Genomic DNA, 144,179 nt, shown 5'->3' on the forward strand with positions numbered 1-144,179 from the left:
CACTTCCAATTTACTTACCTTAACGAATCCTTCAGGCATATTTTACGCTTACACCAAAATTAAATCTCTTAATTCCTCTAAAATGCGTGTTAGCTTTCAAGGCTGGCTGTTATCTTTAAATTAGTAACAGTGTGGATTAGTCTTGAATTTGAATCGAGTTCAAACACTTGAGATTCGGGAGTTGGTAATCCTTTCGGGGTTTTGGAGATATCGCAATACTTCGGCCTCGCATTTATTTTTAACTCGAGGTGTAACGGCCATGTTATCATGGCCGTTACACCGGCATCTCTTACATTTTATATGTGATGTTTTAATTTTCATATTGAATAAATCAAAAGTACACCAATCAACTGATTTCAGTGCAGTACATTTTCTCGTTTAATGTATTTGTATGATGACGAAATAGATAGAGGTGTTCTTAATTATAGGTTCTAACTACTAAACTTACGCACATTCTTTTAAATATTGTTCACCTAATAAAAATAAAAAATAGTTTTAATAACCATTTGCTAAACTATGCAGTATTCTGCATAGTTTAGCAAATGGTTTTTGGCTAATGGTTATAATGCTGGAAGGCACAAAAAAGTGCGAGGAAAATAAAATTTAGTCCCATAGCCCCTTGTAGCCAATTTTTTCCAGGAATTTTCTACTAAGGTGTCTATAAGGTGTCTATTCTCCTTCCGCCAGTACTAATTCAGCTAACTGCTGAATTAGTACAGAACTCTGCTAAGATAACCAAATTATTACTAGCCTTGTAGCCTTTCCACTCTCACTGTTTTGTGGAGATAGAAATCGCCCATTATTTACTTTGCCGAAAGGTTGATATTTATTAACCATCAGGGCTTAAGCCCCACCCGTAATACACACATTAAGGAGATGTAATGCTTCCGTCGACGTACAGTTTCGGTGATTAATTTTTACTAAAAGAAAATACATTATCACTACAATTGTTATGTTTTGTGTATCACTAAATCCTGTTGGAAACTCCAACAAATATATCTATTGATTAAAACCTATTTAGTTTTTTTGTTTGTAATTCTTTATTGTACAGATTATTAACAGAAGGATAGATATATATGTATGCCTTAAAAAAAATATGGTACAATGGCGGACTTATCCCAAAAAAGGGTTTAAAAACCTATTCAGTAATTTATTTTATAATTTTCAAAAAGAGAACTCTTTGTTCTTTTGGTTACAATGGTATTTTGTTCGCATTACTGTTATACTTATGAATGTATTAAAACTGTTATAAAATTAATATAGATAAGTTAATTTGCAATTTAGTGTTTTTAATGGTTCTTAACCACCACATCTATGGACCTGGTTGAAATCTGCAATACACATTACTTATAGGCTTATGGTATCAGATCAGTAAAACCACAGAGTACATAATATTACATGTAAAACTATCTATATTGAAATTTCTTTTGAACCCCTAATTTTATATTTCCGGGAATTTTCATTCGTATTTATACCCAGAGTTAAATTTTAGGTCTTCTTTATGTGCTTATGTTATTTCAAAATATTCTGGATACTTTTGGAGATACTTCAATTCATCCCAATACGATATGAATATATAGCTACCATTATATTTACCATTTATATATATAGCCACCATTGATCCCTTATTTCCTATTTTTTATATCTCATTCTACAGAAACATTGTACAATAAATAGAATACAAGCTGTACTTTTATGTAATGCTCTCTTATCTGTGGCCCAACTTATGGGATGTTACACCAACTATTGTATAGGTATATATACCTATTTACAAAACAAACAATAAAACAAAGGGACAGCTCAATAGCAGGAGTAAGACAGTTGACAATTATGTACATTTTACCTATTGCATTGTGAACAAGCAGTTTAATACTCGTGGGAAAATAGTAATATGTGATGAACTTTCAGTGAAAGAATCTTTATGTATTGATTGGCTAATAAAAACAGTTACAACATTAAATATGTCATTCAATGTCATCCTTTGGTTGTTTTTTTACTGAATTGAAGAAACTACAGCAATTTTTAATGACTTATTTTCAAATCCGTTGCATAGGTCCGTGTAGTGTACTTTATTGATAGGATTTTTTATTTTTCTTTACTTAATGGATTTATATAGTTTTGTTTAAGTTCGCTATCACGTGTGAGAGCACAAATATTCTGTGCGAAAACTGACCACCGTTACTAAAAGCGTTTCTTTCTATCAGTTCCCAAATCCAGATCGTTAATGTACCTACACTCGTACTGCGTTGTGTGACATTATCAAGCAATGAATAGAGCTCCGATGTCTAGTGATTATACGGTAACTAGACTATGACTGTCAGAAATAATATAAATCCCTTAAGTACTCCGCATATTGTTATCAGAGTCGTGTAATACAAAGGCAAGTCCAGAAAGGCAAGACACCTGGAGGTACACTGTCAACCATGTGATTTTTAGTGGAAATACCACATATTAATTACAATTATTAAAAATTTAGATGACTTTTGCAAATATGTACATTATTTGTGCATTTTTACCAATAGATATAAACAGGAGCCAATTAAAGCAAACTGGTGTAACTAATGGAAGTTGGTTTTAACTATTCAGTCATATAGTTAAAACCAACTTCACAGTTATGTTAAAATTAACAGAACTGTGAACATCAGTCATATACTATAAGTAGTCATATACTAAACCTAATAAGTAATGTTAGATCAAATGGTCTAACATTACTTATTAGGTTTAGTTGGAACATTGTTCTTTGCGACTCTTGTATTCAATGAGTGAGCCGTTCTCATGATAGTATCATGTAGTTTCATTAGGATTTCAGCCATTTTTATTGTGAAAAGATAATAAACAGATACACTTCCACATTTATAATATTAGTGTAAACCATCTGTTTCATCAAACTAAAAACTAGAAACAATTTATATGAAATATGTTTATTGTTGGGAAGGGATAAAAAATAAAACTCAATGTTATTTTTGTATTTTATTTTTATAAAGGTTCATTGTATTTACCATAGGTATAGTGTCATTTGAAATATATTTCGTTACTAATTCGCTTTCCAAACGGATAATGTGTAGCAGGCGATTACGTATAAACTAATACAATAATAAACGAAATGAAAACAAAAATTGACCTTGATTTTACATTAAACAAAACATTACTTCAAAATTAGTAAGGAAAGTGTGTGAAAATACAAGTATTGGGTTATTAAAAATTGTGCAAAAACTAGAATAGGTAGATTATTAAAATTAACCTAAATACAAACTTAATTTTAAAAGCTGCTAAACATAATTGTACGGTGTCAATGCACGCAAAAATAAAATTGGTATTGTAAAATCAAATGATTTTAATTTAACTATTTATGTAAATGAATACCGCCATATTCGGCGTTGGAATTACGGCGAACTTCGAACAGTTCGTAAGTTGATTATGTATAAAGTTGATCACATAATTATATACCTTCATATGGCATAATATATTATACGAAAATTTATATTTAAAGCACACAAAATTAGTGATTTATAAACAAGATTTATATGCTTACGAACGGTTTTAAGACTCGCCCGCGACCTTACAATGAAGTGACCGCTTAATTATAAACCGATGAGTGAATAAATTTTACATGAGAGATATAGACGCATCCGATAGGAACGCTTACTAAAATAATTTCCATTTAATAACAGTCAAACAAAATTGGACTAAACAACAAGGAATTTGTACTTTGGGAGATGTGATATAATATAGAGAAACGACTAGGTCCTCATCAAAATGAATATTAAATACTAAACATTGTATCCATAATATATAATATAAGCAATATAAAACGTAACATAATCGGAAATATTAGACAATAATATAATTCTGCTAAATAACTGAAATAATTCAGGATCATTGGCGGTACTGTAACGACTCAGTTTTAAATTATTGATAAGATCAAACAGCTGAAGTCTCATTCGGGAGCCGATGTGTCGACTAGAGGCCGGCTTCTCGATACAAACATTCCGAGATCGTGAAAAAACTGAGCCATTACAACGCCGCCAATATAATTGTCTAACAATATTATTAATCGAATAAAAACTTCGCTAAGATTTTGTACCGAAAATGTATCTAGCGTCGTATTAAAATGATATGACTGCGAACAGCAACACTTTGGTTTAGATCACAACTGCCGAATGCCGCGCGCTCTTAAACAAAACAACATAATGTCCCTCAACATATACCTACTACACATTCTGCTATTGATCAGTGTTGGCCGCTTGTTCGGTAATTCTGCGTTATCGATATCATATTATTAATAATGTCACAACATCAAGCCGGTATAAAAAACACTAAGCCTACTAAAACTACTACCTGCGAAAACTCTTTTAAAGAGTAAACTTACATACTAGTTTCGTAAAGTAACACAAAACCCACCGCTCAGGCGGTGGGCGCAATATCAGGATTCGTATAAAATATAACATATTTTTTTTCCAACCTCGTCTCCTTCAGTTTTATTACAATTTTCTGAAACAACCTTATAGCTAGTCATGCTTTACCAACATTACAAAATAGACAATACAACGCTCACTATCATTACAAATTAATAGCTTTTTTCTCAATATTTTTTAAATCGTTACAAAAATGGAATTTCTCTTTATTATAACCAGAATACTCTTACGTAAACTATACTTTATTTGTGCCAATTCCTTACGCATCGACTGTGATTATACAAAAATATACGTTGAGACGTATCGAAGTTTTAAAAATAATGTTTTTTTTTCAATGGTATATAATAGCGAATACTTATTTATAAACGTCTCTTAGGATTACTTTAAGCACTTAATAATTACTTAAAATTAATCAATTGGCGTTTCCTTTCTGAGCTTCTAAACATTCTAACAATTCAATCTTCCTCATTCCATATTCCAGAGAAATTGTAAATAAAATTAAAAAGAGATCATCATAGAAGAACGTTTACATGTCAACCGTAGTGGTGTATCTAAACGTGTAATGGAATTTTAAAATTATAATAATTAGTTTCATTCATCCAAACATACACAGTTACATTTTATGCTTTTAAAAAAATGCTTTGTTGAAATACTTCCGAATGACAATTATTTATTCAATTAAAATATCAGCTGCTACTTTTTGGTATTACTACACACTACGATGGCATCTTGTGTTTGGAACGTATCTTGTCAAACAAGAATATGTTCGAATTACGTATTGAAATAATAAAAATGTCAACTCGATTAAAACTGCAGCTGAAAGTACTTTTTAAAATGTATGTAAGCCAATTACTCTTAAGGATGAAGTAACTTACAAAGCATCTGATCAAATAGAAATTGCAAGTAGACATACTAGCCTAAATACACAATGACCTCTTGCTTGATCGTCTAATAATAAGAAGAAATCTTACGCATGTCATATCACATCTATTAAGTCAAAATCCATACAAAATTATGACTGTCCAAGATTGCTCCTTCGAATTGGACGAACAAACGGTCTTACATAATAACTATTATCGCTGTGATACACGTACGAAACTTGAGTTTCGTTTTGTCTTATAAAAATACTACATCTAAAATTTCCAGTAAAAAAACGTATATTACTTGATGTTTAAATTTATTCATTATATTAATAGAAAAATGTTATATCACTAAATTACTTTTATCGTTACGAAAGTACAAAAGTTTTAAGTTTAATACAAATTATGACACTCATACCCTGATGCACCCCGCGCATTATGTAGAAAAATCGTTATATTACTAATTGCCACGCAATAACTTAATTATTATCATTAACCAATTCGTAATATTATCACCGATTTAGATGTCCATACATGTTGATAGCTGTGATTCACGTTCATAAAACTGTTTACTGACTTAATTGAAGCCTGGGTGTATCGTATAGAATGGGCACAATGTGGGCTCGCTAGCTATACCAAAGTCAACTGACACCTGTCTGTTATATAGGCCCAACTGTGCCGTTGCTACTGAGTTATACGATAATTCAAAATTTCTACGTAGTTTACGAACTGCCGCATTGAATTTCTGTAGCTAATGAGAAATTACTGTAATATCACCTGCCGCTTTATTCGCCGCATGCATTAGTTCCGAGATATTCCATCATTTATATAATCAGTCTAACAATGAAAATGCAAACGTTGCAAACAGATTTTATTGCGTATCATATTATGGTCCGTCGGAACTCGCGACTAATGAATGCGGTGAAGCGAGACGTATCCCGTAATACCCTATCTACACAGTACAAAAGATTAATACAAACTTACTACATTAATGTAGAAAACATCGAGTATCAAAATATAATTAACACGTTTTGATTTGCATCTTTCACTAACCAATAACAGCCGTATACTAGAATCAGCCAATGGGTTTGGATAATTTTGAGCTTAGAATGGACGCTGGGTATCATGTCGGATACTGAATGTCACATTGACATTGTCACTGACAAATTATTAACCGTTACGCTGTAAAACATTTTATTGACGCGATGATTGTACGTGTCTACTCATAAAATTCTGACTTTAGTGATGTTTGTGACTGTAATATTAGTATCGACTAATATATACTAATCGATAATAATATTGTCTATGTTTCCTACGATTTTATGCCTAGTCAAGTAACGTGTAAAGCATAAAACCGTTTATTTAGCATTTATCCACGAAAATTAGAACCATGGGTGCATTGCAACAGAATTATATGATGTAGACCGATCTATTGCAAAACATTAAATGTTGGAAGCCGGCAGTGAGAATGGCCGCAATTACACCGAGTGTGTATGTTAACTAGACAATATCACGGGAATTTAATATAATTTCATACCTATAAGCGTTGCCTTCCGAACAACGCAAATGACCAGAATGTACACGATTCAATAACAAAACTCGCTTGGCACGAGATTATAATTACCAATAATTATTATAATTAAAAGAATGCAAGTATGACTAAATTAATGTTTAGTGTGACCACAAACACTCGATCCATTCATACGTTATCTAAAGAAATACCTAAGTACCTAAATAATAACTACGAGGGAAATAATATTAACCTATTCAAAAGCAAGACACAATACCTTATAGTCCAAGGGATATTATGCCGAATGATAAATCTAATTATAGTGTGCTTCTATGTACGACTGTACGAATTCTAATAGCGTTTGATAAAATACGCGATGAATTAATCAAATACAAAAAATTAATACGTATAGTTTTTATATTAATATAAATAACAATTTTCCTTCTAAATTTTTTAACATAAAACAAAATTACTTTAAAAATCAATGCAACGGTTATCACTGTGAGGTGAAACAATTGCGATGTATATAAGGAGATACAGCTATTAAGTAAAGATTATCTAGATGTGTGTTACTTTAATATGTATTTGTATTATTTTATTAAAATTTGCAAAAGTAACAAACGTGTTTCTTTGTACTTTTAAGCAATTCACTAAATTACACCACACTAAAATTCATTGTGAAGAAATCTGCATGTCGGTGTCTAAATAAATTGTCATTAATTACAAAAATTTAACAAACATATGCAAATAAACTAAGAAAGTTGGCAACGTTTGGGTAATTACATTTATTTTAACTGATGAAATAACTAAGTGACTAAAATATGAATAATCAAACACATACATCGATTATCGTTAATATATAATAGTACGGTTGTAAAATTTAGGGAAGAACTAAATATATATGTATATCTTTTCTTTCCTGTTTCTCGATTAAACTTATTGGCCGTAAAGACTAAAATTAATATTATAGAACAGGTAAGGTAAGTAGGTTAAATTTATTCTTTGTATATTTCTTAATATGGATGTAGAAATATTTTTTTCTATCTAAGTTAATGTGAGTAAGTTTTTACGTACACCATAACTTTTGATAAATGCAGAAATATACTATTATACTCTTAATTTGATACGGTTTAAAATCTATATTGGTATGTCACGTAGCTATAATAGGCAACTATCTATAGACATTTATATAGAATATGTTACTATAGTAATGATATACACTGAGAAGTTATATTACCGTGTATGTCACACTTTGCAAAACAGAGTATATTTCTTTTTAAATACCGGATAAAATTTTAAATCAGATGTATTTAATTTTCTTATTATAATTTACTACTTTTGTATTCATAGAGGTAATGTTGTTTATCAAAATTTTATATAAAAAAACAGCCTTATATGAATGAGGAAATAGGTCGTATATGTTTTAAAATATTTTTATTTGTACCGGAAAGGGAGTCGACGAACTCTCACTCTGATTCATTAAGTTCTATGATAATTAATACATCTACTTAGATGGATTTGTATTGACTATTAAATATGTTTTTCTTTTATAATTTGTGTTGCCTTCACTAATTATACGAACTGTAATGACACCGCACTTTTATTTGTACATGCTCACCATCAGATGATCTGGTATTTTAATATTTTCCTAAATATACCAACAACAGCTCGTTACAAATTTCTTTTTATCAAATATTTTTACAGGGTACGTACATCAAGATAAATGTACATAAAAACTTTTAAATATAACTCTATATTAGAACGAGCAACCTTCAATAAAATTAAAATTGAATAACATTTATGTGATGGCATTACAGTTCGGTTGGTTTGTAAAACAATTAGGGATATTTGATATTGTTGAAATTATGTACTATCGATTTTCTGTTAAACTAGTATATGCATACTATGTAATATATCTCATAATACATTTTAAAAGCATCTTAGTGTATTACAACGGCATATTTACATACTATTATATCATGCTATGTTAAATGTTATGTATCATATATTGGCAATAATTCACAATAATCCCTATGTAGGTACAGAAGCATAAACAAGTTGTACAGTTGGTCGAGAAAGATATAAAAGTGTATTATTAATGGTCACTATTAAATAGGTAATTCGAAGCTGAGAATACTAATATTAAATATCTAAGAGGTATTACAACCACACTAGGCGACTGGCAACTAAAATCCAACGCGAGAGAAATAGTGCTGTAGATGACAAGGAATATTATCTAATAACTAGATTATGTTTAGTACAACATTCTGACTTTAAATTTGTCAGCACACTAGGTGTCTTTGAAATATTAATTTTAAAAACAGTTCAACAAAAAAGGTATCTACTAAATATAACGCGTATTCAACTGTTATCTACGTATTACTTTAACACTGATATCGAAAGGATTTAGTTAAGCCAGTGCGCCGACCACTCAAACCGTGTCTGATGACAAAGATGACGAATAATGAGGTGCAGTGATGCGGATGATAGCGTGATGACGTGCGGATGATATTCGCCCTACTAACTACGCAACAAATACGAGCGATGTCGTATTTAGTCCAAAAAAGAACAGGAGTATTCATATCAAGTGTTCGGTATCATTTCTGTGTGCACGAACTCTTATTACCCCACAGTCACATAGAAACAATTATGACAACACTATCAACAAATACTCCAACTACAAGTTTAGTAAAAGGTAAATGGCAGTTTCGATTTAGAAGGAATAATGCAAAAATTTTTACCTATAAAAAGTGTCAAGTCTTTATTAGAATTATTGCCTAACATTCAGCGTACCCGGTAATAGTTCCGCTGGTATCACGTTGCGCTGGAGTTCATACGAGCCGTACTTTACGCGCCTTTAATCCGCACCACTATATTTATCACTATACACGCACTAGTACTATGTTTTTATCACTTGTAATCACTTTGCGAGTAATAAGTATCAAATGTATAAAAACCTTATCTAAATCGTTAACGTTAAACAATTACTGAGTAAATGTGCACATCACTTATATACGCTTATAAATGTCGAAAGCGCTATTAACTTACAAATAAATAGACATCCATAATCATTACAATAAAACCCTTAAACCTATGAAGATAGAGAAAACTTTCGAAGAATTCAACAAAAAATAATATCGCCTCCACGTTTTAAATTGCAGTAATAAAAATTAGAAACAAGAAGTTATTTTTTCTCAATGATTAGTGGTCATCCAAGTTGGTTTTAAACATCCAACCAAATAGTCATTTCTTTATTTGATATGGCACAATTTAGAAATCAGGATTTTTTTTTACATTTCCATAGGTTTGAATTTATTTTTCATTACGCCTCTAATCACTGAGATGTCAATAAGTTATAATATAGAAGAAAATAAAAAACAACAAGTCCACGATACACGTAACCTTACAATAATTATAATAGATATAGACAAGCTAATCATATTATTGGTGACACAGCAATGACTTATAATTAAAATCCTCTACCATTATTATTGTTTAAATTATATGTAAGTAAATGAAAATGATATTAGAGACAATAAACTAACATGGCATCTCTAAGTAGAATTTTTACTTAAAGTGCCATTTTGGTGGGAGGAAATAAAAGTTCGCAATAAACCTACAAAAATATTGTATAACACTTAAGATAGGTTTAAAATTTTGCTAAAATAAAACATAACTAATAAACTAAATTGAACTAAACAACACACCACTCAAAACAACCCTATCAGATAGGGCCAAAAGTATCACTGAAATTGTAGTAATAATTTAAGACTCGCTGTAGTTCCTTCAAAAGGATTACTTTCATTAAAGATTCAATCGAGAACAAAAAAATGCAATTTCTGGTGTTTGCTATATCGCTAATTATTACTTCCGATAAAAATCAACATCTAATCAACAAAGTGCAGAATAAAATTAAATATAAAATCAATAGTATGATTTAAACCGACACATAAAATTATTTTCAATAATACCAACTTAATTTAACAGAAATTATACCTAGCGTCACATTGACGCGAATAAAAGTTCAAGAGAAAAGTCCAATGGACACCACAGTTTACGCGATTTGATTTAAATAATCAATGAAGTCATTTGAGAACAGCTGCAGATTCGAGGGTTCTGCGAAAGGAGTACGGCGGAGACTTCCGCAACCGCCTACGTTAGCGCGATCTGATGTCTTCGGCCGCAAACTCGCTAGATATCGTTCAGCTAGCGATTCGCCGAAGCTCATCGCTAATGTCTCTGGAGTCAGACCAAGTAATGATAGAGACTCGGTAATGCTTGCCAGGGTTGGGGTGAGGTATTTTGAAGCAGGTTCTTCAACAGGCGGTTCGGGCGCTCGAGATGCCATACTCGTATTAATAACAGGGCGTAAAGCAGGGGGCGACGCTCGCCGAGGAGGCGATGGAGTAACATTCCAGGTGTCAACAGACGCAGGAGGGGTGCCGGGAGAGTGTCCCGGCACCGCCGACTGTTATGGCCACTGCTGATAGATTGGGAAGGCCCGTTTTGTGAAGCAGTAGGCGATTGGCTTCACGAAGTGCGCGTCGAGTGTACGGCAGTGTGGGCACGTCAGTGGATGCGAATAGTCGGAGTAATTCAGCCGTTGATGAGGATGCAGGAGCGGCTTGTAGCAAGTGTTACACTGTAGAAAAAGAAAAGTAAGTGGTAGATTAACAATGAAATTATAAAAACAACAATATAAATAAGTTTAATAACAAAAAAAATTAAGTAACAAAATTCTTTAATTATTATATAAGTTACCTTCAATCGTTCAGCGCAGCATGGCGTGGCCATAAAAATGTCATATGAATACATGGTGCCCAGTACGAGAGATGAGCCGTCCCATTTCTGTCCACAAAACCGACACCTGATGGTGCGCTCAGGATCACATCGCTCAAGGCAACCCATGCATACGCATGTTAAATACTGCGTACGACCCTCGACTTTCACCTGCGGGCAAAGATAGACTATATTATAGTAGCATACAATATTATAGTAGAGGTATAATATTTTTTATAAAACATTTATATTTTAGCTTTCAGGTAATATACATAAGTCAGTTTGATGGTAACATCGATTGGCATACTAAAAGCATCAGTGGTTGAAGGTTAAAAAAGATTTGTAATATTTAAGGAATAAAGTTTCTGTGGTAGGAATGCAAGAAAACTGTACGGTAATTCTAACATCAAACAAACATACAAGTCATAATACGTTAAATAAACAACGAGAGAGAAGTTACCCGGGCGGCGAACGTTACGTCGCGAACAGGGGGACGTTTATTTTGTAGACTTGAACAAACTCCGCGAGATCTTATTTAAGTTTGCGAAGAAATAAATATTTTAGTATTTAAAATAAAAACGGTTACAGTAAGAGCGAAGTTTAGAAGGGGAATACAATTTCTTATAGTGCTGTAAAATACATATAGTTTCAATTCGATTAAATTAGGTAAATTATTTAGAACTTTAATATTAAATGTACCTAAGTTTTGAATATAACATAAATAAAATTATAATATTTTTACATAGAATATTTTATGTTATGTATTTTTAATGTAAATATAGTTTTGTAACGTACTGAAAGGAATGATATGATTAATTTCAGGGTTTTTGAATGTCGATTTACAACTGTACAAAGTTATTTACATAATCTGCATTTGAAATCTCGTGGGATATAAAAACATTGCAGATAAGAGAAAACAGTGTTAATATAAAAATATTTAAGCCGTACCACTTTGCTATTATTTATTACTAAAATAATTACCTCAACAGCGCCGTTGCTGTGTTGCAATGGAGTGAGGAAAAAAGTGCCATCGACCAACGGATACCGGTCGAATACGTGGAGAGTTTCTTTGCACAGAGCACAAGATACTCTTGGCTTGTGTTGACCAGCCAAAGTGGAGAGAATGAACAGTCGCGTCTCGTCATTGCCGTGGTTTCCTTCATCCTCGATCTGAAATAAAATTTACAAGATCAGCAACTTCTTTTTGACATCTAACTTAGAAAAACCAAAATTGAATCTGATGTTCTGTTTAAAATCTTATTTCAACAAAGAAAATATATACGACTACATTAGATTAAAAGAAGTCTTACGTAAAACGTAATTCATGGATAAGATCAAACTAACAAAAGATTTCATCTCTAAAATGTCAAATGAAAGCTTAAGAAATGCCAGCTCGCAGTTTAGCAACAACTTTCGGTTCGAAAACAAAAGGTCGACCCTGTTCGCTATGAGCACAGACGTTATTGTAAAACCACGCAATTTCAATATTTCATATCCCCACATTTACATATTACGATTAATGCATCCACCCACGACACTTACCGCAGCAACTCTCCCTTCGTAATAACGCAAGTAAATGACTGCATAAAGTTGAATAATGAAAGGCTGAAAGGCAATTACGCTGAATTCGGAGTCGAAGTCAAACAAAGGCTCACGAGCGCCGCAGAGATCGATTGTGATTCGTTCACGTACGAGCAATTTGTGAGAGAGAATAATAATGAAAGTTTAACAAGTACAGTTGCTGCATAGGCCCACCGTCGTCGTGTCTTAATTAAGTATATTATAAACTGTCAAAGCGTGACGCGCTAATTTCCATTTTCTTAGCCCTGTTAACAAAGCATAGAGCTTTGTTCTACTTTTGGAAATAGTCCCGCCGCCTATTGTTTAGCTGTTTCATTATAATTTGAAATGTACTGCTGATTGCCTACACAATAATCATATGAAACAGAATGCAGTGCGCATAAGTAAGGAACTTGCGCATACCAATGTGCATAATATTGATGTTAGACATTCCTGTCTATTATTAGAGTGACGTCGTGACACCAGGAACACATAAAACGTAGTCGGCGAGAGCGTTGACCTACGCAAACAAACCGAGTATGATTTGCAGTAATAGTGCAATGCAGTTTGCCAAGAGGCGAGCGGTCTGGGGTGGGCCACCTAACTTTCAACTACGTCATGACCAGTGTATTATATTTATTACTTTAAATATTTTGGGTTTCTCGTCGTTCTATCGTTCTAAATTACAATCATCAGTCCTTTAGGTGACACATATAACAGTCCAAATATTAATATTACTGTTCCTGTTCCATTTGCATGAAACCAGTAAGATTGATTTCACTCAGCAAACAGGATGCAAAACCTATACACGATTTGTGTACTGACGATAGATACGAATTAATCATGAAGTACTTCATTGAATGAAATGAAAAATTACCGCGCAAAACTAAGTATCTATGAATTGCGAGGTTAATTAAACAGCGCTAGACTCGTCGCCTTAGGACTAATGAGTAACAATTAAATTGTTAAGTGTCGCGCTCACGAAAGTTTAGTGAGGTTGCAGGTCGCGGACAACGAACCCGGAGCGTTACAGGGCTGCAAACTTGTGCAATTTACTCTTGCACTGCGAGATTGATGAGCACTCTAACGCAGACTATTTATTTACTCAATCCGATCACGCTTTGTCTCGCAATCGTCGCCTTTTACAGTTGTCTACGATGACTCGGCGAGGTAGTAAACCAACACATAAAACTTTCTGACGACTCGGGGTAGGTAGATATGTCTATTACGGTACGGAGTGCAACCGCAGATGTAGGAATAGTCAGAAAGCGATTCGGTCTCGTCTAGTGTCAGTTAACACGGGTAGACGGGCTATTTAACTGAAGCAGACGATCGTAGCTTCCTCTAATTACGTCGACTGAATTTACATAGCGCAGGGAAACTTGGCAGCCGGCAAACTTGTTTTCAATAGTCAAAATGCTGGATGTATATACTCGCAATTTCCGTAAAGAGTATATTCTCTAATCATGAAACAGCCTGAAAACGGGCGAAAATAAATAAAGCACTTGAACAACGTCTACAGTATATTCAAAATTCAGTCTTGTATAAATTTAATCGCGGTCTTGGTCGTTTGATTCGATGTTCAAACAACAACAGTAAAAAGAGCCCGTTTCAACGAGGACAAGAGAGGAACAAGTGCGCTTGTAGCGTCGTAGTACTTAACGTCCCGCAGAACGAATGTACACACATTAAAAGTTTCCGAAATGAAGGTGACGTAATAATTAAAGAGCTGCATGGGGTGTCGCCCCACGTCAATATGCCCTTTTAGCGTGAACGAGATACGACTAAAAAGTATCAAATACACATCAATTAAAGTACTTTAAAACTCGCATCTGTTAAAAAGAATGATGTTTTAACTGTTTAAGGTAATTTGTCGTATCTACATAGTTTCTGTTCATTTAGAAACTTTCTTAGTTATAGAGTCTTAGTAATCGAATCGATACGATAAATTATTTTATTTTGTTACTTTTTAAAAAAGCACCAAGATTTCTGTTACCTTTATTGTCAATATAGTCCTATCGTTCTTTGTCTCAACTAAAAAGCGTAATGTCTGCAAATGAGCATTCATATAAAATAGCAGACATAAAGGTTGAATAATGACTATAAATCTAGATTGTTCCCAGGGGTGGCTTATTTTTAATTAGCCAAATGAAACTTTTCCTATTATATTTCGCCGTCGCCGGCTTTCGCCTCAGTAAAATGCAATATAATATAGAATAGATAAAAATTAAATACACAGGGAGCGTTGAGTAAAGTGGAGAATTGTGAGGCTGAGCAAAAATGAGAAACTCCGCCGCTAATCCAATTAGCTTCAACAAGATATACAATACTACGATCTGATACTAGTTAAATATAAAATTGAATTTGTAAACAGTCATTTCTAATTGGAATGTACATACTATTTCGTAAAAGGCACTATCCTTTTCAAAATATATACATGTATATGATTAGCTGCATATTAGTATCAAACTGCATGTTATACTCCGTACCTACTACAAGTAAATAATAATTATATTATTAAACAAAATAGCCACATTATGTAATTATATTTTGGATAATATAATATTATGCGTAGTGTTATGTATAGTATCATACATACATTAATATTGACGCAACGAACCACAATGGTCTGAGACAACAATTTTGTCCTACCCAAGCAATAAAACTGCGTAAATGTGCGCAATATATTTATTGTTTTTCAATCCCTGTTTGGTTTGTCCGATCGCATCACTTTATAATCTCTTGGTATAATCCAATGCATTCAGGAATAATATCAAAGGGAATGGACTAATAATATCGTAATATTTTTCATCTCGTCAGTTTCGACAATGTTTACAATGAATGGAGGTATTGATTTTCGATGTTGAATAGATGTCGAGATTACGACGTTCTGAAGAAAATTATAGTTTTATGTCATCACGGTGATTACTTTTAAACAAAGTTGTCTTCTCATCAGTATTCGACAGTCAAAAGACCGGAGATTTATGTAAATCTGCAGCATTTATTACGCTTGCAACTTTGTTATTGTCGATACTGTACCGTACTCCGAGGTATTCATGGAGCGAGCAATTTATTAATCTTTACAAAGCAAAATATCTCAAAATCAGAAGGTATTGAAAATGATTCGCATGCTTCGTAAGGTATTCATAGAATTCGAATGCGTATAGACAGTGCCGTACACATGGTGTGAAGGCTTCTGAAAAATTTTATGTCTTGAGATATTTTCTCGCGTGAATTAATGTCACGTCCTGAACATTCCATATTGTGTACGTCAAATACCACGGTATTGTGAAGAGTTCAGGCGTTTTAATTTATACACACATAGAATACACGTAATATATGTACTGAAGATATTTTTATGGAACCTTAATATTAATTTTCACATACTAAAAATATTGTACACATTTTTATTGTCAGCATTTAAACATTTCCTTGGTATTTTCTTACTAGTTTCTACAATTTAAATAAGACAAGACTTAAAACGTGATTTCGTATATTTATTGTTCTACTCAATAGTTTAATAACACCTTTATATATTTATATACAAAAGTTCAAGGTTATATATAGGAAATTCAGCATTTCCTGAGAGCAAAGCAGCCATTTTTTCTACTCAAGACATGTAAACGCAAGAGTCGTTACCATTTTATTGCGTCTGGTTGCGACGTGTCGATGGAATCGTATCGTCTCAATGGGAATAAAAAATTAAATTCGAATGAACGTTAAAATGTCTGTGCAAATCGTGAATACCAGAATATGATACGAATTTGATGAGCTCACCGCTCACAGGTTTCTTTGATTTTTATTAAAGCGCCGGACAGATCAATATTTGTTTCAGATTGTAATTGCATCGATTCAATTGTGTCCCCTAACACTTTATTGATATTCAAGATTTCAAACAAATGAGGTTTACATAGAGGTGTCGACATATTTCGCGTAGACGACACTATTTACGTGGTACATGGAAAACTACTTATCCTTACTCGGTTTTATCGTTAGCCTGTATTGTTATGTTAGTAACCAGCCATTGAAAGAACGCGTCGTTAATGCAGATAATGTTCCAACATATTTTATGGTCGGTAATTTAATGAAAATCAGATAATTAATCACGTCAAGGCTCGTTTACTGTGTCAGATGTAACAAAATGAAGTCATTATATTTTTAAATATTGTGATTGGGAGAAAGATTAAATTCATAAAGTAGTAAAAAGAGTACTATGACAATTAAATAAATTTGTTGAAGTTAATTGCTTTATCAGCGTTTTTGGTCGTGATAACAAAAAAGGAATACTTATATTACGTCATTCGTTGCCTCATATGACATTACGAGAATTGTAATATATTGTATCCCTACTGTCAAAAGGAGGTTAGCAATTGAAGGTAATCTTTTTTGTACACAATTATATAGGAATTATACAATAGATAGGTATTATGTGTTCTCATAATAAATGTGTGTAGTTATTTTTGTTCAAATATAATTGTTGCATTGCACCTTCCAGCGAAATGTTTGAGTGACAAAATTCTCAGTTATGTCACTTATAAATAGTCTTAAGGTTTTGCTATTACGATATTTACCATTGAATGGTTTTATTTAAGCATATTAATGCACTGTGGGCGTGCTTGGCACTCCTTAGTGTATACGCGAGTATTTATAGAATTCTAAATAAGTCGATTTAATTATTAACTACCTAATACCCACATATGTTTTGTTGTAAACATGGTAGTTACGTTGTCAAGATAATAACAGTTATTTATTAATATTGTATCATCATAATCGACTTACATACAAAGGTACTTTTACATTTTGAATTATAGGCATTAAAGTTACTTAAAGAAATAATGCTATGTTTTATCTTTGCTTATGTTAGGCTACAGCTGATTAAGCTGTTTAAGTATCTTATAATTTAACAATCGTATATACTAAAACATAAATTGTTTCATGGCGATACAATCTGGAAAAACAGACGTACGCAGACGCTTTTCTACAAAAATGACACGATGAACGTTTATTACTAAAAATCCCTTTTCAAGAGAAACAATACGAGACCTCGGTCATGTTTAGTTTAATATTAAAGTTGTAAATACTTATTATTCTATTGGACATTTTCGCATGCCTCGAAGGGAAGATTAATGCCGTCTTTTGTTAAATAAGAATGGAATAAATAGAAATCCCGAGTGGACGTGGACGCAAGCTGTTCCCAGCGTTTAAGCTATTTGTCAGAGAAAAACCAATACAAACATTTGGGTTTTGTTCCAGACAGTCAAGATATTAAAGAGGAATCTATTATAACAATAGATATATTAAATCATATATCTTATACTTGTATTTTATTTATATATTAATATACTATACCCTTTGTCGTCTTAAAAAAGGCTAATGAATAAATGGGAAAATAATAATTTGGTATGGTCTTAAACATAATGTTCTGATGTATCATTCATCATCAATTCTATTTATTATTCCACAGCTGAAAATACATTAGTTTGTCACATAATATACGCAGTTATTTTTAATGTCGTTTTTCTAGAAAATTCTAAATAAAGCGTGTTTGATTCTTAATTGTATTAATTAAACGATACCCTACTATGTGGTTTGTGTCAAGAAGTTTTTTATACGTAATTTTATTGCCTTCTTTAACCATTTCAAACAACACTATTTTTAGTTTCTTTTTAAGTAGATGGCTTAGTGGTTTCACTCAAAGAAGAAAATCAGTAGATATAATATATTGTTGGATTCTATATTGGTGTATCGATATGATTCAAAATTAATGTCAGTGATATTGGAATATATCAGTTTACTTTTTATGCTGCTATCAAATTATTGCATATAAAATATTGCAAATATCCGGCATATTTAAGCAGATTAGTGGAAATTTGCTAATATTACAGATATAGGTATGACAGTGCGTAATACTACATTGGGTCACGTGATAAGTATGCTGAAACAGTTATTAGCACAGATTCTGAAGTGAGAAACCAATTGTGAGTAGGTGCGTGCTATTGCAAATATTTCATTAGCCGTTTCGTTAATAAATCGAAACTGAGTTTGCATCAATTAACAGTATGTGAATGTAATTATTGTACGAACACTAATATTGGTGTATGTCCTAATAAAGCAGGCATATATGAGCTGTTAAGAAATTAAATAAAAAAGCATATATAAAGTTACTGATTTTATCTAATTATTCACCGTTACTTTAGTCAGTGCTTGGAATTAGGGAATGTCTATGTCACAAAATAACTATATTCGAAATAAAAAAATTTGTATTTTTACGGCAATTTATTTAGATGTATACAAACATTACAGAATACAAAAATGTGTTCTCGGTGGTAGGAATAGCGGTCTAGCATTGCCTTTCATCCGATTGCTTGTATTGGTATGTTTTTTGTATGTATATTATGTATGCATTTACTAAAATATATACTTAAGTATTCTTTTAGTTGTTGACTACTTATAACACAAGCTCTGCTAACTTGGTATAAGATGGTGTTGTGTAAATTCATCATCATCTAGGATTATTATTATTACATTGTAATACTCAAGCATGTACAGTAATCGTCATTCATCAAGAATGAGAGATAAAGTGTAGATAGAGATAAATCTTTTATTAGATTTTTTTTTTATACCACACTTTTATAAATGCGGATAATACCTATATTTAATTGTCATTGAAACTAATTGTCTTTGAATTAATATAGACTATTCTAATATAAATCAAGTAAGTAGGTATATAATATATACCATTATTATAAATTTATAAATCACTTTACAACAACAGTGTTGAAACGAAATGACAATTTAGGAAGATTCGGGAAGTTTATTTTAATAAAAGTTAAATTTGGAACTTCAATGGAAGTTTCAATAAAGTAAACCAATAACAATTTATTATAAGAGCGATAGGGTATCAATTATAAATTTTGTAATATAGACAAACATCTAAGTCTTTGCTTAGCGTAACTTTTGGGTACATTTCGGATACAGTCATAGGTTTTATATTTTGTTACACTTAAAATATTATGCAGAGAGTGAATGCACCTTTATCGTTTATTGTATAATCGCAAAATATGTGGTAGTATTTCAGAAACTGAATAATAGTATTCATTAAAATACAAAAATACTTTTTTTGTAATTTTCATATAAATCATGCATAGTACAAAAAGTTTAATTCACTATTTTCGTATTAGTATTATTTAACGTTATTTCAGTACTTGCAGAATTCGTGGATGTTTGTCACAAAAAAAATCTATATTTGAAATTCAAAAATAAATTTTATTGAAATAAATTTTATTTAATTAGACCGTCTGTTGGAAGATATTAAGGTAAGTACAGTCAGGAGAAGTAGATTAAAAGTATAGATATTAGACTCATTCACTGAGGAAAGATGTCTCGTTTTACCGATACTACTGATCTCCGAGTTTTATACAGTTATCGTAAAAATGTAAAATATAATTTAAATATTTTATATCATTACAAATTCACTTCTTCAACGCGGCAGATGCATCAATAAACAAAACATACCGAGTACATACGGCTGATAAAGTAAGCACATTCGCGTAAGCAAACATTCGCCAACATTTGCTTTGCGCGCTACAACATTATTTATTTAACATACATGCCACAAATGTTTTTGAATACCATATTCGCATAAAATATTCATTTCTGATAGATGCTAAAATAAAAAAAAACATGCTTTCAAAATAAATTAAAAATAAATATAACAACAATAAATAAGCAGTATATACAAAATAAAATACTAAATGATAATTAAGCATTACTGCAACGACCACGTATTTCTGTCTAATGGGTGATACCTTGGGTGTAATTACTTATTCACCTATTAGTATATAAATATTTTAATCCAGGATTCTAAACTCATTTAAAGTAATTATATTACACATTTCTGTAGTAAATATTTTAGGGCAGTGAAGCTGAGTCGACGATGTTTATAGATAGATCCCATGAAAATGGCATTCATTTTCCATCATTGGCCTTTCAGACTGTTTGCCGCTCATTGTAGTATCTCGTTAACAAAAACGTCTCGTTAACATTTTCTATCGTCATAAATTAAGTAATCGAATCATAATTAATATGTAGATAATTAACGCTCGCAGTTTATTTATAAACATGCAGAAACCGATTTATCTAGTATCAATATTATGAATAGATTGCTCAATTACAATTTTGGAGCAATAAAATTAAGATGACTGATAACAGTTTTCATGGTACATAATTGTTATCAGGGATCTTTATTTGATAACTTGGTATAATGGTCAACTCCAATTAAAAACTTTTGTTCCAACATTGGCACAATCTTGCTAGTAATATTTTGTATACCTAATTGGTAAAGTGCAAATAAATTATTTAGAAACTTAAGGTTTGTGATGTGCCAGAAAGACATACTCGTAGTTACAGTCATCATTAGCACGAGAGTACAGATCATTATTAATAAGTTTAATAAAACATTTTAATGCGTATACTAAGTGCCTTTGTTAGTATTTCTATTTTATTTATGTCAGCGACCAACAAGACATGCACTATGTAATTTAGAACATGGGAAGGACCTTTCCCCTTTCCCACATACCTTAGTTAATCTTAGATGAAGAATAGTGCATAGTTGGAATCGTAAGCCGACTTACAGAGAAGTAGCAGTCGTCTACAACATATGAACAGCGATACGGATATCACGTTATCATATGACGTCCGTGATATTACTCGTACATTGTCATTCCTCAGGACTGAGAAGTCATGCATCTTATCCTTTAATTTCACTGTTTCATCTCAACTACAATCACGGTCTATAAAGCAATTTGCTTAATGACTGAAATACGTGAGTCTGAGGTAACTCACGTGGACGACATTTTACAAAGTCGATTCCAAAATGTATTTTTTTGAAAACCCTACAGCTTGCTTGTCTGTCCAACATTGGGACCAACATATTTCTGTTAGCAGAGTAGACCATATACTAGCAGCATGCGTTGCCACGTGCACAGTCAGCTGTATCAATATTACAGTTGGAGAAATATTTGATTTGCCTATCGGTGCCAACACGATAATGTATTTCCCTTATGTAATAATACTTTATCAGCGTGTCGGATCCATTAAAATACTTTTAAGATTGTATGTTTAATGAGTTGTGTCGTTATTGTCCCGTCTAGTTGGAGTTCGTTATTCTGAGACACGATACTGTGATGGTTTTGGTGTCAGTGGAATATCGATTGGAATGATTATATTGTTATCATAATATGAATATGTGAAAGAGAACATGAATATTTGTATCCCTTTTAATGAAATTTTCTCAAACGGAGAAGTGTGATATTCGGCACAATTATGAGGATAAATTTATAATATATATAGAGACTCCTCTATACCTACTCGAAACTATATTTTTCAATACTCTTTAAATAGTATAAAATGCAGTCGACGTATCTTTTAAACTACGCAACAGATTTTAACGCAGTTTTTAGTAAGGGATTGAGTGATTCAAGAGTAAGGTTGATACGTATAATATATGTGCACTCGTGCGCAGTCGGGACGGGCAGCCAGTAATATATAAAAACAATCAATAACAAAGAAAAAATACGCAAAATACCATGCATTTGACACACATGCAAGACAATAGAACATATATAAAACTATAAATCCATTCTTAAATACGTTGACTTTAAGACTTTTTTTACACAAATGTTAAAAGTATCATAAACAGATATCATACATATTATTAAAATTATTTCATCAATACTACGCGTCGAAAAATTCATATCATAGAACTCTATGATATGATTTTTTTTCTTATTTGACTTGCGGCTAAAGATGACCACTATTACCCTTACCTCAGTCAATCGGAGTCAATTCTACTTTCTTTTAAAAACCCTTATTATTTCCACGGCATATTTCAAACTTATTAAAAACAATAATTTCAAATTATATATTAAACATTTAACTATGTTTTTAAGTAGTTGCATTAAATATTTTATTTAATTTTGGATGTAATTTACGAGTAGGTATGTATCGGATCAACTAGTGATGTAAACAGCTAATCGATTATATATTTAATCGATTGGGTATATGAACATACCTATGGACTCAGTACAATACTTAGTTTTGTAAGTATTGTTTTATGTGATGCGTAGTCAATATCTAACTAACTGTCTCAGTAGAGTTATCACGAAGAATAGTGTCTGGTCATAGATCATAAAATTTATAATTATTGTCATAAACTCTGTTTTATAGTACCCATAAATCTGTTTAGTAATGCCTATTTGTAGTATTATAAGTATAAATAGGTGTGGTGTTCATTTATGTTCATACTAGTCTCAGATGACCGTAAATGTCGTAATAGCGATATATCACGATATTAAACTAGTTATTCTATTCAATTATATTCATATTAGTAATTATATTCAACAACAAGTTTTTATACGTAGTTTTTGTGATGACCTTCAATCTGATTCTAGAAACTTTTCTAGAATCTAATTTTAGTAGATTTTTGTTGTAGTAGCATAAGTGCTACATTCAAAGAAAATATGATATGAGCAAAAAAAGCAATTTACCATCTCAAGTTTTAGCTAGCTTAACTTGGGTTTAGATGGCGCTGTGTGAATTGTCCTGAGATTATTATTATTATTATTATTAAGTTAAGCTCGAAAAATTACCTTTCCCGTCGTGTTCCATCTGAAGTCATGCTAACTAAATTTTAAGACAAATCTAACATAAATACTATAGGACTATTTTATTATACTATTTTATAAGGCTTTAAACTAACTAGACTAAATAATTCATGCTGCCAATTCCATAGCATTTACATGTTTAAAATTACAATAAATCAAGTAACCTATAACATAAACGATAAATACTCAGCCACTATATATTTCTAATAACATTAAAGTGTAAAATATTTACCTCCATATAATGTTTCGAAATCTATTTAAATATAGACATAATTTATGGTCACCGCATCTAATAAGTTTGCATTTCATACCCCTATCAACTTTTCAACAACAAAAAATTATTATAATAGGTAATAATAGTATAGTATATTACTATTCACAAAACCACATTTACCCATATATTTCAAAATTGTTTATTATTTAAAAGTAGAGTAGATATGTATTATTTTAAAGTGTTCTATTAGTCTCAAATTCTCACAATCTTTCATCTTCATTTTTTGTGTTTTTGAAATCAGCTATTCACCATATTAGATAACTCGTGTGTTATTTTAAGACTTACACATATATTTTGAGATTACACGAAAGAAAAATAATGTCATTATAATCACTACTTTAAAAACAAAACTAGTAATTAATCCAGTTGAATTCGGTATTATATGTATACTTTTAACTACGGTTATACTTCATAAGTATGAAGTAGGTAAATATTAAATCACGTTATAGTTATTGGTCTGGTCTGGTTACCTCAAAGTGAAAACGCGTGAATTTATAGCGTTAAAAACTGGTATCGCTTGCCTGCACGTCACTGCCGGAGCAACTACTAGCGGGAGCTTACATACGAACCCTTCTAATCTTAGATTCTGAACGAGGCATGTAGTTAGTGTACACACCCTGCTGTTAATGGTCTATAGGGAAGTGAACAAATAATCGAGTATGGAAAAACGATTACTAAATCTTTCTAATCGATATTAATATTCTAAAACATCGAATATTTGACGGCCTCGATAGTTTAGCGGTTTAGCACATCGCCTTACTTCCGATGGTCGCGGGTTTGATTCCTCGCATGGCACAAACATTTGTATCCACGATTGATCCATTGTTTGTCGGTCTGGGTATTTTCTACGTACAATATGTATATATATAAATGATACAAATACATATATATATGTATTTGTATCAGTTATCTAGTACCCATAAGGACTAGATGGCGTCGTACGAATGGTCCTCAGATTAATATTATTAAAACGGGATTAGGTAGTGACCAAAAAAAGGGAGTTGTTTATTTCAATAGGTTAAGGTAGTGCAAAACTAGGTGTTGTAGAAAATAATAAATACCTAATGGAAAAATCGATTATTGTTCAGTAAAAAAGAGTATGTCACATCCCTATGGTCTTTGGTATGACATCTCGCACGTGATAAAAAGTCGACATGTTGGTCATGCTAGACATAAATCGACAAGTCACGCGGGACTGTTCGTTATGTTGATAAAGTTGTTTCACTGACCACGAGCAACGAATGCGTGGGATGTCGTAGCTTCCATTTCTTTTCTTCATATTATCAGATATTAAATTCTAATTGTTTAATAATTGAGTTGAATTCCTTTCCTACGAGAAATAATAAATAGTATTGTAATGATAAAAATAAATACATTTTACAGTTTTGTACCAAATATTGGTATAGTATGATACATTCAGTCAATTTTTAAAATTCAATTCTAAGGTCCTTAGAATTAACCTTAAACCTTATTAGAAAAGTAAACATATGATACCACACAATTATCATATTAAATGGTTTGTTAAGTAGTAACTAAAAAATATGCATTGTTGTTAGTATGTCTATGCTGTTCTCCTATAGTGGAATATGTGGGCTGAAAATTTCTCATAAAGATGTTTGAAATATTACCACATAAGTATCAATCTGCCGATTGCATCTAGAGCAAGCCTAATTGCAGGTTGTTACACAATTCGTTGATATAATATCATATGACTGAGTTTCCTACACGTATAATTAGATAGAAATATTTATTGCGTTGTCAGTCGAATAAATTGGTTTAATTTATAAACAAATTAATTGTGATCAGTATAATAATTTCGAAATGTTTCCAATATTAGTGATTAAGTGCAGTATCTGAATTACTCAATGAACTAATTGTCGTAAAAGCAAACAAGACGCTTATCTAAAAAAATACTACTCGGTAAACTTATGTCATTTTATATCTCACTTTTTTATACATTGTGGTCAATTTTAATATAAATTTATAATATTAGTTATCATTAGATTTTAAATATGTTTATGGAATGAATACATAATTAAAATTTAAAAATGTAGGTACAGAATATCTTCTAAAGGTTGCAAAAAATAAGTGGTCCTAAAGCCGTTTCCAATTTTTAAAATTTATTTGTTTAGGTTATTTAACATTTTGTCTTGCGAGTATGTTTAATGCACTGTGTGAACGAATACGTACATATTACGACAACGAGAAAAAACATCAAATGGACTAGATAGACGATAAGCATTTATAGGTATATTGGTCATTCGGTTCACGTAGGTACATTTTCATATCTAGCTTACCCCAGGAAATAATAATCCAGAAAGCATGTTTTTATGAACCGTAATTTAAATATTAAAATGTAGATAAGATACAAAGTTGCATTACGCCCGTTTTTTACAAGCTTATCTTTGCCGGAATGTTCTATATTAACATTTCTTTGAGAAAAACATAGTGCGATTACACTATCAGCGAGAGATAGCAGTATGAACTAACCATTTGCCACAAGTGATAACCCTGCACTTAGTGTGGTGTCACCCCGGCCCCTTTATCTGTTTTGCAAAGTTGCCAACGGCAGCCTTGCAAGTAAACTTATCACGGCGAGAACAACGGAGACAATATTGATTACTTATCCAAGTGACAATTAATAATACAAGAAATTTATAACAAGTAATATGAGAATAACACTATTATGTATAATAATTTATTAACATTCATAAAGTATTGTATTGATAACATCTAGGAATCCTAAATATAACTATGTAAGTGGAAACACTATCTGAATAATTGAGACTCGTAACTCAATTGTTGTTGTCGAACGTAACTCTTGGTTAGTGTACTTTTAGCTTATTAATGTTCAGTGGAAATAAAGACGAAATTTTGTAATATCCTCTCATACATAAAGAAAATTTTCACAAGCACATTAGGATGTAAAATCAAAGCAAATTTTTACTACCGTTCCTTGCTAAAAGCAGCAAACATGTTATGGGTTCTTAAGATATAAACAATGCAAAAAGACAATCCAGTTACAAATTCAGTACGGTAACTACACTCTGACTGTTCTAACAAAAACGAGATAAAAATAACACTGTTAGAATATGCAACGGGTTACATTTTTTTGGTTCAACGAAGCGAGCTGAACAGCTAACGTCACGTCATGTGAATGCACTTGGCGTCTTATTTGCTGTTTGTTTATAGCAGTCATACTGTTTATTGCTAGTTTCATTGTCATCTTGGTTTGCTTGTTCAGTTGAATCATATGTATGTATCAAACACCCGAATCTGAAATATTATTACTATTTTGGGTATTCATTATAACATTAACAAGAAATCTGTATTGTTTCATAATATTAATAGATACTGTGCCCTAAGTAATTTTCAATATCTTACAATTCAGAAAATAGCTTAATTTTTTTAATAATTTTTATCTCAAATATGTATTTTTATCATATTCAAGTTAATTTGGGACTGAATAAATATACTGTGTTTATATTTATATTAATAAATAGGAATAGGAAGCGGCAATGGTCGACAGCAATAACGGCATCCAAATATTTGTATGTAAACCGTCCGTATCGCCTGAGTGGGTGTCGGTTAGAAAAGAAAAGGGGCGAAGTATATTCTACAAGATTCTTTAAATTAGATTTAAAGAATCTTGACAATCCATATAATATCAGAAAATAAATAAGAAAGTACTTTGTAAGGCTAATAAATACTACCGTTATTTATAAGTCTCCAGATGCTTTTATCAGTCATATACTAGATTGATCGAAAAATATCTAAACTGACTACTAAAGTAAATAGATTAATATTTTGAGTAGGCATGAAAATATTTTTGCAACCTTATTATGAATATATTTTATATTGAAGTCTATTAATTTATACAAAAGTTATTTATAAATAGAATAGTGCCAGAGCTAGACAACAATCTTACAACACGATATGCAAATAGGCAGAATTCCGAACAGTGCTCAATTAAGAGAGAATGAAGTAATAAATTACTAAGCCGTAATTTTACAGCGATTATGATGTACGGCTGAAGTCTAATTTTAATGAGAAATATTTGCATATTAAAATCTGAATCAAAATTACTGTATATTAATCGTCTGTTATCCATGAATACTAAATATTTAGAAATTTATTAAACTTCGTCCTAAGTCGTGGGCACCACTGTGTAATCTGTAGACATTAATTATTATAAAAATTAATTATTATGCTGTTCATATCAGACAATTGCCACTTACGTCAAGAACCCATCAAGGATGTAAGTAAAAATAAATTGAAGGCAAACATTGTTACGCTGTTTATGGTTCCTCCATAAAGTTTCGATGATATGATTTCGTCCGATGGATAAACTATATACACAATTTTCACGATTCTTTTTCTGAATACGACTGCATATTATCCATAATGAAAGATAGATTAAGCTGATTCATTGGTGCACTGTCCAGCATTCTTAATAAGTTATATTAATATTTATTCCAGTAAAGTATTTAAAAGTTGTGCATTTATACAGCTATATAGAAACGTATAGAGTCGACGTTGCATGCCAAAGGCTTAATGATATTCAGAAGACTTTGAATGATTTACTACCTGACAGTATCCCGGAATAGCTCGACTTGACAGCTTCGATATACGGGTTCAAATCCTCCAAGATTGAGATTAAATCTTTAAATAAATACTCATGGTAAATGCTTACCTACGATTCACATCACATCTGTCCTAGATATGACATTTAAAAATAACATATAAATACATAAGCTGAATAAACAATAATATTTGTTTTGAACTCAAAATGTTACTAAATATAGTATAAAGAAGTGATAATAAAGATAACCTACTAACAGAGTAATGATAAAAAATGTTGTTTGTAAAAACACACCTAGCAAAGTACCACAGTAAAAGGCTTGTAATCTGATTTCAAATATACATACTAATTTAGTTTTTAGCTTTAGTATACTAACATAAAAAATAATTAAGAATTGTTAAAGTGCGTTCCATTGGATATTTTTAAGCAATAACCCGTTGCAGTCAGTTGATTGCCCGATCCAACTTTGTAAAAAGCTGTCTACGTGGGTACCTTAGTCTCACAGACTTCAGCCGCTAATCAGTACACTTATAAGAAGTGTTTCGGTTGAAGGATGAGATAAGGCAGTGAAATTACAGGATAAGAGCCACTGCATCATAGACCTCTAAAATAGTAACGCATGAGTGGTGTCACGGGTGATACATGATAACGCAATGTCCATACTGCTGTTCATGTATATGGTGGACGTTTACCACATACCGTTAGCTTCAGAAACTCAAAAACCATTCATGTATACATACATATATACGAGTATATTTAAAATATTGTGTAGTCCCTTGAAAAAGCAAAAGAAGAAAAGGTTTTTTATATTTATCCACCATTCAACTGCACACTCTTCTTTCAAAATGGTGTGTATTACTGTAGTAATTCCTTATAACAAAGTATTTAACGCAAAAATAAATGTTGCAGTATAATTAGAACAGACATATTATAACGCTCGTATACATATATGACCTTCTCGTTTGTGGTTTTTTATGTCATATCAGATGGCTTCACATATATTTACAAATCACAAACAGTTCGTTGCACATTAGCTCTAGGATCTAGGGTCGACATACACATTTCAATATACATGAGACTAATGCGATAAGGCATGGTTCGTTTATAGGGTTGCCGTGTACTATTAAAATGTATATTTTAATTAACTAAATGCTATATGTAACAATATAGTATTTAGTTAAATTTACAAACAGCTTATTGGAAAATATTGTACTAATATTAAGTACTAATTCGTACAATATATTAAAACTTACGGCGTACTTTCAAGTGGATCATACAATTAATTACCTGAAAAAGAGCAAAAACTTTAATAAACACTGAAAAAACTACAATAAATGCAGAAAAAATGAAAAATAAACACTGCTACTTTGTTACAAAACTTATTGGTTATCAAACTTTTGCAATTTATAATAACACTATATACAGCTTTAAACTCAGAATCTAGAAATACAAAGTATAACTTACTTAACTGGTATATGGGAGGGATACCTTTATATGTATCGAATTGTAAGGCATAAGTGACATTGGGAAGGGTACTGTTAGTAATATGGACCCAATAGCTAGCAATGTACCATGTCAGGTCTACCTCCACGGAAGAAAAAGAGAAGTGCCCCAGGAAACTATGATATGTCTGGTGAACTTGCCACGATGAACTAACCTGTCCCAATACTCATCTTATCATCTTCCACTGGTGTCCCGCCTGCATAAACCATACAGGTGGGTATAATATTCTATTATTATCTCTTAAAAAATACAAAAGTGGCAACCCTAACATTATCGCGGTCACAGAGGATTACGTCCTCTCCAAGGCGAACGTATCGGTGCAACAATAAACATGCTCTACGCACGACCCTTACATAACATTCTAATCGTTGCTTAGCTAATGTAGCCAGATGGTAGTATTACTTACATCACAGGGGCCATATTACAGGGCAATTCCAGATTGAGTATATTAGATAATACATATTTATGTACTGGAACTCACATTGGAGTACTAATGAATGGCCATTGACTCATGTGCCTTGTATATATATATATATATATACATATATAAACATTAGTCTATTTCCTTAAGGAGGTAATTCGAAATTTAAACAAAATCTTTAACATCTATATACTACATAGTGATTATAATAATCGCTTATAGCCCTTTTTTACTTAAAACGTCAAGAAGCGTTTTAAGTAAAAAAGGGCTATAAGACTTTCTATTTGCCGCACAAGAGGACAAATTACTGATAAAACTTTCCAATATCTAATAAATAATAAAAATCTAGTATTTTTTTTAAAATTAGTTACCAATTAGACGAAGTATCGGACGTGTAAGAATAATATCTGTTTACGATATATGAAGTATGGAAACTGCAAATCTAAAATTTTCGAGTACTCCAAAAATATTTTCAGTACAGTGAAATTTTATAGCGTTCGTACAAAACGATGATCCATTAAACAATTATAAAATCACTCTCCGAAATCCGCTGTGGATTTTTTATTCATATTCATTTAAATCCCATTGTACCAAAACGAATTTATCATAACCCAAAATAAATTATATCTACTATCAACCGAGTGACGTACATTTTACGGCTGTCAGATTAAAGAAAGTGGTTTAATGAATACAAACGTATTGAACTTTTGAAGATACAAGAAAAATATACTGCTTGTCAATACACTCCAATACGATTTGCTTTCTAGTAGAACAAAAGGAAACGCTAACAAGCTTTGAACAGTGATTTATGTATTACTGAAAATTAAACCCGATGTGTACGCTAAATTTAAAAAACGGTAACGTTTGTAAATAACTAAAGCTATAAAGTGGTGAGACTGTAATTGAAATGTAGAATATTGGCATTTGTTAGAATCTCATTAAAGGGATAAAGTAAAGATTGAAAGAAACAGTTGAACTCCTATTTATACCCATCTAGTTGATTAATTGTCATCACAAATAATATTTTCACTATGCAGTTGAAACTGATGCAGTGTTGTAAAAATATTATTATATCATTAAAATTAAAATATTATTAAAACAGGAACAATTCTGAATAAAAGAAAGAAAACAGTAAGACCAAGACATCACTAACTAAGAACATAACAATATCTATAGACTATTTGCTATTGATTTCACTTAAGTACTACAATCGTTGTTGGATTTCAGTACCAGGTATTAGAATTAGAAACTGAACACATAATTCTTAATGAATAGTGTTTGCTCCCTTTGCATTTATATAACATACATCCGTTCGACCCACTACAGACTTAACGACTACATAATTACCATAGTAACAGAACCAGATTCTATGCATGCAACTACAGACTATAACGTAATTTTGTACAATTAATTTTTATCAGATTTTTCTCAATAGACACAAGATTCTCTGATAAGACTCAGTATTTATACGACAGTACATTAGAAGCTAGTTATAAAACGACATTACATACCAATGTTTAGTTTGAAACTTAATTTTTCGTATAACGGACGTCATTAGAATAAGTATATGCAATGTAACTACCAATGTAATTTTAATTGAACAATAAATATGTAGAATTAAATTAAATGAATGTTGTTAGAATGTTTCAAAAATGTTAACGCATATGAGGGCACATATAGCTCTTTAAATCGAGTCTACGTGATTCTAACTTAGAGCGTGTCACATTAGTCATTCAACTAGTTTCTATCGGTCATTGTACCACAACAAAATGGAGTGTTATGTAATATTTTATCGTAGGAACCACTCTAAACGTATGTACAGAGATAAAAACTTAAATAGCTATTCATTAACATATTATAAGTAAAGGTAGATAAGCGTAATGAACACCGATACCTCAAGAAGATAATATTATTATGGGAACAATATATTACAGTGTTGATCACGTATTTTGTACATCATAATGTTGCAAAAACTATCTTAACAAGGTTCTAATTGAAACTATTCACGTTTCCGCTATAAACATTCCCATTAAATAGAGCTTATCTAATTCAGTTCCATTAATTTTCAGTGTATAATAAAGGTAGTATTTCAAAATAAATGGACTTTGTAACTGTTGTCTCGAGTATTGCTTGTAATTGTAAATAATTGTATCGCCTACATCTTCACGTCAAGTAAGTAGAATAACCAAGTGGGAACTAGTTCCATTCTTGCATACAGCCATATGTATATCTCTTGGTTATTCCTTTTTATAATCATCCATGTAAAAGAGTAGAACCTGTCTGATCATTCGTAACTGACGTGAGACTATAAATCTACTGTATATGACTATCCCATATAGCTATCTATGAACTCTGGGTGAGCCCGTCTTGTCTCCAACTATACTGAAAAATTCTTTATTTGCGAAATACAGGTATAAAATACATGAATCCATTAATGTCCTTTAAAACGTCCGATCTAGGTGTTTGAATATGTACACTGCCATTTTTAACATTATAATGATTGTATTATTTCCTAATATTACTTCAATTTTGATAGAGTTCTTTTAACATCGATTAACTTAATCTATTCATAGTTATTAATGATTAGACACGTATGAAGTTTAAAAGCGTGAATCGTTATGGGTCATAGAGACAAAGTATATTACAACGAAACATTAAATAAATGTCATACGAATATATTCAAGCGCTTTTTGTTAGCCCTTGTGAATATTATGTTATATTTTTCTAAGAGGTTCACCTTCAAAATAGAAATACACGAGTTTCATTCACATAATTAATCCATTATTGCATTGATATGCAAATTGATTCAGAATAAGATTTAGGATTAAATTTAAGGCATTTAATTGCCATTCAAGGCACAGTGATAGTGTGGTATCACATACAAAATAGTTCTGTTTATTGCATTCCTAAGATTCGAACCGTATGAGAATTTAAATAGAATTGGAATTTATTTATTTGCCTTATTTATACATATGTTAAAAATAGTCCTACAATATTTTGCTACTATGGTGGTTATCAAGTACTGTATATAAGTATTAAAAAAAATTGTTACATAGTTAATTAACAAAAATCATTGCAACGATAATCATTGAAGAAGAATAACTTGACTATTTGTTTTAAACAAACATAAAGTCTTTTGCATGATACTTATAACATTTTGTAACTGATAATTTATAAAAACCATTTAATCTATATATATGTTAGTTGAAAATAAATATATGGCTTATTAAAATATAACATTATATCCACAATAAACAATAGCAGATCGTCTGGACGAAAACGTGTTGAAACCCCCTAAAGGCGAGATTATCACAGCCGGCCGGTTCGTTATTTCTGCAAACAATTAATTCGGAGGTGTCGTAGAATTGAACCTTGTGCTGGAATGATGTATATCTCCTTTTACAGCGGTGCTCGACGCTTCTTAATCCCATGTATTAACCGGAGGCACCGACCGCCACGATTTATCGTCCCAAGGCACGACTAGGTGGGGCCGCGTAACAAGTTACATTTTACATTGTTGTTCCTCGCAACTTGATATTTTACGACATGGCTGTTCGAAACTAGATACATTAATTGGTTTTATTGTATTACATTTGCAGAAATTAATCACTCACTAATCATTAGAATCTCAGAGAGGACTGCAACTAAAATGAATTTTATTAAGACTTAGTGAACGTTAAATTAAAAAACACCAATTTAACAAAGTAAGTTTCAAAAACCTTATTGAATAAAGCTTGTACAGTCTTTTAGAAACGGTTACAGCCTTTAGATAGCCACTTCTCGTTTTAACCGTAATTGCACCTCTCTTCGGGGATGTTGAAGGATTTGGTGTATTTACAGACGAAGGAAAAACGCGGGAAACGAACGGAAACTAGGAGATCCGTTTAACTCGTATAAGAGAGAAAAGCTAAGATTTCCGTCGGCGATCTTGTGAAAGATTTGGGGTATTATGCAGTATTTATTAGTTCTAGAGGCTTTTAACAAGTGACTGTGGTCTTCAATTTGGAGAATAGAATTTAGTCCTCTGTTTATTCGACTGATTTTCTATAGTTCACATTTACAAACATTACTCATAATATTCTGATAAAAATGAAACAACAGAAATTCCAATCAACAATAATTAAAAGATAATGAAATAATAAAAGGTCTATGACCTATAAGTAATTCATAGAATGGGCGAGTGAACGTGAGGTGCAGTGCAGCCGATATGGCAGGTGCGTTATGTAAGTAGGTGCTAGGCACAACAGCACGTCGAAACGCCATATACCCTCCTTCAGTCAAATTATACAGAGCTCACGATAAGATCTGCAACAATAACATGTCCAATTCCGCCTTTCGAAACAAAGTCAATCATTGAGGCAAATTCTCCGCAAAAGGTCAGGCTAAAGGGCGATTGCACCATTACTACAGGTGCTGCAAATTCAAAACAGGTAGAGCTAGACAAATTTATAATGATATAGCCCATTACCTCTCGCTTCCCATAACGATAACCCTAGCCGTTACCGTCGCGTACCGGGAGAACTAAAAGCGAACAATTTAAAACATAAATTAGATAGTGCAGTGTCTAAATACGAGAGGACACCGGGAGGTAGGGACTACCGGGTGGTTAGGGCCGATGAATAACGAACCAACAGGGATGGTGTATAGACAGAGGCGTTTGGAGGAATGAGACAAAATGAAGCACGGGTGCAGCAGCCAGCAGTGTGCACACAGACATCGATCGATTAGCGGGACTCACCCGCCCGCTTCACCACAACCAATCTATCGACCTTTACTTTCCTCTTTTAATTTTATAACTTCCCAAATTGCTACAAATAGACTCTTAAATAAATAATAAGACAAAATACCTTACGTTACATTAAAAAATAATCAATATAAGATACATACCATTACGTGTATTACGTTAGCAAGTTGATATAAAAAGATTTTCTATTTGATAATAACAAAATATTGAATGACCTTCGTAAAAAATACCCACGGAAAATCAACGCACAATAATATAAGCTCGGCGATTGTCGATGTCCCAGGTGTGGAGCCACTTGTCCTTCAGATCACGTAGCCGCCGACCGGTGATCACTTATTTAACTTGGAGGTGCTGTGATTCTATAGAAATGCATCGGAGCAGACGTCTTGCGCATTTTTTATTTATGAATATTTCTAGCAGTAATGGAATAATTTTCGCTGATCAGTATTCTGCGAAAACATCTCGGTGTGTCTTCAGCTTTCCACAGCTTGATCGGATTTGCCATCCTTCCTAGAGATTAGGGCTTGATTGAATTTGAAATTATTTTAACGGCTGGGATTGAATCGATTTATTCTGCCCGCATAATTGTAGACATCATTGACGTAAATATAAATGCAATGTATGTATTAATGTAAATTTTCTGCAAAAAATATTTTTTTCTTGTGGAAGTTACTTTTATAATTAGAGGAAATATACCATATTTATTTTTATTAAAATAAATATTTTTTGTATTGTTTCTAATGTACATTACATACATATTTCAATAAAAGTACAAACGTATATATACAATATAGTATATATAAAGTAATTGTGGAAATAATGATCAACTTCAGAACAGTAGAAGCGTTGACAGGGAAAACCATTTTAGGTACTAATTGAATATGATATTAGATATACACGTGATAATACGAGTAGCATGTCAATAATAAAATATTTTTTACTGCAGTTTCCTCAAAATAATTCTATTTTCATTATTTTAAATATAAAGTAACAAGACATCTCATATTTCTTAGAAAGCTATAAATAAAATGATAATGGCGTTCGACCGTTTGTATCCTGCTTTAGTACGTCCTTTCTTTGTGGGCTTTCAAAGAAATTGGCTGTGACTTACAGATTTCAGGAATTTGTTACAGTCCATTGAGTCTACTGTAGCACAATGGTGACTGCACCACTAACAGTCACGAGTCCTTATTTCTAAAGAATTGTATAATCATATTTTATGTAAGAACTTTTTACTTAATCAGTTACATGATAAAAAAATTATTGAAATTTTATTTGAAACTATAAATTTCAATTCATTGTTAACATCATTTTGTTGTTTCAAAATAAAATTACAATTTATTAAATAAATAACAAACAAAATATTATCTTTGCTTTGATATTTCAAGTAGTTAATACAGTAAATTGTTATCAGAGAAGAAAGTTATGAGTACATTAAAACTACGTATACTGAATAGACAAGGTACTACTTTACAGGAAACTCTGGTAAGTGGTAGAACATGTAAGGCCCAGGAAATGGGAAAAAATGTTTGCTGTAATAAAGACAATTGATAAAAAGCCGGTTAAAAGTAAATACATTTCTAATACTTCCTCTGTAATTAATGTTGGTCTACTTACAGCTATTAACGAACCTATAACGTTACAATATAATCGAATTGATAAGAGCTTAAATAATAAATTAAAATGAGGTTCGGACAAGAATTTTCATGTAATAGGTACTAGGATATCATAGAGTAGTAAGGATGAAAACAAAGCTTTGGCTAACTCAACAATGTGTTTAGTTTCTAGATTAGAGCAATGCAGACCGACACCTAAACACGGATTTTAGATAACATTCAAACTCCGACCGCTCTGAATATAAATGAGATTTTAGAACGCTACACCACCCGTCTTAGAGCTCCTGTGCATAATTACTAGACGTTAGAGCACATTTAGTCGTCGATGAATAACTTTAATGGGTACTTAAAAATGAATACTTAATTGGTTTGTTTAGTTAACAATACATTTATTTTTTAAATAAGTCTAACCAAAAATTAATTGAGAAACTCACAGAATTAAATTATAGAATTCACAGATATGATTTGAACGAAATACAATATGTAAGAGTAGGAAGGCAATGGCAGGATAAGGATTGCGTGAGGGTTGATACGCACCCTCTTCCCAGCTGTTTGCGTCTATTACGATTTCAATGTCAAGTCCGATCAATACCGTCCGGGGATGTAAAATTTCGGCTGTGTTCGGCGCGTTCCGGGAGCTACGAACGGGCGCGAGCTTACTAACCTACCGTAATACGGGGTGCGTGCTCTCTAGACGATCAATAGGCGCCAAGTAAGGTCTTGGCTCGTTTTATAAATAGTCTTGAACTTCACCTCGGCCCCGCGATTCATAGGAGAAAGTGCGGTACAAGCGGCGGCAATGAGATTATAAGTTTTATTGCTTTTACATGTAAACGATCGAGAAAGATTGGAGATAATATTACTTAAATGTCAATAACATTGTTCATTATATATTAACTATTTTATGTTATAGTCTATAAATAGAATAGATATTTGTTCGAGTCATAAATATATTATAATTAAGTAAGTAAATAATAACGTGATATTTACATTCAATTCAATACACAATGAAACTGTTAGAATTGTTCTATATAACAATATATTACATCTCACAATAGTTTCAAAAGTAATATCAAGATGATAAGCCGAGATGAAGCTATACAATGGCAGGCGTATCGTTATTTAAATTAGATGCACAAACCCCGTCGGGGAGAAAGTTTGAATATCTCAATATAACGTGACAATCGGCAGCTGATGTGGATATTTCACTAAGTTTTCATGTAAATCGCCCTTCGCCGAGAACGTTGGCTTCAATGGCGTGAACAAACTCCGCAAAATGTCAGGGAACAGCTGAATGTTAAAAACAAATGCGGTGAGTTTCTTTACCTAGACTTTGAGCACTCGAAAAGCCAATATCCCTGCGATTTACATCTCATCAGAATGCATACTAACGCAATTGAAACTAGAAATATTCGAATATTTTAAATTTAAATCTACGGTGGATTTAAAAATGATGGCTGCGCATAATAAAGGAATTAATTAAGGGAGCACAAACTGAAAACCGATGGGATGGAGTGAAATCGAGATGGAGCGTGATTACAGGGAGTAAAGGGAGAGAAAGCGGTAATATTAAAGGACGAAAACGAGCGCTTCATTACTGAGAATGCTGGCAATAACAATACGGTTAATAGTCCTCGAGCGATCTTCTCGATTCCCGCTTGCGTTTAAAAATATTCCCTCACTACAAATCGCAACTAATGCCGTAAGCATCTCGTCTAATTTAAGAACTTGTTTGTACAGCTAATGAGCAGTATACAATTTGCATAATTCAATAGATTAGAATAGAATCGAGTCAATTATGTTGCATTATAGTGTTGAATAATATTTGTTACTAGCTATTCCTGCGACTCCGTTCGTTCGTATAGTTAAAATTGCCGCTTGATAGGATAAAATTCATTGTTAAGCACATACACATACGCTCTCTATGCTTTAAAAAAAGTGATTTATTACTCCTTTGGATGTAATTTTATTTAAACTTTGTACAGAAAATATTCCATTAACATTTTTCTCTAATGTACAAATGTAATGTGACATGACATGACAGCAATCAAACAGAAGAATAAAGATAAACTAAAACAATCATCTATGATATATCTCTAGTATTAGCAATATATATCAGGTAAAAATTGTCCAATTAATGTCAGACATCATTATACAATATACATCAATCAAGGCAAATTTCATTAAAATCCATTCCGTCGTTTGGTTACACATAGACCAACTTCTGTATTTATATGTAATATTAATATATGCAGGTTTGATTTCATTATTATAACTACAGATTATTCTATGTAAAGATAATTATGTTATAGTATAGTGTTGAGTAATATTGCCGATAATGAATAAGTACACAGCGAATTAATTACCTGCATGTTTGTCGAGACTCAAGCCGCGTCATGTACATAATATATCGAAGTAGTGTATCGTAAGTCGACTGTTGTGTGGGTAGGTCACGTACACGATATTAAATTCTAGTTAACTAAGCAGTACCGCGACTTTGTCTGCGTTTTTATTCTTTATTCCTTTCCAGATTATTTTGGAATGGTGAATCCTGGACAATTAACACACTAGTCCCACGATAAGCAGAGCTTGTGTTATGGGTATTAGACAACTGATTTAAATACTTAGATATTGTTATTGTAAATAGATGCATAATATACATAGAAAATACCCAGACCGATATAAACAGAACAAAACAAATGAATACAAATGTTTACACCGTGCGGCGAGGAATCGAACCCGCGACGATCGGAACTAAAGCGGTGTGCATAACCGCTAGTCCACTGAGGCCACCTCATTATATTTATTATTATTCATTAATTAAATCCCGTTTAGCTGTTTAATCATCAGAATAGACAGAGAGACAAACGCATTTATAATATTGTGTATTATTATTTATTAGTATGGGCAGTGTTATCAAATGAAAAATAGAATATCAGCAATGCAGTCGTGTGACTATTGTGGACAGGATGTAAGTCCGCCATATCTCTTTATTATTAAATATTGGTTGTGACAAATGGTAGGTACATATGTTAAAATCAACTTATGATATTTACTATTCACTATTTTGTTATTATTGATATTTCCTTATGTAATGCACGAGGAAATATAGAATTAAACAACTTTTTTATACAGGTACAATATGTCCATTCCATTGATTTTCCAGATGGATGCAAAGTGGTAACTTTAGACATTAGAGAATCTTATTTTACTACTTAGTTTATCTATAGATACTAGTATTATAAAAATGCAAAATTTGAGTGTTTGGATGAGAAGGAATCTCTGGTATTAATAACAAGATTTTGAAAATAGAATATTAAATATTAGAAATAATTAATATTAGAAAATTGATACCAGTCATGGGCTGCCATTCCAGAGGTCTAAGGCAGCATGCCCCCTTTCCTGTATTTTTTAAAGGGATGGTGATAAAATGGCGTACTCGCCTGCGCTAACGATCTACGCTGGCGGGGCATCAGTGGAGGATAATAAGAGTATGAGGTCAGGTCAGTTCGCCCATCCTGGCAAATTAACCATAAATTTAACATTCTGGTTTCCAGGTGGAACCGCTTGAAGGTCAACGTGTTATGATACATTACTAGTAATGGGATTATCAGTTCAAATTACTAACAATCCCCCTTTCCGCCCATCGGTAAAGGTTGCCTATATACGCGAATAGGACTACGAACATCACGTTATCATGTGATACCACTCATGCGCTGCAATTCCAGTGGTCTAAAATATCAAGCTTCTAATCTAAGTCATTTTATCGTCTACATTCTAACAGAAAAGCTTACAAATCAAGCCGTTTTTATCCATCAAAAATTAACCAATCTGGTACAATCAGGATGAATTAGCAGCGTTTAGTATTGTATGCGCCAAAGATTTGCCGAGTATCGCGCTGCAGCGACGCGCCGTGCGCTGTATGTGGGTCGCGCGCGTGCGTCGACCCCACGGCCCGATTCAGGGTTACCGTCCACACGACACGATCTTGCGACTTCAATCTAAGACTTTAACATACTAATATACAGATTATGTAACAACAATATTATATAGCACTGCACAAGGCTAGTGGAATGTATTTGACATCACAATGATAAGAAAATGAACGCTATTTTGAATAGGTATATGGAATTCTTTTTTAATTATAGGCATGTTTTTTCTAAAATAATTATATGCAACCGGTGAGCGAGATTTACGAAGTAGCACAACATTCTTATTTTTTTCTGATCGCAATATGAATTTTTCTTTTTTTAAATGTAGGTACTTCTGAAACATAATTTTGTAAATGCCGTGATATTAAAAAAATAACAAATTTGAGATTTTTTGTGAACAGCAAAGAATAATATATAAAATAGAAACAATAGTGTCGCCACACCATTCGTTTTTGATAACAGTAATTTGAATATTGTTAATAAAAAAACTCTTACAGACTTTTCACTAATATTTGGTAGTATATATTAATATTTTCTATAGATATTAAGAAAACTAGGTAAATATTATTATACCAATATATATTCAATCATAGTGACAAATAGTATAATACAGTACACTGGTCTTTAATTATATATAATAAAATAAATACAATTTATAACATATTAGAGAGTTTTAGAATAATCAAACTATGTAGAAACTGGATTCGTAAATCATATAACCCACAACGTTATGAATAACAAAACAAGCGATTTAGCATGCAATCAGGCGCATGTTTTCCAAACATTATTGGTAGTTATCGAGATAATAATAGTATTCGCTGAGTTCAACGACCGCCCCAATTATGTTCTAATAATAAGTAACTACTACAACTACACTAACTACTGGCTTCGTTCATATTATTACTGTAGTACTAACATATATCAATGAACGATACGAGAAAAACAACGTTAAGTAGGTATAAACACGCATAATGCTGTAAGTGGGTATTGTGCACAAAAGTAGATGATGGTTTATCTAAATATGAAATATTCGAACCTAGTTGTTTTAAATATGATCAATATTGACATCGATCTAAGAATAATATCGAAGGTGGAAAACATTGATGTTATCCCTTGGCCTATCTGATTCACTTCTTGTCTATGTTATCAGACTTAACATCGGTTTATCGCTGTTATCTAAGACTTGACATAGATGTAAAAATATCGAAGTTTTTGGACTAAGCATTTATGTCTCATAAACATCGATGTAGATCATCCCTCGTTTAGAGTTTCTTTTTTGTAAATACTTATTAAAGATTGGTGCATTTGATGTGAACTATACGACTGAAAGGAAGTCACATATCATTATAATTCTATTTAACATTCATTATCGTATGTGATGACATCACGAGTACTTGAACAGGGAGGAAGGTCTCGTACTTATTCCGTAGTCATCCATCCATCACATAGAAGCGCACGAGTTGAGTGCGCGATGACTTGCGTAGGCGCATGGCGGCGAAGCGGCGGCGCGACGTTGCGCGTAGGACGGAAACTAACATTATGCACTAATATGTTTTTACATTATTGTTCCATGGTTTCCACTACAAAAACCTATTTGCATGTAATTAACACATTAAAGTTATAATAAAAGTAATTAAAACCTTAAAAACAAAAGTTAACGTTCCGTCTTATCTATGCTCGTAAAACAATTTCCACATCGCAGTCACTCGCGGCGTTATGGATAAATTTATTCAGTGAAACACTGAATATAAGCAAACAAGGCGTGTTTATCAAGATTGAATTCAACATAGTACGATGGCAACAAAAACCGGCATCAAAGCAGCGCCTTATAAGGCGAGTGTCCTGCAAATAAATGCTTGCGGTAACTTCATAAAAACTTGATCGAAGGTACACGAAATGCGCTGCTGGTTGCTGGATAAAATTCGCACGAACGTTGCCTTATAAAGCCCTTCTGGCTACTTGAAGTGTCGAAAGCCGATAGCGACTGGAAGAATTCGTGTATGGCAGTAGTTGCGCCACTGCACTAAACCTCGTATCAAGAAGCTTCATTATCCTAAATATTTATCTAACAGCCATATAATGCAATAGAGCAATCAAATCTGATTCTTACGAAACGATCAATAACGAATGGTCGTACCGTGGTATCATTCTACGACTTTTTGCAGTGCAGGAAAGTTGCACCGCAAGACCAATCCAGCCCTATTGTATCTATTAGCTGGCTACTTTCTCATTTCATGCCATTTACGGTCCGTTGAGAAAATCAAGATGCATTTGTAGTGTCAGCGGATTATGAAGAGGCGGAATGACAGCATAACTTAATCCCACTCGTGTTCCAACTGAATCATTTATGGCCTTGAATTCCGAGACCTTGTAAATTGTTGTCATTATGATATAGATACTACACTATTAAGTTACAAGAAATTAGAGGCGTAGAAGATATATTTAGAAAATAACGTACATAAACTTGTAGTGTAATTACCTACTTAGTTAAAAATGTTTACTCATATAAATAAAATGAGTTATAATAACACTGGTAATAAATTCACAAATGGGTGTAATAAATACTAGAGCCATAAAATAAAATTAAAACTACCATCCTATGGATGTAAAAATGATAGAAAAAAGGATGTGAAAGATGATATGCATAAAAGGAGATTAAGCTCAGATATGACGACTGATAGTGCCTAGTGAAATAAGGAAGAAACATACTGCGGCGACTCTAAATAATGGAATGATTGGCAAGTCAATAATGATGAGTAGAAAATATTTTAGGAGCTGTAATGCTGGTTGTGATAACACGATTTCAAAGAAAAATACCTACGCTAATCCATATGAGAAGCCTTGAGCTCAGTGTCGGGTTTCAGCCGCACACTCCAACATATTCAGTTACATGGACGACCGCTCCCGCCCGCCTGCCTCATCTCCCACCTACATACGTTTCGAATGACGCATTATAATTCCTTATAAATATTGACCGACACCTTCAGGAATGCAAACTCCTTTTGATTTCAAATGTTCCTTTACTTATTTGCATACTTTTCGTAAAGACGTTGACGTGAGTATTAATGTTTATATGCTATTTAGAAGAATTAAATTTCCAGTAATATGAATGAAATTAATATGACTATTTTAATTATCAGTAAAATCTCAAAGCATTAGAAACAAGCCAGAATAATGTTGGACATCACTTGCTTCGACAGTACATATACAACTGAACAAAGCAATACCTTTTACATCCTAAAATAAATTTAAGAAAGACTGCAGAATTCAGTAATTTTGAACCATATCCAACTAAATTTAATACATATACATGTAGGGAGGTACGTACTGTAAAATAAAAAGTAGGTATAGATGTGTGATTGTCGATAAATTTGGGAGGACGAAGAAAAAAATCACAAAGTAAACTTTAAGCCTTACAAGATAACCGGTCCAAGCCATCGATATTATGCTGCCAGACATCGAGACACCATAAATAGTAGAAGTGGACGATTTAATGATGTCGCTTCGTGAAAACAGCCTCGTTTGTGGCTTATCAATCATGCTTTACAGCTCACTATCATAGTATCGTTTCACTGCAGTTGTTAGATTCCAGTAGGAAGTCGAGCGATATTTATTTCATACGAAGGCGATTGAATTTTATTACCACTCGCAACGGAATGGTCACACAGTTTCTAGAAATCTAAGATTACTATCTCGTTGTCGAGTTGTTTACAACATTCTAGATAAAACAAAAGTTCGTGTAAAAGGTTGTTGTTGAACATATTGGAGTAATACACGGGAGAAGGGAATTATGAAGTTTTCCCTTGCGGCTAGCAAACGGAGCACTGTCACGCGACGTGGAGCGAAACGAATCGTAATAAGACAATACTGGTCGCGTTATTTGCTCGATAGATAAGTGAAGAAAATGTTCTAACTAAGTTATATCGCGTGCACCATTGAGCTGTCGCTGTACGCGAAATCACATTCAAATTGGTGTACTTAATGACTTCATTATGTAAAAAAGAAAGAAAACAACATGATGCCATTTACTAAAGGCTTAAACATTGTAGCTTTTTAACATTTAATGATTTTTATAAATTTATTAGATGCATCATTGCCTTGCCTTTATCCCATTAAGTATGTCATTCTCTTCCACTGATCTCTATCAATCGTCATATCTAAACATACTCTTCTTTTAATCATCTTTCACACAATCCATCCATTTATTAGATTTTATTATTTTTTATAAATTTATTAGAATTAGTTATTAATATTAATGTACAATATTTTAACGAAGTACTAATTGAAGTATTACACTTAATATTATTAGGATATTTTTTTGAAAATTAAGAGACAGCCATGTCGCAGGGAAAAATATATACGAATACACCGTGTTATCAAGTCACGACTTCGCCTGCGTGACATTTTATTCTTCGGTACCAGTTCTACTTAGTTCGGACGCTAGATGACGTGTGATAATTATGTTTGAAAGTTAGTCATAAAATATATTAGAAAAATTACAAACAAATCACCACAGATTTTGTGATTTTGTATATTACTATTTTTTATTTATTTAATTAAGTATATGGCTGTTGACTAATGCATACGCAAACATGTGTAAATGTGTTATGTAGTGCTATTATTCGAATGCAACAATAAAAGTAATTATTAACCTTATTTATTTATAGATGCATTTCGGTTTAGAAAATCACACGATAGCCAATTGTTTATAATTATATTTACGTTTCAACCATAGGTGTTTATTTATTTTATTAGATAAACAAACTGTGTATCTAGTGTGAACTGGAAATTAGTCCAGTATCTCGTTTTACAATTTGTATAAGGTCGGGTCATTAATAAATTAAAACAATGATAGATGTTATTTTATTTTACATTATTATATTATAATGTATAATTTTATTTACGATTTGGCTAGTGGTTTAATTCTGAAATTGTAAAATAGATATCGCCCACAATAAAACGAAACCGGTGTTTCCAAAATGTAAGTCGTACTCGCAAATGAGACATCGGAGCAAATATTTTTATTCTTATTTACACTTTTATATTCATATAATATATCAGACAGATGAAAAGATAAACCCGTAGTATAAGAGTTATAAGAGTAATAACCTCAAAATAATTGATAACCAGATTTCTAGCCAAAATCAAAAAACGTTATTGGGTTTATAATTATTATTTTGTATCAACTTATTTACATATATATTTTGTCTATAATATGATGTTAATATAAAACGGAATCCTCACGCGATTTCTAAAGTAATAGAATATATTGGAAACTTTTTTACAGATAAAAGTTTAAAATAATCGATGCAGAACGCTATCGACCAACTGCAAGCGTTTATCGAGCATAGCAACCGATAAAAATGGAAACTGAAAAACAATTACTCAATCAACACGACAGTACTGTACCTACGCCGTCCTGCAGTACTAATAAATAACAAACAAACGCTGGTTAAAAATAGAAGCGGGCACGGCGGACGGGCGAATGACCGTTGCTTGACACACAACTGGCTCAAGGCCCGTAGAGATTAGATACTGACGCCGCATAACAAACATACATAATGACAGACAATTGCAAAATAATCCGTGGCCGAGAATGCTACAACGACTCATTGTTTTATCTGATGAAAATTTCGAGCGACAGATGGCGCAAAACGAAATTTTAAAAGCAATTTTACCTAAGCGTAAGCGGTTCATACATTTGTGGTTTTAAGTTGCTATTACATAAATTATATAGTTATGTAGTATATATACGAATTATATAAAAAGAAAAAGGGTGACTTGCCAATGTTAGGAAATAGGTCGAATATTTTTTTAAATCTCTACAGTATAAGGACCTGCGATGCTTGTGGTTTATGGCATACTAAGGTTCCTTTTTTCATGTTGCCTTAAAATATATGCTGCCATAATGCTGCATTAATCTGTACATTTTAATGATATCGCATAATAACCCGTTTTATACCGCTTTGCTTCCACTTATTGGATATTAAAGTAATTATTATAATATATTATTAATAATTAAAGACTAGTTAGCAAGAACTTTCATTCTATCAACTCTGATTACTGTCCAATTACGAAAAAATATAGATAACAAATCAAATTAATCCGTGGTACGGTGATAAGTTCACCCCCTGCCAAGTTATAAACAAATATGCCAAATGAATAAACGAAATGTAGAGTTAGAAATGTTTAATAAAGTAAATGCAATAGAAAATATTTTATTACGAACAAGTTTTTCAATTTTGTACTTATTTTTAATTACCAACAGATGGAAACTTATAATTCTATTCATATGGCGGCAAATTCATAAAAACTGGCATAAGCTGTTTCACGAGGCAAGCATAAGCCTATTATAAATATCGTTGCGTAACATATATACGAAGTAAATATTTGGTTAGGCGTCAATTTTTCGTGCATGCATACCTCGAAGGATACATACAGTGTGTAAATATTAAATAATGCAATACAAATAAACGAAGCCAGCACAAACACATTGCCGCAAGGTACCTTATAATTTTCGTTATAATTTTACAGTTCGTAAGTGTAAGAGTTTTAACCAAATGACTAGATAATTTAAATCTAAACATTATGTTCTAGTTAATAAATGTTAAAATTGAATCTAAGTTACGATAACATTAGTTTCTAAAATATAGCGCTGCGACTGAGAGATGAGTGAATGAACAACGGTTACAGGTTTGATTTACGGTTTAAAGCAATAGAAAAAAACAAATTGTGTTAAAAAATGCCCAGGCAGGTGAGATATTAATCAAAGCGTTGACTCGTAAACCTCCCCACCGGAGCGATTAAATTACAGTAAAGTATACATTTATTCCTCAAAATAACGGGCACAGTATGTACTTAGATAGGTAGGTACTCGTATTTACTGTTGGTCTTATCTAGAAAACTGTTTCATGTTTTTGACAGCGACAAAAACATTGAACTTTTTTCCATGATAACCTCTATCTACTAGCTGGTAAATAGTTTAAATATATAGTTTATTGTTACAAAAAACAATTTTTTAAATACATAATTTCATAAACTACAGAATAGTAAGATTTTATTGTAACAATCAATGTCGTTATGTATTACAAATATGTTAATATATGTAATACATAACGAGACAGGTATAAATAATATACAAAGATGAATGGTAAATTCTAAAACTGAAAAATATTCACGAAGAAACAAACTAAATTTGAAAACAAAATTCTGATACTTTCATAAACTGGACGGTCGCGTGTTCCTTTGAATATTAAAGGTTAAAAAAGGTTCCTATATGTCCACGATTTAGCTTCATACCAACCCGTCACTACTAACCCTTTATTTATACATACACAAACAATACAGAAATGCATACTACATCTACTAGTCAGAATTTACATTTAAATATTGTTTGTATTCTATATTAACATATGTACCTTTGTACCTAATTAGTCATTTGGACAAAATAGAATCTTACGATTTATTTACTATTACTTAAAATTGTACAAAAAAATATAAATTAGTTTCGCCTGTAATATCTTAAATATGAGGGAATAAATAGTGACAGAGTATTTATCAACAGAGCAGAAACTGTTTATAATTATCACATTAGTTTATTATTTAAAAGAAGAACGAATTCATTCATACAGGGATATGTCCCTGTATGAATGATAAACGTGGGCATAGTGGCAGGAAGCAGCTAGTACTTTAATTAAAAATATGCAGATTGTTTTACATAATTATACTATTAAATAAAGCTACATCACTGCGCTATTAAACTTGGAATTAATTGGCATTTACAAAAAATATATGATTCTAACGTAATAGATATTTTTAACATCTTAATTAAGAATTACATAAGAAATATGATATTTGCAGGTTGAAGCATGGAAAAGCAACAGTGTGAACGCCTCCACTCCGTTATAACTGCCCACCACCAAAAGTGTATGGCGTGTAGATAGCCATCATATTGTTTGTTCGTCCATAGTAAAAGAATACAAAACAGCATCGATGAGACTGTATATAATTAATTAATATAGCTATATAACATAAAACTACTACCAATCAATCACGTGATATCATAATGGTATCAACCATAGTAGGTATGAATAATAGTTTAATATACAATAGATATTTTGATATTGTGACTTAGTCACTGGAGAAAGTTATTACCTTACTGTAGTTTATATTTCTTTTCCATAAAAACAGCTACCAATGATATTAAATAGCTTTGTTCATGTACCTACCTACATAAATGAAGTCGACAGTAATAACAAGTAAAATTAAAAAAATACCTTGATCTGATATGAATTGACTTTGTACTTCGGCAGCAAATTGAAAGTGGAGAAATCCAGTCTTCTGGAAAATATGCCATTTGCGCCCGCACCAGCCCTGAAATAATAGAAATTTGAAAATAAGAAATATTATTTTTGCAAGTAGTCTCTATTACACATTTTCCATAATCCTCTTTTATAGACTACAAGGTTGGAAATTAAGCTTATTACATTTCTAGTTGTATTTAGATATACAATAAAGACATGTGCAATCAAGAAGTTAATTACAATAAAAAAACGGAAACAAAACAAAACAATCTAGAAAATTGTTTCGCAAAAAAACAGCACAATAAATATTAATAAACCGGTTCACTCATTTGGCTTTTATTAATTAATGTCCAACCAGAAAATGTAGACATTGGGTAGGTTTATCTGATCTCGGCACGTCATTATGTTCGAATATTGACTGCAATTTAGCGGATATTACAAAGACAAAATTTTAATTGGTTCATTAAAAATGAGCACCATAATAGTATAGATAAGTAACACAAATGAATTTCTAAAATCACTTATTTTGCATCTCTTTTTCTCAATGTAAATTACAGGGTTAACCCTAGTAGTCCCATCTTACCCTATTGAGATTATTTTACCACCAAGAATTATTTTTCATAAACCTAATATGCAAAATTTTTGTGGTTTGTCTGATATACCTTCACCTAATTGAAAATAACATTTATGTCCAACAGGTTATCAAAACATTACTCACTGCTATAACAAATACGACTGTTAATATAACTAAATTTAGGTAGTTGTATTGAGTGGGAGTGATTTCAAATTATTCAATGCCCAAACAAATATTTCAGTTCAGAAAATATCTTTTGAATATGCAAATTTATGAAAAAAAAAACAAGCCTGAAATAATAAAAATCGGCGGAATGCCAAAAAAGTGAATCATATATTCGATTATTTTTCGCCTTCGTAACCGGGGTTGTGCGTTCTGTGTCGACCCACTTAAAGTAACTATGGCCTATTTTCTACACAAAATGCCGGTTGTTTTGAGGCCTCAAAACATAGAAAACGTTGCCTGTGCTCAGAGTGCTACAGTCGTTGCAAATTGGATTTTGATTCATTACTCCACTCAGTTTATGGTGCTAGACATATATATATGCGAACGCCGGGCGACCGACGGCGCGTCAAGCTGTCAGGACTGTCAAACAGTGGACATTATGGTATTAACAAGCAACTAGTCACGACTCTACCAAGTAAAAAGTTCGAGCAGATTTGAGCCTTTAATGGAGCGCCTTAATACGAGTGTAGTAAAAGACCGACGTTGAATAATTTATCATTAAACCTATTGTAATATTGTGAATATTTATTCTGGTATGTAGGTATCGACATACAAGAAAGAAAACTTGTTTAACATTTCTTTATACAGTGTGTATTCGTACTTAAGTAGGTACACATTAGTTTTAAAAGATTTTTTTTATAAATCGAACATAATCTTTCATTTTAGGTAATGATTTATGGATAAAACAAATTAATCAAATGGTATCTTTATTTTAACCTTGTAGAGCTAAGGTATAAATGTGTAAATATTTATATTTACATACATAATATTAAAACCGGAAATAACGTCATAAAACACATTAAGAATATCAATAATTTATGTTTCAAAATAGACATAAATTAAGGGTTTCTTTTAGATTTTTTATTAAACACCACGTACTTAGAAATTAATAATAGTTTATAATAAATTAAACCTTTAGTCTTCAAATTCCCACTCCGCAAAATAATAAATCACATAGTAAATAACTAACTAAATATTTTGAACATAAGGGCTTTAGTACTTGTGCATCAGGTATTTTAATATTATTTTCAGTACTTTAGTTTCTGGGAAATTATATCTTCAAGTTATTTATGTCTAATACATATACAATTATATTAACAATGAATTAAGTACGATTTTCCATTTCCATACATTGTTATTGATAGGTATGTGTTTTTAGTTATGAAAGCCCAAACAAACTACAGAATTGGAGTAGGCAACAAGTTTCTTTTAATAGTGACATATGCAACATGGGTACATACGACGTTTTTACACATAATCGTGCGACGTCGTCGAGCATGCAAAATAAAACGAGGTGTAACGAAAACAAAAACTTGTTTTTTTCAATGCCAAGGCCAACCAAATTAGATACCGACTCGTATCGCAGCGGGCGTGTCAACATAGCATTGTGTTTACATTCGTTTCGAGATAAAAACGCGACGATTATTTTGTTGATGCAAACGTTTTGTATCACCTACATCATTCTTATTATTATTTTTATGGAGCCGTTCCCACGTAACTTTTATCAAAATAGTAGATATTAATGGCATGTATGTACATACTTGTTATAACACCTTTTTAAAGTTTTATACTTATTTATTTTAATTTAAAATATAGAATAAAGTATATTTTCCTAATCATGTAACCAAACAAGTTGTTTATAGTAACATATTTAAACGAAATATGATAATAAAAATAATTGCATAACCGTGCGAAATATTGTAAATTTTTGTATAAAATTTAATGGTATTAATTTAAAAAATATCATGAGGGTATCTATAGGGATAGGGAAATCTCCATAGAAAACCTTGACTAAAACTAAATGTATTAACAGTTAATCATCATTTAAAAAAAATGTGTGTCTATCCTTGGCCTTCAGGACACTATCTCTGGTAAATTCCACCAAAACAGTACAATAGTGAAGCCGAGATAACGCAGTAGATATGTAGTTACTTTTTCATAAACATTCAGAAAACATACTTATAGCAAAATATTTAGAAAAGAAGCAAAGGATAGTATATTTAAATAACTATTCCTTCATCCAGTGAACATTCAATCTCATACACACATACGTAGGTAGCAATATGACTTATTCAAGATTACTTATTATACACATCGTTGCTCCCAATTGTACCCCTATGTCCTTACTGCACTGTTTACAAAGATTAGAACATCGTAACAACGTATGAATAGAACCGAACTTATCGCATTGAATTTAAAGTGGAAAATCGTACGGCAACGGAAGTGCGCTTGACTTAATATGGGTAACCTTGGAAGCACAATGGGTTATTTTAATTTCATCAACAAAAAAGCTAACAACATACGTTGCCCCAATTATATGACATAATCGTTAGCTTGTTATACTCGCTCGTGTAACATAAATTACTTAAGCGATAGTAACTTTAATAATAACGTTCATAATTAGCAGTTTTTTTTTTCCGATTAGAATCTTAATTTTTTGTTTACCTACCTATTTTGTTTTGGTAATTATAAGCTCAAGTAATTTTTGGAGTATATTATTATGACTATCCTCAAGTTCATGCATAGATTAGTTATTTAAACATTAACAGATGTATCTATGTACTTATACTATTACGGATAAATACATTAACTATGAAATAATTATATGTATTTTTAAGTCGTGGATTGTTCCAAATATCTCTTAAGAATACAGAAGTAACACATAATAAATCTAAAACAATAGTATACATATCATTATTATTGTAAAATAATCTTTCCGATAATACAAGTACGTATATTAAGTACTTAGGTTACATAATTTTCAATCTTATCGTTGATATTTACAGTATAATTTGCAATGAAATTCAGAGGATGTGTCACACATCTAAACGGCTTTTAGCACCACACATATTAAATAATAATCATAAAAGACTTTGTTTACTGTACCAACAGTCGTTGATATAATATATCAATATATAGCAAATGCAACATGGCGCTCTTGGCCTTGGTAGTTGAATAAAAATAACGATGTTTTTGTCGAGTTGATTTTATATCAGGAGTGCGAACGACGCGCGCCGGCGCCGGTCTTGCATCCGACAAATATAACTACAAACATACTTAACTACAATACTCGGTATCATTAGATATGACTGCATGAGTAGTATATATTATACAATTACGGTTATACAATATAATAGGCACATGAAAAAAAAAATTAAACAACTTAACACCAGTTATGTCCGTCTACGCCTCCACGCTGCAGGTAACTGGTGAACGAGAACGGTAATGTTTTGTGGCGATGATAAACTACCGTCTCCCTAATTAAATCTAAAAATGAACCTATATTTTTGTAAACATGTACAAGCTCATTTGAAAAGAATAACAGTTGAATTTCTACTTAGTTCTTCTTAGCTCGAAAGCAGTTTAAACTGTCGGATACCTTTGTTTCATTATAATACATACAAGTATAACTCGGAAATATTTGAAATTAAGAGAAATTGTCTATTGCTTCTCTGTGAATGTTGATTTAGGTATGTACACGAAAAACCTGTTGACAATTTAATTTTAAATTCCAATCACTTATTTTGACATCAATATCGCAAAAACAACGTAATAATATATTGAGTATGATTAAAATTCTTAGTAGATAACTACATAATCAACATACACTGCATATTTACAAGCTTATATGCTCATTAGAATTATTTTCTGGTTACGCAAAATTTATGTAGGTAGATGTTTGTGTTATCTTACTTCTTACTAATATTGTAAACACGAAATTTTGTGTGTATGGATGGATGGATGGATGCTTGTTAGTTTTTCACGCAAAAACTACTGAATGGATTTTATTAAAACTTTACAATAAATATAGTTTATACATCAGAAACAGCTTAAAATTGTCACACAGGACGCAGCAGGAGGCCGCGGGCACGGTACAGTTTATTTTAACTATTCATATTACATATATACATAGTATGCACACATTAAAATCGATATATTATCCAGAGCGCCAAAATAGTCTGTTCTTATGATTAAAAATGACTTGTTTGGCGTTTCTAAAGACATGTTGTATTAAGTATTTATATTTAACAAACACATGGCTAGCAAGGTCAGCCGGTCAATAAAGACATTTGGTATTAGACATTGCAAAAATTAGAAGCTAAATGGACTTGACACGTGTTTTTAATGAAGAACTATTATATGTATATTACAAGTGTAATATATTTTACATTTTTCAAAAATGCTATTAATATATTTTTATATAGGTACATATATGTATATAAAATAATTTTAGCATATACAATCATTAATGATAACGATTACGCCTTTAATAAAATAGAATTAATGTCCAAAAAAAAACCCATTGATATTTATCAATTGTCATATAACATAGTTCGAAGCTAACAATACATATTATTCTTATTTTTTATTATACAGTTAGATCCTAATGTGTACCATGTAGCAAGCGAATAAATAAATAATTATTATTATTATTGAAATTCGAAATAAATAACATATAGTTCATAAATTTTAGTCAAAATTATGACTCCAGATTTAGAGAACTAACTATCCAACGTTCAGGTTGATTGTCATGTAATTTACTGATACAGATAAATGTTGCTGTACGCTGCCAAGATTGCCATTGTAGATAATGTAGCTATTTTTAAAGGAGTTTAAACACAAAAGGCTATCGTATCAATCTATGCTACGAGATCTTCGATTGTAAATCGATCTTAAGAACTGTGTTTTTTATTTTATTTTTATATTAAAACAAAGTGTTTTTTTAAAGATGTAGAAGCTATTGATTACGGCGTGCGTACCAAAAACTATGAATTAATTTAACACGTCAACTATACATAATTTATACGTTAAACAACATAATAGGTAGCAGTTCTCGAATATTTTATTATGAAATATGAATAATGAACGATAATTTTAAATTAATCATAATAGTACTCAATTGGAATGTAAGGTCAGTAATAAATATAACGTATTATTTTTAATATTTTATAAACATTAGTTGTGCAAGGAGTTGATTGTATTTAATACAGAATTAAATGAGCCAGATAAGTTGTATATCTATTGTGATTTGAAAGTAGACACTTAGTGGGAGCAACTTATGAACCGGTTCCAGACTTTCTCATTCATGAGCTTTCGGTTCAACCCACGTATACAGACTGCTCCTCTAGACCGAAATCTGTATACTATAATTATAAACATGTAACATAACGGGCAAACAAATTGTTTATTATAACTATGAAAATGCTTAATACAAAATAAAAATATTTAAATTAATGCCTAAACATAGTTTTATGTTTAGGAATTAATTGTACGTCATGTAAGAACGAGTAATAATAAACAGAAAGTACTCTTTACTTTTCAAAATTCTATATATTAACGACGTTATTTAGGAAAATAGTGCTCCAACAATTTATTCAGATATTGTTTATAACACAGAAAATATTAAAAAAAACAACAAGAATAACTTCTAACTGAAACGCTTAACCAAAATATTAAAATAAAATTTATATATTCACTCTATATTTAAGATACTACGTAAAGGTATAATGTTATATAAACCTTGATATTCAGATAACAGAACAATTAATGCATAAAGTATGCTACAGGAAGTCGCATGAAAACAAAGACGCATAGAGGTGCCTTCGTATGGCGTCTATACTGGACGCTTTGAAAACGTGCCTCGAAAACTCAACGACGATTATATAATATATTTTTACTTATATTATAATATGCATTTACTTTAATTTTTGTACATCAAAAATACTTTTGTAGCAAAAGATGTTATTAAGTACATATTATTAATTGAAAACTGTTATTAACTGAATCAAAATGGTAATAGTTATAAATAAAGTTACCATCGAATTAAGTATGTCATTGCGATTATTAAATATACTTTCTCTGTATGTCCTATTGAAATGATACAACCTGTATAAACACAATGAGTGTCTTAATTCAATATTACATTGTAAAATAACAAAATCTAGAGAAAAATAATTAATATTAACTAATATTATAAATGCGAAGGTGTGTCTGTCTGTTTGTATTAATAACAATTTATATGAAAATAGTTTGGATCACGGGACGGAAACAGGTAGTCTTTTATATAAAAAAAGCTGACGTTAACCAGTAAGTTTATTTATTAAAACTTTAATGCACAAATACATAAGCAAAGGTGCACTTGGCGAACTTAACACCTTGAGGCATTTTCTCCCAGTCTAACCTTTAGGCAAACAGAGAATCATTTGGTGTTCGAGATATAACGGCAATAGTTGATATAGTCTTTGATAACTCCGTATGACTTGACATTAAGATATTTAAATAAAGTTTGATTTCATTTATTGAAAATAAATGTTTGACTATTGATTACATTCCAAATAAGTAACATTTATTTAATTAAAAATCTGGTTTAATGCATGAAATTAATTAAGTACCGTATAATGTATTAAACATATAATATATAAAACATAAATGTACCAATTACATTACCAGCGCTGAAACAACTTTCTTTCAATGTTTAAAAATATTTACATATATTGAATGGTATAACTGCAATTTTTTATCACATCATGTTTCAATATTAATCTACTCATTGATTAATATTATAAAAACAAGCGCAACCACTTCGCCAAAGAAGGCAAATAACATTAACCTCGGCTTTTGTACCACAATTCAACGTTTAAATAAACGAAACAGCTAAAAGTTTTTAACCAAAAACATAATATAAAACCAATGTAGATTTTTTGATATTTTGAGTGTCGGTTATCTTCCTTTTTTGTATGAAAAGTCACGGTAGCTCATATCATATAATTTGTCTCCTTGTATTTTCTTTAACGTTCGAAAATTTTAGTGGAATTTTCTACTTCTTAAAAAAATTAAGATATATACGAGTAGGTAAGATGTTATTATAAAAGCCGAGTCTCCGTATGTTATTTTTATATAAATGGTAGTCTTCATCCGTTCTTGTAACACAATATATTTTGACTATAAACTTCATTAAAAACATTTAGTCTCGCCGTTTTGTCGTGCAAATATAACGGACATTGTCGAAATTACAAAATTAATATGTATAAACGATAATTCAACATGTAGTAAAACGCAATGTTGAATTATTTAATAACGATTGCTTTATTTTGAGGTTATTTTAAAACGCTTTTTCGGGACGCATTTGCGCTCTAAAAATAATAACAGCATTTTGTTATTGTATTGCCGTCAAATTAACGTTCTTGATGCGAGCTAAATATATTCATATGCTGTTTGGAAAAATCAGTAGGTGTGTAAAGTAGATTTTTTTTTAAACACGAGTACATACCCCGTGTAATTTTTCCGCCAATTCAAATGTCAATATTGAATTAATCTAGATAAAGTTAATTAAAGTAACAAAACGTTGCCTAATTTACATGTATAGTTACATTATTAACAAATTGCACAACAATAAGAACAGAATAAAATGTTAAATCGTTGTAAACACGAGATCGTAATCACAATTTAGGCACAGCTGTATGCCGCGGTGTAATGTGAATTGAGGCCTTTTAAAATAATCGTATACGAAATCGTAAACAAGGTCAATGGTAATTCACTAGCATTAATTCTCGTTGAAAAATTGAATATTGTTAACATTTATTTATCTATAGACGAATGCATCGAGTGTGGTAAAAGAGTAGGAAGTGGCAATAAAAATTGTTTTGTTAGTAGCAAATGTATTTTAAATCTGATGTTTATAACAAAAATAAGGAGACTAAAATAATAATGTGTTACGACTGTTATGCAAGATGGGGTAATTTGTTGCGCTGTCATTAGGGTAGGCAACCTTAAAAATTTACTTCCTACGAAAAAGTAAAAAATCTCGTATACTGGCTATCAAACCTTGTACATCTTCGTATTTTGACGAACATAATGTTAATTAATTAAAATCTCGTACAGACTAGTACGAGAATAAAAATATTCTCGTATATAAGACCAAATATAGTGTACCTATAGTATACCTATTGGATGCGAGCAGCGCAGGACCGATCGTGCGTCGTGGAGATCTTTGGGGGAGACCTATGTCCAGCAGTGGACGTTTTCTGGACTGCGATGATGACGATGATGATGCGAGTATTCTCATACAGCGGACATCCCAGATTATCATATAGCTACATACATTTCTTTCAAGAATTATGACGTTAGATTGCCTAAGCATATACGGTGCTTAAATAAAAATAAAAATATATTGTGTTAGTCTGTCTGACTGGCTAATCTCTGAAACGGCTAGACTGATTTTGACGAGACTTTCATTCACAGATAGCTAATATTATAAGGAATATCGTATTTACATTTACTTTAGAAATTTTATTTAATAAAAAAGTTAAGTTCCACGCGTAGAATTCGCGGGTAGTGTAACTTAAATTCGATTCTTAGAATTAAATGGACAGTCAAAATCAAGCAAAACAAAATGCAAGTCAGACACGCTAATGCATAATCGTGGATGTAAACAAGCGAGGCCTTGGCCTCGACATAACAATGGGTCGAAATTCGATTACCTAACCGATACTGTCGGCTATTTCGATCACGATTTTTGCTATAAAACTCGACTAACTGCGCACCATGATTATACACGTGGTGTTTGGCATCGAACAAGAAAACATCAAATAAAAAATCGAACCGATTTCGTAACTTCGCCACATAAAGTTTTGGTTTTATTGGATTCACTTTTTTAGTTTCTCAATAATTAATATTATTTTGTTTGTATTCCACAATGCAGCGATATGCAAATATTAATATTCTTACGTACATACGTAGATATATTTATCATATTTAATGTTATTAATTAATAGTGTTATGTTTAAAATTATGTAATGTTTATAGTGTTAATACCTACTTGGCACTAATTGGTAAACAACGTTGTATGTATTTTTACAGCATTTATTTATTTAAGTTATTTACTTTGTTCTTTACCGTAGCTAGGTATATTAATAGAGGTAAGTTATTCTCTACTTATTTTTACGTTACTTTTTCCAACAAAGACAAAATGAAATGAAATGGTGGAAAAAATGAGGCAAAAACTGGGATCTAATTAATATCTTTCTTAACAGTGTGCTAACTAACAAATGTATACAATATATATATTGTAATATATAATATTGTATACATATACAATGTAAATGTATATATTTAATAATATATTGATAATACATAAATATGACATCGGAAAAACAACACAATAATTGTGATTTAAAAAAGTAAACAGCAAATAAAACAGTTACGATAGCGAATAAATAGACACCGATTTCTAGAAGAAAATATTAAGCATTTCACGATAGAAGTAGATATTAATTGGAAAATTGGTTAACAGATAGACGCGGGCCAAGCGCGGGCTATAAAAATAATTTAGACAATTAGTCCAATATATGTGGGGCGCGGCGGGCACAACTAAGGATGTGAAAAAGTAACCGTATATGAGAAAAAATCGGTTATTCGATAAAAATCGATTACAAAAATTATAAAATCGGTTCTTATCAATTTTTCTTAGACGATTTTTAAATCCAAATTGTATAAGAAAAGTGGTGACCTATAGACAAAAACAAAAGCACCCATAGGCCTAGTGATTTAAGTATTAGGGTTCTGAAAAGAAATATTAAATCTAATTTTTACTTAATCGATTATTAAGTTAAAAAATCTATTTTTTTTATACAGAATGTTACATCCCTAGCCACAGCAAGACTATCTGCTATCTTCATTGTATGTAAAATGGAGATAAGTGTTTAATCGACCGTAACGCATTGCATTGCATAATATCGATTTATTTGTTTGTTTATATTGAGCTGTCTACACCATTAACGAAACGATTTGTTAGTTCAATAATGCTCTGAACTAACATTTTATGTGAGATGCGACAATTTTTTTATATGCTTAACACATTTTTAATGAACATCGTCATCATGAATTTTATACTAGGAGAGGGGTTGTTACTAAAAGAGACCGTTTTGCTACGACCTCCATGCGTTTCCCTTAGTAAAGACTTAGTATTTTACGATAATGTTAAAACTGGACTAATTTTATTGTCTACCGTCCATCTTTCATTTATACCCCTTATCGCACACGAGATCATCATTCCATCATCAACAGTCATTTAAAAACTATTAGCGTGGGAGAAGAAACTATACTTGCATAGTATTTCTTCGTTGACGGACGTTCTTGATATTTCGTGTTAAATAAGATTGATTGATACGTAGGAATTTGGAATTTTATATTGATACATCCCAGATCTATTATAGATCATGAATAGGTACATGAAGTATTAACTATGTTTATGCCGATATGACATAATAAAATATACATATGTACGCACTGAAATAACAATAAGCGTAATAAAATAAAGAATGTGTGTACAAAAATAAAGCAACATAATATCTGTTTGTTGCGAGTTTATATAATAACAAAGACAAAATGGGTCACACTATTTAATGTTCTTTTTACTTTACGACGTGTATCTAATCCGATGGAGTGTGACTAAACGACTTTTCTTCGGGTGTATAGACTTGTATGTTGCGAAATATGTTTACAGCACAAATAGTAATTCTTTGTTTAACTTTATACTATAATAGAAAACTAGTTGATGCCCGCGACTCGACGAAAGCATTGTGTATCTAGTGTACCTACTTTTTAGGTATATGATATATTGAAGCTCAAGTTTCCTCAAGTGATCAAGAATAATGGTAAAAGGTTGTTGTAATAAATGTAACGTAACGTTTAATAATCATAACCTTACAATACCCAACGCTTGAGGTAAAATGGATTATTAGTAATGCCAACTTATTACTCCATTGCTAGCAATGTACCAAGGTTGACCTCCACGCGGTTCCCATGGGAACCACAGTGATAAATTCGTGGTGAATTTGTCACGATTGGCCAACTGACCTGACCTCATGCTAAACCTATCATTCCCAACTGTTGGCCTGCTAGCGTAAACTGTTAGTGCATCATTCCATCATGATTAAAAAAATACCCAACACTAAAATAACAAACACTACATATTCTTTAAAAACTAATTTAAATACCTCTTTTTATCATCAATCATCGTTAAATACAATCAGCCGCATCAAAATGATAGGTATGCATACTTATGGTAAACTAGCTGTACCCGCGACTTCGTCCGCGTAAATAATGAAAAAATATTTAACACAATATAAGTCAAATAAATAAGTTTCATCGTTTTAGGTTAAAAAATGATAAAAAGTAAAAATAAATATTTAATCAATAGGCTCAAAAATAAGTTTCAAGCTTCTAGCTTCAAAAATGACGATTTTACATAAAAACTTGCATCCCCTATTTTATTTTACCCCCTTAAGGTTATTTTTTTTAAAACAATGAATGTCATATGTATTTATATTTAATCAACAGTCTCAACAATAAGATTCAAGCTTCTAGCTTCAAAAATGACGTGTTTACATAAAAACTTGCATCCCCTATTTTATTTTACCCCCTTAAGGGTAATTTTTTTACAAACAATGAATGTCATATGTATTTATATTTAATCAACAGCCTCAAAAATAAGTTTCAAGCTTCTAGCTTCAAAAATGACGATTTTACATAAAAACTTGCATCCCCTATTTTATTTTACCCCCTTAAGGGTAATTTTTTACAAACATTGAATGTCATTTTTATTTATATTTAATCAACAGTCTCAAAAATAAGTTTCAAGCTTCTAGCTTCAAAAATGACGATTCTTCCATACAATCTTTCATCCCCCCTTTTAACCCCTTACAACCCTTTTTTCGCATTAAAAAGTAGCCTATGTCCGTTCTCAGGGTCTAGACTATCTGTATACCAAATTTCATTCAAATCGGTTCAGTAGTTTTGGCGTGAAAGCGAGACAGACAGACAGAGTTACTTTCATATTTATAATATTAGTTTTTGTCGCAGCACAAAAATATATTTTTATCGTTTCCGTACAAATAATAATTTTACAGTATTAATCTACAAACCAACATTTTGTTTCTTACAATCAGCTAAATAATTTAAATAGTTCCATAATATATGGTACAATGAAAAGGTCATTTATTTTATAAAAGAGACAGTTAGTTTTTATTTTAGTGAAAAATAAGAAAATTCTATTTGGATACAACAACCATATATTTATTAATACCTATACTTTATTAATTTTGCGTTAATGCTTTTTAAATAAACACCCACACATTATTTCTGTATAACCTACAAAAATGGGTAAATAATTTAATTTCGGATAGTGCCACACCACAACATTCTTTAAAAAATGTAAATAATAAAATGTGAAGAAATTGTGATTGTTATTAAGTTTTTTTTTTAAGTTTGTCAGAACAGGGAAACAACATTTGACATTTATTATTATTTAACATTGGACATTGACTTTAATTTTTGTAATTTATATTGTAAAACTTTAAGTTGGGCTAAACTGGGCTTGTATCCAGAGCCGTAAAATAAATTAATAAAAAAAATCGCCAAATTTGTCTCGCAATCGGCCAATTTCAGTTTTAAATAAAAAACACATACACACGATATACGATTTTATCATAAAAAAGTGTCAAAAAACAATATTTTCACTAAACGTCAACGTCATGTTTCCGGCAAGATCTTTCGTTTTACATTATGTTATCTGTGGTTTTGTTCTCTGTGATGGATACCTTATTGGCGCAAACGCACGCGATGTGTTGATTGGTTGTTAGCTAGTGAAATGAAAAGATGGCGAATGGCGCAAACGCACGCGATGTGTTGATTGGTTGTTAGCTAGTGAAATGGAAAGATGACGAATAAGGATTCAACCGCATAAAGATAACCTTGTATTTCCATTTTGAACCCCTTACAACCCTTTTTACGCATTAAAAAGTAGCCTATGTCCTTCCTCTGTGTCTAGACTATCTGCGTACTAAATTTCATTTAAATCGGTTCAGTAGTTTTGGCGTGAAAGCGAGACAGACAGACAGACAGACAGACAGAGTTACTTTCGCATTTATAATATTAGTAAGGATAGATATGATTTTGCGCATTCCAGTGCATTGAAGTACACCGAAATACCAGACTGGAGTGGTATCTGTAAGACATCACATTTAAATAAAGGTGACACAGAATATAATGGTAATGGGCGCTATTTGTCAATGTCCAATTCACATCAACTTATCTGCATATTCATTTGATGAAACACTTTCACAAGACGTCACGCAATCCATCAAAGTGAACATGATAATTTCATCTGAATAATCACCCGTTCATGCTGTTGGGCGATAAAATATTTCACACTAATAACATGTATTTTAGAATATTGGAACATTATTCATTATTTTTCAAACTGTAGTACTACCATCGTACATGCGTATACACCTGAGTACTTTATTCATTATGTATATAAAACCCTATTTTTTATCAGACATTGGTGGAACTAATAATATGTCAATAAGTAATAATACCACTAGAAGCTACTCTTTAAGAGGAAACTGTTATACATAATGTATAACAAACAAGTCAACAAAACTCAAAATAATAAAAATAAAAAATAATTGTAATTGCATTAAAAAATTAATTCTAATAATTCTTTACGACTTTAAACAAAATGTTCAATCAGGACACAATTAGTGAAACCACGAGAGTTAAATATCGAATCATGTATAATATAAAAATAAATAAAATTTAGAACCCTCCCCGTTTTGTAATTATTTAAAAAACGAGCGTCTTAATAAATACAAATATAATAAAGTTGTTTTGGTACTAAAAACATGAAATTACAACGTGAGGTATATCGTAAAATCTGAACGTTACATCCTAATTGCGCGACGCCCGTGCGGGAGAACTTTTATACAACATTAGCATAAACTACGACTAAACATACATATCTATTTCGATCTGCATAGCTTTTAGCGCGATACTGTGACATTTTATGGACACGACATCTTATATTGTAACTTGTAGCTACTATATAAAAAAGCTACACGATCTGCGCCAAAAAAATTTAAAGGCGGAGTAGGTACTTCGACAGTGATTTGTTTTTTTATATCGATAATGTTTGTCTTATAGCAAGTAGGGGCGGGGAGGAGGTTATTGTTAGTAGTAGTGATAGAGTATTTGAGGCACATTACTAGTAATGTCCTCGACCTCGACGCGGTCTCCCCTGGACACTATTGTGGTCTTTACTGGTGAAAATGCCACGTTATGCTAACTGATCTTATCTTCACTCATAGACCGTTATCACAGGCAGACCTTATACCATGGATGAAAGTATATATTTTAAGTTATATATATTTAATATATCTGCAATATTTTGTTTAAGTATCAACATGGTTTATAATTACAGACTATGCTGGTATATTTATTTTAATTACTAACTTAACAATGGGTACCAGAATGCAGTCGTTATTTATTCCGTAAAATAATTACATTTTAAATTTATTTAAATAAATTGAATTGCATTTACAGCATTTCCCAATAGGACTCAAATTCCAATGTACTACTTAGTATGTAATCAGAATTAATGGTCATGACGAAAGTTCAAGGTCGGAATTTGTATAATTGTATATTGTATATTACATACCGTGAAAAAATAGTAATATTAATATATTATTTATAAAAATTATCGTGAAAATATGTAAATTGTATTTAATAGAATTTAGATTACAATAGTGTTAAAATATTTTTTTAAACATTCTTTGTAAATAAGAATAACAATACGAAAGCGAGATCTTTTTGGTGCTCCTACTCGCTTTTTATTATCTACTATTGACTAATTATTAAAGTACATTATTCAAATTACTTAAATATTTTTTTTATAGTATTATTCAAGCATATATTTTTTTCTTAGATGTCACATAGTGCACCCGGAGAGATGAATAACAGTTTGAACCAACTGTCTATAGAAAATTAATGATAACTATACCTACATGATCAAGTTTATTGGTCAAGTTTATAGCGCGTTGGCTATGGGCCACCGTCAAGTACATTGTTAGGCACAGCCAAGATTACTGGGTGTCTTTTTAAGTAACATGCAAACTGCTATACCATAAAGACGAAATCTCTGCAACCATTGGAAGTATAACTGCTAATCCGCTTGGCGACTGAATCCGTCATGTATGATATTAATGTTTATTTTGTATTAAGTTGTTTGTGTTAAACAAGTAGGATTTTTTAACAAATGACGTATATGGTATAAGCTATGCAGTTCATACATTTAGGATGCTGCCTAATCCTAACATACCTTACAAGAATTAGCTTACCACATCACGATAAGTACAGCGTCAATCATTTTAATTCACTTGGGCCCGGATAGCGATTAGTTTATATATAAGATTAATCATACATAAGCCTGCACGTTGAAAAACATGCCAAAGGCAGTTAAATTTAGATTATATCTTTTCTATCAATCATGTAAATGATGTATGCATAATTGGCAGTAGTTGTAGTTGATAAGTTGTTCTATCCATTCCGATATTATCATCTAGGCGCCGTTTAACACCTCCGGTCAATATTAAGATAGATAGATAGAGATAATATTTAGATAGATACGAAAATTGCTTCAAATTTTGACTGGGGTTCATAACGGGGGTATAGTAATGGGAAACTTGTGGCGTGTCATAACTTGTCATTATCATACCACGCAAACCGCGTAGATTTATAGTTAATTGCAGATGCATTTATTATAATAGGCTATCGTTTACTAGGAATCATGACCATGATGGTTTCCAGAGGGAAACGGGTGGAGGTCGACCTAACATGGTCCTAGAAGTGAGGTCACTAGTCCCCATTACTAACAATCCCCTCGTATGATTTATTAAAAACCATTTCTACTAAACTCAATGCACTATGTATGTACTGGTTTAGGATAGAAAGCAGGACTACAATGTAACAGCTATAGTGAACAAGTAACAAGTACGTAACAGTTTAGTAGGTAATAACACAAATAATAAACAACAACGTATTCATTGAGGATGGTAAGTTTACAAATAAAGTATTTATTTTATTACCTGTTAAAGCACTGCGAATATGACTCGGATGCTCGGTAAGTACCTTACGTAACTAACGAGCGTACACGATGCATGGTAGTGCAAAAGATAAGTTCTTTTTCTAGAACTGGAAATTTATATTACATTTTATGCTCCCAGTTTTAATACAATGCAACTGTATTAAAACTGGGACTAGTATTTATTTTGTTAAACTACAAATAACATTGGTAATCTGTATTCACCAAATTATGTATTTGTAAATTCTACTAGATATCATTTATGAAGACGTTTCGATTAAATCTATTTTCTGAAATATATATAAAAATACAATCAAATTAACACCTTTAATTCCTGAAATTGGTATAAAAGTTATAGTTATAAATGGCAAAGTAATTGTTGGTAATGAAAATAAACAATAAACTTATAATTTCAATGAAATGCATAATGTAATATATTTGCAACACAACGCAACAACTGCTATGGTATCAAGTTAACAAATCGACGCAACTATAAATCTGCTGTGGACGTCATTCTCAGACTACTACATACAGCAATTTCAAGAGATATTTATATACATGCGATCAGTGTATGCACTTGCATACACTGATCGCATAGTCTTGGGAAATACAACAATCGGTTTGGGAAATTCACAATTTTAGCGTTATTGCTATATACCTATAAAGGAAATATGCTTTGTCGCCTAATTTAGTAGATTTTTAAATTATGATAAAAATGGAATATATAATTGTAGAAAAAAAATAACAAAAATACTGGTCCAGGGCCGTATTTATGGTGAGTACTGGTAATCCAATAGTATAAGGGATTGTAACAGCAAAAAAAAATAGAGAAAATAATGTAGAGGTAAACATAGATAGATACCCTTTGCTTCCCTTTGACTAGCCTGAATGAAGCTTGGTGTAAGTAAAACAATTTAGCAACGATGAAATAAAAAGAGTTAAAGACAATATTTATTCCTTAAATTTACTTTACTCGTCGACCAACGACGTTAATATATCTCACAATCTAAATTACCATAATTGAAGTAGGAATTTATATAACCACAGAAACGGGGAAAATAAAGCATTTCGTTGGGAGTGAGAAGTCAGCACGGACTCATAAAGCAAGCTTCAGCTGATGAAATATTACCGTCATACAAGACCCCCGAGAATACTTCCAGCCCGGTACTACGAGAAATTTAAACTGCACAATATTAACGCAAACGAGCATAATTAAAATTTATTTCAAACAATTCCAGTTTCTGCACCTACAGTGTGTAGCTTGTAGATTTGACCTTTGATTATAGGGACAATGATCGTGTTCTCTCCAGCTCATTGAACTACTGAACTTTGCTTACGGCTGCCGATTGCTACACTGCGCTCACATTCTCGCAGTAATGACATCCATTCTCTTCTATATGTCAATTATCATTTTTGATTTAGTACAATATTTGAATACAATGATTTAGGCAGCGGCTTCCGAGAGTAATAATGATTAACCATTCCAGAACTTTCACAATAGCATAAGCTTTGTTAATCAAATGAAACGGCAGAAACAATAACGTTATAAAACGATTGTATTAGCGACTAAGGAAAATCATATGCAAGTCTCCAGAAAAGGATGAAGGAGGTCAACAACGAAGAATTGGCGACGATACAGCACAGCAACATCGAGCGATGGTTTTATATTTATCCAGAACGTAAAGCTTCGTTTACAAATTTAATTGCATCGACGATCGCCCGCCGCGAGCCATAAATAGCTACGCGCGTCCCTGAACCTATCCGAACTTTCTCTTGCTCACTGCATGCTGCAGTGTACACGTTAAGAAAATATTTGTTAGTTTAAAATAGGGTGCATGCAGATTCACACTTGGCTGCATTGAACCTTGTGCGACCAAGCAAAAGTAACGCATTCGCTGGAACAGAGAGCTTATTCTGCAGTCACTCGTCGAATATTTGTTTTACGATTACTAGTCAAAAAGTTACTGCAACTGCCAATTTATTTTACAACGTTATAGATAATACTGACTTAACAACTATTACATATTACAGCAATGGTCAATCCCGTCTGGCAAACACAGAACTTCCAAGAGTAATTTCGAGAATTAATGGCTAAATTATGCATAGTCCGCTCTAAATTGTCGCTGCTCCACCGCTCGACTGTGTAATGAACTTAACTGCAATGCTGACCATGTACGAGTGCCGCTCATAAAATAAAACCTTTAATAAAATCTTTATGGAATTGAAAGCGAGATTGGAAAGCGACTTTAGCAACAACTAAGAAAGAGATATCGATATTATTATCATTGTTTAGAAATCTTAATGGACATAAAAAGACAAGTGTTAATAAGATTGTAAGTGATTAATGTACTGAGTCTACAAATTGTATTGTAGGGTTGCATTGATCATTGAGTCAGGCGTGTCGCGTGGAGCAGACCGAGAAGGGGAGAATGTGAGCCTGTGTTGTCACTAGACACATTGCTTCGTGCCCACACGCTCACTTACCACACAATGCGTACAATGCAACACGTAAATACATCTTCACTCGACTGTAGTATGCATAATCACGTAAATTTGCAAGGAAAATGTCGAGACAACACTTTTTACTCTTTGATTAATATAAAAACGTAGTATTGTTTTGGATAAGTTTGGATCATAGTTAGAACCCGAAATTTCATTGCAGGTCGGATTACAATGGGTGGATGAGTGCATAGAATATTTATCGATATGGACACAGAAGGGGTTCGGTAGAGTTTTGTTTGGATGCAATTTATGCAGGCATGCGCCGTTGCGTCTATCACGCCCTAAAAACAACGTTAACGAGGCGTGCTGGCCACTGCCGATGGCATGGGAACGGAAACACGCCTTTAGCCACGGGAAACTCAGACAGACCTCAGACGATTATAATTATAAAGAACGTAACCTGGTAGTTATATACTGTACTATACAAATGCCAACAAAAGAATTACTATTAACATATGACAATAATAATTATCGAACGTAAACATTACAATAAAATGTCTTATAGCAATGGTATCTATCGATTGTGATATATCTTGGATATTAAGATACCTATACGACATTGCTAACATATTAAAATAAGGATAAGATTAATTGATGATCTTATTTTTTTATTTTTATTGGAAAATATAACCTCATTTTTCTATAATATGGCTAAATATGTGGTGATTATGCTTGTCCTTGAATAGTAAAATTCAGGCATTGATAATAAAACTGACACTCGAACCGAACAGTGTGTTTATAAAAATAGATATGACCTATCGCAATGCTGCGAACATAGCAAGCAATCAAGATTAGTAAATTTTAGAAGCAAATACCCTTTAGAGGCCTCCCCTTCTAACGTAGTTTATTTCACGCACTACTGACAGCAAATGAATCACTCACTACAGTAGTCGACGCCCAGACTTCATCGATATTAGGCTCTACTATAACAAAGATTATTTAATACCACTTATTTGCGATAAAATGTAGCTCTATAAGTTGAGTCAAGGTTATGTTACACAAATTGTGTTTTGTCAAAATAAGTAGGTATTTAGCAAAAAACTGGTTTCAAGAACAGATTTACGAAATACGCAATAGAATAATCTAAGTAAAATACTTTAATTTTTAAATTAAAATATTTTTTTTTTATTATGAACCCTTAAAGTTTACTTATTTCTGATAAGCACTAAACAGTCAATAATTATATAAATCAAATAAAATTACGTCATAGACACCTCTACGCAATAATATGCCAGTTATTATGTTGAATACAACATATAATATGTATAACTTATACGTATACAGTGCGGGGCCATAACATAATACTTGTGCTGGCCCGGTGGGCTCGTCTCAAGGCCACTCCGAACGTGATCAGACTGCTTTTTTCGCACAACAAAAACTGCGAATCAACTAATAACTTCCCGTAAAAATTAATCATAGGATAAAAATTTACTAGGCATTTTTAAGTTGTAAGAACTATCGAACCGACCGAATGAATGTAACACATAAAATCGTGCTTAATTTAAAGGCGTTGCGTATTTTCTAACAAAACAGTACATTAATTAGTTCCAGGTTACAAGGGTTATCTTAGCGAGTTGCACAGGAATTGTGTTATTATTTTATTTCTAGCGAGGCCAACGATTAACACAGGAACACGCCGATAAATTAAGTGTTTGTTTAGTACGTTAGGTACATGGAAACTCAGACCAGTGCCTAGAATAGACTCGTACCAGAGGACAACTTTTACAAAAGATTATTTCTAGCGCCATCGCGAAAGTACTGAGGACCAATTATAATCATAACTTTCTGCTTTCATTATTTATTTGTCTAGTAGGTATTAAAAATACTAATTATGGGATAAAATATTCAAGTGTTACATAGTTTGTGTTAAATCGAATATTTATTTCTATTTAAATACATTGGGTGTAACCACAAATTGTCAAACAGGAGTAAATATAAATAAAAGTATCGTTCACATAAACTTATGTACCTGCGTAGAACGTTAATATCACGAGAATCAAACAAGCAGAAAATATAGTTTGACCACAGAATAAGTAAAAATTGCGTGCGTGATTAACAACACTAGTGTAGTGGTAATGACATGACAAACAAATTCTATTAATACTACAACTTGCAGTAGGTACGTAGTTAGAAACATCCATAATTTATTTGCATCTATATCTCTTATGTAATGATGGTCAAGTTATTCCAATTAAGTTACATAATTATGTAACATACTCAACATTATAATTATAAATAAAATAATTACAATGACATACTACTCGATTCGCATTTAAATGTCAACGTTTATGTTCTTAACGTTATGTGGAATTGTCCTATTAAAAATATTACATTTATGGTAATTTCGTAATTACAACATTAAGTAAGTAATTCGTCTATGTCTTCGAACAAACAGCCTAACATACAAATATATTCTATAGCCTTAGAAAGTAGGAAATCAAATTACTTATTAGTTACAACTTGGCCCTAGAAACTACACAGCCGCGCAAAGGTATCAAGTTTACGTATTTTTTATTTTAATCTAATATTTCAAAACTAGTAGTTAATTATAGTTTACCGACTTGTAGAAAATCTAAAATAAGTATAATAACAATAAAAACTATAACTACCTACTTAAAAATTACATATTGGTATCATTTATTTTTTAGTCGTGGTAAAAAAATTACCAGGTAATTTTTTTATGAATTTTATTAACAAAGCAAATATTTCGTATCATTAGTTAGTAGTTTTTATAATCCTGACTAACTAATGTTAGAAATATAAATATGAGTTAGTTTATTTCATCGTTAGTCTTGTCTCTACGGCTTAACCAAAGATAATATTCATCATTTACGTAGTGTTTGGGATGGAGAAAGATAATGGTCGAGAACGTAGTCGATGTCGCAGGCTGAACTAGTAAAAAATAAAATGTGATTTCGAGAACATTATATGCACTACAACACTTGTAAGTATAGGACCAATTCTTTTATGAATTCATACCCGATAGCCTAATGTGACTGTATACAATGAGTGAACGACAGCGCGATGCGGGCGTAGAATGCAAATAGCCTTATTTTAAATAGTAATTTCCTTTATCCAATTCTTTAACACGTACGTTTAATCCTATATTGATAAAAATAAAATGTCATTTGAAGCAAAGAGTTATATATAAATACGATCCCACGGCATTTGTCGCATGAATAAATTATGCCAAATTATATTATAGTATCTATTTGATCAAAACTCATTCGAATTCGTTACATTAACATATTTACAACTAATTCCTAAGATCCTAGTAATACCGGATGGGTAATATGATATAGATAAGCTAGATAATAAATTGATAACATCTATCCCGTAACACGCTTGGTATAATAACAGAGCGCAATTACATAAATTTCACGACTATTCGATTCCTTGGTTATTTGCATGTGATTAAGTACAGCATCATTCATATTCTACTCCAATAATAATCTAGTCACTGCTCTACTTCATGATTATGGTTGCCTAGTAGATAACACCAATTGAGGTGACATGTCTAAATTTTATATCATAAAATAAATAATTATATATTATAATTTATTTTAATTACTTTACTTGAAATGACACAAGAAGTTTTAGGAATCGGTTAGTGGTTTTATAATTTTTTTAACTTAAAAAAATATATATCTTGATATGTAAGTATGAAACATCCTATTTGTTTGAATTTGACACAATGACTGATTATACAAGTCCCGTGTATGGTGGAGCATTCGAATAGCTTCATTAGTTACATTTGTAACAATACAAATATCAAATGGATTTATGATTCATTCAACTTATCATTTCGTACATAGACTTTATATGTTGTCAATAAAGGCATGTTATAACAAAACGTTAGAGTAATAAAACAAGTTATACTAATTTTATTTCAATTTAGTCATAAAAAACATATTATCGGCATGAAAATAATATATACAAATAACTCATTCCAATAACTGCCACAAAGAACTTGGCCGACTTTTTTATAATTTAATATTTATTACTTTGAGTTCTAAAAACGCGGATTTACATGAAACATCAGGTTTTTTTTTTGTAAAGTGTATTACGATTTGTGTAGAGCCTCGTTTTACACAATTATTATAATTTTAATAAATAATAATTATATCCCTGAACAATTCACACAGCGCCATCTAGTCCCAATGCAAGCAGAGCTTGTGTTATGTTTGTGTATGGCATATTCATGAATACAAATTTTTGTACCGTACAAGGAATGGAGCCTGCGACCATCGGAACTAAAGCTGTGTGCTAATCCGCTAAGACTATAATAATCAAATTAATGTTATAGTTGTTGTTATAAAATTTCCTGTCTTTCTCTTGCATATGCATGCAACAATATTATTATTATTTCCCATATTGTAGGATAAGTGAAGATATCCTTTTTTCTACCTCTACACTTCGACCTAGTTATTACAACCTTGGATTTAAATTTAAGATGAAATTCTGTCAGGACCCAAATGATCCTTGAGATTATTTCGGTTGTTTATAGGTCAAGTTAACGAGATTGGAAGACGTCACGATCCTCGCCCACTACATAATCAACTGGACAATATAAAATACCCAACGCACCTACACTGATTACTTGATTAGAACTAGCACGTGGCCGGCCACGGTTTTTGTACATACCTTCTTTATATATACATACCTACATGCATCATTATGTTATCACGTACAGTGCTAACTGCGTTTATCTCTAATGCTAATTATAATTGTTTTTATTCTAGTAGTGACCGGACCGGATATCTGTTCAGTTCTAGGGACGATATAGTATTTAATATCAATAGTTTGAGAGAATTTCATCTGTTGTCACATCATATAAAAACAATATTATTTACATATATACAAACTAATTAGTTCAAAACGGTTGAAAAAATATATAAGTAATGACGTTGCATTTTAAAAATTCCGAAAAAAATATTGAAATTATAGTGAACACATAAAATAATATACTTTATATAGATCTTCAGTTTTTAGCCACTCACAATATTTTCAACATAAATTTTACATGAAATTATAAATTTTTGAGACAGTATGATGCGATTTCTTTTTTCTGTGTAGGTGCTATAATGTATTTGTACACTATGAGAATAGCAATGAATCATATGGCTTAATATCAATAGTTCATAAACACTTGCATTACTCGTGCGCTGCTGGCCAGCTATATCTGGATCTTGACTTGAAGTGTCCAGTAATTTCACTGCCAACTCTCACCCTTCAAACCGGTTCGTAGCGTTCAATCAAGTTACTTAGTTGCAGAAGAGATTACAAACAGAGTTAAAATGTAATTAAAAATCATGTATTTATACCAAACTGGCTTTTTTAAACCTATGTTGGCTTATTCTATACCTACGTAACATGATGGAGATATTCAGTAGATCTTTATCGTAAAGGGGATATATGTAGCAGCAAATATAATTTAATCTGGTTTTCATCACAGTTGCACGTTACACACAACTGTTACTTAGCAACATGAATACTAATTTTAAATATGTTTACATTATACTTTTTATCCTAAAATAAATGTGCCAAATATGTCACGCGTGAATTATACAAATAAACCTTCCTTTTGAATCACTCTATCTGTTGCTGAAAACTGCATTAAAATCCGTTGCGTAATTTAAAATATACATGTGTAAGGCCTATGTCCAGCAGTGGACTGATATGGGCTGATGATGATGATGATGATGATGATGATGTGTAAGGGAAAAGAGCGGCGGCGACTTTGTTTTATACTATCAAATGATGTATTTTTACCATTGCACAATTAGTGATTATTTTGGGACTAACTGGCGTTGTGTGAATTGTCCTTGGTTATTATTATAATAAAAAAAATGTTTTTATTCTGTTTGTGAACTTATTATGTTGATATTGTATATTTATGCTATAACTAACAAGAATACACGGATTCTATTATTATCTTTATCATAAACGTGATAATTAAATGGTAATTTGCTTAGACTTCTCTAACCTATGCTAAGTATAGTTAAAACAAAAATCAATACTAGACTCTGCTCACAACGTTGTCTATGTCAAATACGGGTAAATAGTAGTCTATATTATTCTCCATTCTAAAGGTATGAATCCCATGTCTATATTACGTGAAATTTCTTGACGCCCTCGGTGGTCTAGCGGTTTAGCACACCGTTTTACTTCTGATGGTAGCGGGTTCGATTTCTCGCACGGTACAACCATTTGTATTCATGAATATGATTGTCTGGTTGTATAAAAATATCTATATATTTATATCAGTTGTCTAGTAGGTACTCAGGATACAAGTTCTGCCTTAAATTGGGACTAGATGGCGGCTGTGTGAATTAATCCGAGATATTATTATTGTTATTTGGATAAGGTGTAAAAACGCAACAAACAAACACCCTTTAACATTAGGATTGACGTATAGTTTCGTAGTACGATCCTAACTATACTATCACTACGTATGTATGTATACCTACGCTACTATATTGATGTGTTTATTAATAACATCGTATCTAAGCCCGTTAATGCATTTAATGTTCGCTTAGGTCAGAGAAGTCTAAGTAAAGAGCCATTCATTATCATCTTTACGGTATTAGATTTAATAATAGAATGTATATATATTGCTCTAGCCTACGACTACGTATGATTGAGATATAAATAAAGCCTTTTCTTTGTGATCTATCTTGAGGTTTAATCGTATTAAGATCTGTTTAGCCACTTATTATTAAAAAAGGTAGCAAACATATAAACTGACACACCATCAAATAATATTTCTAGCTATTGTGCTGAACTCGCCAAATTAAAAAAAAAAATTGTGGATTGAACTACAGCATGGATTTTTTTAAGAAGGATATATTAAAAGACGGCAACACGCACGTGACAGTCCTGGTGTTTCAAGCGTAAATAGGCTAAGGTTACCTTTTACCATTAGACGGACCGTATGTTAATTGCCATTATCTTAGTATAAAAAAAACTTATGTTCATCTGTGCTGTACGATCTAACTTAAGACTAAGATTAAAGTTCATTAAAATCTATATAGCAATTTATTCGTGACAAGACAACAAACAGACAAACAGAGACAGAAACATACACACTTAGCCTCTCCGATCGATGCCCCGTCCAATTCAAATAGGGATCGAAATTACAACGACCTGAGACGAGGTTTGAACCTATCGACGATCACAGACTAGTCTTATCCGTTAGGCGGCAGTTGACCTTCAGCCACTCCACAAGTCCTTCCGCGGAGTGCCATCTGCACTCGGCCCCCTATCGTCCGGTGAAGCTGCAAAGGCAGCTGCGGGCAGCATTAGTGTAGTCCAAAAAAGCACACTTCGCATTTATAATATTTGTAGGTACAAGATATTTACTTATCGTCTATTCATTCATTTTTTTAATTGTCATAAAATATTCAATTACACGCAATTTACATGTAAATGCAAATACATGACATGCGCATCGCTAATTGAGCCATACAAGGCGCGATTTATCTGTCCGATCAATTGAAACAATAATCGTAATGAATCATCGTAACATTTTTTTTATTTAATTAGAATGACCAAGCTAGCTACGTTTATGTTGGTCGCACGTTTATGACATGATCGAATAATTTTCAGGAGAAAGCGAGACTTGTAGGAGATTGATGTCACTTGTTTTTGTATTTACTATATATATTTTTTAATTTAGTGCAATGGCAAGCAATCTTCAAACATATTTTTTTAAATATAGTTAAGTATACGCGTATTACGTCAGATATTCGGCGCCGTAGTAGAAATCTAAAAAAGAATAATACGAATTTACACTACAATTACGGACCCCGCACCCGCACGATAAACCCATAGAATGCTTTTTATACTACTAGGGTAATGTAATGCGAAGAAGTTCGTCTCTACATATACAGAACCAGCTGTTATCCGCAATTTCGCCTGCTTTTGTTTTAATAAATATATATAGCCTATGTGATAGCCATCCCGTGTTAGAACGTATCTTCATGTCAAATTTCATTAGTACCTGTTCAGCCGTTTAGACAGACAGACACTTTTACATGTATTTCTAATATTATTCATTGCAGATAAATATATGTATGATATAACAAAATAATTGTGTAAAAGGGCAGATGTAGCAATTTTAGGAAAACGCACTCGTGGCCGGCTGTTGGCAGGAAACGGAAACCAGCTGTGCACCCAAGCGCATTTAATGCCACTGCCGAAATTGCATTTTTAGGGCTCCCGCCAAATTGGTTAGCCGGCTCGCGAATGCGCTTAAGTGGAATATAGCGCTTTTATTGCACAGTTATTTTTAACTCTTGTCCTGTAATAACGACTATCTTGTGGAGATATTGTAGGTACGCATAGTAATAAAATGTTTGCAGTTTTGTTATCGTTATTAATAAATAAGATAAGACATTAATTTGAAAAGCAACAGAAAAATATTATAAATAACAATTGCATTAAAGAAATAACACCTGTACTTAACAAAATTAAAGGTATGTATTTATATTTTCTGTAATTGGGAAATTATTTTTCTTTTTTGTCATGATTGGTAGGAAAATCAATTTCTAAGGATACTAACATATAGAAAACTTTTAATAATTGATATTACCTACACATTATAAAACAAATTCCTCAGACTTTGTATGAATGTTCGTGGTAATATCAAAAACTACGGAACGGATTTTCAGTGTAAATATCATTCATTCACAGTGACTTGTGAGAAAGGTTTAGATGTATAATTCTTGAAGAATTTGCGTCATTTTTTTTTTTATTTCTAAATTTGAGCGTAAATTCGTGTGACCGTAATCTCACTTGAAATACCCATGCAAAGTCGAGTCGGTGGCTCGGAAGCAATAATTTGGCTTCCTTTTAACAGTTGCATAAAAAGTGTAGTGTCAGTTGTTTTTAAACGAAATTGGCAGGTAATTGGATGCGTTGTTTTCACGGAAATGAACTCTGTATACTCCTCCGTATACACCTGTTTCTGATAAAATATGAACTAGCATATTATATTTTCTTTGTTAGTATGTTTTTGAATAATGTGAAAATTTTAAAATACAAAGATAATTTCAAAAGCGGTTTTTTTTATTATATTGATGGGGATATGAGTATATTTTTTGACTCTAAAGAAATAAATTATGATACCTTATACTTTATCAAAATTTAGAATATCGGTAAATTTTGACTGTATTAAGTACATTAGTTATAAATTCATTTTTTTAATATAAAATTACCAATTGTAATTAAAAAATGTATTTAAAATATTTTAATCAATATAGGTATTATTCAATAATTTAAACATCATATTCAATTAATGTACGGTACAAAAAAACGTAACGGTCAAATGAAGACACCATATAATTTAATTTATAGTCAGATACCTAAACAAACAAAACAAAGGACCGAGCGTGCGATACCGGATAATGAAATATTTATGGCGTAGCCCCAATCTAGATCAAATGAGTATTGTAGGTAAAAAAGTTTATGCCACTTTTCAAGGCTACAACGCAATAGTTCGCAAAAATCGTTTCGAAACAGGTAGCTACGGGTTTTTCCATATCACAGTTTATTTAAAATAATCTGGAAATAAATACTAGAAGAATATCACGTTATAAAAAAATAGGGTATATAAAACTACGCTGTGGAATTTAGATATAATTTGCCATTTACTAAGCTATTCAGCAATTATTTTGTTTTTTATTTTATAATAATAACGATCTAATACTTAACAAAATCGGAAAATTATAGTTTTAAGTGTTATTATTAGTGTATTAAGGTTTTACATAAGAACGCCTGGAAGAATTAGAATGAAATTTTCACAGAAAATGCCAGACATGGGTTCACATATAAGCTAAAGACATCTAAGTAAAATAAACCCCGTCGGGATGTAATAATTTCCTGTATTTTTACAATACACCACCTTCTATTTTTATAATCTATTTCTGTTAGTTGCTTAGTAGCTAAAACACAAGCTCTGCTCAGCGTGGAACTGGATTACGTTGTGTGAATTGTCCCGGGTAAAATTTTTATTAACATCACTTATTGTCTATTTAACAGACAAAATTTGGCAATAGAAAGTAATAATTCGTGGTAGAGATGTAGTCAACTGAAAATATCTAGTCTAAAAATAATTTTACTTCGGTAAACAACTTGTAATAATTATATTAATGTTACATTGGTAACAAGTCGTCCTTGGCCATTTTATCAGCCGTGAGACTTTTATAAATAAGATTATGTATGTGTTTAAATGCTTTACTGTCCAGAAAAATATTTACGACACGTGTAAAAGATAATTAATGCGTTAACTTATAGGAACAAACATCTAAATGAGATAAAATAATTACGACCGTTTTTTATGATGTTGATCATTGCAGCTCATATTCCACTATGGTTACCATTGTTACCATTTTTGATATCTAAGATTGTTCTAAAATGTCTGCGTGGTTACCTTAGTCTGACGTATTTCAGCCGTCAAGCGATTTGCTTTTTAAGCTGTATTTTGACATCTTAGTCGTCTTGAACGGCAACACTCGTGTTACATGATAATATGATGTCCGTAGTATTGTTCACGTATAGGCGACGGCTTACCATCAGGTGAGCCGTCAGCTTGTTTGTTATTCAAATTATATAAAAAAGTACACCAGCTCTTGCCGCGACTTGGTAAGCGTATTATTTAGAATAACAAAGGCTTGTTTTTTTTAAATACTAAATGTTAAAGAAAACATTGTTTTAACTGTTAGTAAAGTGGTGCACTCTTTTATACACACGTGTGTCTCTGAATAACAAGTGGAACCAGTTCCGTAAAATTATCATTGTATTATATTTGTCATAAGAAATAATTAAGATAGGTAAATTTAGATAAAATATTTTTTTTAGTTCATTCTGTAGGTATAAGCACTAAATACTTTACTTTGTTCTTAGTTAGGTTTCGGGTTTTTAAATGCTTACTTAATATCAATACCGGATAACATAATAAAAATGATAACTTTTCATAAGACTTCATACATTCCTTTACCGCTAGAAATCATGATATCTGTAAAGTTATTCATTTGTATAGATAACGTTTACTATTTTTATCACTTATTAACTGTTACTGGCGACTTCGACTGTTTGTTAGTATGTACGTTCTCTTGATACAGTCTATTTCCACGTCAAACATTACGATCCATTCACCCGTTTATTCATGAAAAGATACGAAAAGTCCACTTCCCAATTTTCAGGGTTAATCCATAAAAAAAATAGCAAACATTTGATAGAACAATCTTGTGAATAAGACTTTACGGCAATTAAAGAAATAAGTACTTTAATGCGCGTCAATAAAGTAGTTACTGCACTGACTCATTGCACTGAATAGCAATTTGTAATATAAACAACTTAAAACAAACGTATGGATTATGTGGGTATAAATTATTGTATGGGCATATACCTAGTGTTAATTTAAAAAACAACGCAAACTTATATAACCTGTGTTATTGTTATGTTGATAACGTAAGATGTTTTGTTTGAAAATTATTATCTTTTACTATCTATATCTGAGATCGTTTTATATTTTCGTGCACTCTCTTATCTGTTAGATGTACCTACATATACATTATATAATTTATATCTACATAACTTAGCAGCTACTTAGTTCCTACGCACCGAACATAATTGCGTTTGGTATATTGAATAAAGTAAGAAATTGTATTGTATATTTTTTTTATAATAGGTTTTTGAGAATTGTAATGTTTTAATATTCTGTGTCTGTGTATGTTTATTATATAAGTTCATTTTATATTAAATTTTATTGTAATTATAAGTGTAGTGTTTATAAGCCGCCGAATAAATAGTATTTCATTTCAATATAATTTCTGCCATGAATTTAAAATTTCTTCTCTGAATGGTAAACAAGCTGACGATCCATCTGATGGTATGGCAATGACGGTTGCCACTTACCATCAGATAATTTAGACGGCGGTCTATATACAAGAACAGCACTACGGACATCACATCATCATGTATTGCCATTGTGCTCCTTGTTTTTATCACAACCTTCAACCGAAACAGCTTGAAAAATAAGCTGCTTGGCGGCAGAAATAGAAGAAACAGACAAGTTTGTTTGTCCGCGGTTAAATACATGATAATGGAATGGTGATACCTACATCTATTGCTAATGTTGCCTATTATTAATAACTCAACTGTTACGATGATGATTCAGCGGAAGATAACAAGAGGACTATCAAATAAAGTAAATATAATATAAACACAAGCGCGCAGCCCCGGGCATTTGCTGTAAGGGTCGCCAATTTTTTAAATGAATCCATAAAACATTTTATTATAATATTGAAATAATTTAAATATTTTTAGTCATATTTGTGAAAGAATTATTTACTTAAATATGATAAGTATTTTTTTTTATTTTATCATTACAAAATGATAATAAAATCTTTCCATTTTGTTAATAACATTTTATTATTAATATGTACCACATAGTACTTAATTAACTTTAAGAGTTGGCACCGCGGCAGCATCCCGATGAGAATTTAACAAAATATGTAACAACTTGTAGCGGCCCTAAAAAAGAAAAGTTTGCCACAGTTTCGCAGGACACAAATCTTCAAAATTAATATATGTTGTACGCAAATATGCCGTGCTGAAAAAAAATGTTACACAGTTTCACACACAAATTAATCTGTTCCTTTTGTTTGATTGTTTCGCGAGCCTGAGTACCTGCTTATTAGACCATGTCATACAATTTGAATTTCGAATTTGAATTCAATAGAGAATAGACAACTAAGGCCAGAATAGCCTGCTTCTGAACGAAACCAGTTTCCTAGTTCTGATCACCAGTTGTAACTTGTTCCTCTACAATTATGTACGATGCGATATTAAACGACCAAACGCAACTACTATGTTGTTTTGAATTATTACCCCACTCGTTTGCAAGTAAGCTTTAATATTTTATCGTTGATATTAATAATTTTCTTAACGTTCTGGTGGTCGAAAGATAAATTATATTCAGATACAATATTAGATATCAAAGGTTTACCACATATAAAAATAAAAAAAGAAATTACCACAGTAACTGAAACAGCTCGTTTATATTTTTTTTTTTTTCACTCTTGTTCTTGTTCTTTTCTTTGGGGAATGTTAATAGGTTTCTTAACATAATATCAGTAGCCAGTAGTAAATTGCATCTTTTCCCCAATTTTACCTACCTATTTCACTCAACCTTCTTCAGTAACGTTAAGATATGGTAGATATTTATTCAATACACATACGAGTATACAGATTTTTTGTAATATCTACTATCAGTATGGTTTCAATTACAATATGTAGGTAGATTGATTAAAAAGCAATAATAATTCAAGTGGGATGCGACAGTGCATCCAATCAAGTCCCACGCGTTTTCTAGATGGGCATATTTATGGTGTATCAATTATGGTGCTTACTGCTCAATTTGCTGACCAGATAAACCTACATGGCAGGATGTAGCTATTGCATAACATTATTTAATCTTCTCACATTACATATACTTACCTACTATTTATAAGTTTCTATTATTTGTAAGTACCCAATGTTATTTAAATAATTTAAATAATAAAATATAAATAAAATTGTAAAATCCTTACCTGACCCTGTCAGACACGATCTCAGGTTTAGAGTTTCTCTTGGCCGGCGTCACAGCATGTCCAGGAGCGTGAGTGGGACTGGCAGACGGCTCCGAAGGAGCAGAAGGAGGTGAACAGGACCCCGAACTTGATAAACTGAATGCTCTGCTTCGCCCGTCGGCCACCGCCGGTGCTCGTCCAGATCTCGCCCTTCGGCGTCTCTTCTTGTCGTCTTCGGCCCTCACCATCGCTCCCGGTGGCGCCCAGTCAAGATCTTTCTTTAAATGCCCGCGCCCGCATCGACATCCGCACGCTTTGAACGCCAAATCATAACCCTTCTTCGTCCAAAGATTCTGATGTCGCTGTCTTTCAGACCAAGAGCGTGCCCGGCCACAGGATTTCAGATAGGCGAGCACGCCGGCTTCCCATTGCTCGAAGCACTCTCGGTGCATGTACCGGCCGGAGGCGCACGTGTCATTGTTGCATAGCACGCGGACTGCATCTTCGACGCGTACAGTCTCCCGGGGACGAAGGCATTCGCCGGGGACGCAGCACCCGCGGGTGTCGTCCGGCTCGCGTTCGCCGGTAGCGCCTTGCCGGCGCGGTGCCATTGCCAACGAAATCGAACGTGCGCGTAGAAATAGTGGAGCGCGTCACGCGAAACACATGCTTGCCGGAGCGCGCGCGGCCGACTAATAACCGCGAGTGAACGAAAGCGAAATTTCAAGAGCGCAGCGCGTCGCCGCGCCGCCGCCTCGCCACCCGCCTGCACGCGGGGCTGACCTTGCGGCGCGGCACGGGGTGCGGGCGCGCGGGGGTGCAGCGAGGGGCGGGGCGATGCGGCCGACACGCCGGCGGTGGGGAGAAAGTGCCTAGCAAATTTTCACTTTCGCGCAGCACGGGCTCGGTAGCGAGAAGTTGCAACCAACCTACCGACCAAGGAACCAACAACCACCAACCAATGGTTGCTACCGGAAATGTGGACATAGAAATGCTTTGTTGTAGTCATACATTTTAAATTCTTTAATATCAAACAAAACACACTTTAATATGTGTGATGATGATAGATAGTACTGTTTGTTACTTTTGTAATACTTAATATTATTAACTACCACATATTTCTTTCTTTTATCAATAGATATTACTCAATTATACTATAAAGATTGTTTATCTTATGAGGCAGATATCTTTATTATTTTATTAGGTACTCCACCAATCTAACAAATGAAAAGTATATTATCTACCTAGGTAGATTTCGGATGCTTTTAAGTTTATTATTGTTTTTCTTGGTTAATATTATTACATTCTAATGTTCCTGTTGTTGTATGTAACTAATTAACAATAAAACCATGTATTAGTATGTAACTAATTAAATTAAAATAAATTGTCAACTCACTTGGTCGTAAATTGGATCCAATTTTACCGGTTTTCGAATCTCAAGTAATGAAACGCAAATGTAAGTTATATTCCATAACCGCACTTTTTGCCATTTTTTATTTTCAAATTTCGAACTGACGTCGCGCGTCGCTAGCCAGTACGCACCGCGGTCGATAAAAAAAAGTAAAACGGCGGAAAAGCAACAGTGTGCATCACAGTTTTATGGTTGTATTTATATAAAATCAAGTGTGTTGTAAAACGTCGTACGATATACGTGCGTATTTAACACACTCGGCTCTATTACGCCCTCGTCTACGGCTCGGGATGAAATTCGGCCTTGTGTGTTCTACGTACCATCATAAAACACATAGCTATCGTGATATACCTATCTACTATAAAATACATATTTGTTTTATTGTCATTCATTAGGCAGGTCTTTATACATTAGGCGTTATATTGGATCATTTGTAGAGGTAGCTTGTCCCTGATTTCGCTACAGATGAGGCGAACTAGTAAGCGGCCCAGGGCACTTCCCGTTGTTGTCTCTGATTTTAGTGGCGTGTCTAGGCCGTTTTGGCATGAACGTAAATTTAATAATTTAACATAATTTTTCACTCGCAAATAGATATAAGTACCTATGTATGTTAGAAATAACTAAGACTACTGTTATGTTTTGAAAATTTATTTATATTTTAATAAATAAATGTTAAATTCCACGCGAACGTAGTCGCTAGTTATAAAATATTGATTTAGGTACAAGGTCCCAATTGATCGGTCCAATCGTTTTGGTCATTGGCACACTAAGGACAATGTGAAATATTTATAAAATAATGACGCGTTGATTGAAACTGCATCACTTGCATATCAATTGGTTGCAGTCAATAACTTAACAATTGCCGTTGATAACCATGAAACTTCTTCACAATTGGACACTTGATTTATTATGTAACATTGCTTCTAACAGACAAATCTGCACGAATAAATAAAATTGCTAGACGGAGCGACGTCATATGTAGGGTTGCAGGTAATACCTCGAACAGAAGGACTGAAGATCGTGCCTTTGCAGAGGCCTATATCCAACCGTGATGCAGTAGGCTGATGATGATGATGAAATAAAATTGAAATATCTGTTTGTAATTTTAAATTAAGAGCTTTTCATTGAATGCATTTAAAAGTAGGTACCTATATACGGTAGACAAAATAAAGAATAATTAAAAAAAAATTCGGGTGTTTAATTTTGTTTGTCGGTTTGTTTGTTCGTGCTAATCTCTGAAACGGCTCAACCGATTGTAACGGGACTTCTACTTGCAGATATATAATGTTATAAGCAGTAACTTTGTCTAATGTTATTTTAGAATTTTTATTTATTTTTATATAAAAAAATTAAATTTAACGAGTATGAAGTCTTGCCCGTTATTTTTAACTGAAGGAGTTTGAGTAATATAGGGATAGTCATAAAAAAATTTAAGATATAAATGACCTTACGCATATAAATGATTTTGACTATGTGACAAATAAAAATCTATAAGTTTACGATTAATATTTTCTATAAATCATTTGAGAGTTGCAGTTACAAGCTAAATTGTAGGGTATGTAATTGCTACCGTGGTGTATTCATAATCGTAAATCTGTTGACTTTAAACTGTTATTAACGAGAATCGATAGCAACAGGTTTACATGATTGATTAATTAAGGGTCTGATCACGTTTGTCAATATTGTGACATTATGGTGTCAATGAAAGATAGTGATTTCGATGAAGAAAGAAAGAAAGAAGTATATGACTATTAAACCACTTGCTTCACACTTGAAGTTATTTATTGAGCATTTACCCTTAACTTTGTGTTCTTAATTTTAGATAAGAGATATTCTATATCCATCCTCGTGACACAGTCTATCTTCGTGCCAAATTTCATTAAGATCTGTTAGGCCGTTTAGACGTTAAACGTTACAGACAGATAGTCACACCTTCACATTTTTAAAACCAAAACGGATAAAAAATCATTATGATATTTTTGTTGAATATTTATTCTTTAGGATTGCGCAATAAAAAGACAAATCGAATAAAGACACATTTTTTTATGGATGATAATACAATGATGCACCCGCCTGCATTGCTACAAATTGGGATACTGTCGTCATCTTTTGTATATTCTGTATATAGGTACTATATACCTATTAATGCCACAAAACCACAAACGTGACCCACAAGCCTATGACCAGTCCCATTATAAAGTTTCAATGTGATAAGATAATGTCATCTTATTACATTATTAATGCTAAATGCTTCTGTCTGGGGGTATAACCCCATTGCTAGCAATATACCTCGTCAGGCTACTCCAAAGAGCTTTGGTACCTACATAGATATAGATACATATAAAAAAAGTAATACAGTTATAGTATTACCTAGGTACCTATTATATGTACATATAGTAATGACTAAGTAATTACCTACATCTCAAGAAGACAAACAAGGAAAAATATATATTGAACGTGATGTATATCAAGTATATTATAATAAAATATACAGTTTGGTTGGCTTTTGTATGATTTACTGGTAGCTACGTGTTTATTGTCACATATGCTTGTTAACAATTAGCATTTTATCTATAAGATTATTTGCTATATCTTATTTATTTAAACTAGTGGTCGCAATTCGACTATAATTAATTTAACATTCCGTATAACTAATAAGATAATAAATTAAGATAGTAAATAAATAAATATAAATAATACTAATCAATTAATATAGCGCCATCTAGTCCCACGATAACAGAGCTTATGTCATGGGTTACTAGATAACTGATATACTTAAATAGTTAAAAATAATATTTTTTGTAAATATATACATAATATACATACGTAGAAAACACCCCGACCGATACAAACAATCAAACTTATGAATAGAAATGTTTGCATCGTGCGACGAATCGAATCCGCGACTATCAGAAGTAAAGCCGTGTGCTGAACCGCTAGATAACCACTAGTCAAAGATAAATAATATTATAGACAAACAATAACAATCTTTTGTCAATTTGACCACAGACGATAATAATAAACAAAAGAGATTATATATGTACGTCAAATATAGTGGTATACATGGTAGTGTGTGTAATATTTTCTTTTATTGATTTTATGTATTTTTATGCATGATTTTAACAAAATATTAGCATTCTTCCCTCCTACTCTATATCAACTATAAGTGTGCAAAATGTCTTAGCCTCAGTCCGCGAAATTCTCTAAAAATGGGTAGGTACAAAGTTTTTGTTTCACGTATTAATATAATGATATCAAATACATTATAATAAAATAAAAGGTATGGTTGACCTATTGAATGATTAACTAGTAGGTACGTGGTTGTCGTCACATCTACTCTTTAAAAATTAGCATTTTATCTATAAGATTATTTGCAATATCACATTTATTTATTTAATTAGTAATTAATTAAACTACACCTAGGTTAGGGGCCTGGTGATCTGTATTACAGGTTTTTCCTGTGTCTGACACTAGTTTCTAACAGGAATAGATTATAATAATGATTAAAAAAATTATACAAAAACTTTACGCTCATAAGCGGCAATAATGTCCAACATTAATAAATGATTTAAATTTAAGTTTTGAACCTTATTGCTAAAGCGAATGTACATTTGTACATTTTTAGAGTATCTACTAATATATACAACGGCACGTAAATGAAAATATATACGGTTATTGATTCAATACAACTTCTATAAATAGTATAAATAAAGCAAAGGCGCTGTGTTTGTCTTTTTCTCCTCTGCTTACTTCTAAACAATGTATTTTAATATGGTTTTCACTATTATTTCTTGAACTTCTTTTTTTTACCTATAATTGACTGATGACGGCCATCATCTGATGGTAAGTGGTAACCGTCGTCTATATAAGTACATGACGGGCACCACGCATGTGATGTCACCATCCTCCGTGCCCTATTATTTCATACCCAAAACCATCATTAAAGGTTTAATTAAGCATATACCTAGGCATTATCGAAGGATGTGGTGTATCGGCGCTACCGTGGCAGATGGCCGTCGTCAGTGCTGTGACCACACAATTTCAATATCTTATTTTTATAATATTATTTCATATGTATACTAGTCTATAAGGTATTTATAATATATAAATAGCCTGAAATAAATAATTAAATTACAAATAATACGCACTGCCGAAGTGGGTTGCTAGTATTATTTGAAGACGGCGTCATATTTATTCGTCTTCACACTTTCATCCCTATTAGCTGTCATTTCTGAGCTTACTCATCTTCTATACATATCATATTTCACACAATCCATCCATCTTTTTTTGTTCATCTTTCTTTAAGACACGATCTTCGATCTACACATAACACGTCCTTACCTTAGGTACAAGTATAGTAGTAATACTTCATATACTAGAGTATTTACAATTTTATTATTCAATCTCAAAAGGAGTTCCCAACGCGCACTTTTTGGAACTATAGAAAGCTACGATTCAATTCATTCATGCGGATTCATCTATTCTTAATAAGCGCACGTGTGTTAATAAGGGATCTATGAAAGGGCCGCAAGAATCGCCTTACCTCAAACCGGTTCAAGGCTGGAGGGATCGAGTGCCTGGGAGTACGAGTGTAGCATTCCCAGACGTCGAGTTTTATTAAGGACTTATTGTTTTTGTTTTTTTACGTGAAACGGCGTCTCTCGTATGTTTACTGTGATTAAAATCATAGTTGTAGTGTTATAATTCATGACCTTCATGGTCCAGTGGTTTAGTACACTACTGTACTCTCTAACGGTTACAAGTTCGGTTCTTTGTTTTTATAAACGTGTATTACTAAATATGTCATACTAGATGATCGGCGCAACAATGTTTGCGGCACATAAGAGATACCGATACTGTGACATTTTTCATTAATGCTCTGCTCCTGTTAGTTGTAGCGTGATGTAATATAGTCTGTTGCCTTTCTCGATAATGAGCTATCCAACACTAAAACAAATTTTCACTTACACTCACGCTATAGATTTGTATTTAAAAAATAACATATTTATGTATTTCTTACAAATAATTAGTACCCATAGTACAAAGCTCTGGTTAATTTAAGACTAGATGGCGCTGTTTGGTATGACATGTACGGTATTATTTATTTTTTAAGGGGAAAGGGAATTGTAAGTAGTGTGGACTAATAACTCCAGGGCTAGCAATGTTAAGTTAGGTTTACCTCCACGCGGTTTCCTCTGGAAACTATCTTTATAAGTTTGTCATGATGGGCTAACTGACCTGACCTCATATTCATCTTATCATTTCTCCCCGCCAGGGTAACCCGTTAGCGCAGGCGTTGGCAATATTCCATGTATTTTTTAATTTATTTCTTTAAAATCATCTCTGTCTTATAAGGACTGGGACGTGAGTGACATACCTAGTAACATTCGATCGAGGTGGACGATCGTGTTCAATGATATGTAAACAGGCAATACCTTGTGCATTAATAACTTCGTTTACCTGTCTTCACGCTATGTCTCTAATCGGGTAGGCAGATAACAATAGAATTCCAAAAACCTCCAACTACACTTTCATCTACCATTACCTCTTACAACTTAAAAGAGAGTTGTAAGAGGCTCTGGTATTCCGCTCCGATCGATCCTCCGTCCAATTCAAACTGTGATCAAAATTACGACAGCCAGAGACGAGGTTCGAACTCCTACACACAAACACAAAACTAAAGTCGTAGCCACAAACTAAAGTCGTATCCAGGCAGTGCTCCATAAGTCCTTGCAGGTTTGAAGTGACACCTGCACACGCCCCTTATCATTCGGTGATGCTGTAAAGGCCAGATGCGGCCAACAGCATTAAAACATTTCGAAAGAAAAAAATACTCTGGAACTGTGAGCTACTTGACATCACTCTCATATAGTACAATCACTATCAACAATCAATCACAAGCGGTTTCCCGCGACTTTGTCTGTTATTTTTTTAGATAAAAGATACCCTATGTCGGTCCTCATAATATACTCCTAAATTCATATCAAATGTAATTAAGATTTGTTCAGCCATTTAGTCATTAAAATTTAACAAACAGGCAGACTAATAAATTTACTTTCGCCTTTATAATATTAATAATAATATATAGTAATATTAGAAGTTAAGAACAAAGACATGCCTGTGTTACATTGTTTCGTCTTATTTTCTTCTAACATCCATTTGGTAACTTCTATGAATTATTTAATAAACACATCTGGTATTGAATTACGTTTACTGTTATTAACATTACATTTGGTGTTATAAATACTGTTGTTACATAAAATTGCAATTTGATCACATCTGCAGGTGTCCCACCTCTATCATCATATAAAAAAATAATGTCACATTGTATTTATATTTTTTTTTATAACTATAACTGTACTTTTGGATTGTACAAAATCCCTAAAATTAAAAAAAAATCACTAGAACTGTAAATAAGCTATAATATCTGATGGCAAGTGGTAACCATAGTCTATCTACATAAACCACAGCAAGGACATCATTATGTGACTCGATACCATTCATGAATTGTCATTTTGGTGGATTAAGATATCATACCTCCGTATTCTGTTATACCTACTACGATTGTGACAAATAATCATACTTCAACCGAATCATCTTACAAAAACTAGCTACTTGCAACTGAAATAGGTGAGATAAAGATGCCACGCAAAACACTATTTACAATTTACCTCGGTAAATAAATTTCCTTTTTTTAAAATTATCAAAACAAAATATGCGCCGTATTTTTTATATCTCCGTCCTTGAAATTCAAAATAATACTTGCCAACCCTACATGGGAGGGAAGGAAACTGGTGGCGCAATGTGTGACCCAATTTCATACAAATGTATGCCAGGTGATAGGTGCATTTTATTATGGTAGGGGGAGCTCAAAGAAACACGTGTACTTACAGAACACTGGTCGAATTATGTTATTCAGTAAGAAATTCCTTAACTAACGTGTGATATATAAAATCGTTCTCTAATACGAAGACACTGGGACCAAATTGGTGAATTTTCCCTACAAATTGTAAGTTTGCAAAGGAACTGCGTTCCAAACGGGTTTTGGTTGTTATTATGATTCCTTTGTGTTACGTGGTCCATGTGTGACCTCTGAATAGCCATTCAATATGTAAAGACACGTATAAAATTTGATGTATTTTATTCAATATGGTTAAAGTGTTATGATATATAGAATATACAACAATGGTGAGCAATTTTAATAATATCTATGAAGGGTAATATTTTTGATGATTATTCGATGACCTCGTGGTTTAGCACAGCGCATTACTTGTGATGGTTACGGGTTCGAGTCATGCAAGATACGAGCATTTGTATTGTTGAATGTATAATATATATTTCACTAAAAATGATACGATTAAGAATTTCTATCAATTATTTAATACATATAGTACAAATTCAGATAATTTTGAACTTGATAGTGTTATGTGAATTATATCTACTGGACTATTATATCGCTAAATCACCTTGTTGGTTTACTCATTAGTAGAAACAAAATGCAATAACTACTTTACTCTTAATAAGTATAGGATATGGAAGTACTGCTACCCTACAAAAGTGCCTAGATTTCTGTAGGATATACTTTTAAATCCTACTGTTATTTAAACTTACTGACAAAAATTTCTAGAGAACATCATTTAAGAATTAATTTAAATTGCATATTTTTATAATCTTGGCTCATTTTAGTCAAAATTTTCCTCATTTTTTTTTAAATTGTAGTGAAATCTATGATATTATTTTATTTATAAGATCGTGATTATAGGTAATCACGATCCTCGGACACGTGAAGTTTCAAATATTTAACCGATAAATTAGTAATGCGATTATGAACCCACAGAATTTCCACACATTTCTGCTATTCCAGACTTTAATTCTAGAGTTCTAGACACTCTGTTCTAGACCAATTACAATTATGGATACTTATAATTTTTATAGTTTTCTCATGAACAACGAACTTAAAACAACTGCCAACACAAGTTGTAAAATTATTTATGAGTATAAGCCCCTATTTCCTTTGAAGCAGTCAAGCGAAATAAACGAAATGTTAAAAGTGCCTGAAATGGTCAAGCATAATTATTATCATAACTACTATGTGAGGGTTCAGTATTATATTTGTATATATAGGTATGGATATTTTCTTTGTAATACAGAAAAGTGTTATCTCCATTTTTTTTATAAACAAAATACGAGTATGGTAATAATGGCAAAGGAATACTTAGCACGTTGATTATTTTAGATACTAAGGGTTGTGTGGTAAATTAATATTTGAAATGGGTATAGTTATAGATTTCATGGGTACAGTTACATATCAAATTAAAAAATCTATAATATATCGCATAGAAAAATACATACATTAATTATTATTTACTTATCGTTACTTCACTTTAATTACATTTTTTATTTTAATATAACTGGTATTCAAAATCTATCTGTGCTACTAATGTGTAAACTCTTGTTATATATTACCAGGGAAGCAGAAACGTTTAAGAGTACATTAAGTAATACGTGTACTCATATAAAACCGTGGTTTTATTGTTTTTGCTTAATGGGACAGATGAAGGACTACACTATTTCCAATACTTTCTCTACTAGGTACTCAAAAACTATAAATAAAAGTGTCCGTCAGTCACAACGGTACCCTAACATTCCCTTATTTGACCCACATCTAAGGTATAAGTGTAGAATAATAAATTATTTAATTACTACTTTTATAGGTCACTACATAATGTGCATGATGTTAGCAGGTGCACGGTCGGATGCACCTGCAGTGAGGGGCTGTTCAAGGTCTTCGCAAAATAACATTTTTTATTATCAGTTGTTTCCCCCTATTACGTATTCGCATCGCAGGGATCGAACCCACATACCTATATAAAGGTTGCAAAACTAGTTCTACCCGTTGTGTTTAGTTTTTTGCGCTATCGCTATTTGTGTCAGATTACTTTCGTTTTGTTTCCTTTGGTTATTATGTGTAATTTTATTCGTTTTCCTGGTATCGTTCCATATTTCTGAGGCAATGTTTTGTTTTGTTCCAATAGTAACAATATCCTGATATGCTACGGTGTTGGCTGCATTTAATATGTTTATTTAATAGTTATGTTATAAATATATTGAATGTCAACATGTACAAAAAAACGTATCAATCTATTTATTATATCTTTTATAGTAATAATCTTCATTCTAATAAATTGAGATGCAGCTGCGGCGATGCAGATTCACATAAGAAGAATAAGTCTAATATTTCTTTTATAAAAATGTTGACCCAAATATATACTGTACCTATAATTATAAATAAAAACAACCGATGTGTTTCATTATTTATATATATATATATATATATATATTTATATATATAGCAAATAGATAATTCGCATGAGAAAAATGTTAATAACTTTGTTACTTGACTATTAAAATTAATCAGTCACAGTTTAGACCAGTACCACCAGCGCCCATCCATCCAGGAGTGGAGACAGCTATCATTGTGCTCCACCACAGTTTATGATGTTGATAAAGTTAGGGACTGTTCGATTTCAAATCAGCAACTAAGCAAGGAGCTGCTTCATAATCATTTTACTCGGTGGGATCTCGGCGTATATATGTAAGGTATCATTGGAAACATCAACATAAGTAGAAAACATGCGGCGGTTATATTACCCCTTTGTTTACATAATATAATTAGAATCTATTATAGTACATAATATGTATTATATGTACTATATATACAAATTATGTACTATAATAGATTCTAATTATATTATGTAAACAAAGGGGTAATATGACCGCCGCATGTTTTCTACTTATGTTGATGTTTCCAATGATACCTACCTCGTATGTTATTATCATTGTTATGCCATCAACACTGCAGGTGTTCATTTAATAGTCAGCACTTGATAAATAGCACTCATTTGCATATTTTCTAATGAAGTAAACAAAAATAGTATCTTTAAAGTGTTCTTGAATTAATTCATCAACTTGGTGTCTGCCTATTTAAAATTCACAAAGCATTACCTACTACTGAATGTGGAGATAAAAAAATATCAAGTTACTAAAATACAGCAGATGCACTTATGAATACAAATATTTTGTATTTGTTTTAATTTATACTTTAAAATTTCTGTTCAAGATCTGTCTAACATGATCATTCCAGATTTCTCTCTCAGCTTTGTAAATCTCACTTTTGTAATAAAGTAAGAAAATAATTAAACAATATATAATTACATTTGTTCCATTCGGAGTCGATGCCGTAATTTCTTTAACGAAATATAGACCCGTATGATGCAATTGGCCGATTTTTAAATCCTCTTTTTTGTAAAATTAGAATGGTAAACAAGCTGACGGCGCACCTGACTAAGTTGTTATGTCTACTAACATTGTATTTTCATTGCAAATCTTCACACCCTTCAAAACAGGAATACAGCTTGCAAGAAACTACTTAGGGGCAGAATTAGATAAAAGAGAAATACCCAAGCTTTGTTGCAAAGGGTGCTATTTATAGCGTTACTTGTAACTTTTATATATTTTTATATTTAGGTATAAGGTAATTAAAATAATCGTTATATACGAAATTTTCATTGTTTATATTGAGTGCATCCAAACTTATCTCCGCGTCCTGTCCTATATGTGGTTACGCATTCGATACTCGAGTATACATCACAAACGTACAAGTGGTTGGTATAGGCATCCCGTGGAACCGGTGGACCTTGATCTCACAAAGGGACCCTTCGTCGATCTGTCGGCGAGCTAACCTTGGGTTATTTTTAAACCACGTTGCCTGCATACGAATCCAGTCGAACAACTCTTCCGAGTATTACATAATGCGCAATTATAGTTTTCTTTTTATTCACCATCTTGAAAGCAGTGTGGCCCTGTCATTTTGCTTTTATACGCTTTGTTTTGGCGCGCACATATTTTATTCCTTTCCTCTGAATCGTAAAAGGAAGAGGCAATGAAGGGTTCTCGTTTTTGTATAGTGCGGGATTATTTATGATGCGGAATAATGGCTTCCATGCGAAAAGAAACTCACAGCGCAGCTGTGAAATTTTCCAAAATTTTGACGTTGTTCTCAGTTGCATTTGGTCGATTTATTTTACTAGTGTAACTCCACAACTATATAACCTGAAGCGGTAAAGCTTTCCTTCAAACCGCGTTACCTTTGTGCTCGTTCCACCACCCGCGTTATTATCACGGTAGCCTGCGTACATCCCCTTTTTATTGTGTTGTTTGTTCAACGAAAGAAATTGGAAACCTTGTAAAAAGACACTTTGAAAATATCAGAGACCTGTTTAGCTTGTTTCGTCGTAGCGTACACGTTATTCGTAGTACTTCGCTGTCGTTTACTTATTTTGCAATAAAACGGGGCAAGTTTACTATAGTTTGTATTTTTATCTTTAGCCTTTTAATACCTGTTCTATATGATAATATCAGAAAAGTCATTGATAGTTTTATGATTAAAAAAACCTGTCTAGTTTGTTTTTATAGGACTGGCAAATAAGCTGATGGGCCACCCATGTAAAGTAGTAATTGCCACCTGTGTATGTATGTAAAGCACTATGAATAATACAAATTAATTAAATATATTTTTTTAAATATAACAGTAAAATAACAACAATGAGATAATCACGGGAGTACCAAGATGTCGTGAAGCCGATGATACTGTTAATGTATAAAGACAACGATTCCCATTTCCCATAAGAAGGATTGTCACTTTGTTTGTCATTCTAGTTACATAAAAGTACAATTGAATAATACTAATATCAACGGATATAAGTATATAGAGCGCCATCTACTTCCAAACTAAATAGTGCCTGTGTTATAGATACTGGACTAGTAACATAAATAGTAAATATACATTTAATACATTAATATATATAGAAAATACCCATACTGATACAATTGTACTCACGAATACAAATGTTTGCACCGTGCGAGGAATCAAACCCGCGACGGCGATGTGTTAAACCACCAAGACCTATTTGAGTACTTCTTTCTTATCTCTATAGAAACGTTATAAGAAACAATTTTAATTAATAATATATTTAACCTTTGCTACCAAAAGGGATATCAGACAAAAAACAATAGGTACATATTGACCATTATCAAATAATTATCTTCTAGTTACATGAAACAATGTGAAAGATTCTCCATAGAAATCCATCGGAATTCGGCATCTTAACGTGAATTTCTAGAACCAATTAATATGGCTTTGTTTAAGTTCCGAAGCTATGTGCTGAATCTCGACTATGCTCATATCGGGTTCAAATCGATAAAACCCATACGTTGTTTTTCTACAAAGCACGTTTCTGAGAAAATTGTGTTTGTTCGCTCTAAAGTTTCAACTAGGCATGTGAAAGTATAATCGATTGTAGAAAAAATAATAACTAATCGATTTTTTTCCAGACTACGTTTTTCATTTAATGCCTATAGTCTAAAAAGAAAAATATAAAAGAACAACACCAGTCACAGGTCAAGGGGTCTTGAATGAATGAGGGTTCTACAATACATTCCTTATGCAATTGCAATTTCAAACAAGATGGTCCACCTGATACATAGTGACACTACCATCGCCGTAATAGAAAAGCACCGGTGATACCACTCATGCGTTCTCATTCCAGTGAACTAACATATCATGACATTTATTTAATTTCCCTGCCTAATCTGACACACAGCTTACAAAGCAATTGCTTGACTGAAATACCAACTATGTTAACAAAAAAAAAATGGAATTGTTAAGAATCGATTTTTTATACAGTGTCACATCCCTAGTTTCAACGCCCTGTTGCATAACTCGGTTAACAACGAGCACAGCATGAATTAGCATGACCCCAAATTCGTGGAAGTCGGGTGATACGATTTCTGCAATATAGTAACAACAATTTTATAGTTTGTATTATCAAATGTATGTAACGTACCTACTGATGTTATTATGTTGTAAATGTAATATATTTATCTCATACAGAGTCCGGTATCGCTATAGATTTAGGAAATAAAATTTGGCTCATAGGTTAATTAAAAGATGTAGGACATGACGATGTCTTGCTCAATGAAGGCACGTACATAAATTAATAAGAAAAAGGTTAGTCGACATCACAGGAGACCGCTGCCTCCTGCAGCTATCTCGGACAAAGAATTAGCACAGCTATTCAAAGGGGGAACGCTGCCAGTGTCTTCGGAACCTTGCCTAAAGGGAATCCTTTTAATAATATATATTAGTTTTTATTAATTTTATTTCTTATGGTTTTCAGTTTTATGTTTATTGAATAATATTGGTACGTTAATAATTTTGTTACTGAGTTTGTGTAAATCCTATTAATGATATTATAGGAACAACTAAAAATACTTTAATTTTTGATAAAATGGTGCACTAGTCTCTATATATGATGGGATGAGAATGAAGTCGGGCCAGTGAGCCTATAACCCTAGAACTGATATGGTAAAATGGAACCATTATTTCCCAGGGGGGAAAGGGATTGTTAGTAATGGGGAACAGAAGCCCCGTCGCTAACAATTTATTATGTCAGGTCGTCCTCCATGCGGTCCCCTCTGGAAACCATAGTGGTTAATTCCAAGTGAATTCGTCATGATGGGCTAACTGGCCTAACTTCATGTTCATCCTTCACTGGTGCCCCGCCAGCGTAAACCGTTAGCGCGAGCTGGTGCATCATTTCATTATCATTCATAAAAAATATAATATATTTTCCATTACTAACACTCCTCTTCCCTCCAATACTATATTATTATTTAAATGATTTTTTTTTCTTGTAATCATTTACGACACCCATCCTTCACTCCAGTGATGATTGTGTTAATGAAATGGAATTATTCTTACGAAGAAATGTTCAAGGAATTCTGAGAATGTTGGTAATTTATCTTTAATCTACAAACAGTTACGAGAACAGAGCCACGCACGAGAGGCAATTTAATTATTTATACGTAAGGTAAATATTTTGTTTGTGTAGTAAATAATAAATAACCCTGAATACACACTAAGCCAAATGTAGTATATATTCAGGGTTATTCTTATTGGTCCCAAAACTTGAGATTTTTTACATTGTTATTAATATTAATCGAGAGCCTCGGTAGTCCAGCCTTACTTCCGAAGATCGCGGGTTCGATTCCTCGCAAACATAGGTGTAGTCTAGTATGCAATGGCCTCGGAGTTTCCAATGTAAATTATGTAGATATTATAAAAAAATGTATTTAAGTATTTGTATCAGTTGTCTGGTACCCACACTAGATAGCGCTGTGTGAATTGTTCAGTGTTAAATTTAAAAAACAATATGAAAGCCTAATTAAATAATATCATTTCAGTTAAAATTGTACGAATATCATAAATACGAAAGTATGTATGTTTATCTATCTTTTCTGTATGTCTGTTACTTTTTTATATTTAATCTCAAAAAATATTCTAGAAGTAGTTGAAAGAGGAAAGTTTGTGCAAACAAAGTCGCGAGATACGGCTGGATTTATTTAAATAACTAAATACGTACTTAGATTATATATAGGTACTTGTACAATAGAGACGATATATTCTGTCAAGTCAGATCGTACTGAAACATAAAATACTGCCAAGGAACCCTAAAGTTAATGCATGTATGATACGTTCTTGACCGCGTTTTGAATTTTGTCCCCCCTACATTACTAAATTTTAATTGTGGCCAAGAAACAACGTTTAGACAAAATATTTTTATAGCTGGAAGATAGTAGGTATCTACATATATAAAGGACACATTTATAATTCCCAAAACAAACAGATGGTGTGTTTTTTTTACTCGACTAGATAATTCTCACAATATAGGTACATATGTAGTCTAACAATCTCATGATGAAGTAGTTTAACCTATTGCTACATTTACCGATGGCCGTAGGTTCACAATAATAAGTTTTATGACTATGTATGTATTTTTTATTCAAGTTTAGTATAGTATGTACTTAAGACCTCATAAGAGGCCACCAAGTTCTGTACCAAGTCTTAGCATTAACTGGCATTTTTTGTTGGTGCACCCACTTGCGATAACGGTTTATGCTATCTGGGCACCAGTGGAGGATGATCAGATGAACATGAGTTCAGGCCAGTTAGCCAATCACGATAAATTCATTAATTATGATGGTTACCAGGGGGAACCGCGTGGAGGTCAATCTGACATCGTATATTTCTAGCACATAACGTTCAACAGTCCATATTATTACAATCCCCGCATTAACTGGTATTTTTCTTCAGGAGGAAATCGCAGTTAGCAGAGAAATATTAATGAATCGTTGGTTATGACGTTGATCTTATAATGTGCCTATTAGGAAATACCCTAGAAAATATTATTGGTATTTATATAATAGTCAATTGGTAGATTAGGTATAACCATGGGTATATAATTTTTTTTGAGATTCACCGGACGTAAACTTAGGTGCTCGAAACCCGTAAAAGGACTTATGGAGTCTATGAAGGTAAACTCTCACCTAATACAGATTTAGTCTGAATGCACTACTAGATGTTCGACCCCTTCAGGCTCTTGTAATGTCGATTGACGCATTTATTGATTCATTAATAATTCCAATACTTAGAAGTATTTATTTATGTCATAGACATATACAGTATTTAGGCGTCATTCTCGCTATTCAATCTAGATGACAAAATGCTAGTAGAATGTTTATTAATGCAAGTGCTATAGGAAAATAACAGAAAGTAGAAGACTGCAAAGGTTAGTTGAAAATATACAAATAACTAGAACGGAGACTCCAATAGAATCGCATTCAATGTAAACTATGTTCTGTTAGATATTCTTTCATGATAATATATAGTTACAGAACGAAATGCCCATATGTTAACATCCAATAACACGAATACGTAACCTAAATACCGGATTACAGTATCAAACGTTCACGGCGGTTCTTTGTTTCTTATTTAGTTTATCTCTGTATTTATATTTTCTCACGCCTTTGGGCCACATGTTTTTCATTGCGTATATTTTTGCTCTCATTTGACAAAGAGAGACACACATCATCACAGTGATATATTAATATAACTACGGTGTTTGATCCTACAAAGAATCTGAAAATTTACCAAGCGTGATCTGTTGGTTTAGTAAAAATATTGTTGAATGCTATGATTTGTTTATGATATATATATAATGCATACTTTAACTGTATATACTATGCTCCGCTGGTGGAGTGATAGTATCAGGTCGTTTGGTTAATCGTGGCCAATACACAAATAATTAACACGGGGGAAGGGGATTGTTAAAAAAATTATCAGCACATCAGTCAGTCAGGTCTACTTCCACGAAAGTCTTTCCTGAAGACCATACATATTATATTTTTTTTAGTTATTTTGTTATTTCTATAGTTGGTAGGTACACATCATGTACACTTATATATTTTTTGTCATAAATTATCGAAAAATAATATTTCATAAAATATAAGACTATATTAAAAAAAAATATATATATTTTTTTTTTGCTTCTTTCTAAAATTAAGTCACCATTTGATCACGTCATTTTACATATAGTAATATATAATACTGTAATCTAATTATCACACAACGGTGGAATATAATGTTTCCCTAAAATAATTTGTAAATATATACATAATATACTTATAAAACAAACAGAACAATACAAATTTTGTATTATACTATAATGTTTGTGTCGTGCGAGGAATCAAACCCGCGACCATCGGAAATAAAGCGGTGTTTTAAACCGCTAGTCCCCCGAAGCTATCAAGCTTATTGTTTTATATTTTCTTTAAATACAATCCATCTCTATACACAAGTACTTGTCTATGTTTTGTCTATGAATTATGACATATTTTCAACATGCCAGCAATAAAAAGATTTGTTTATACATTATGTTGCTCAAACTTCTGGTGCTCTTTGAATGTCATACAGAATGTTTATTTAAGCCAGCGACGATGTACATTTATGGCTGCGTGATGTCTTTATTGTAATGAGCTCAATTTGTTTTTATTGTCCTTATTTTGGTATGACTCAGTAGTATTTATTAATTAACTGGCTGGGAACTGTGATTTTAAAAAAAATGGTTAATTTGGTTGTATTTATTGATAACTACATGTGTTTATCAATTTTTAAGCATGATTGAGCATTATTATACTAGTAGACAAATTAGGAACTTTCATCTTTATATTACTAGCTATATTTCGTGGCTTTACTCTCAATTATAATATTAATTACAATTATAATTATATCTCCGCATTGTGATTGTGAATTAAGATAGCATTTTCATAGCATTATGCACTCTGACTAGATGCTGTAAGCATAAGTAATATATCTCAACGTAAGGGCAGAGATACAATTATAAGTAAAAATATGATATTTCTTTCTATCCATATTCTTTTCATTCTTTTTTCGCCAAAATCTTCCTTTAAATTATTAGATCATCCTTACTACGAAAACCCCTAACGTTTAACTTCTTTACGTATTATTTTTACCTGACAGCATATATGTATAATAGTATCTATATAAATACTGTTATCTAATTATCTATGGAATACTATAATATTGGAATATAATGTTTAACTTTTTGTAAAGTGCTAAAATTCTAAAATTATTTAATTAAAACGTGTTTATAGCAGACTATTCTTAAATGTCACGAAGAGTCTTTTCATTTGATTTGTTATATACAAAACTCTTTATTCCTAATACCTATCTTTATTCCTAATATAATTTCAGCAATAAAAAGCTCCTCATTCAATATGAAATTGCCAATATTAAAACACAAATAAGCCATTTTATAGTGGCACCGTGCAAAATTGAAAAGCTACAGAACAAACTCACGGCGACGCAATAAAAGAGGAAGTGATTAAAAAGAAATAACATTTTTTATTAAAAAAATCTTTTGAAACACCGCACATAATCTGTGCTATACAAAAAAAATATGACGTCAGTAAAATTATAATGGTCCGCATCGTAAATTTCGCATTTGAATAGAAAAGTTACATATCAAAAATTTTCAGTGATCCGTGCTTTACGAGTTTGTCGTAAATGTGTACTTAAACACGGTGAATAAAGGGCCCCTGGTCCCTATGGCTTGTGTTTAAAATCTATGTGAGTGCAAGGGGAACCATAATAAGTTTTTGAACTGATCTTTTTATGTCGAATCGAGTTTGAAGCTTATAACAACTAGTTGTGTAAACGATTCAAGGTTTTGTGTTGGGAATGTGAATAGATATTTAATTAAATATATGTTGAATGGATGATCTTTGTATAGGTACCATTGTGATCAGTTCTTATGATCATGCTATAAAGTAGTACTACAGCAGTGACCCTCAGATAAAGATTTTACGTACAGGTGAACGTCTTAGCATTCTTAGAATTTAATCTTATTACAATTGGCAATTTCGTTTAGTGATCTTAAAATAAGTAAAAACAAAAGACTAATTTACTTTGTAATGTAGTATTTAATGATTAAAGAATTTATTGTTCTATTGGAAGCTTCTAAAGAAATTACATAGACGAATAGTTATAAAATTATTTGATGAATTCATTGGTTAGTTATGAATAATAGACGACCCCAGCTCCCTCAAGTAACCAGATGCCTATTGACGTTCATAATAAAGATTTACTTGGACTTATAGAAAATACAGGTGGATTAACAATGGGTTCCCTTGGGTATCCTCTTTTGAGTATTTTAATAAGAAAAAATATCCTCTTTCTTGAAACGGCCAAATAAATGAACTGGAGGATCAGAGGATTGAATTAGAAAAAGTTTTATACCATTCATAAAACGAGGGTAGCTACAATGTGGAAGTGACGTATTGACTACAACAATGGCGGCAGGTATCAGACCGGAAAGGGGATCAGTTTTTCTTTTGATGTGACATCAAAAAGACATCGGAAAACGTGTAAGTAACATATATTTTAGCCTTTTGGAAATTAGGTTACGTTGCGACTTATAAGTTATTAAAAAATGTTACCCGGTAATTATATTTTATTTGTATCAATATAGTTACGACATTGGCGTATACTTTATATACAAAATATTTGTTTTTATTATTTCAAATAATTTAAACTTAAATCTCTAGTAAATCTACGAACTCAAATTATCTACGAGCAGTTGTAATATTTTCTTATAGAAATATATAACAAATCTTATCATTACTATAATAAAACTTATGTCAAAGACTGCAAGAATATATAATTGAACGTAATAAAAAGTCACACTACATTCTTCACAACTTACTACATTTATATGCAAACGTAATATTTAAGAAACCACGCCACAAAAATCATATTTTCGCCTCAGTAGTCTCCCTTATTTTACGATTTTTTCATTGCAACCACTTTACGAGTGTCGTTGATGGGTGCCACTCTCGTTTAATACAAGAAAACTTAATAACTGGTTTCCAGTCAAAATTTATTTCAAATTAATTTTTAAATTATTTTATTCGAACGAAAGAAGAATGTTATGTAATATGATACTTTTTTATATTATGATAATGGAATCGTGCAACGGTTTACCCTGGCGGGGCACCAGTGGAGGATGGTAACATGAACATGAGGTCAGGTCAGTTAACCTATCGTGACATATTCACCAGGAATTTATCACGATTGTTACCAGGAGGAACCACGTGCAGATCAACCTGACTGATTAACCTGAGCAATGTATCGTACATTGCTAGCAATGAGGCCAGTCCACATTACTAATAATCCCCTTTCCCCCTGTAATATGATACTACAACTATGTATGAAGTATCACTAACGTGCTACTGGATAGTACTTAGACTATGCTATGAAAGCTGTCACATTCCATTCCGTCATAAACTTTTATGTTTACAGATCTATAAAAGTTAAGATGGGAAATATCTTTATTATTAGTACATTATCCATACTTGTCAGAAATCGTCTGCGCGGGTACCTAGATCTTTACTAATATTATAAATGCGAAAGTAACTATGTCTGTCTGTCTCGCGGTCAAGCCAAAAGTACGGAACCGATTTAAATGAAATTTGATACACATATAGTCTAGACCTTGAGAAAGGACATAGGCTACTTTTTAATGCGAGTTGCAAGAGGTTAAAAGAGGAGATGCAATGTATGGAAGTATCGTCATTTTTAAAGCTAGAAGGCTGAAACTTACTTCTAGGTATGTTTTTTAATTTGAACTTAAAAGGTCCGAATTTTTATAATTAGCTTAAATAATTAAAAATGCTATCCAAGGGTACTATTCCACGCGGACGAAGTCGCGGGCACAGTTAGTGTCATATAAATCAGCTACCAAGCAGTTTGCTTTGAAAGTTGTGTTTCCGTTGTAGGGAGAGATAAGGCAATGCAATTACAGGATTAGAGGCAGGATATCTTTGTCGTATGAGAAATTAAAGAATGTATTCAAATCAATACATTTTTTTTCGTACTACCATAGTGGAAAACAATATACAAATAACATGTTATACGTAAACAACTACATTAGTTTATAAAAAAACTGTGTTGCAGTTATTTGCGACCATCTCCAATTGCATTGTATATAATTTAAATAAAATCAAATGAATATTACTTTTTAAAAACACTATTTTGAAAAAGGCAATCTTATATAAAAAAAAAACAAGATACTTATAATTTATGAGCATTAAAATATCACGGGCGTCATAGTATAAAATTATATTTATAGAGCTAGTCATGTATATATATAACTGGATGGTTACCACTTACCATCAAGTATGTCGCATTTGCAATTCAGATTACATACAAGAACTACTCAAAATGTGGAAATTAATTAAGTAATTACATACCTCACTCATTGATAATTTATTTAAAAAATTATCTCATATCAAGTGTAATAGTAAAATGTTTATCCACTGTTAGGTTTTCAATTCAATATAATTCTATGAACATTTATAGCTGGGCCACTCAGTGAATAATTGGATTACAATTGGATAACTGTCACTAGCAATTTCTAGTCTATTTATTATTTTGCTGAATGAATTTTACAAATTAAAAACTAAGAATAAGATTATACTATTGTATTACGAACTATTTTCTTAGATTGCGTAGTTAGAAACGTTCTCAGCAGTTTTGCTAGACTTAACATATCTACATTTCGCTTGATTCTTTTTTTAAAGAGAGAGAAATATGTACTAATTTACAAAAATAGGACTATTACTGTTGGATAATGTTGCCAAGTATGACTGTAGTCAAAGCCAAACATCTCAGTATAGTGGTTTCTTTAGACTTGTTCTTTTCTTGTTATATTTTTATATGTTCCTTCAAACGCCGCTTATGACTTCCTGAAGATGATAAAGTGTAATAATACATTATATATTTTATTAAATATTTGATGCAATACAGAGTTAATAAAGAAATAAAAAGATTCTATATATATAATCTTAGTACACCATAAGAACAATTGTTGCTACAATAATCAATAATAATATTTTAAATGCAAATGTGTGCCTGTCCGTCTGTTTGTTATCTTTTCACGACTAAACGGCTGAAAAGACTTTAATGAATTTAACATTACGATATAGAATATCACTGGCTATAATTTGTCTCTAAAAACGCAGGCAGTGTCACAGATACCAGCTATAGTATAGGTACCTATAAAACCTTGTTGTTTGACACCGTTGCGTTATAAAAAAATCATGAACTCCGCAGGTGTATTTAAATAAATTATATTATGTCATAATTACCATATATAGAGTATTAAATATTTACATAACAATGTGTAGTTAGTTAATATACTTTGATCAATGCCACATTAGCATTCTGTACACACAGATACCCACTGTTTATTTTTGTTTAACAATACGTATGTGCATTTCGTAATCTAACACAATGATTTAACATTGATTTGATTAAATCCAATGGTTATTTTATTAGGTCATATTCACGCAGACGACGACTGATTGTATGAAGCGAGCGAACTTGTTTATCGCGATTTTTATAGTCAAGGAGATAGGAGTCTACAAATTTGTAATCAGTCTTATAACAAACCTTCTTACATTAATTACATATTTTAGTTTTTTAATTATTTGTGAAAATATAAGATCGTGTTTACAATTATACTATATCAACACAAAAAGAAATTCAAAGGCAGTATAAAAAAAACTTGGCACCCCTTTTTTCCGTCAAAACTGTATTACGTCAATTACGATTATGTGCAAACTTGGATATATATTATTACATTAGGATGTTACATTACAAAAACATAATACTAATTTTTTAGTCAATAATTTCATTATTATAATATTATAATTACTAACTTAAGTGCTTACTATATTCTTTTAACGTATCGTAAAATTATAAATAAAACCTAGTTTGTATATATTATAAATATAAAATACAAGCCAATTAATGTACCTTTAAGCAATAAAGATGTAGTGGTTCCGAAGATTAATTTCTTCATAACAAAATTCACACTCACTCTCTCTCTCTCTCTTTCTTTATAATATTAGTACAGACGATTTAGAGTAAATTACCTGCATCTTAGCCCCAGTACTATCATCCAGCAGCAACTGCTCTACACAGTCATACTACGAGTAGATGCATCCTGCAATAGGCGACAGATTCAAATGAGGATTTCAAATATAGCTCCTTATGTCATCTCAGACGAGTTTTTAAATTAACACAGATTGTAAATCTCGTGTCGCATTAGTGTTGTCGCTGTAAATTGAACACACCTCGGAGATACCCGCAGTCAGACGCGTTCTATTCTTGTTTGTGACACCACCCCAAGGCGTTTTGTCAAATACAGTGCAACTTGTAATTACTGCCACTTATATTAACGTTCTGGTGGTAATCTATTTTTGGAGCTGTGAAACTCAAGGCAACTTTATATTCATGTATACCTACACTAATATTATCAAGTGAAATTTTAACTTTTGTATAATAATAATAACTTATACGATACACACAGCGTCATCTAATCCCAAGCTAAGTAGTTTCAGTTATGGATACTATACAACTGCTATTAAAGCTCAATTTTATTAATTACTCTTAATAGGAATTAAACATGAGTTTTTCAGGGTGTCCCCCATGGAACTCGACATTCCTAGCTTAGGCCACTAATCTCTATTAGGTTACTACGAGCTGAACTTCCATTATGGAGGCATCATGGTGCTTTTCTCATAAATTTGTTATGGTAAACGAAGAGACCAATAGACTTCCTTTACTGACACCTACACTACTAGTATTATGAATATAATGACTTATTTTATGGAGATTAAAATGCCTGTATCACAAGTGTATATTATATTACTATTTATAATCCTTCAGTTCAACCTTACAAAAGAGGAAAGGGGTCATCCTTTCCTCTTTTGTAAGGTTGTATTGTGCAAGTATCTTGTTTAAACCGACAATGTCGAGAATGCATATATACCTACTAGAATATTACAAATGTAGAGGCAGAGACGGGCTATGCAACTTTGTTGCTACGAATGCCTTGATTGTGCAAAAACAAGCAAGAAAGCAAGTTAGCTTTCGTATAATCTATATTTGTGATCATTGTTGTGTGATCTATTTATTTCATTTCAGTAACATTTCTCAAGTAATACCAACGTTATTTATTATAATGTAGGTGCTCTATATCATATGCATTATTTCCAATAAGTAATTGTTTTTTAATACAAATAAATCTTATATATAAAATTCTCGTATCACAATGTCAGTTAGTAAAAAATCGGTCAAATCGTTTCCAAGGAGTATCTTGGAAACGATTTGACCGATTTTTATGAAATTTTATATACATATTCAGTAGGTCTGTGAATCGGCTACTATTTATTTTTCATACCCCTAAGTGATAAGGGTCGTCCACTTCTAACATTTTTTTTTAATTTTGTGGACAATTTTTACATACAATCTTAAATTCTAAAACTTTAGATACACTAAATTATAATCCATAATGCTGTTTAATCTTTTTTACAAGTTGTTGCTTATTTTATGCAATTATGTCAATCTGTACCTCAACTAATACATGGAAAAAAGGCTTGAAAACCAGCGCTGTATAGGTGCACCTCATTGAGGTTATGCTTACATCATTATTAACAGCTCAGACCAACTTTGTTTTTTTTTTCTTATTTTTGTGTATTGTTAATCTGTAAATATTTATAATGTTATCTATTTAAAAATATGTATAAAGATTGCACAATAACCGTCGATGCACTAATAAAATTTATTCAATTATGCAAGCACTGAACTACCTGAATGTCTGTGTTTATTTTAATTTCCGACCAACTCTTCAGTCTGATGGCAGAGTCGACTGTAATAGCAACCCTCTCTAATCCGAGACACCGGGCTCGTTCGTATCGCATTGGACTCGAATAATCTTGTTAGTTAAAATGCGAGCAAGTTTTTCAAACATAGATACTATGTAGTATTTCATTAAAAATGTAGACTATTTTAAATACACATGCTTATTAGGAATTTAACAGATTACAGTTTTTATGCAGTGGAAATAATTGGATAAATATGTTTAGATATTATAAACAGTACATATTTAATTTATTTCATGTTTGTTTGTTTGTTTGTAGTGAGTTTCTTCACTACAATATAATTCACTACAATATAATAAAAGAATATAAATGAGATATTTACAATGATTCTATTGTTAATGGGCTCCCGAAATTTCTACGCTGTACTAACGTGGAGGTCATGGGTTCGGTTTAAGACTGTGTTTACTTATAAATACTTTAACAAATATATAAAAAAAATACTATACCATTCATATAATCAGCGAGTAATGTAGCCCATATTCATCATATATTTTGATTTACTTGACAATGCGGATATTTGATAAGGATTATGGAATATAAATATAATACAATACATTCTATCCTCCTACCAACCTGATATTCATAGAAAGAAACCTGAGCTATGAATAGTCTCTCAAATAACCGTGTTATTACGTTACTTCTTTAATATTTAGCTTTTTCCCCAAGGACTCACCCGATACGACGGCGACATTTTGAGAGTTACGTAACAATGTGTTTTATGTTCTACAACACAACGACTATTTTGCCATGCAAGTCTAAGACAGATAAATTATTAATGCTACAAATCAAATGACTTGCCTGGTCCTGAAAATAAAATCCTTTATGCTAAAAACAAATGGAGTAAGCTGAAATTCCAAGATTTAAGCCAATTTAAAAGAGTTTATTTGCCTTTTAAAGTTCTACAACCTATAGGTCAATGGTTTTAATATGACAAAAGTTCTTAGCATTAAAAAAATAACTTATTTTCTACGACAAAGGGAAACTGACATCTGTTAACATCATGTTAATGTGTATGTATAAATAGAAACAAAATTGTTTTGTTAATAAAGATTATGTATTTATTATGATACTGTTTTATTCTCTTCTGCATCTAATAATTTTACTATATACAGATAGACTTTATATAAAGTCATCTATATGAGAACCTCCGTTTCATCTATTTCAGACGGTTCGGTTGAACAGTGAGGGTAGTGCATCCAGCATGACAGTTTAGTCCTCCTCATGAAGGATACCTTGGATGTTACGTAATAACGTGATGTCCGTGGTCCTGTTATGTATAAAGACGACGGATACCACTTACCATCAGGCCGGATAGGCCATCAGTTTGTTTACCATTTCAATTACATAAAAATAATTTAAATCATAATCTGTTCTTGTTGTAATTTTTTAAAGATATTTATACCTTTATTCGTAATGCTCGTAGGCATATTTTGATTGTTATACCAAGTAATATCTATTATGTGCCATAACTTCTATTAGTATTATTATGTTATCTGTGGTGTTATGTTTCAATATTTAATAAAATTAAAACGTGCTTGCTTAATGTTATGTTACTACGTAAATTAATATTACATCTATGGAATATTATGTCTTCTTGTAATTAAAGATCAAAACAAGCTCCTTCATGGAACACTTGTTCACATAAATCATTTTTAGTATTCTCATTTTTATTACTTGTTTTGTAACTATTGTATGCGATCACTTCATATAAATCATTGTTATTTATTCAACATATGCTCCAATCTGAGACACGATCATTAAGATATTATTCAATAATTAATATTGTTGTATAATATCTTTAAGAGTATTAAGTGTTTTGATACTCATCTTTTAGAGGTATACAATCAAGGTCTTAGAGACATGGGGGGAGGGATTTATTAGTAATAGAATCTAGTGAATATATTAACAACTAGCTGTACTCGCAACTTCGTTCGCGTGGAATATATATCTATACTTTATATATCTAAAATAAAGGTAGCCTAAGTTACTCCTTATTACATCAACTACTTGGCAAAAATGTTCCCGTCAAAATTGGTCCAACCATTTCAGAGATTAGCCGGAACAAACAGACAGCTAGACAGACAGACAAAAATTGTAAAAAATGTTATCTTGGCGTATGTAGCGTATTTATATTCATATGCATGTAGGTTATTTCAATATTACAAACAGACACTCCAATTTTATTTATATGTATAAATACCGTAATTAGGTGAATCTGATGACGGTACAGTACTAGTGGTAGAGGTAGAACTTCTCGCATTCCTTTGGAAACCATCATGGGTAATTTCCTTATAAAATGTAAATGGATTAACTGACCTGATGTTATCTTAATTCTTATCCTGTCATTCTGTACCGCTGTATATGAGCATATATCTACTATTGTAGAGGTGGCACCAACCCATATTCAGAAAAAATATCAGTATCAGTTAATTACATGTCGGTAGGTATTACACATACCTACCGACATGTAATTAACTGATGCTTTCGATTATTGCAAATATACCATCAGCTTTCAGTATTCCAGTAACAAGAATAATTCATCAAAAATATTTAATGTAGTAGAGATTCTTCTCTCAGACATTTTTTAAATTCCAAATTACTTTACCGCTGTCTCTTGTGTGAATTATATTTGTTAAACGGAGTTTTTTATCTCCTGAGATTTAGCCGGGAGATTAAACTGCCATACAAAGTTTTTAGTTTCAGGCCGACTCGAGGTCAGAAGTTTTGGGTTTGTAAACGGCTGATCTATAACACTTTCAAATGATATTTAATATCTTATTATATTTATCATCTACGTGTTCTGAATTAATTATAAAGTTAAATTATATCTGGTTGTTTCTAATTGTAATGATAGTTGTTTCTAATTTTTTAGCCATTATCAACACATTCGGATGGTATTTATTACACAGTTATTTGCATGTTTTCTTATTTATGAATTAATTGTTTCACAACATATTGTGAATGTAAGTAAATGAATGAATGGGCTTGATTTACTATAATTACTATAGTTACACAGTTAGTAAATGAAATTTACCGTGTAATTAAATGAATCTTTGAACTTACGATAATTTTATTTTTTACCTAATAAAAATGTAACTAACCGCATTCTGTACATGAAAGATATATGAAAAAACCTAATATTAGGGGCTTTATTAACGTAATTAAATCCGAAACATGTTAGAGGTTTAGTTTGTTCTATTTGAGCGTAATTTTCACTAATGACGCTTACCACAATACGGTAAACATCATTTATAACTTTGTATTTACTTTATACCAAATAATATGTAGTATTAAAGCTAATTGTTATTCCAAATATCTAGGTACGAAGTCGCGGGCTCAGCGAGGATAACATAGGTAAATCTGGTACAGTACATGATACAACGAGTATTCTCAATACACATTACAAAACATTATATGTTGAATGACAGCCCAGCATAGTAGCATTAACCAACAACATTTTCATAGTCCCACAATCAAACAGTCTCACACGATTGAATATTTATCATTGGGCTGTACAAACACGGTGCCGTGAAACCATTTCATCATTCAGCACATCGGAAATTGAGGTGACGCAATGGATAGACAAAGAATCAAAAATATTACACTCCAGATTTCGTTCTCCACGCCTGTCATAGCGCGAGATTTACACCGCGTATGTCGAGTTTGGAGACAAAGGAGCACTGTAGCACAGGACCATGATGTCATTGGTCGCTTTTGGATGCTAATTAATAGAGCTTTGTGCTTCTAGGCATAAATCCTCGAATTGGTTTCAAAGAAATATAAGAAATATTTATGTCAGACTGATGTTTATGGGCCGTTGTAATTTGAAGGTTTCGACGAATGTGAATTTCTTTGTTTCCGTTGAGAATTACGTGGTCGTAACTCAAAATTTTTAGGAGTCCTCGTAACCTTAATTTGGCTTTTTGTTGGATGTTAACACAAAAATTTTTTACTGTATTTTACGAAACAAAAGCAACGGTAGATTTTTAAGTCGTGATTATTTTTTATTGTTTTCCAAATTACCTAATTTGGTTAAAAATTTAAAAAGAAAGTCATTAAAAATATTTCCTTTGTCTACAGTCTAAAAGTACACAGATATTTATAACTATTTGCACTAATATTATAAAAGAATGGAAAGGAACATTAGAAGGAAAACGTTTACGAATTTTACGTAAGTCCTATGAGTAGAAATCTGTATCAAACAGTGGGTAACAATATACAAACATAATTATAAAAAAATTTAAATCAAGAATTCTGATTCACTCGTTACTATTAATACTGTTCTAAATACTAATACAATATTTGAAAAGTAGAAAGTAGTTGAAAATTCGTTTTATAATTTTGAATTTCGAACAATAAGAGAATTTTGATATGACCACAAATATTAATTATAGTTTTGATAAAGTTCTATATTTTTTTATTAAATTTGAAGTGAAAGTTATTGTGGTAGGTGTGATTTTTTTTAACAAAAGTACATTTGGTTCCTTAAATCGGCGTTTCAGTATTGCGTATCGCATCTGTGTCGTTCCTTTTTATTTGAGAGTAAATATATTCGGACAACGCAACACTTGTTTAACTTGTATGTAGGTAATGAGTTTTCACATTTCAATTCACACCAGATGGCGACGATCATGTATGAGATATTCAAACAGAAACTGTATTGGGAGCAACACCAAAACATATATTGGTTGGTAAAATACTAAAACTTGGACTGAATTGGCTTGATGTTGGTATGTACCACGATATATTATCTGATCCCTGTATCATTGCCAGCAGAATTTTATTTTTTTCATTGTACAGTAGAAGATACGATTAATATTAAGATACGATGGGACTATCATATTATGATAAAAGTCCCTAAATAAATGTAAGAATAAAAAAATAAAAAACTATTTAGTGGTGTTTGGTAGTTTGTATTAACCCATATTGTAATTTAAAACGTAATTCTGAAAAATATTTAACTAATTTAAATATTTAATTAAAAAAAAATTAATATTAGAGTAACACTGTTGTTACTTGTTCGATCTTCTTGAGTCTGCTTTCCAAATATTCATTTGGAAAGCAGACTCAAGAGAAGAAAAAGAAGTAGAAAAAAAACATGATTATTCAAAAGTGCTTGAAATTAAATGTAGAATATCTGGATAAAGAATTTTCTATTCCGTTATACTTTTCTTTATAATACAGCACAAAGGTTTTATTAAAGTTGTAGCAAAATTATAACCGTAACTGCGTATCTGTTAAATTCTATCGGTTTATTTCTACTTTAAATATTATTTATACATTATAAAGTACAAAATAAAGCAGGGGAATTAGATATTGCTGAGACAAAATATCAAATTAGCTTCAATACAGTTTGACAAAATCTTACGCAGTAGGTGTAATACATTCTTTCCAACTTATTAGTCTTTATTTTCATAAACAATATGTATAATGAATGAGTAATGCGAGTCAAGCCACAAGTATTTACGTAGTTATTACACATTACTTACGAAACTTGCAAAATAAATGTGTTTATTTCATCATTTTCTTCCACATATTGTATAATTTGGAGCTCAATTTATTGTCTCAGAGTTCACGACTAGAGTCTCCAGGAATATTTTTATCTGTAGGTAAACAGATTTTATCATTTTCTTATGTCTTGTAATTCATTTCTAACAGTTATATTTTTCTGTCGCAATGGAAATATTTCGATGAAATATTACACAATATACGAAGTAATAATAAAAATATCTTAGAACAATTCACATAGCGCCATTTAGTCTCAAGCTAAGCAGAGCTTGTGTTATGGGTACTAGGGAAGTGAGATAAATACATAGATAGGTACATTTTTTAATGAAAATACTCAGTACGATACAGACAATCATACTCATGTTTGTATCGTGCGAGGAATTGAACCCGTGACTATCGGAAGTAAGGCGGTGCGGTGTGCTAATCCTTTAGACCACTTACGCCGTCAAATGAGCAGATGTCCTTAATATATTTGTACTTTTCAATGTTGTTAATTGGGAGGTATGCTTTTGGGATGGATACACTATACTTTTCATACTAATGTTAAAAAGGCGAATGTTTGTCTGTCTATCTGTCACCTTTTCACAACTCAATTAACGGTTCTTAACCATACATAGTCGTATCACTAGTACGACATAATGGCTTTCGTCACATTTTGCTCCAATAAAGCAGACGTCGCAAGTAACAGCTAGTAGGATATTAAAAAAAAAACAAAGTGTAATCAAGTAGATCTTCATTGTCAAGTATATTTCTGGCTTCATTCACCTTCATATGTATCATAACTCTAACAATAGAGTTTGTACTTCGAATAGATAGATTGAATATTTGCTTGGACATCGTTTTTTACACTGTAGGTCTTGCAATAAAATAGGGTACAAATATTATAATAATATTCATATTTAAAAAGCTACCGTTCAAGATCAGGCCAGACAATTGTATTTAGATTATTCGTTCATTTTTTAGGCTATGCTTATCTCTTAAATCTGAGATCGTGCAGGAAAATCCGTGGTCACAGCTTAATAGGTATATGGTATCAAGATTGTAAATGCACAAATCGTGTTTTGTGTATTAAAAACCGGCCAACAGTAATCGGAGTCGCTAGTCGAGGATTCCGTATGTATTTTATACTAGCTGTACACGCGACTTTGTCCGCGTGGAATATAACTTTATTTAATCTAAAATAAACGAAATTTTCAAAATAAAAGTACCCTAAGTTACTCCTTATTACATCAGCTACCTGCCAAAAAAATTCCGTCAATATCGGTGCAGACATTTGAGAGATTAGCCGGAACAAACAGACAGGCAGACTGACAAAAATTGTAAAAAATGTTATTTTAGTGTATGTACCGTATTTATATTCATATGCATGTAGTAAAAAACAGTTATTTCAATATTACAAACAGACACTCCAAATTTATTTATATGTATAGATGTATAGATTAACTATATATATATATATATATTTAGTAATTGTAAAAAGATAAATACTGATAGTAGAATAATAATAAACCATTCTCACAACTTGTATTATGGGTATCTATATCTAGGAGACAATAGATGGAAATACCTATAATTTTATATTACTTTTTTTAAATACATACATAATATATATGGAAAACAAGCAGACAAACAGTAATATTTATGAGCACTGATCTTGCACGTAGCAAGCAGGAATCGCACGTTGATCACACTACAGACAAGAAAAATAAACCAAAGACGATAGTTAAGAATTAGGAAAATTAAAAGCTAAACAGCGACATTAAAATATTTAATAAACAGATTTATCTAAATCTATATTAACATTGACAAGGCGTCTTTCTATCTGTTTGTTACTAATTAGATAGTATCACGGATACAGACATATTGTATCTTTCAATTCAAAAACACAGACAAAGTTGCGGGTAACACCTAGAATACTCGTAACATAAATAATCATATATAAAAAAAATATCCTACAAGAATTGAAGCGGCGATCTTGTTTGTGAAGTAGGTATATTCAACTCGTACTCTACCCATTATCTGAATAATAATAATATAGTTGTAAAGCTTAATTAAAACCAAATATGATATTTCAAAAGCGACATTATTGGCAGGGTTTTCAAGCTCACAACTTAGATAGCAGTTGGAAAGTTTCATAAAATTAAAGACCTGAAATCCATTTAAGGGATGTTGAGGGAAAATAAATCAGAGCCGGCGTCTGTCCGTTCGTCGAACTCAGAAGTTGTGAACAATCGGCGAGATGTAAATTAAATCGAGTGGCTGGGCCGACGAGAGTACAGAGCATTTCGGTTATTTATGTTATAATTGAGTTATTTATTCAAACCTTAAAATTTTCTATGTAAAAGGCCGTTAACATGAAAATAAAATAAAAATTGAAAATCAGTTCACCATTAGAACAAAGAACGAAAATATCAATCTTACACTCATAAACGTTTATTAATATGGATGGATAGATGGTGCATGGATGTTTGTTACTCTTTCATGCAAAAATTACTGTACAGATTTTGAAATTTTTATGAAATTTTACTGTAACAAAGATAACAACACATAGCTTAGGTGTTATTATGATGTAACAAATTTCATTCAATTATTGCTAAGTGTAGCAATAATATAAATCAGCTACTTGCTTAATTAAGTTTTACAAAAATCTAAAAACTGTTCATGATATCTGTACTGGTGGTATTATAAAAATATGTACTTGTATGTGTATTATTATGTAGAAGTGTCTAGGTAGACTTTGTACTAAATCAAAGCATCTGCATGGGTTTGTGCACCTCTATTTTATCTCTTCCAGCCATTAAATTGCTCGGACATGTGTTTCAGTTGAAGCCAATGAAATTACTGGACACGGAGGCATGTATCTTAAACGTATCTCAACGCACACGAAACACCCCTAGTGTTTCAGGCGTCCATAGACTACGGTAACCATTTACCATCAGATGGGCCGTATACTTGTTTGCCACCATAGTACTATAAAAAACCCTAAAATGGCACTATGTAGGTACAACGGGCCTCAAACAATGACGTGATGACTACGGTGTTTATATGTATATGGACCATTCCAATAATAAAAAAAATAATATAAATAGTCATCATATTAATTAAAAAATATTATAAACACGTAACAATATAACCTCTGACAGCCGCTTAGTCTGTGCAACAGACTCTCTTAACGTCTTTCCAACGAGTTCTTTTTACTTTTCTAACAAGTTCCACAGAGTCTAAAACATTTGTCAGTTGGAGTGGACGTGGAAATCTCTAGTTGGCAACTTTCAGATACGTGTTCTTCGTTCACACTGTGCGTACAAACTTATATCAGTTTAGTTGTTTGCATTCTTATTCGATATACATTTCGGACTAGGCTGCGTCTAACTTTTAATTGGATTGAACTATAATATAGCCTGATTTATAATGCACAAATAGTGCCAAATGTACTGTATCTTGACGGACTTAACATTACACACACACGACATTTGACGGACTTAACATCATGCGCTAAGTGATATTTTATGAAAACTTGATGGTCAAGACCGTCTTATCTTCAGTATTTTAGGGCTAATTTAGGCACACAAAGCAATTTAGGCACACAAGATACCGATGAAATCTAAAAATATAAATAATAAAAAAACTATATTTACTTTTGTGTATGTTGTATATTATTTTCAGATTTAAAGTAATGACGGGAAATGTTGCTAGTAATTATTTATTGAAATCGTCAGTAGTAATACTTCTGATAATATATGTATGATTGTAATAAGCATAATTCTAAAACTAAAAAAATCACAGGATATTGCCACGTTTTATTTTTTATTATGAGTTTCCGATATTTCGGCAGTGTTACAAACGCCGAGATCATGGGCAAACTGTAAAATTATGGACAGATATGGTCTGCTTTTAAACCATTTACCATTTATCCTTTTCTTTATATTTTAAACAATTAAATAAAATAAAAAGTAATAACATCCCGCGATTATTTTAATTTTACGTATATATAGAGACCGCGTCAAAAAATATATTTATAAAATATACATTTTCGGAATCCTCATTGAATCACGGGCTCGAGGTACAGACAGTATCATAATAAAAAGGATCATATTACTTACTATACGTTACTCGTGACGTCGTGTGCGCAACCTTTAATCCTTTTTCAGCCCCATTTCAGTATACTTTTTGGGATAAAATATAGAATATATCCGTCCTGGTGATAAGATCTATCATCCTGTAAAATAACATCGTCCAGCTACATACAGATAGACGCTTTCGTATTCATAACATTAATAAGTACCAGTAAGTATGGATACAAAAGTATTTATAGATAATAGAGTAATGAAAATTAAATAACATTTTATATAATTAATCATAAAATAACTTTACGCATAATTTAAAAGTTTAGTTCATAGCTCATTTAGTGTACTAGATTAATAATTATACTTCGCTAGTAAACTAATTAATGTACCGTGGAATAAACGCAGTGTTGAAAAGTTTTGTCCAGAGTGTACTTGTTTATTAGGTTAATCGCATATTAGTATATGTACTTATTTAGTTGAATTACACTTTGTTATAAACACAAGGTTTAATAAGTTGCATATACAGTTCCTTTAGTTTATTAATTGGTGATTCGTTTGGGTGATCCATTAGTAATTTTCAATAAAGTGCCCTCAAATTTAGTGTCAACCTATGTTCAGACTTATCGATACAGATCAGAAATCTATTACTTGTCTCTCTAAAATTGATTTAATGTAATTACTTCAGAGTAGTGTGATTGTAATACATTTTTCATCTATAAATCACACACATATTTTTACACCGATGTATCTATAAATGATTCTAATATTTATATTAGTCGAAAGATTATTTTAATATAGCTCTTCAGACGCGATTTCGTCTATGTGACAGCGATATTTTAATTTATGATGATGATGATAAAATGGATTAAAACCTTTACCATCAGGAATACTACTTGATTCCATACGACAACAATAAATACTTCAACTACAAGTATTACAACAACAACAAATATATGATAAAACAACCTTACTTTCACAGTTTTATTATTAGTAGTGAAGTAGTGCTGAATTTCAGATAAGAAATGTTACATCCATGCTATAAGCATGTAAGAAAATATATGCATACTGTGTACACGTTGTTATTTCCATCACAAAAGATATGAACAAAAATAAACGCCACGTTCAAACTTACAATAATCAATAAATCTTTCTCGGAGAGCCATTTCAAAAGTGATGATGAGATCAGAGTCAATATTTGCATGTGAAGACGGGCTTACCACGAGAGGCCATGTCAGGTGTAAGTAGCTACATCTCTCAAAAACATAAAATGTGAAAATTTCAGTCTCGTATCCAGTATGAGCGATACTAACTTTCTACTGATAATATTACTATTAGTTAATATTTTGACGGCATACAAGAATACGAGATTCTTATTAGTCTTTTAGCATCATCCCGCTTTAATGGTCATGGGTTCGATTTCTCCCACAGTATAAACATTTGTATTCATGATTAAGATTGATTGTATCAGTCTGAGTGTTTTCTATTCTGTACTTCCAAAAAGAAAAATGTCAAAGGCATGTTCATCTATTGTCTAGTACCCATAACACAAGCTACACTTTATTTGGGACTATATAGCGTTGTGGAAATTATTCAGGGGTATTATTATAAGTTATTTTTATATAATTCTAATGGCAAAAATATTGCAGACTCATTTTGTGAAAAATAGTAAGCATTACCCATATATGAACATCACATTATTATGTGATTGATATCAAAATACTCACACGTTGCAATTCCGGAGAACTAAAATGTCATGCCTCTTATTCCGTTGTTTCATGGCCTAATCTCACCCTTCAAACGAAACATGTTATACCAAGCTACTTTGCGGCTGAAATAGGTGAGACAGAGGTACGACGCAGACAACTTTGTATATATGTAGTCTACCTCGGTTAAATATTTGATTAAGTTTGTAATTTAAGTTCTACTACACTTGATTAAGATAGCATTTCGTGGTGGAGATCAATCCTTATATAACTTCGAACATATTATGGTGCAAGATGCTCCAACATGAGGGAACCTATTTGAGAAAATTGGCTGCGAAATGCGAGTACACGACTGGGAGAACTTTCGTATGCAAATGCACTGGAATTAGATACGAGTAATGGAATTGGAAGTACTCTATTACTGTAGATACAGCTTCAATATGGCATGACACATAATTAGTATTATTTATAAAAAAAATTGTCTACAGCAATCACATAGCGTGGTTTAGTTCTAAATTAAGCCCAGCCTGGGTTTTAATACTACAAATATTATTTTAACATTAATATTATAAAAGTAAAAAGATTCTTTAACGGAAACTAATGTAAACCTAAATGTAACCATTGTTTGCTATAGAAGAAAAGAAATAAAATAGGCTAATATTAAAAATTATGCATATATTAAGTATAATAACTAGGAACTTTGGTTATATTTCATGCGGACAGCGTTGTGGAATACGGTTTAGTAAATAATAAAAAAACAAAACATTATTATGTTTCCGTACCTATACTAATTTCATTATAATCATGTGTATTTACATGTTAGCTAAATAAAAAGTTTATTGAACCCCCCTAAACTAAATATTTCCCTACAAATGTAATGATCTGTGTTATTCTATTTATTATTAAACAATCTATTATGTATGTTACGTTTTTTATATCTAATCTATTTACCCCTTATATGCTATATTGGATATTTAACTAATTACTCAGCACCATTTCTCGAAACAAACTTGCATGTCTGTATTTATTATTTTTTAGTAAACTGTGATTAATGTAATTGGTACTCAACACTTTTAGGAATACTTACTTACCACATATACTAATATATACCTATATAATATAGTGTAAAAATAAATACCTAATTTGTCATCGCAATTTAAGAAAAACCAATTACAATCTAGTAATCACTCCTTTAATCTGTATAATTGCACCTGCATTACATAAATGGAATATGTTATATTACATTAAATTATGAACTCTAATGGACTGGTATAGAGTATATTATTCAGTAATAATATTGTTTTCTTATTTGCGGTTGACGCCTGCGGTTTTGATTGCAGCAACATCTATAAAGATTCAATTTGCTCTTTAAATTTAATAAGATTTTGATTATTTTGGTAAATTGATGTGAACTAAATTTATATATTATCGGGTTATAAATATGAATCCTTTCTAATAGACATGTTACTAATTTCTAATATACAAAATTTTGCCTATTTCGATCAAGTGGACAGAAGCACTAAGACATTAAGAAATAAATATTTCTAAATAAGTATTTATTACTGTTAATTGACAGACATGATTTAACGGTGTCTACCATCATCAGAAATGTAATACGTTTATATATTCAGTATACTGGTTGGTTTACATTGGGGTTATTAACGAGACGATAGTATGTTCTTAGTAACTCTGTTAACTTTTTCTTAAATATATATATTTATATATATATATATATTTAGTTATAGTTTTTATTGATTTTAGCCGTTGGCCTAATTAGCTTATAATTACAATTCTAGGGGATTAAAACTTAGTGCTATATTTTCTTTCTACTAAATGTCACAAGCGATATAATTTAATAAGATACATATACATGAAATGAAATGACAATGAACGAATGAAATAACATACGCATTACATAAACCGTACCGAATATTTCTGCGCAATAAATCTTTGAAAGCGAAATAATAAGTACTATAAAGGAGGGTGTGACCCGTTGACTCACTTCCCCAGTCAGGGGATGAGCGTGACGTCATCACCGAACCCCTGCGAGATGACATCATCGTGGGCGGTCGTAGCATAGCAACTTGCTGTTTGTATCTACGTAGGCGTTTGTATAAGGTTACGAATACTTAAATGAAACGTAATATCCAATAGTAATGTTTTTCTCAGAAATTATAATATTTATTTTTATAAATTAGTCATTTCATATAGTTATTTTGTATTAAAATTTAAGTTTACATGTGGATTTTATTTCATGTATATACATGTTTTCAAACACGATGGAAGATCTCTGAAATTTGCAGATGACAAAGAAGGGTGTAAAAGTAGGCTGCAGAATACTTCCTCCGTACAAAAAGGTTCTGATCAAAAATATTCTTTTATGTTATTTTTCAAAAAAGGTAAATTTGATAGGCGTAGTTTGCCTTTAATCTAAAAATAAAATGAACACAATATATAACTATAAATAATATCATTCTTTCTAATTTAAAAATAATTATCATAATCTATTTAGCATAGTAGCTACAGTATATGTAAACTTTAGTATGAGTATTATGCATTAAAAACAGATACCCATTCTAAGCACAACCTCGTCAAAACACAAACATGATAGCGAGTTCTTAATGTAAATTGCATACGAGATCTAAACATTACATTCTTGTTTTGATCCCTTCATCTCTAACAGGAATTAAATTATTATTGCAATTGTAAATGGTTACGACTAGCGATTAAAACTAACCACGGTATATGAGAATATCGCTTGTGGCAATATAATATCTGAGGTTTATTGCTAATATAACAACAATGCTTTATAAACCCTTACGGTCGTAATGCTTATGTGTTGCAGGGAGGTTACATGCAAAACGATTTAGCTTTTGCTTGATTAAACTTAAGTATAGTATTCGTATTTTTGATGATCTTAGTGATCAAGTGCTTTAATAGCTATTCTGCCTCTTTAGACTTTCGCTATTAGATCTGTATAAGCAAGATAGACTTAATCGTCTCGGTCGTCTAGTTGTTTGTCTAACCTCACTTCCGTCGCGTATTCAATTCCAAGCACGGTACAAGTATGTATATTCATGATTTGATTGTTTGTGTCAGTCTGAAATAAAATCTATGTATTTTTAACAGTTGCTTAGTACCCATAACATGCTCTGCTAATCTTGGGAATGAATGGCGGTGTGTGAATTGTTTTGAGATATTATATTAATCATCTATTTGCGAATACTGTATGTAGTTACATGTTTTAAATCGTATAATTAGTAAACATTTTAATAAATGTCTGTAATATATATTGTCGTAGAACATACTAAAATATTTTGATTTATACTAAAGTAATATCTTTTCAACTATTGCAAACTTTGTAGTACTTTTTTGTAAAATATTATATTGGACAAAGACGCGTTTTGTTTGTACCTATGTTATGTATTAGAAACAAAATTACAGTATCGTAGATTTACGGTTATCCGCAGCTTTGCCTAAGGGAATTTTGAAAACAATGTCAATCGCAATATTAATTATTTTTTTAATACCTATTTGACTTTCATATTCACTCGCATTGTGTACCCATAACATTTTGTACAGTGTTTTTTTTAAGTAGTTTATATTGTGTTTATCTATTTGTAAGGCACGTCCATAAATAACGTCAAACGTTATGGGGGTGGATAGTACGTGTATGAGAATAAGTTGGAGTCATGAACTTTGTATAAAAAATTGTAAAATCTAGCAGGGACCTATACCTTGAGAGGTGTCTTATATGTAATGTTTTAATTTCAGATTAAACACGAAATTTTAAATATTCAATTGACTACCTACGACGAATGTAAAGGTGATTAACACTGGTGTGACGTAACTTCTGGATGATACCTAAATATTTTGTAGATTCAGCTGCTACTGTGATACTGTAATGTTATCTCTCAGGTTACTACACTATTAAATCTTTGAATTTACAGCCTTCAGATTAAAGTGCGATAAACGAGTGCTATTGGCTGCAGGCAGAATTGTTCCCTATCATAATGGCCAATCCTATGGAAGTGTATTTAGAAGTACAGATAGCATGATAGGTTATGAAGGTAAATTAATGGAAATGGCTATCATGAAATATCGTCGTAACTATAATGTATAAATATGTATAAAATGTGTAAAGTAAGTTACAGCTATATGGTCAGAATTTTATAAAAAAATTATGGATGTTAGTAATTCATCACTGCACTTTTGGGAATTAGTTTAGATGATGGAATGCTTTTTTGTTTAGAAAAATATTTTATATAAATCTGACATTTTTCTGATATCATTCTATATTTAATTTATAATACTGTTCTGTAATTGGGTGTGCGCAAGGGAAATTTCTCTTGCAATGAAGAACACTTTGCAAAAAATATTTCCCTATTAATGAGTATAATATAGTCCCTTCGTTCTCGGTCTAGCATATAAACCAATATTATAAATAAAAAAATTTACACATTTTTAGAATAGAATAGAATACAAAATCATTTATTCAAATAAAATTACATTGAAGCACTTTTGAATAGTCATCACATTTTTTTTAATCTACCGCTCATTCGGAAAGCTGTCTCATCAGAAGAAGAACGAGCAAACAACTTGCGTGTTGCTTTTTTAAATAATTTTATTCTTACTTTACATTTTTATAATGGATTAGTTTAAAACATATGTATTACATATTTATAATAACTCGAAAACAATACATTTTTGTTACTTCTTTTCTCCTTCATAGATAGTCACGTTAACATGGGCTATTTGTCACGCAGTCAGCACCAAGAGTATATGTATATGGCATAAAATAATCCTCATTCTACTGTTCTCGACTGGTGCCCCGTCAGTGTATACTATGCAGATGCACAATTTTATAGTCATACATTATAAAAATCCAAGTATATTTTACATGTACTAATGCTATACATATGCAAATAACTAAAAAATATTGCAAACCATACTTACAATGCGTCGAATATATATGAGTGTTTTTCAAATGGATTTCTGAGTGCTCCAAAACTTTGATGGGCAAATCTAAGTGTTATACTGAGGCGCCGACTGAAGGGTGGGTTTACATTCTTTTTACTTTTACAGTTAGTGTCCATAAAACGGCACATTTGAATTTCATCTTACAGCCACCTAAGAATGTCTTCACCTCCGTCGGAGCATAAAACGCCTTTCCATTATATTAAGGCAACGAGATTTGCTTGTAATGCTTGCTCGCCTTTGGACAATAGGTTCGAAAGCGCCCTGTACGTTAGATATTAAAATTTCATTAATGAAGTGTTCATGCTAAATGTAATGTAAAATATTTTCTTAAAGATCGAAATTTATAAAGCGTTGACCTATAACGTATAGGTCAGATTGTTGTATTAACATATTTTAAATAAATAATAATACATAAACATAATAACAATAATACATAGGCAACTTGTAATTTATTTGTTAACCAAAAAATAGCATTGTTTATTACATAGCTACCTACAAAATATTTCATAGTTTCTTCTTCAATCGTTTCTTATCGTTATGTTAACCTACTAACAGGTTAGTTACTGGTATCCTTAATAATTCTACTGAGATTTATTTGAATAACTTTGTTATTATTTTTATTATATATTATAGTTTGTAACTTTCAAAAGCAGCACATTTAGACGTAAAATAATAATTGTTTATATTTTCATTTGTCAGACTTAATCTGATATTTTTTTATTGCTTTTTTGTATTATATTAAATATATGATTACCACTACATTTGAAATGGACAGTAAGTTTGTTTGTCAATCCGGGTTGTATGTATAAAAAGTTGTGAAAAAAGTGCCTACTTGAAATTTGTAGGTATGTAGTTACTACAAGTAATTATGTTCGTGCAATTAATGTCCATGAACTCATGATTTTGCTTATTTTTTGCGAAACATGTACTTGTAACTAAAACATTGAAGAATATAGTTTAAAACTGAATTAATTGACTAGGTACATCTACTTATACGTATTTATCACCAACGTATTAAATTACTTCTGTAAAATATTTTGTTACGAAATGAAATACACTCACATAGTCAATGCCTTTTATAGATCTCCTTTCAATAAAACCAAATGCAAAGTAAACTCACTCAAACAGATTTTAGAATCGATAACTTTCAATATCCACCAACATATCTGGCAGCTTTACTGGTAATATAACAGGCTATCTATCTATGAGATCGCTACGAAATAGGTAGTAGAATTATTAATGTGGCTTTATGTGACGTTACACATACGAACATAAAGCGATTTATGTTGAATGTTTACGCCTCGAGTTAGCTTTCTTTATGTTACAATAAAGTTTGGGTAAATTCAACCGTTACTTCGATTTAATTGTATTCGCACACCTGATCCTATGGGTACTTTGGGTTGTTTTCGTAATGTAAACACTTACTGGGGTAAAATTAAATTATTTTAAGATCTACATCGTATACAATATATATATAAATACAGTCTCAATTAGATAGTGCTGCTGTTGATTAATATGCACGAGTATGCTTATTAAATTTACCAAGGAATTTTTTATATGCAATATGGATATTTAAATTAATTTGGACAAAATCTTAATAAACTAAGTGTATAAACCTTCCTCAGAAGTAGCTCTGTGAATAGAAGAGAATAAAATTCAGCAGTTTTTAAGATTATCGGTAAAATACAGACATATGCAACAGGGAATTTATATTATGTACCTACACATACGTTAATAGCACATTAAATCCTCAATGTAGAGTATGGGTCTCCCCCCATAAGAGGAGGATATTAATCTTGCTGGCCAAACGCTATAGTATAGTGTTTTGTTTTTCAAGATTAGCAATTTTGGCACCGGTGTGATTTGTATGGTTTTGGTTTATGGAGAAGGGATACATAGTTCTTAAAGTATATATTTATTGTGATTTTAAAGTATATTTAGTAATGCATTAAACATTAATACAATATATATATTATTAGTAAGAGATATTTTTCGATTTATCTATAAGAAAATCTATCTAATCTATAAGATATACAATATTTAATTTGTACGAAATAAAATACTACAAAATACAGGAAAACACAGTTGTTTTTCAAACACGATTCGCTCTTTATATTTTCACCTGATAAGCTAATCTTATAAATATAAGTACGATATTGATCTTGAAAGTGATTGAATGACGTTGAAAAGTTACTTTGAGCGCATTTCTCATTAACTCTGGTCAACCGAGGAAGCCCATCTATTGATGTTTTGAGGTAAATTTTCTTTACCTGATAAGTTCATATATTTTTTTATAGATTGATGTATAATACAATACTAATAAGTAGGTATAGTTACTATGTTACATTTTTTTGATCTCTACTCTTGCTTAATTATGCTTCAAGGGTAGGGTAGATTTCAATGAAATTTGTTACTTGCTGCATAAATAGGTATAAAATACTTTCTATTCTAGTTCTTACAAGCTACACTAATGTTTGTAAAATTAGAACAAAGCACTCTATTCCATATTGGATGTTATATAATTCAGTTTATTAAGTTTTATTCTAGTTTATAAATGGGAGTGGAGAGTGAGAGATAGCAGTTTCATAAAAGCCAAAGAGCAGGACTTTCTATTGAAATAGTCTAATACAAAGTTTGCCAATTCACGGTCACTACAATAAAGCAAGTCGACTCGAATGAAAATCTATACTACGATATATATAACCACAGTCATTCAGTTTGCAAATTCGTTGAACGTCTGTTTATGAATTAAGTTCTCTGGCAAATGCCTCACCCTTTTGGATTAGATCCAGATAGAGAAATTCCAAGCATAGTGATCTCTGTAGCTTGCCGGACGACTATGAGTTGGTAAACTAGTAGTAGTATAGAAGTGCCCACGTATTGTTTTTCCTTTGAAGTTAATTGCTAATATATCATAGAAATATTAACTTTTATCTTGACAGATTTTATGATGACGATTATTATTATTACGATTTGCTAATTCATTTTCATTACTTCTGATTTAAAATCTGCATATTAATACTGATATTAATCAACTTGCAATCATTTGAAAATATTTTCTACATATAAACGTAGCCAGCCTAGACGTTTATATCTCAAAAACGTATTTATACTCAATAAAAAAGAAATGTAGTTTCTTCGAAACTTAATTTACTGAAGCCCCAATCTGTAGCAGTCATTACCGGCCCATTCCCTGGGCCAATCTAGTTAAACATTGACATTAAATAATGATTCCTATTTCCGCCAGTTGTGCTGCGATGCAGACGACCAAATGGAACTTTTTCTTAGATATATTTGAATAGCAAACATTAAGAAGATAATCAACATGACTTCGAGCGAAGCGTTGAAATTATTAATGTGTAGTTTTTATAGCACTATTTTGTTTTTATTAAAGTAAGTACTTTTTTTCTATCCGTGCTTATTTTCATTAATATTGTAATATTATAAATACGAAGGTGTGTTTTACATTTTAATGAATAAACCGCTGAAAGACATCAAAATTTATTATCGTGATTTCAGGTCAATATTGTTTATAATAGTATTTTTTTTAATCGATGATAATGGAATGATGCTCTCGCCGTCACTATCAGTATACACTAGTAGTGCACTAGTGAGAGATGATAAGATGAACATTAGGAACTGAACTAATGTTCATAAGTAAGCCCATTGTAGCAAAAATCATCAGCAATTTATCTTGATGGTTTCAGGGAGAACCGCGTGAAGGTCAACCTGATATGGTACATTGCTAGTAATGGGGTTAACTGTCCATATTACTAACAATCCCCTTCCTAATAGTATTTTCTTAATGAAGCGACAATTCCGCGCTATTACTACTGTGATTTGTATAAAAATAATACTATTGTATAAGAAAAATATTAGCACTCTACTGTACGTACTTCAAAATTCATTATGTTTTTTAAAATCAAATGGTTTTATATAGATATATGTTATAGACATATTATAACCATATTACAATTATAAACACTTATTTCAGGATGCGCATTTTTAAATTATAATCAAGTTGTGTTGCAATGTTTTAACTCTAGTTAACCTAACTTCTTAAAAATTGCTGTTCGTACTTGGCACTTGCGGTCTCAAAGAAGTTTCCACCTCTTGATTTAGAATATTAACGATCTTCAATCGTTTATTAAGCCAACAAACAACCAGCTGATGTATCTCATTCGGTCGTATTTCCACTTGATAAATGTATGCTGTCGATCGACAGACGACTCTCATTTGTATCAATAAAGTTTAGTGGAAAAAAGCTTTTAGCGTTCGAAGCTGAAAGTTGAGTAATTCGGAAACGATAGCTGCAATAATACTTACGTATACTCGATGGTAACTATAGTATTTTTTATCACATTGTTCATTTTTAGTTTTTTTCATATTAACTATAATGTACGTTCTGTGTTGATTAGGGAAAAAGTGCTCTGTGTTATAGTCAAAGTATATCCATTTTCAATAGATTCTGTTTAAAATGCTTTCATATTTTTTATTTATAAAGCGGTGGTGACTTCTATAAGTTTTCTATGAGAAAGTCTAGAAAATTTGTGTTACCAAAAATCAGAACACGTTTGTATCACAATAGTAGTTATACCTGCTGCATAAATATCTGTAATTAATTACCTACTACAGTTACAAATCTCTATTTAAAATGGTTCAAAGAAAAATTAATAAAATGGCTGACAAATAAGTGTTTTTACTCAGTGAAATATTACATGCACAATGAATGACATTACATAAATTGGTATTAATAAGCTGACATTAATTAATTAATATAAATATTAAAATTCATGTATTTTTAGGATTCTGAAATTTATAAATGTAATTTTGTATTGAATTAATTATGGTTTCATTTCAATATTTGCATAGCCCTACGGGTGCTGCATGTAATTGTGTTATTTAGTAAAATCAAAAACTGTACCATGTAGCAAGAAAATAAATAAATTATTATATTACTAGCCCTTTAAATTTCCTTTAGTAACAATAATTTTATATTCTCTGTGAAAATACTCAACATGCCCGCTTCGGATTGGGCATATCGAAAAACGATAAGGATATGTTTTGCTCTTAGTTCTGTTTACCTTATCCGTAAAAAACCTGACATGAAGGTAGATAAATGACCGTTATCCTCTTGGCCTGTTCGATTTGTTCAGACGTAAGCCTGAAATATTAAAACATTCATATCAGATTAGGCGATAGAAGGCAATCTCGTTAGTTGTAGGAAAAGATATATCAAGTAACTGAGACATGTTTGAACAAATAACAAAAGCGTCATACTAACTTTGTCTGCTTCGATTAGGGTTGTCACAGTTGGTCATTGTGAAGGCTCTTTCTTAAAACTGACAAAGTATATACGTAAAGGTACATGGCCAGGGAAAAAGCAAGGAAATGAGAACAACACGGAGAACTAGGGAAACAATGGACGTCGAAAAGAAATGCTATCTGAAAAGGTTACCTTGATTAATTATCATAATTATTCACTTTTCGGAAAAATAATTAATTTTAATTCAAAAGGGTCTGTTTATATAAATGCGTTTATTTTTATTGTGAGTTTATTTATAGATATAAATTGTGAAAAAGGTACAGAGACAAAAGACTGATAAACTAGCGGACAGAGATATTTATCCAGCAAGATTTAAAAGCTAAATCGTGTCCAGCTCTAAATGAATTGGACTCTTTCTAATAAATAGATAAATAAATGTGCGTATATATGATACCATATGAAATTAGACGATAAAAGTCAGTAATTTGTCAAGATGTCATGACATCCTATTTATCTGGAATATCATGAGTGTCACCACGGGTGCCACATGATAATGTGAAGTCTGTAGGGCTCTTCGTGTATATAGGCGACCACACCACTTAACAATAGCTTGTTTGCTATTTCAATTACTTAAAAAAAAACCATTTCGGGAAAAACTTATAGGCTATTTTATTCAGAATTTACGTTACTTATACTACTTATCTTGTTTGTTTAAATATATAAGAGACGTGGTCTTCCTCGTTCCGTCTTCCCCTACTAACTTGGCAGCCTGTTATTAATAACGACCTAAAGAAGACGGAAATAAACTACTCAACGACCAGGACAGATGTGCCTGGCGAAGGACTAGGAGAGCTGACCCAAATGAAATGGCAAATGACTAGGCAGAGAGAGAGATTTTGCTTAAATATATATGTAGATGACTAACATATATTTGTTATTTTTTATTGATGTATAAAAATTACTTCTGAATAAAAATGTTTATAAAAACATTTATTTACAAGTACGTGTTGTAACCCTAACTTAGTTCCATAAATATCCAAGGTGTAGGAGCCGTATATCTTATGTGACATCCGCTGATGCAGGCTACTATTTTAATCCTTTAGTATTTCCAGTATTTCTAGTTATTGATCGCTTACGATACGAGAAGTGCGTGCGATATTATTTTAAAAAAAACATGTTATTAAAGTATTCACATGGGTTTATCTAATATTACTTCATTTATATTTATTACAATCTTAATTTTGCCTTATTTTTTAAATTTGGAATTACCATCACATGACAAAATTTTGGTATTCCTAAAGATTTGTACATACCTACATAAAAACAAACATATTGAAAATTACTTGTAGTTTTTTTATTGATTAATGGATAAATCAATAGACATTTTTTGTATGCAATTATTACTTGACTCTTATGATGCTGGAAAATCTACAGTGGTACTTAACTATATAATGCTTGCGTCATTCTTTGCGCTTATAATTTGTATGATTTAAGGAGCCTATTAATTTACGTTCTTACCGTATGTAGTTAATATTATAGCAATGAATAATAAATACATTACTACAATACTACCCGCAACTATAAAACATAAGTGTCAAACTATTTTAATTTTGTTATTTGTATATATAACTAACCGTGCCCGCGTCCTCGTCCGCGAGGAATAGTCATAATATAATAATATAATAGACCTTGGATAGAATTTTTAATTATTTGGAAAATTATTTTACAAATAAGACACATACGTAGGTATATAAAAAGTTTAATATACTAGCAGTGTTCCAATTTCCGTACAAGTTTTCATTTCCTATTTAATTTATTAACTTTGTATGTCATATTTAATCAGCAGCCTAAAAAAAGTTTCAAGCTCCTAGCTTAAAAAATGACGACATTAATATACAACCTTTCATCTCCCCTTTCTACTCCTTACAACCGTTTTTTCTCATTAAAAAGTAACCTATGTTGCTTATTCAGTGTCTAGTCTTGTATGTACCAAATTTCATTGAAATCGGTTGAATAGTTTTTACGTGAAAGCGCGACAGATAGACATATTAGTCACGTGATACTTCAAACAAACCATTACTTCTTATATTTTTAATGGAATAGTATTCAATAAAACTCATCGTAAGCTAATAGGGTTCTCAGGTGTGAAATCAGAGTGTATCATTTATTTTGAGAGCTTTTTCTGTCCCTACCTTTTAAAAGTTTTTTTGATTCCATTTTCTATTTTGTTTTTCTAATAGTATTTTTTTAAATACATCGGCCATCTACGTCTGTTATCCGCCAGCTGATCTGTCATGTTCTTAGTAGATTCTTAATATCTGTCTATGCTTTAGCGTATATAAAATCATAAAAATATAATATTTTTATTTTGGCAGTTGGAATATTAAAAAATCTATTGGTCTGTAAATATTAACAGTATAACGACATGTTCATATACTGTCAATCTAATCAAAGCTTAAAACAATTAATTCAAATGGTACCTTTCGGCCTCTTGAGCGCGTCATTTTATTTCGTATTATATCATTATAGTAAATCGCATTATAATTTCTGAGAATGAAGATATTTTGTTTAATACAGAATAAATTTGTAGGGAGAACAGGCACTTGTGTGTAAATTTTGAATGTCGAGTTAATAGAAATGTCACCTATTACTTATTAATTTTGTCTTTGAGACAAATTCTAAATCTATAAATCGATGCTACATAGTAAAATTGGAATGATGGATAATTTATATATAACTTTTATACATATTTTTGTATATATAACAATATTAGTTAATTATAAGTGATCACAAGTTTTTAATATTAATATAAGAAATTTTAATTATATTTATTCATTGATTTACGTAAAATGTGTTGTTAAATTACATTATTTATTTTATGAATAAATGATGACATGATTATGATTAAAACTCGACTTAAATTAAGCAACTATTTATTATAAATAATTTTGTATATAATTAAATTGACAAGTATATTTATTGTAATATATTAATCTTACAAATATAACCGTAAAATATTAATGTATAAAAATATTGTATCTATTTCAGTATTGTTTTATAAATCAAGATGCTTTTACTGGATTTATTGTATTTTTAGTAATTAGATATTTTAACTTACATTACTTAACATCTACCTTATTTTGTTGATATTTTATTCTAGTAACACATAACAGACTAGTAATAAAGGAGTTATTATATTCATCAATAATCTATATTCTAATATTTCCCGAGCTACATTGACTAATTGTAATTAAAATAGCAAACAAAAATATGTAATTATTGAGTAATAAATCTAGTACGGCAAAATGACGTATAATCTTATTGTTCTTAAATAATAGAGATAATAATTAATTATCTAAAGAATATTGTATAATTTATAATAATCTAAATTAACATAATTTTTTAACAAATTTATTTACAATAATTTATATACACTACTTTTAATATAAATTCTTGATTTCTTGAGGTTCACTACTGATTTTTTTCCTTCTTCCTCTACATTAACTACGTATCGTTTTCTTTTATTATCGTTATGACTATACGTTGGTAGAACTAATAGTTGATCGTATCCAATCATTGTATGCAGCAACAGAGGTATATACTCCTGGCCAGCCTTCTCTACCACAGCCATAACCGAACGATACCACACCAACAGACTCCCATTTACCCCCACGCATCTTCCTCATCAGTGGTCCACCAGAGTCACCTCGACAAGCGTCCTGCTTATTGGCACCACCAGCACAGATCTGCTTCTCAACCAGCTCAGCACCGAGTGTTCTGTATTTGTCAACACACTCGCTTTTGCTAAATATGGGTAAGTTTAACTTGAGTTTGATCGGGCTGTTGCTACCTAGAAATTAAAACGAAAATTATTTTCTTCTCTATTGAAAAGAGCAAATCTGTATATTAAATAAAAAATATGTATCTTAAATGAATGTTTTTTTTTATTTGTTAATTTTTTATACGCCAATCTCACAAAAGGCTTAAACGATTTATACATGAATTCACTACCTTAATATGAATATTCCGTCACATGTAATGGTTGATTCATCAAATCGGTTTGCAAACAAAAAGTTATAACGTACTTATTGCTATTTTGACTCTCACGAATACGACATTGCGTGCACAGATATATTATTATAGTATAAATAAATAAATTTAAATATTTAAATTTTACACTTATTTTATATGTAACTCACTGCTCACTAGCTTTGTCCATTATCAGATACCTATAATATTTTAAAAGAAATACAACCAGATACCAGATACTTATAAATCTTATAATAGTAAAATTTGTAGTTACAAGACACCTGTATCTAATGTAACAAAAATATCCCTTTGTTTTTATCCATTCCACATGCAATTACCAGCGCTACATGAATAACAAATAGTGTAGCCACAAGCGATCGAAATTGATTTGAAATTCTACGAAATAGTATATTAAACTGGACTCGCATGTTAAAATCAATACATTACCTTCTAAGGTTTTCCCCCAGCCGGCCACGTACACGTCGTACCCATCACCTAGACGTGAATTACCGTCTGCTAAACATACTGGTTGAACGTAATCTGTAAAATTACATGTCACGTAAAAGAATACTCCCACTGACATGTCTATTTCTTTTTTTTATTTATTCTATTTATTCAATCGTATTATACATGCATACTTATTAGCAATTACTATACAATTAAGTAAAATTAATGCAAATCTAACAATTATGTAGATCTTATTAGTATAATTGTGTAGTTAAGAACTGTAACAATGTCGTAATCTAAATCTGAATAAACTAAAAGGCGTACATACTTTTTCATTTAACTGATATAACACATTTATTATTTATATATATTATTTTGTTTAACTGGTTTCGAAATTCAAAATATCTTTATTAATGTAAGTTAATAGACTGTAATAACAGACTCTTATGATATGTTAAATCGTCAATTCGGAATGATTTCGAGATGAGAAGAACTCAGCTCGTATTCTTTTCAAATAAATGTTTTACATATCCACAATAATACAGATTCATTTTTAAATTCAATGGGAGAATATAGTGACCTAGTAGTCACACTATTCACTACATGCTAGAATATGCTATTGTAAAAGCAAATAAATAGTCTTTTTTAATAGCGATTTTAATTTACAACGTTTGAGGGGTCAGTTAGTATATTACAGATTAGGTAAAACAGAGGTAATGCAGATGATATCATAAAAACTCTAACTCGGTACTTACAAGTATACTTTGCTCTTCTAGAAAGTCGTACAAGTCCGATGTCATCTCGTCTGTTCTTGTTCCCATCTTTATACCCATGATGAGGATATGCGGCTTCCACTGAGATTTCTTGCGGAGGATCTGCGCATTCTCCATCGCTGCAGTCCACATCTGTTTGGATGTCGTATTCACCTAAACGTACAGTCACCCTATGAAAGAATAGTTTATATATATATTTCAGTTTTATTTTTAACAATACATCTTGTTTATTATAAGCCATAGTTTGTATTTTTAAGGGATAATAATGGAATAACGCACTCGCCTGCACTAACGGTATACGCAGGCAGCATCAGTGGAGGATGATAAGATGTGTATCAAGTAAGATAGCCCAACGTGGCAAATTCACCAGAAATAATAATATATGTAATTATAATAGATTAGATTAATCTTCTGCCCTGCTCTAGAATTCAGCTAAAAGTATCAGTTAATCTTAGACACGATGTATGCTACATACATACAAAAATTCATTTCAACTCATTTAGTAGTTTTTGTGTGAAAAGCTAACAAATATGCAAACATCCATCCAACTTACCTATGATCATAATATATTTACCTGTAATTATATTATAACTAGAAAAGAATACCTACTAGAAATACGTGTATGATCTGGCCGTGGAACACTTAGTTACGGAGTATGGTCACACACTTGATACTAATGGCAAAAAATCAACTTAAAATACAATTGTTGTTTTAGAGCACGTTAGCACTTCTGATGACGTCATAGAGCGTCCTTACAACCTAAGTTTGTGGGTTTTACGAATTGTCAACTAAGTTGATATATAAAAATTATGCTTACGTTTACCGGGTCACGTCAGCACGTATATTATACTCGTATGTATATTAACGAACTTGTTATTGTGAATCGAATAATTATCTAAATGACGTTTACTAGTGGTCACATTTTTTAATAATTTACAATAAACACATTATCTACTATATGTTTCATATTACATGAAAGAAGGAAGTGGTAGGTGTACTCAATATTTTTTTTTAGATGGGCATCAATAATAAAATCAGTTCAGCTGACTAGGGCTATATTACCGGGAAATAAACGTGAGGATATCTAAGGGGGGATATGTAGAGGTCTACCTAACAACTTGCACATAAACCAATGAAGCCCATTACTAACAATCCCCTCAGAGATTATTTGTAATCTTAATTGAAAGATAATTACTTAAATTACAGGAACTGAGATTACAGGAAAAAGGTCTTTTTGTCTTTTGGAGCAAGTACGTAATCAAAATTACTTACAAATGACCTAATTCTCGTTCAATAGCACCCGTGATGCAATGTGCGGCAGTCAACACGTAACGACGATTGATCAGAACTCCACCACATTGATATGAAATTTTTCCTCTACCTACAAAAATATAAAATTTATCAAGAATAAAAATTATAAAAAGTATTAAATTAATTTTGTTAATTAGTCAATACTTCACAAATCGATGATTTATTAAATGTCCTTTTTAATTTATCAAATCGTAATTGTATGAACAATATTTACATAAACTTCCAAATATAGTGATTTCCACAAAAATATTAGTATTCCATATTTGGTTTGTAATTGAATTGATAAGATTGATGTATATGTCATTGAAAAATTCATATAATATTAAACAATACTGAGTATTGTTTACATATACATCTATGTGTATATTTTCGAAGACGATTCTATGACTTAATACAGTAGTGAGCTAATTTCGGTTAAAACTTAATATTAATCAATCCACAATTTAAAAGCCGCCACCGCTTGTCGGTGTAGCTCTTGCCACTTCCTACGATCTTACTTACTACATCTTCTTTAGATGTTGATACGACACGAAATGAGGTCTTAGTAATAGAATCTTGTTTAAATCTAAACTTACTAGTTCTGTAACCCAACAATGCCATCCATGGGAATTCATCTAAGTCTGTAATTTGACCTCCATATATTCTGTCACCATTGTTATCAACACCGCAAGTATTTCTTGGTTCTGGTGTAGAGTCTTCATCGTATACTGGATCGACCGTATTAGAATTTGACTCAGTGGTTAATCGTTGTCTTTGCTGAAAGAAATGTTTTTCTACATAATAGGAAATGTTAAATGAGCTAACGGTCTTTCTGATGAAAAGTAGTAGTTGTTTAAGTATTATCTTAACAATTCTTATCATAGTCAGTCCTAGAATTTATTTTTACGAGTATTCTTAAATCAAGAGATAAAACTTTTGTGAATTGTGGTGATATACCTCATACTTCAGAGAATTAAACTAAAACACATTTCTAGATGAGTAGAAATGGTAGAGTATAGAGATGGAAAGTGGTAGACACCTAGATTTATTAGATTAGACAACATAAAGAATTAATTCAGTAACATAGATATAATCAATAATTATAATATCATGAAATCCCTTATAAGCTACCATTCTTGTATATTATCGTCATCAGCAGGTTGTCTTATCATCAGCATATTAAGCCGTTTAAAGTACAGTGCTGAATTCCTTCTTCGTTGATTGACACACACCAAAACAATGTGGTAGTCCATTCACCCAAATTTTGATGAGCACGAGTCGTTAAGTAAGGTAATGGATTTATAATGTCCATATGCGTTATTTTTTATACTGCAATAAGTACTATCTGATTGGATGTATTAACATGTTCAGAATTATGTATAAATAAATTACTAACTACACATTTTCATAGAATAATATGTACATAATAATTGAATAAGGACGGTTTGTTATTATAGAAATAAAAATTCTCTTACCGTAGTAGTGGATGTTTCGTCCCTCGCTCCGAGTGGTCCACAACAGACTCTCGGCGTATACCCCTCGAAGCCACATTGAGACTGCTTCAAGAATCTGACTACACTACTTGGCAGTGGCCGTAGTTCAAATGCAGCTAGTAGTTGAGGACAGTCGTATAGAGAAATGCATTGGCTGGGTACACCTAGTGGTGTAACGCAACTACTTGAAGCTGAAACAAAAGGTATTGAAATAAAAAAAAACATTGATTAAGAAAATGCGAATAGGTAGACAGTGATTTTATTGCAATTGGTCCAATAACATCAAAGAAATTGTAGCGAAAAATTTGATGTATGTAGCTACAAATAGAACATAATAGAGCAAGTTAGAGGAGGCTTTTACCCACATGGGACCATATTTAAAGAAACCAAATTAATTAAACTATTGGAATATATATTTAAAATTGTAGTTATATGAAAAATAAAACTTAAATAATATAGAACTACTTAACCAAGAAAAATGCTTTAAAATATCATTGAATACTTAGTTAATTGTGAAGAGTGTTCATTGTAACATAGTGACAGTTAGTGATAGTATTCATAAACAGATTTCCCTCATAAAATGATGATAAATATAAAATAAAATTAGTCATATATACCATAAGACTAATATAATATTTCTCATCATTTCGATACTAATTAACGTCACAATTTTGTACAAAATTTGACTATATTCATATTCAGCGTATATCCTGTTTATATATAACGTTTTTATAGTGATCCAATTTTGAAAATCTCTAAAGTTATCTATGATGGCGTTTTCTATATTCCACTTGGATCTGTAAGTAAGCCGATGACTCACCGGTGATGTATGTATATACACAGTGGCATATTCATTGCATGTTAAAGACTCAGGTGTTGTCTGGACATTAAAATCTATATCTAGACTATCTTATATGTACCCTGTAGAGGCGACAAGTCTTTGTAAGTGCAAGATGGGTTATTAGCTACATATCATGTCTACTAATAATAGGTAATATAGTACTTCATCTTTGCAAGTATCGTCTCTACTTTTTTACGAAACTAACTAGTATTTAAATTTTTCATATAGTAGCTTTTAATACTACAACAGTATCTATATATATTTTGTTTGCGTCTATGACTGTATGTATATTTCTTTGATAATTAAACATAGTTTTAAATAAATTTGGAACCACATTTAATGATCAATGAATAATCTTAACCAATATATTTATGTACCTCTATTTAAATTCAGTAAAGATATCTTTGTTCTTATTGAATAATTTAGGTTTACATTTAACCTGGTTAGAATGAATTTTATAATGATATTAGTGACCGGCTTCGCTCGAGTGCTCATAATTTTCTGAGCTTCATATATTGCATTCCACTTTGGAATAATGTCCATTTAAATCAGTGAATGAGTTTCTCAAATTCGTATTTACCTCATAGCAAAATCTGTTCTTTTTCATTTAGAAATCAGATTATAATCACGGGCACATTTTGATATCAAACATTGACGTTGTGGTAACCGTAACGTTTAACATTTTGCTGTAAGCAGTAATATCCTGACAATATTTATTAGGAGAGTTATTGAGGAATTTAAATTGGTAGTGTTTTTTGATCTCTCTGTTAAATTTGATCCTAAGACTTCTAAGCTCTAGTCGAGATAGTGAGTCACTGCGACTGTATTCTAAATTTAAAACAATGAATTTTCGATTCTTTCTTTCTCTTCATATTCCTGCCGTAGGACTTTATTGATTTGCCTCGCAGTAGGCCAATAGGTATTCCAATTCAGTGGCGGTTTTCCACAATTACAAGTCAAATCATGTCTGACCTACAAAATATTGGCTTAGGCTGTTGTACTCCGATTTCTCATGTACCTATCTAATGTCATTCTACATAATGTTATTTTTTTCCCTTAATAAAAACAAGCATTGTTAGTATTATATTTGATAAATATCTTTAAATCGGTTCTTCGTGATCGTGATTTACTGTTTAAAACGCTTATACAAATGAACACGATGCTTGAATCTAATTAATGGTACGTCAAAGAACTTATTATTATTTTTTATTGAATTTTATTACTTACATTATTTTGATTATTATTAATGAAATAATAATCTATGGCAGAAATCTTAAACATTAATTGACTTATGTAGAAATTGCCTGGATTCAGTTACTTTAAATTATGTAAATTCAGACTTTATTATTAGTTAAATTGTCTGTCTACTAGAAAAACTAATATCGATAAATCTGTCTTTAGAAAAACTAAATACAAATACTACAATATTATAAAATAAATATATCCTATTTATTATAAAGACACGCCAAACTCTACAAGATTCCATACAACATTGACTAATTAATATAAAATATTTTATACTTAAAAAAAAAAACAAGCAAAGCATGTTATCCCCGGTACTTTATCATTATAATAAAACATATTTATTATAACCATGAAACTGTTATCACATCAATCGTGTTATCTAACGGTCAATATCACAACAAAATGTATTGCAACGAATGTGTATGCAATTTATGTCTGTATGCAAATAAGGATAAGGATGCTTCTTCTTTAAATGCTGCTAAGAATTATATAATGTATTTATCAAATGAAAGTTAAATGTCGACCAATATGCTAATTAATAAGATTGAAGGAATAAATAAAATATAATTATTAAAGCCGGTGCATCAATTTAACATATTGTCTCATTATTTATTGGTTGCGATTTCTATTCTCACACATTATAAATATTTGTATGTTTTAGTATGTCTGTGTGTATTATTATAAGCGTTTTTGGACGTATATATGACTAATATACATACAAGATATTAGAAATCAAAAAATGCAATGCAAATCCTTTTGCATAAATTATAAAAATAATATATGCACAAGGATAAAAATTATAAAACCTAGAAAGTAAACATGTATAAATATTCTAATTCTTTTTCTTAATTTAATACGATATATATAAATATTGTAAAAGCGGAATACTTTGTTTTAGCGGCTAAATAATATAAATATGTACCTAGAGAAAAACTCTGACAGAAATATTGCAGGACAGTAGTTGTAAAGTTGGAAAAAAATAAAGCTTTTTATCTATCTATATGTACATAATTTATAAGTATAACATATAAGAAAATATATATATAAATATAATATAAAACTATAATATTAATAATGTACTATATATTAAAAAAAACTAATTTATGATTATTATTTCACATGTACTTGTTATTATGTAATTATATATCTTAAATAACATCTATTCAATAAGGCAACACACAGGTTTCTTGCTCATTCTTCTTGTGATGAGTATGCGTTACGAATGAGTTGTATAAAAAAAATTCACAATTCAAAAGTGCTTGTATTTATTTGAATACAAGCAGTTTTGAATTGTGATAAAGTTCAAATGATGTAAATTTATTTGAATAAAGATTATTTTTATTTCTATTTAAACAATTTCGAAAACTACTACACCAATTTGCAATTATCATTTACGCATGTAAACGTTTTGTTTATAATATTTTGATAACCTTACACTGTTATCTTTCCTACTAACATATATGTACTCAAATGTATACATAATTTACAGCATACATAACATGTTTCTTCATAGTAATTAACAATTCCTAAGATAATTCTATTTATTTCTTGTACTTATATATATTTTATATAAAGTATTCATTAAAAACAAAATATATCGAGTTGTATACCCTACTGTTTATTACCAGTAACACAAGTTAATTTCGTTTCAAGCTTTTAGCTTAGGACTAGATGGCGTTGTGTGAATTGTCCAGAGATATTATTACTGTTTGAAGATTTATACCATGAGATCATACTTATATTTATTATAGTTAAATATTATATTTAATTTGTGTGATGTATGATAACTGATAATCCATGGTTTATATATTTTGCTTATTTATGTAATTATATAATTGTATAAGTATATTAGTATGTTTTTCTGTATTAATTTCTTCTATATTTCAATATAATCTACTTATTAAATTGCACCGCCTTACTATCTCTGATCAATCGATGGTTGACTGGTAGAGAATGTCATCAGGGGCTAAGTCCGTCATGTATACAATTTTGTATGCAAAAAAATCAATAAATAAATATTTATTATAAGTATTATTATATATTTTATTGTTTAATACCAACCAAAATAATTCCATGTTATCGTTAACACAAAAATCACAATTTGGCACTTCATGTTCACTTATTTCATATGTCGGTATATCGGTAATCACTAGGTCATATATAGGAGTACATATGTCGATACGGTTTAAGTTGTAAATGGATCGATAAAATCGGTGGAGTCTCACACTCGCGATGTGGTACTGGACTTTAGAGGTCAATCTCAAGCGTTAAGTATGAACACTCGACGAGTACGGTACGTTGTTCCTGTTTGTACGGTCAGTACAACAATTATATTACGTTTTAACTAACTTCCAAAAATGGCAATTTGTTCCAAATTCAATGTTGAATGACGTTGCTGTTTTTAGGTTTTTCCTTGATATTCGTCACGTTATACTGTTTATCAATTACGAAACAATAAAATAGGTTTCGTAGTAGTCACTACGAAAACTATTTTATTGTTTTTACACAGTTATTCGTAGTTTTCAATAAATTTATTAACATATAAGATGATTTCGATTATTATTTTCAAGTACCTATACTAAAAAAAATCTAAATCTAGTATGGCAATAATTTTACTGCTACTGCTACATATAGTATAATAATACAAAAAAAATATTTCGCTATACATATTTAACGTAAATTAATTATTATAACGTCGAAATTAACTATTATCACCGTTCAGGTAATTTAATTGTATTAACTATTTTCCGTATATAAATAAAATATATTACGCAATTTGTTACTAATCTATACATCTATCATCATACATCTATATATATAAATAAAATTATATATATAGACTTTATATATAAATTTTTACTACATGCATATGAATATAATAAATCCGGTACATACACCAAAACTTCATTTTTTACAATTTTTGTCTGTCTGTCTGTTTGCTCCGGCTAATCTCTGAAATGGTTGGACCCATTTGACGGGACTTTTTTTGGCAGGTAATTGATGTATAAGGAGTAACTTAGACTACTTTTATTTTAGAAAATAAAGTTAAATTCCACGCGAACGAAGTCGCTGGTACAGCTAGTTGTTTAATAAACATACAAAAGTATATCGTAATTTAGTTTTTTGTTGTCTGTATCGAAACGATGATTCATGGATTTACCCGACATATTTATAAACATGTTTTTCCTTCATTTCCAACTTCCAGTAATATCTAATTACGGATTTCAGTATTATTATAATATACTTAAATTAACCATTTGATTAAAAGTAAGTTTTTTACAAATTGTCATATTATATTTATGTTCATATTTATCATCAATCAAAATTTTCTCAATGTTAAGTGAAAATTTATATTTATTAATGACGTTTGAGCTTGAGTAATTGTTTATCCAGACAAATATTTGATAGTTACAAAAAAATTGTATAATTAATATTAAATTATATTATTGATGAATTACAGATTTATTTTTCATATTTCTATACGTACTAGATGAGACGATTTCTCTAATTGCTGTTTTATTGAAAAATGGTATCGTAACCTTAATGATCGTTATTAAATATCGTGAGATGATTGGGTGTGACATTAATGTCACAATTGTTAAAAGTATTAAAGAAGAGTCACCATTTATTTAATACTAGTTGTTTACCGCTACTTGGTCTGCATAAACTTTCACCCCCCATTTGACCCCATCCTGTCCTCGTAGTACAATCTATTTAATATTAAATTTCATTAAGATCCATTCAGCAGCTTAGTCATAAAAACAAACTTTTACATTTTTTATTAAGTTTATTTGAATAAAGATTATTTCTATTTTAAAATAATTTGACGTTGTACAAAGTTGGCTACATACGTTGGTACTTGTCTTAACTATTTCGCCAAGTAGCTTCTTTTGTAAAAGTGCACTGAAATCTTTTTGCTTTTTTTAATATATTTTTTGTATGTTGTTAATGACATTAGGGTTAGGAAAGTCTATTATTATTGTAATATACACAGAACAAATCTGTGTTCTGTGGTAGTATATACACCTAATCTGTCTGTAAAAGAAAATGCAGATGAACTAGTAGGAATATATATAAAACAAAACCCATTCAAAAAATATTTTTTTCGCAAAAAACCCGGAAAACGGTGTGATATTCAGCGACTTGAATATACTTTCTAAAATAAGTAGATACCAACGTATCCCTTATATTTAATTAATTTCAATGATTTGGGAATATAGAGGGGATCCCAAAAGTCATTGAATAGGTATCCCTTAACTCGTAACAAAGATATTCAATTAGACGTAACGTATCATTTGCATAGGTGTCACTGACAATCAAATTAAGTGGGGGTTCTGACAATTTTATGCGCATAAATCTAGATCAGGATTGTCCAAACTAGATAGAAATAGAAATAATTTTTATACAAATACACTTTTGAATAATCAAGTTTTTTTATTCTACCGCTCAGGATACCGATAGGATCTAGGGCCGATAAAAATAACTAAATCCATTGAGGGACCGCAATATATTTTTAAAAAGAAAATGCAGATATATTATCATTTACAATTCTGTCAACATCAACATCAATATTGATAGTAGCTAGACGCAGTGCAAGCTTATAAGAGCAGAAGAGAAAATAATTTACTCATCAAATCATTTGGGATTGCAAAAAATGGAATTATAATTTTATTTCTACTAAATTTATGTTATTTAAAAAAAGACAACAAATATTTAGCGGGCCGCAACAATTCAAGTTGCGGGTCGTATGTGGCCCGCGGGCCATGGTTTGGACAGCACTGATCTATATAACATACGAGTAGCTTAATAGACTCGTTACTTACATTCTTCCCAGTCCCAATTTCAATAAATGTATTATATAAGATACTAGCTACCCGCCCCGACTTCGCACGGGTGTACGAGTACATGTATACATGTAAACCTTCCTCTTGAATCACTCTATCTATTGCTAAAAACTACATT

The 144,179-nt window shown here is 31.5% G+C and overlaps 2 protein-coding genes across 2 annotated transcripts; both read right to left on the bottom strand.

Moving 5' to 3' along the window:
• Positions 1–11,137: 11,137 nt before the first annotated feature.
• On the bottom strand, positions 11,138–82,744 carry LOC131849390 (headcase protein). Its single transcript, XM_059199458.1, has 5 exons — positions 81,979–82,744; positions 49,137–49,233; positions 12,546–12,734; positions 11,547–11,735; positions 11,138–11,427 (listed from the first exon to the last, which is right to left on the bottom strand). The coding sequence occupies exons 1-5, from the start codon at positions 82,566–82,568 to the stop codon at positions 11,257–11,259; spliced, it is 1,236 nt and encodes a 411-aa protein (XP_059055441.1). The 5' UTR covers positions 82,569–82,744; the 3' UTR covers positions 11,138–11,256.
• Positions 82,745–132,062: 49,318 nt separating this feature from the next.
• Positions 132,063–141,464, bottom strand: LOC131849520 (phenoloxidase-activating enzyme 1-like). Its single transcript, XM_059199607.1, has 7 exons — positions 141,279–141,464; positions 137,114–137,322; positions 136,235–136,415; positions 135,621–135,729; positions 134,331–134,518; positions 133,576–133,668; positions 132,063–132,949 (listed from the first exon to the last, which is right to left on the bottom strand). Exons 1-7 carry the CDS (start codon positions 141,328–141,330, stop codon positions 132,636–132,638), a joined length of 1,146 nt encoding a protein of 381 aa, XP_059055590.1. The 5' UTR covers positions 141,331–141,464; the 3' UTR covers positions 132,063–132,635.
• Positions 141,465–144,179: the final 2,715 nt, after the last annotated feature.

The sequence above is a fragment of the Achroia grisella genome, unplaced genomic scaffold (assembly GCF_030625045.1).
Source record: "Achroia grisella isolate CSIRO2021 unplaced genomic scaffold, CSIRO_AGI_Agris_v1 utg642, whole genome shotgun sequence".
Classification (NCBI taxonomy): Eukaryota; Metazoa; Arthropoda; class Insecta; order Lepidoptera; family Pyralidae; genus Achroia; species Achroia grisella.

Bases quoted from the DNA above. Each gene is read 5' to 3' on its own strand.
- LOC131849390 (XM_059199458.1), bottom strand. From the start codon at position 82,568: ATGGCACCGCGCCGGCAAGGCGCTACCGGCGAACGCGAGCCGGACGAC. The intron at 49,234-81,978 runs GTAAGGATTTTA...CTATTATTTCAG, and splicing joins ATCGTGTCTGACAGGGTCAG to GGCTGGTGCGGGCGCAAATG. The intron at 12,735-49,136 runs GTATTTTTTTAA...ATTTTATTTCAG, and splicing joins TCAATTCATATCAGATCAAG to ATCGAGGATGAAGGAAACCA.
- LOC131849520 (XM_059199607.1), bottom strand. From the start codon at position 141,330: ATGAAGTGCCAAATTGTGATTTTTGTGTTAACGATAACATGGAATTAT. The intron at 136,416-137,113 runs GTAAGAGAATTT...CATTTCTTTCAG, and splicing joins ACGAAACATCCACTACTACG to CAAAGACAACGATTAACCAC. The intron at 135,730-136,234 runs GTAAGTTTAGAT...ATATTTTTGTAG, and splicing joins ATTGTTGGGTTACAGAACTA to GTAGAGGAAAAATTTCATAT.